This window comes from Mobula birostris, chromosome 19 (assembly GCF_030028105.1).
Source record: "Mobula birostris isolate sMobBir1 chromosome 19, sMobBir1.hap1, whole genome shotgun sequence".
NCBI classification, from domain to species: domain Eukaryota; kingdom Metazoa; phylum Chordata; class Chondrichthyes; order Myliobatiformes; family Myliobatidae; genus Mobula; species Mobula birostris.
In genome coordinates, this window is record NC_092388.1 from 8,590,727 (window position 1) to 8,727,017 (window position 136,291).

A 136,291-nucleotide genomic window follows, 5' to 3' on the forward strand; every position below is an offset into this window, starting at 1 on the left:
TGAACGGTCCATAAATTCACTATTTTGTTATCTTTTTGCACTATTTCTGATGGTAACTCATGGTAATTATTCACGTATTGTGCTGTACCGCTGCTGCAAAACAGTGAATTTCACAATGTATGTTAGTGGTAAAAAAAACCTGATCCTGATCGTTGGGGAGGAAAGGCTCCAAGAAATGAACGAAGTCCTCTGTCAAGTTGTATCAGGTGTCTCCATGTTTCTAGACTTTGTACCCAGACAACTTCTCAAACACAACAAAATTGGGTTAGTAAACCTACAAGATTTTATCCTGGCTTATCATAATCCTCACCTGTGGCACAACAGCAAAGAGATCCCCATCTGGACTGCTGGTACCTTGCACCATTCACCCTCTACCCACCCCACCCCCGCCCACTCTCTGCCTCTCTGCTTGGCCCAGTCTTGGAAGAATACCATGTGCGAAAATGGACAAATAAAATCAACTACAGGTTCAGAGGATAGTTAAAAAATAATTCATGACTTTGACTGAGATTATGACTCAAAATTCCTTCCTTCTAAACTAAAGTAGACAGCCAGAGACTTCTTCCCAGGGTGGATGTAGCTAATATAAGAGAGCAAAATTATAAGGTAATTGTTGGAAATTATAATAGAGATGTCAGAGGCAGGACTTTTACACAGATAGTGGTTGGGGGTATGGAACATCCTGCCAGGTGTGGTGCCAGATGCAGATACATTAGGAATTTAAGAGACTTCTAGATAGGTACGTAGATGATAGAAGAGAAGGTTATGTGGGAGAGAAGGGTTAGATTGATCTTAAGAGTAGGTTAAAAGGTTGCCACAACAGGAAACATCGTGGGCCTAACGGCCTGTATATTCTAAAGCTTATTACTTATATTTAATGCTTTTTTTGGCAGGCTACAGTTTTTCTCATGAGGTATACAAACAGGTGCCATTTTCAGCAATAATTCATCTATCAAATGGTTTTAACTTAGGCTAGTGACAAAGGGAGAGTGGGCCAAAGCAGGATTAAGATCTCCTCTCGAGGGAGAATCCTGTACAAAATTTGAATGATTTAATACAAAACTAAGTGGCTTGAACCAAAGCCAGAACAAATACTTCTTCCAACAAGGCACTCATAATGGTACAACACTTTGGGATAAATGATTATGGTGCAGCAGGGGACAGAGCATTTGATCAGAAAGAGAAAAGCAGACTGTGAGGGATTCCAAATGGTATTGCTGATTCTCTGGAAAGCCAAATTAAGTCAGTTAGATCTTCTTTGGATATCTTTCTTCCACATCTTCTGCCCAGGCCATGCTAAGTCCTCCTGGTAACGGAGATGAAGAGTGCCACCTTTGGCTGGAGTCATGCTGCACAGAAATAGGCCCTTCACACCACTGTGTCCTAGCCAGCCACTGTACCTATCTAGCAAATCCCATGCATCAGGACTGAAAAGTCCTGGCCTGAAGCAACAATTGTTTACTTCCCTCCACAGACTTACATATTTATTTTGAGGTTCAGCGTGGAACAGGCCATTCTGGCCCAGCAACCCTAGCCCAATGACCAACTAATCTCTAAACTGATATGCCTTTGCAATGTGTGAGGAACCAGAGGAAACTCACACACTCACAGGAAGGATGTACAAACTTCTTACAGACGGTGTTGGAATTGGACTCCGAGCTGTAATGGCGTTCCTCTGACCACTACGTTACCATGGCGCCCCACAGTCAATCCGATGATGCTTGACTTACTGAGTTCCTCCATCAATTTGTTCTTTCAGCTCATGATTAATATACAACTATATATTCATCAATATTTTTGATTAATAAGATACATTGAAGCTATAGAGTTTCTAATGAAAAAGGATCTAGAGTTTTCCTGGTGTATCTGACAAATAAACTCTTTCCAGGCTTCCAGCCAGGTACAATTATCAGTTTTAACCAACATTCCGATGACAAACTCCACCATTTTCATCATGGAAGATACCAAGGCACATCTAGTTCGGTGGTATATATACCCCTGTCTGTTCCTCCTGATTGGTCTGCCCTCAACCAATTATGTTTCCGCTGTCCCACCTTATTTACAACCGAATTCCAGTTCCTACTTTGAGGAAGACCTTCATTTTTGTTTAAGTTCTTATTCTCTAGTTTTAATTTAATGGCTTCCTTCACCATGCGGTCCCAAAAACCATTGACTTTGATGGCACAAAACTACTGTGCCACACTAACAAAAACAGCAGGAAAAAATCAGAATCCAGGAACACAAGCAACATGAACACCAATGTCCTCCAAAATGAGTCCACAGTGTCACCGACCAATCCTTGCAGCATGGAACCCAAGGCTCCTGCACCTTCCTCCGTCAGCGAGAGGGAGAGGAAGGCCAGTTGTACGTGGGTAGACAGCGCTGAACACCCATGTCCTCATTGAACACCCTTGCTCGGTGTCTCAATCAGAGAGAAGCAATGGATTTGCCCTCGATGCCTAGTACAGCAATATCGTTGTTAAACTTTCATACACAACCAATGTGCTGCAGTGGTCTAACGGTAAAAAGGGGAGAGCATGCAGAAGAGATCAACATTCTTACTGAATTTTTACCTATTCCATTCCGGATTTCAATTCACCAAACTAATGAAGAAAGAAAACCATCAAAATACTCAGTGGACCCAGCAGCATTCATGGGGATAAGAAACAAAGTGAACAAGCCAAGTCACACGGCCTTAGATCATCCAGACAATACACATACCTATGTCAGGATGCTGTTCGTTGACTATAGGTCAGCGTTTAACATCGTCATTCCCACAGTCACGATTGATAAGCTACAGAACCTTGGCCTCTGTACCTCCCTCTGCAATTGGGTCCTCGATTTTCTAAGTGGAAGACCACAATCTGTATAGATTGACGATAATACCTCCTCCTCGCCGATGATCAATACTGGTGCACCCAAAAGGCGTGTGCTTAGCCCACTGCTTTACTCCCTCTATACCCATGACTATGTGGCTAGGTATAGCTCAAATACCATCTACAAATTTGCTGATGATACAACCATTGTTGGTAGAATCTCAAATGGAGATGAGAGGATGTACAGGAGTGAGATATGCCAGCTAGTCGAACCTTGCACTCAATGTCAGTAAGATGAATGAGCTGATTGTGGACTTCAGGAAGGTTAAGACAAGGGAACATGAACTAATCCTCATAAAGGGATCAGTAGTGGAGAGAGTGAGCAAATTCAAATTCCTGGGTGCTAAGATCTCTGAGGATCTAAGCTGGTCCCAACATATCGATGCAACTATAAAGGAGGTAAGACAGTGGCTATATTTCATGAAGGGATTTAGTTTGTCACCTAAAACACTCAAAAACTTCTATAGGTGGTTTGTGATAGGCTGCTTCACTGCCTGATGGGTGGGGCGGGGGGTGGAATGCTACAGCACAGGAGCAAAAGAATCTACAGAAAGTTGTAAAATTAACCAGCTCCATCTTGGGTACTAGCCTCCATTGTATCCAAGACATCTTCAAGGACCAGTGCCTCAGAAAGATGGCATTCATTACTCAGGACCCCATTCCTAGGACATGCCCTCTTCTCATTGTTACCGTCAGGAAGGAGGTACAGAAGCCTGAAGGTGCACACTCAGCAATTCAGGAACAGCTTCTTCCCCTCTGCCATCTGATTCCTAAATGGACATTGAACCCATGAGCACTACCTCACTTTTATATATATATTATTTCTGGTTTGCACTAATTTTAATCTATTATATATATCTATATATATACTTAGTGTAATTGATTTACTTATTTATTTTCTCTCCTGTTGGGCATATCCAGAAACTAGGGCTAAGGTCAATACAAGGGGGCATAACTTTAAGGTGATTGGAGGAAAATATTGGGGGGGGATGCTCCTTTCAGGTTTCCTTTCCACTCAACTTGATCCACCTATGGTGCAATAGCCTCTGCCCTCCACTCTGTACGGCCTCACCTGGAAAAGGGGGTCTCATATACCAGACTGTTGTTGATTGACTTCAGTTCGGCGTTCAACACCACCATACTGCAGAATTTGGTGGGGAAGCTGTCCTCGCTGGGTCTCAAATCTTCCTTCTGCAAATGGATACTGAACTTCTCAACAGTAAAGCCACAGTCAGTCTGTGTGGGCACCAACATCTCTTGTCCCATTATGCTGAGCACTGGCGCTCCCCAAGGCTGTGTGCCCAGCCCACTGCTGAGATGACTGTGTCGCAGCATCCAGCTCAAACCGTGTCATCGAGCTTATGGATGACACAACAGTGGTTGGCCTCATCAAGAATGCTGACAAGACAGAGCATAGAGAGGAAGTGGAGCGACTGGTGGATTGGTGTGAGAAGAACAACCTAAGTCTGAACACGGAGACAACTAAGAAGGTCATTATGGACTTCAGGGGAAGATGCAGGCGAACCATCCCCCTGTGCAATAACGTGGCTCCTCCATAGAGAGAGTTAAGCGCATCAAGTTCCTGGAAGTTCACATCATGGATGACCTCACCCGCTCCCCTCATATCACCTTCCTGAACAAGAAGGCACAGCAGCGCCTCCACTTCCTGAGGAGATTGCAGCAAGCAAGGATTCCGCCCCCCCCCCCCCACCTCATCTTACAGGAGTACAATTGAGAGCATCCTGACAAGTTGCATCTCCACCTGGTATGGGAGCAGTTGAGCATCGAACCAGAAGTCCCAACAAAGAACTGTGAGAACGGCTGAGAGAATCATAGGGGTCTCCCTACTATCCACTGGGGGGCATTTATCAGGAGCACTGTATATGCAGGGCCCTTAGTATTATTAAGGATCCTACCCATCCATCCAGCATCCTCTTTCACTTTCTACCATCAGCCTGGAGACTCTGATGCATAAAAACAAGAATGGTCAGGAAAGGAAACAGTTTCTTTCCCCAGGTCATTAGGCTTCTGAACTCCCTGCCACATCATATTTGAAGTGTCTCTGGTTAATTTTTTCAGTACCTTACAATATTTCATTTATGCACTTTAGTCTGTTACTTATGTGTAATTTTATCATTACCTTCGTAAGTTATTGTATGTTATGTGTATTACAGTGCTTTACATCCTGGATCGAGAAACATTGTCTCATTTCTATATTCATTATATGGCTATATATGTTATATACATGTATATAGTTAAATGACAGTAAACGAGCTGTCTTGAGTTGAGGGGTAGGTTTTTTTTTACATAGAAAGTAGCAGGTGAATGGAATGTGTACCCGAGATGATGGTAGAAGCAGATACATTCGGGACTTTTAAGACACCTTTAGGCACATGGATAGGCAAATGAATGAAGGAAGGAAGAGTTAGAATGACCTTAGAATAGATTAAAAGGTCAACACAATATTGTGGCTGAATGGCCTGTACTGTGCTAAAATGTTCTATGTCAAAGACTCATGATGAAACCATGCTTGACCACTAATTCCTCCTCTCTGAGGATTACTGATAATTGGAATTGTCCATCCCAGAGAAGTGAATATTTTGTATATGTGGACAAGGCAGATATTTGTGATTATGGGGATCAACCATGAACGTGAACCCAGTGATCACCACATCCACCCTGTCAGCCCCTGCTTCGCTCACTCCTTTTCCCCCACCCTTTTACACTGGCTGTCTCCCCTCTCTCTTTGCAATCCTGAAGAAGGGCCTCGGCTCGAAACATCGTCTATCCATTTTCCTCCCTAGATGCTGCTTGACCCATTGATTTCCTCCAGCGTTTTGTGTGTGTCTCGCCAATGATCCCAATAACAATGGAGAAGGAAGCTTGAGAGTTCAGCTCTTATCCTGAACACTTCTCCTAAATAAACATGTTTTCTTTTCAGTCCCCATTCCCATCCAGCGGCAGAGTACTGCAGCTGGTCGAGTTGCCCAGGTTCAACCCTGACTACTGGTGTAGAGTTTGTACATTCTCTCTGTGACCATGCAGCTTTCCCCTCACATTCTTAATGGATCTGTGTGTCTGTGCTTCTCGGCAACAGTTCTGTCCATTCAAGATTATACCAACAGGTGGCAGTAAGCATTTGAAGTTCAATTCAATGTTTCAACATTTAAGGAGATATTAGATACAGTGAGTGTTGTATTACCCAAGTCACATAGATAGTTCATACCTAGATTTAGCTCGGTGACCACAAGACCCTACACAGAATTGCGAAGACCACTGAGAAGATCATTGGGATCTCCTGAGACCCATCTGAGATATTTATCAGGAGCACTGTGTATGAAAGGCCCTTAGCATTGTCAGTGATTCCTCCTATCTATCCAATAATCTCTTTAACCCCCTACCATCAGACAGAAGGTACTGTTACTTTAGGACAAGGACTGTTAGGATGGGAAACAGCTTCTTCCCCAAGTCTGTGAGACTACTGAACTCCCTGCTAACACCCAGGTCTCATCACATATGAAGCACCAGTAATGTTATGCTGTTTACTTTTGACTTGTGTCATATATTTGTGAATTTGTTTACAGTAATATTACTTTATGTGTTGTATATGAGTTAAATGTGCACCTTGGTCCTGTGAAACGTTGTTTTGTTTGGAGGTATACAGGTACAATATAACAATAAACAGAACTTGAATCTTGCACTTATATAATTTATCATTGATAAGCAAATGAATTCTGAGTCATGATGACATATCAGAGCAACACACACACAAATGTTGGAGAAACTCAGCAGGAAAGGCAGCATTAGGGATGAAAATGGACAGTCGGTGTTTTGTGCTGACAGCGTTCATCAGGACTGGAATGAAAGACCGTATGACATAGGAGAAGGATTAGGCTATTCCACCCATAAAGTCTGCTCTGTCATTTCATCATGGCTGATTTACAAACCCCTTGCAAGCAGTGGTGGGAATTGAACCCAGGTTGTTTGTACTACGCTACCGTGCTACCCAGTGATTTAGACTCCACTACTATTTGTGGCAATGAACTCCATCTATTCACTGGTTAAAGAAATTCCTCTTCATTTCTGTTCTAAAGAGACAGCTTTCTATTCTGAGGCTGTGCCCTCTGGTCCTAGACTCCCCCATGACTGGAAAGTTCCTCTCCCCGTCAACTCTATCTAAGCCTTTCAATATTCAGCAGATTTGGTTGAGATTTCCCCTTTAATTTTTCTAAACTCCAGCAAGTACAAGCCCAGAGCCAACAAATGCTCCTCATACATTAACCCTCTTATTCCGGGATCATTCTTGTAAATCTCCTCGGACCCTCTCCAGTACCAGCACATCTTTTCTTAGATATAGGACTCAAAACTGCTTAGAAAAGTGCAGTGTGGCCAATATCTTATGAAGCCTCCGCATTACATCTTTGCTTTTTTTTTCATCTAGTCTGCTGGAAATGAATGGCAACATTGCATTTGCCTTCCTTAACACCGAGACAACCTGAAAGAGGGGAGATAAAGTCAGTGTAATGAGACAGGAGGGAGGAAATCAAGGGCTGGTAGGTTATGGGTAAATGTAGATGGAGGTGGGGGCTGATAGGCAATTGTGGTTTTAGAAGGAAAGAGGACATCTCATATGGCTTGGACTGAAATAAGAAGCCCCCCCCCACCCTATTTGCCCAAGTAGCGGGTACTGAGGGGGGAAAGGAATGTCTGCTTCCCACTTACAGGGAGCTACAGCGCCTCACTCTGAACACACATGGAATTGATTAAATTAATGTTAAAATGTGAATTCTTGAAGACAAAGTTTTTCAACAGCTCACTTTCTCGCTGGGTACCGTTGTGCCGCACGAATTGTTTTGCAATGAACTTGAGAAGTTCCATTTTCTAATAGTAAAGCATATGGCAAGGTATTGGTTAATGATATAGACCATCAGTTTATCAAGTGTTCATCCAAGTACTTTTTCTGAAAAAACTTTAAGGATTCACCATTCAAACTCTAAAGTTCAAACCTTGAAGTAAATTTATTCTCAAAATACATGTATATCACCACATAAACCCTGAAATTCATTTTCTTGTGGCATATTCAGTAAATCTGTAGAATAGTAACTATAACAGGATCAATGAAAGATCAACCAGCATGCAGAAGACAACAAACTGTACAAATGAAAATATATAAATAAATTACAATAAATAACCAGAACATGAGATTGTGTGAAAACGAGTCCTTAAAGTGAGATCATTGGTTGTGGGAACATCTCAATGGATAGGCAAGTGAGTGCAGTTACCCATTTTTATTCAAGAGCCTGATAGTAGAGGGTAAGTAACGGTTCTTGAACCTGTTGGTGTGAGTCCTGAGGTTTTTCTACCTTCTACATGATGACAGCAGTGAGAAGAGAGCATGGCCTGGGTGGTAGGGATCCCTGATGATGGATGCTGCTTTCCTATGACAGTATTTCATGGCTGCTCCATGGTTGGAAGGGCTTTACCCGTGATGTACTGGGCTGAATCCACTACCTTTAGGATTTTCTGTTCCAAAGGCTTTGCTGTTTCCATACCAGGTTGTGATGCAGACAGTCAACATACTCTCCACCACACATGTAAATAAGTTTGTTGAAGTTTAGTTTCATAGCTATTTCAAACTCCTGGGTGTCAACTTCTCTGAGGATCTATCCTGGCCCCAGCACATCAATATGGCTACAAAGAAGGCACGACAGAAGCTATTTTTCATTTGGCGTTTGAGGAGTTTGGCATGTCACCAAAGACACTCACAAATGCATCACCGTCTGGTATGGGGGATGGGGGCTGTTGGGGGGCCGGGGGCTACTACACAGAACCAAATTAACTCAGTCAGCTTCATCGTGGGCCTTAGCCTCCCCAGCATCCAGGACATCTTCAATGAGCAATGCCTCAAAAGGATGGCATCCATCCTCAAGGACCTCCACCACGCCAGACATGCCCACTTCTCATTGCAAACATCGGGGAGAGGGAGAAGCACAGGAGCATGAAGGCACACTCTTACCCCTTCAGCATAAGATTTCTGAATGAACATTAAACTCCTGAACACTACCTCACTTTATCTTCCCCTTTTGCTCTACGTATTTAACCTTTATAATCTATATATACTTCTTACCATAAGTTGTTATTAATGTTATGTATTGCAGTGCAATGGTACCAAATAGCAACAAATTTCATGACCTATGCCAGTGATGCTAAACCTGATTCTGAGAACCTTCTAAGTAAAAAAATTCCATCAGATTCCCTTTACCAATTGCTTTAAATCTGTTCCCTTTTAGTGTTGCCCTTTCCGCTAAGGAAATAGAGCCACTTATGTGTTTGTATCAGTCCTCTGATAATTTCATGTGCTTTTGTGTAATTCCTTCTCTGCTTCAGAGGAATTTTAACCCACTGAGTCTTTCCCCATTGTCCGCTTCTTGCAAAGACCATGTGAATCTCTACTATACTGTTCATGTGAAGTTGTCATGATTACACCACTCTCAGGTTGGAGGAGCAACACCTTGTATTCTGTCTGGATAGCCTCCAACCTGATGATAAAACATCAAGTTCTCTAACTTCCAGTAATTTCTCCTCCCTCTCCTCCTTCTCTCATTTTCCATTCCCCATTCTGGGTCTTCTCACCTGCTAATCACCTTCGCCTGGTGCCCCTCATCCTTCCCGTTCTCCCATGGTGAATTCTCCCTTCCTGCCAGATTCTGTTTTCAGCCCTTTACCTTTTCCACCCATCACCTCCTAGTTTCTCTCTTCATTCCTCCCTTACCCCACCCACCCATCCTCCTTCTCACTTGATCTCATCTATCACGTGCTAGTTTGTGGCTCTTCCCCTTCCCACACCTTCTTATTCTGGCCTCTGCCCCCTTCCTTTCCAGTCCTGATGCAGGGTCTGGGCCTGAAACATCAATGGTTCATTCCCCTCCATAGATGCAGCCTACCCTGCTATCTTCCTCCAGCATTTTGTGTTTGTTTTAATTATTTATTGAGATACACTGCAGAATAGACCCTTCTTGACCTTTGAGTCACGCCGGCCAGCAATCCCCAATTTAATCACGGGACAATTTACAATGACCCATTAGCCTACAAATTGCTACGTATTTGGACTGTGGGAGGAAACCAGAGCACCCGGAAGAAACCTACTTGTTCAAGGAGAGAACGTACGAACTCCTTACAGGCAGTGAACCCGGATTGCATGGACTGTAAAGCATCATGCTAACCACTATGCTACCATGCCACCCCATAAGCCGCACTACTTACATTCCACTCAACTTATTTCATTCGTCACACTGGGTCATATAGCACTTGGTCACCCTTCCCACCCCAAGTCATTAATGTTGACTGTAAGCAGCTGAGCCTTCAGCTCAGTCCTGAGGCATTTCTTCAGTCACAGTGTCCTGTCACGTACCCTGTGACGGGTTAAAGAACCAGCAGAAATGGAAAACACTTTGGAGTCCGGTATTGCTGTTAACTAATGCTATTTATTAGTAACTACGCAATACAATAATATAAAATCAGATATATCAAACAGGTTAGCAATGATTATACTGTATATATAAGTGTGGAAATATAAAAACCAAGCTTCTTCAAGCCTAGGGGTAAATGGATACAGTCTTACGATGATGAGTAAAGTTCAGTTCAGTTCGTGGTATTGAGTTGAATAGTGATGGAGAGAGAGAGGTGTTGTGGTTGTCCGAGTAAGCTGATGCCGTCGATTCTTCGCGTTGTCCTCTGAAATCCTTTAAAAGTCACCGAATGTGACCACAACAAGGGGACCGTTTTATGTGGTGGAGTTATCCACCCAGGTGAGGGTTGGACACACTAATAGCTTCCCACCGGTCATACCTTTTCCACACTGTGAGAGCCACTGATCGATTCTCCTGATCGATCCTCCAAAAACCCACCTTTCTGGGGGCACAACAAAGCTCATCCAGTGTCCAAAATCATGTGTCTGTCTATCTACCAGCTGACCTTGTATTTATCTCAGCATGCTGAACACCAGTTGTCCATCAAGTAGCTCCTCCCTTCTCTCTCTGTAGGAACTCAGAAGCTGGCAGTGTCCTTGAAGAAATTCCAAACAAACTGTGAGCAGTCTTCACCTCTCTCACTCTTAAAAACAAGGTGTTTATGTGGTATAGCTCTCTCTCTCTCTTTTTAAAAGCATAGTTCATAAGGGATAATTCAGGACCCCCATCACAGTCCAAATCAGAAAATGGGGGGGGGGGGTTTATTGCTCCTCACTGTTTATGTCTGTTAACTAATCTTCATTGCACATGCATCCCATGAGCTCTAACTTTGTATAAATTAATTTCTTGCCCGACATCTTATCAAAGACCTTCTGAAAGTCCAGGTGCGCCACATTTAGTAGCTCCCCTCCATCCCGCTTACCCAGACTGCTGGTTATAGTTTCAGAAATGGCATCGCTCTCCAAAATCCTTGTTCACACTCCTCAATACTGTTATTAGTTTCTTGTGTTCTAGTATTTCAGGCTCCCCTGCTGTCCGCACCCCCACACCACCGACCACCAATATCAGGGTAATTGGTCCATAGCACTTAATGCTTTTGGAATCGCTTCTTCCCCTTGCCATCAGACTCCTGAATAGACAATGAATCCATGAGACACTACCCCTTGCTCTTTTTTTGCACCGTTTATTTAATTTCATTGTCTTGATTTAATTTGATATACTGAATGCTGCTGCAAATTTCACAACATATGTTAGTGATAATAAACCTGATTCTGATCCTGAATTGGAACTCCTTCAAAGTCCCAGTGATGCATTGATTTCGAGTCCCACTGACGTCTCCAAGTTTGCGTTTGCAATTAATGCCTCTTTCTTTCCACGCTTTGTTCATTCCAGAACTATTAATTTCCAGGAAGGTTTGCTTTTGCGATGAGAGCAAAAAATGTGATTAATTGATCTGCTCTTTCCTGTTATCCAAGATAATTTTTCCATTGAGAGAGGACCCAGGTGAACTTTTCCTCAACTTTTCCTTTCAACTTCTCAATAGAAGTTTTATGCAGATGATTTTCTTTTTGTAATTTCTGCTCAGATTATTTCAGTGTTTTACCATCACTTTCCTTATGAATTATTTGGGTATCCTTTGTTGAATTCTAACCAGAGTTTAAATGAGGCTATGCCTGTTGTCCCAGATGTTCATGTTATGCAGGGGAGTTTTTCTGCTGTCTCAGGGAATATTTACCATATGGTGGATCTGAGTCAACTTGCAGTGTGTAAATTGACAGAATGCCACTCAAAATCATGCATAAAATGTTTTGGGGCCTTCCAATTTCTTCAAACTGTCCATTAAGTAAATTAAAGTATTCCCCATGGGAAATTTTGAAACTAGAACTGCAATGGGTCACAAAAACAGTTTCTTCATATAAATTTAAACCAATACTTTCCAATATAGAGAGTGCAATCAGAAACAGCAATACTTCCTGCAAAATAAAATAGTTACCAATCGACAGGACCAGCCACTGTACTCAGTTTTGATGTTAGAAACTAAATACTTAAAACCATGATTCTAGATCTCAAAATCAACACAAAGCATTTCACATTTCATAGAAACATAGAAAACCTACAGCACAATACAGGCCCTTCAGCCCACAAAGCTGTGTTGAACATGTACTTACCTTAGAACTACCTAGACTTACACATAGCCCTCTATTTTTCTAAGCTCCATGTATCCATCCAGAAGACTCTTAGAAGACCCTCTCGTTTCACTGCTTTCATTTGCCGACTGTCCATTCTGTTGGATATGTGTTAATATAAGCACAAGAGGTTCTGCAGTTGCTGGAAATCCAGAATAACACACACAAAGTTCTGGAGGAACTCAGCAGGTCAGACAGCATCTATGGAGAGGGATAAATAGTTGGTGTTTCAGGCCAAAAGATCCTTAATCAGGACTGTGCATTCAAAGATAACATTTAAGAGAAATTTGGATAGGTACTGAGTCCTGAAGAAGGGTCTCAGCCCAAAACATCGACAGCTTATTCTTCTCTATAGATGCTGCCTGGCCTGCTGAGTTCCTCCAGCATTTTGTGTATGTTGTTGGATACACTTGCCTGGTAAGCGCTGTGGCATTGACCCACTGGCCGGGTCAGAACCGGGTTTGTTATTTCATTTCCAGATACACGTGGAGTAGGCCTTTTTAGCCTATCGATTCACGTCGCCCCACCCCCGCCAGCAATCCCCGATAATCCCGATTTAACCCCGACGCTAACCAAGGGACAATTTGGCTTGTGGGAGGAAACCGGAGCACGCATGGAAAACCCACGCTTTCCATAGGGAGGACATAGAGAGGCTCCTTATAGAGGACGCTGGAATTGAACTCGGAAGTCCCTAACAGTGTCGTACTAACCACTACGCTACCGTGGCATTATCACCGACTTCGTCGAGAAATGCGACGTTTTGCGGGAGCAGTACGTGCAATATTTAATACACTCCATACATTACAAGAAGTATATATTAAAAATAAACGAGTGCAAAAAAAAAGGAACAAAATATGGTGAAGTTGTATTCATGTTTTTTTTTGTCCAATCAGAAATCTGATGGCGGACTGAGAGAAGCTGTTTCTAAAACAATGAGTGTGTGTCTTCAAGCTCCTGTACCTCCACCCTGATGTCAGTATTGAGAAGAGGTTGTGGAGGTCCCCCTTTTCGCGGCATCGCCGTTTGAAGATGTCTCCAATGCCGGCGAAGTTACAGTCCATGACGGTGCTGGTTGCATTTAGAACCCGCTGCCGCTTCTCTCCCGCTCTCCATACCAAGCCCGTGAAGTCCGCGATACATCTGTAAAAATCTGCTAGTCTTAGCTGACATACCAAATCTCCTCAAACTACCAATGTACTGTAGCCGCTGGCGTGCTTTCTTCGTAGGCCGTCAGAAATGTTAACACCAAACCGCTGAGACCTCGATGAGGAGCGGTGTATGTTCCCTCCACTTCACCTTCCCGAAGTCCATTATAAATTTGGTAAATCAATGATTCATTTTCGGAATATTTCGTGAAAGCTTCTTGGAGTTCGTCATCAGTTTTGCCTGCAGTTTTAATTAATTGAATGGAGCACTTAATGAAAGAGAAAACGATTGATTTAACCTTCGATTGCTTACAAAATATATTAGTACCCACTATACACACTGAGGAATAGCTCTCTCCTTAATTGCATAGCTACTAATTCAAGAATAAAGCGGCGAGGTTTAAGCGATTTGATTTACTTGGTGGAACGGATCAATAAGCATGTTACCGTCTTCCAAAGCGGACCCGTCTACGTTAGACTGACCAAGCGTTCGGAACGGTCTATGCAGACTGATCAGACTCCGAGGCCTGGTAAGATCTCATACCGAACGGTTTTGTTGGGCTGACCAAATTCCAACGCGTGGTAAAAAACCTCACTGGGGCTTTCTTTAAGCCACACGCAGAGGAGAGATATACTGTATGCCAACCCGTTCTGTTACGGGTTAGTTCCCGAGTTTAACCGTGTCGGGCTTAACATACGGTTCAGGTTACACGCTGGTGTTCCGTGCACAGACTCAAACAGCGAAGGGCGACACCATTAGCGTTACACCTGTAGCTGTTTTACGCGGAATAGTCAAGAGTTAAAAGAGACAACCGCAAACAATTCATATAACTTTTATATTAGGGGAGGAGTTGATATATTGATCTTAATATCCATCCCGATATTCTCGTAAACTTCGCACGAAGCACCATCACTAGATTCAGATTTTTTTTATCACATGTACATCGAAACTTGCTGTACAGTGAAATGCGTCGTTTGCGGTAACATCCGACACACCGGCTTCACTCGCCTCGGCGCTGAACAGGTTCCGCGGCTGTGGATCCACTTTCGTGGACTCCGCAGTTCATGTTCTGTGTGTTATTTGTTCGCGTTTTTAATTGCTTGCACGTATACCTGTCGGTCTTTGTTGTGTGGCGTTTTCCGCCGATTTTATTGTGCTCCTTTGTTTTAGGCCGCCAGCAAGAAGATGTTTCTCAAGGTTGTATACGGTATGCATACCTGGAAAATACATGTTCTTTCAACTTTGAACTTTGAACCCTGGGGGATGTGCTGGGTGCAGCCCGCAAGTGTCGCCACACGTTTCGGCGCCAAAATACCATGCCCACAAATGTTAACATAACACCACCGAACACAAGCAACAACGGCAACAGTCATCTGGTTTAAATGTGTCCCCGTGGAGCTGGATGTGGGGATCTGTCCCATCGATAATGGGGTGATAACAAGGCAGGTTGTTGCCTTGTTATCGTGTTTGGATAAAGGGGGAGAGGGGAAGGAGCGGGAAGCGCCGGAGAGATCAATAAACCAAATATTCGCGAGGTAAACTCGTGGGATAGCTGTGTCGAATGGCCGTGAGGGAGACGCAACGCGATCTGCCAAACTGCTGAGACATTCTTTTTTCTCGATTTCTCGTCGATCCCGAGAGAGAATGCGACTTCTCCAGGGAAGCCAGTCGAACTTGAGACATTTCTGCATCGTATTACTTGCCCTGGCTTCAAGGGGAGGAAAAGGAGAAACATCCAAAACAGAACCAACGCAGTGAAAATAGATGAAAATCACACTCGATACTGTCCCAGCTGCCTGGAGAGCAGAATAATTCCCTACTGATTTTGAGATCTCGACCACACGCGCCGGCAGAGGGTGAATTGCGTTGACATTGCGTTTACAGCCGGTGCAATGGGATCATAAACAAAGAGGGACGTTAAGATTAACCCCTCAGAAATAAATGATCGAAACAGGTAAGTCAGAATGAAGCGGTCAACAAAATATTTTTAAAGCCTCTCTGTAATTTGCTGATTCAAATTTTAATCACTTTTTCCCGTTTAAATCGAGAAACACAAGCTACCCTGTTGCCCCTCTGATTAGTGCGCTGAATCTTTAATGCGTGTCTTTACCTACTATTACAATCTGCCTGGCTGCATCACTGTGTGGTACGGAAGCTGTAAGGCATCGGACCACAAGACGCTATAGAAGACAGTAAAAACTGCCGAGGATCACCGGGTTCTCCTTCCCCGCTATTTGTGACATTTACCGTGAGCGTTGTATACGAAGGGCCCGAAGCATCGCTGAAGACCCCTACCACCCATCCCACGATCTCTTTGACCAGGAAAGAGGTATTGGAGCCTCAGGGCTGGGACTGCCAGACTTGGAAACAGCATCATCCCTCCGGCTGTGAGACTAATGAATACCCTGCTACCACAAGATCTCGTCACTAGGAGAGCGAGCTATTTACTTTTTACCTGTGCTGCGCACTACATGTGATTTGAATTGTATTTTATTAACTTATTTGTGGTAGTCTTCTGTGCTGTGCATGATATATGTTCTGAAGGTACACCGTGATGCGGAGGAATGTTGTTTCGTTTGATTGTATATGTGTACAGTCAGAGGACAATAAACTTGAACTTAATCTCAGAATTTCGTGGGGATTATGAAATGCTTCATTCTATGTGATCTTGAACAAAAAAACTAAACACCAACACTAAATTTCAAAATAAGGCATGTATCAAAAAGGCTTCTCCTTTTGAAGAAACGACAAGAGACCTGACTAGACAATAATTCGAGCGTTCTGCATTGGGGGGGGGGTGCTGAATTATTAGAAACCTTGGTTTTAGCGTCAGAGTTAGTAAAGCGGCATTTGGTTTGCTCAGGGAGACAGATCAAAGATTAGTCTAGTACGAGAATTAGGATTAACAGGGTGGATATGTTTCTTTTTATTGGCGATAAATTATGTGGTTAATTAATTCCCTATTAACATATTTATGTTACTAGAGGTGATATAGGACTAGTCCTCTAATAGATATAATAATACTAGATAATAATATTGATAATATATAATAATAGAACAGATCCAGTCCTAAAGAAGGGTCTCAGCCCGAAACGTCTCATCTCCATCGATGCTGCCTAACCTGCAGAGTTCCTCCATCATTTTGCGTGCTGTTTTGGATTTCCAGCATTTTTCGTGTTTTAGATGGTGTGGTTCCTCTAATTGAGTTAATAGTGGTGCTACTTGTAGGGTTGTTAGTTAATGTGAGTGACATCCATCAGGGATAGGGAGGAAAGGGACGTTGTCGCCATTAAGATTGATAATACATGCTGTTTGTTTTGGGATTAGGATTAATAATATATTGGCGTTAGTGTTGAGAGGCCGACATTTGAGCTCCTACTTTATTGTTGGTGACTGGGTTTTTAAAAAGTAAAGTCATTGCTCCTTTGAAGGCTGGCAAATTTTCGCCCAAAGTTGACGGCAAAAAAAAAGACAAATTAACAATTCCGGCTATTGCATTTCGGTGCTGGCGCACGCAATGCAGATAACACAGAAAATGCAGGAGGAACTCAGGAACCAAGGGTCTCGTAAAACGTCGACAGTTTATTCCTCCCCATAGATGCTGCCTGACCTGCTGAGTTCTTCCTGCATTTTGTGTGCGTTGCTCTGGATTTCCAACATCTGCAGAATCCCTTGTGTTTCTGCTTGCAACAATGGCACGATTTTAAGATATTAAATTGAAAATTTAAGACGATGGATTCGGAAAGGTGGTGTGTGTGTGCGCGCGCGCGCGCTGGAAATTATTGGTAGTCATTAAGTTAAAACAAAGCTTCTGTCGCGGGTCCTATGAAAGACACCTTCGGCTTCAGAGTTTGAAGTGATCGATATATTGTTTGACCCGGGCCACGAAAGCGCTGCTCTTTTCTAGGGATGAGGGTTGGGGTTTTCGGATATCCATGCTGCCTGACGGTTCCGATCTATTGATCACGTTCAATGCGCGATGCTAGTGTCTAATGACCGCGGTGGGGCTTGTGTTGTGAAGGCAGCTGATTGCTTTCTGGTTAAATATAGCCGGTGTGCGGCAAGGAAAAGATCTAATGGGAAATGCCCGGCATTCCTCTCCAAAGGGCTCCTGCGACGCCAGCGTCAGGTTTGAACGGCAGCCGAGCCGGGATGTTCCCGATCGCTTTCGGACTTTGGCTCCAGCTCCTGCTCTGCCAAGGATTGGCTGAATCCACCTTCTTGGACAATGTTTTTCCCTTGCAAGCAGGTATGATACAATATTATTCTGCCAACCAACATATTTTGCTTGTAGCTCTGTGCATGTCGTCTGCAGTGTGCGTAACTGAGCGAACCCAACACCCCCGATTCGGCTAAGATTGTCCTGGTGAACGTAGGGACCCACCGGACAACCAGCCTGGCGTGTTATTGGGGCATTAACTTGTTTGCATGGCCCAGTGTTAGATTTCTAATATCGTAAGTTGGCGCGTTTCTACGTCCATTCTATTTCCATCCCTCAACCAGGGAGAGAGGACAGGGTCCTAACGCAGGTTCTCTTTCTAAAAATATTCCGCGTCTCTTCCTCATTGCTATGGGATCCAATCGGACGTGAATGGGTAAACATCAGCTGGCTCCCAACGTATCATATATTCTGCCAGGTCTCCTGAAATAACTCGCTCAGCCGACGAGACTTCGCGGGAAACTATTTCTAATTGTTTGTGGTTGTTGTCTTGGGAACCACCAAGTTAGCCGGGAATACGTGTAGTTAGTCCGCGTTAAACACAGCAACTGAGAAGTTGTCAAAGAACACATATAGTTTGAAAACCATCTCAGATGTAACGATTGTGCAACTGAACTTTTACATGATATTTAGAGTCTGTATAATTTCATTAAAAGCTGCCGTTTCCACTTCGTTTTATAATAGAACATTCATTGAGATTATTGACACTTGGACCGAGTAGAGTTTTGTAATACTTTGTGCACTACGAGCTGACATATGTATCAAATACAATATTAAACTGGGATGACGGCCTTTTTAAATTTGATAAATACTGTCAGAAAATGTAGAGGCTCGACTGCAAAAACAGAGCAGCGGAGACGATTTAGTGGTGACCGATAATAGACCACAACATAACAAGCTACGAGGGGCCACCAAACAAGGGAGATCCGAAACTAAGCACAATAGACAACTTTAGGCAGAGAGGCTGAAGGCTAAGAGCAATTGATGGAGACCAGCGGGTTCAATGAGTGGACGTGGACGTGGACTGTGGATAAGAACTGGGATTAAATAGGCTGCAGGTGATGAGTCTGGAATGAGCTGCAGGTGAATCCAATTAGCTGGGTGGAGACTGGGAGGTTCAAAGGTGCATTTTATCATCAAAGTATGTATGCAGAATACAACTCTGAAATTTGCCTTCTCCAAATAGCCATGGAATACAGAAAACCATATAAGTAGTTGAAAGAAAGACATCAGCCCCCCCCCCCATAGCATGAAAGGACAAGGAAACAAAAACTCGCAAACCCCAAACAACACATCCCCTTCCTTGAACAAAAACTAACGGATGACCCAAACCCCCAGCCCGCCATTCTGCAAAAAGAAAGAATGGACGAGAACATGAAAAAAAAAGTAGAACTGACAAAGGCCAATACCAACTACAGTCCAATCTATAAATCTCAGAATTTCAATTCCATCTTCGAGAACATTAGGACCCAGCGGCTGCTCCGAGGGCAGTAACGCAAACCAGCGGCCCCTCCTGCGGAAATCACTCATCCCAGTGGCCCCTCCAACAGCAGCTACTCGAACCAGCAGTCCCTCCAAGGGGCAGAGACTTGAACCAGTGGCCCCTACAAGGACCAACATTTCAACCTGCCCTCGTGGTGCCTGCATGTGCAGGCTGGGAGGAGTCAGCTGGAGCAGCTCTGACAAATACAATGGGATTTAAATATTTGAAAATTATAGGCTAAAGTGAGCCTGACATCAGTAGTGGGAAATTTATTGGAAGGTATTCTAATGGGCCTGGATATTTTGATAGACATGGACTGATTAAGAATTGTTAGCATGTCTTCGTGCATGGTAGGTCATGTGTAACCAATGTTCTAGAGATTTCTGAGGAAGCTACCAGGATAGCTGATGAAGGCAAGGCAGTGAATGATGTCTACATGGACAAAATACCTCTACAAGGTATTTTGCAAGGTCTTGCATGGGAGGTTGGTCAAGAATGTTCAGTTGCTTGGCATTCAAGATGAGGTAGTAAATTGGATTAGACACTTGCTTTGTGAGAGAAGCAGAGAGTGGTAGCAGATGGTTGCGTCTCTGACTGAAGGTCGGTGACTAGTGGAGTGCCACAGAGATCAGTGCTGGGTTTTGTTGTTTGTCATCTATGTCAATGATCTGGATGATAATGTGGTTAACTGGATCAGTGGATGACACCAAGATTGGGGGTGTAGTGGACAGTGATGAAGGCTATCACGGCTTGCAGTGAGGTCTGGGACAGCTGGAAAAAATGGCTGAAAAATGGCAGGTGGAATTTAATGTAGAGAGGTGCGAAGGCTTGCACTTTGGTAGGACCAACCAGCATAGGCCATGCACAGTGAACAGTAGGGCACTGAGGAGTTTGTTAGAACAAAGGAATCTGGGAATACTGGTTCATAATTCATTGAAAGTGGCATTACAGGTAGATAGGTTCATAAGGAAAGGTTTTGGCACATTGGCCTTCATAAATCAAAGTATTGAGTACAGGAGATTGGACGTTATGTTGAAGTTCTATAAGACATTGATGAGGGCTGATATGGAGTATTGTGTGCAGATTTGGACCCTTACCTATAGGAATGATGTAAATAAGGTTGAAAGAGTACAGAGAAAATTTACAAGGATGTTAACGGTTCTGGAGGACATGAGTTACAAGGAAAGATTGAATAGATTAGGACTTTATAAGATCTCAAGACATAGGAGCAGAATTAGGCCATTCAGCCCATTGAGTTTGCTCTGCCATTCTATCATGGCTGATCCAAGATCCCTCTCAACCCCATACACCTGACTTTTTGCCATAACCTTTGATACCTTGACCAAGCAGCAAACTATCAATTTTCGCTTTAAATATACCCACGGTCTTGGCCTCCGCAGCTGTCTGTGGCAGAGTCTTACACAGATTCACTACTCCCTGGTTAAAAAAATTCCTTCATACCTCTGTTCTAAAAGGTCTCCCTCAATTTCAAGGCTGTGCCCTCAAGTTCTGGACACCCCCACCATAGGAAACATCCTCTCCTCATTCACGTTATCTAGTCCTTTCAACATTTGGTAGGTTTCAATGAGATCCCCCTGCATTCTTCTAAATTCCAGTAAGTGCAGACCCAAAGCTGCTAAATGCTCCTCACGTGTTAAACTCTTCATTTCCAGATTCATCCTTGTGAACCTCCTCTGGACTCTCTCCAATGACAACACATCCTTTCTGAGATATGGGGCCCAAAACTGTTGACAATACTCCAAGTGTGGACTGACCAGTGTCTTATAAAGCCTCAGCATTATCTCCTTGTTTTCATATTCTATTCCCCTTGGAATGAAAGCGAACATTGTATTTGCCTTCTTTACCCTAGAGCCGACCTTCAAATTAACCTTCTGGGAGTCTTACCTGTGGACTCCTAAGTCCTCTCTAAGTACCTCTGATGTTTGAATTTTCTCTCCATTTAGATAATAGTCTGCAATTTTGTTCCTTTCACCAAAATGCATTATCATACATTTCCCAACACTGTATTTCATCTGCCACTTTTTTTGCCCATTCGTCCAAATTGTCTTAAGTCCTTCTGCAATCACATTGCTTGCTCAGCACTACCTACCCCTCTATCTATCTTTGTATCATCTGCAACCTTTGCCACAAAGCCATCAATTCCATTATCTAAATCATTGACAAACAATGCGAAAAGTAGCAATCCCAATACTGACCCCTGAGGAACACCACTAGTCACTCACAGCCAACCAGAAAAGGCCCCCTTTATTCCCTCTTGCTGCCTTTTGCCTGTCAGCCATTCCTCACTCCATGCCAGTATCTTTCCTATAATGCCATGTGACTTTATCTTGTTAAGCAGCCTCATATGTAGCACCTTATCAAATGCCTTCTGAAAATCCAAGTAAATGGCATCCATTGCCTCTCCTTTGTCCACCCTGCTTGTTACTTCCTCAAAGAACTCTAACGGATTTGTCAGGCAAGATTTCCCCTTACAGAAACCATGCTGACCTTGATTTATTTTATCATTAGTCTCCAAGTAGCCTGAAACCTCATCCTCAATAATGGACTCCAGTACTTTCCCAACCACTGAGGTTAGGCTAACTAGCGTATAATTTCCTTTCTTTTCCCTTCCTCCCTCCTTAAAGAGTGGAATGACATTTGCAATTACTGTATCTAGTCCTCCAGAACCATGCCAGGATCAAGTGATTCTTGAAGGATCATAACCAATGCATCCGTTATCTCTTCAGTAACCTCTCTCAGGGCTCTGGGACATAGTCCATCTGATCCAGGTGACTTATCCACCTTAAGACCTTTGAGTTTGCCTAGCACTTTTTCCTTTGTAATAGCAATGACACTCACTCCTGCTCCCTGACACTCACGGACATCTGGCACATTGTTAGTGTCTTCCACAGTGAAGACAGATGCAAAGTTCACATGCCATTTCTTTGTTCCCCCATTGCTACCTCACCAGCATAATTTTTGTGGGCAAATATCAGCTCTCACCTCCTTTTTGCTCTTTATGAAAAAAACTTAGTATCTTGCTTTATATTATTGGCTAGTTTGCCTCATATTTCATCTTTTCCTTTCTTATGGCTTTTTTAGTTGCCTTTTGTTAGATTTTAAAAACTTTTCAATCTGCCAACTTCCAACTCACTCTTTCTACATTATATGCCCTTTTCTCGGCTTTTATGCAGTCCTTAACTTTCCTTGTCAGTCACGGTTACCTACCCCTGCCATTTGAGAACTTGTTCTTCTGTGGGGAAATATCTATCCTGCACCTTGTGAACTATTCCCAGAAACTTCAACGGCCTCTGCTCTGCCGTCATCCCCTCCAGTATCACCCTCCAATCCACCTGAGCAAGCTCCTCTCTCATGCCTCTGTAATTCCCTTTATTCCATCACAATGCTAATACTAATGTGTGAGGGGGAAGTGTTAGATTGATCTTGGAGTAGGTTAGAAGGCCGGCACGTCATTGTTGGCCAAAGGGCCTGCACTACGTTGTAATGTTCTATCAAAGTATATAAACTCCAGTTTCTGTGTTTGTATGAAAATTCTGTTTGGCTCTGGACATCATGATTTAGGACCATCGTAAAGGACTTTGCAGAGGGAAAAGAGATTTGATAGAGTTGTTGAGAATGAGATTTACAGTCATATGGATGAGTTGGAGAAATTAAGGTGTTTTCCTCCATTGCTGGGAAGACTGAAAGGGGTTTGATGGAAATGCAGAATTTACATGAATCTAAAACATTACCAAAAACTTAACGGTCTATGACCAGAGGTCACAAACCTAGGATAATTTAATCCAGGAGTTCCCAACCTGGGGTCCATGGATCTCTCAGTTAATAGTAAGCCTTCATCTCACAAAAAAAGGTTGGGAACTCCTGATATAAGCAAAAGACTCAGAGACTACCTGGAGGAAGTGTTCTTATGCAGTGTGTGATAAGGATTCAGAATGACTAGCATAGTGACAGGAAGAAATTCAATTGTAGTCTTCTAAAGAAAATTGGAAAAACCTGATGGTGATGAAGTGCATGATTTGTGAAGAAGCATAACTGTAGAACTAAACTGATCTTTTGTTTTTAAACTTCTGCACCTAATTGAGGGACTAAATTGTATTTTCCAGTGCTGTAGTATACAGTTCCATGGTCATATATCATACAATCATAGGATTAGTTTGGATTGACATCATAGCTGGCACAGACATAGTGGGCGAGATGATCTCTTCCTGTGCTGTACATATCTATCATTGTACATCAGGATTTGCTTTCAGCATCCTTAACAACATTTGAGCGTAATAACGAAGAAGCCAATTAAAGAAAGCAAACAGATGATTGGAAAAAGATAAAGATTAACTTGATTTTTCACAAGGACAGCAAAACCTACAGCATCGTTTTACATCAGATCAAATCAGCGAAGTTTGTACTGGACAGGCCACACATGGCGCCATGCTTCTGCACCAAAGTAGCATGCCCACAACTCAGTAACCCTAACTGGTACGGCTTTGGAATGTGGGAGGAAACTGGAGCACCCGGAAGAAACCCACGAGGTCATGGGGAGAACGTAAAAACTCATTACAGACAGCAGCAGGAATTGAACCCCAATCAGTAGTTACTGACACTGTAAGTGTTCGGTAACCACAACACTAATTCCAGTCCTAGCCATGGAGAATTCTAAAAATTCTACAGATTATTTGGTTACAACAGTCCAATTATATAATGATTTTTACATTGTTTTGTACAAGGTGAGTTGTTTATGACCTAACTAGAATACCATTTTATAACCTCTTCAATAGCCCTACCAAACCAGAACATTTAGTAAGTTTTGTTGAAGTACTCTTCCTGCTGAAGTCACTAAATGCATTGTCTGTAGAAAATAATGCTCTCTTTTGATCTCTGGTTGGTACTGAAGCCAAAATAAAACTGCTGAAGGAACTCAGTAGCCAGGCAGCATCTGTGGATGGAAATGCAGAGTGAGGTTTTGGGTTGTAACGTGACATATGGAGGTACCTTTATTCTGTCCCTTCTATTTAGATGAAGGGTCTTTACCTTGATGTCAACTGTCCATTTCCCTCCACAGATGCTGCCTGACCTGCTGAATTTTTCCAGCCATTACTTTTTTTATGCTCCAAATTCCAACATCTGTTCAGAATCAGAATCAGGTTTATTATCACCAGCATGTGACGTGAAATTTCTTAACTTAGCAGCAGCGGTTCAATGCAATACATAATATAGAAGGAAAAAAACACAAAATAAAGTTATAATAATAAGTAAATCAATTACAATACACGTATATTAAATAGATTAAAATCATGCAAAAAACAGAAATAAATTTATCAAAGTACAAAGTGAATTTGTTATCAAAGTACACATATGTCACCATATACAACCCTGAGATTCAGTTTCTTGTGAGCATACGCAGTAAAAACAAAGAAACAAACAAAAACCAAACAAGATAATAATAAATAAATAAACAATAAATATCAAGAATATGAGATGAAGAGTCCTCGAAAGTGAGTCCATAGGCTGTAGGAACAGTTCATTGATGGGGCGAGTGAAGTTGAGTGAAGTTATTCCCTTGGCTCAAGAGCCTGACAGCTGAGGGGTAATAATTGTCCCTGATCCTTGTAGTGTGGGCCCTGAGACTCTTGTACGTCCTTCCTGATGGCAGTGACCTCTTGTATGTGATCTGTACTGTTTTTGTTGATCTTAACCTCTGTAGTATTGCAACAACTTGTCTTGGAGATTCCTGATCCTACCGTTATCTCCTTGTTCCTTGCTAGAAGCTTGTGCAGTCAGATTGCACTGGATCAGTTTTTATCCAATAGGAAATAGTCCAAAAATGTTTGCTAGCATCACTGAGGAACCGTGGCCAATGATTTTGGTAGTTAGCTAGCATCTGTGGGGCTATATTTGTGCCAAAATCAAAGAATTCCATGGAAGGAGATTTTGATTTCAGATTCAGATTTATTTATCACATGTACGTCAATACACACAATGAAATATGTTCTTTGCATTACCAACAAGCACACCTTGGGATGTGCTAGGGACATCCAGATGTGCAAGTGTTGCCAGCCATTCTGATGGCAACATAGCAGAACAGAACAAAACAGAACATAACAACAGAACAACATCAGTAAATCAAGCCCCTTTCCTCCCTTCCACACGCATGCGCAAACAGACTGTCCTCCATTCCCAGAACAGGCCTCCAGACTACAGTCTCTTGGCTTCGGCTATCGGTCTATGACTTCCAGACTTCTGATCGACCTTTGGGCCATGATCTTCAGAATCGACTCCAAGACTAGCCGATGACGGGACCCTGAACTCCAGGCTCGAACTCTGGGCGCACCAACTGACTGGCCCTCCAGCTTCCTGGTCACGTGGCCTTTGAGTGTGGAGCGGAGCCCTGGACTGTGACAGTCAGGCAACTCAAGTCAGTTCAAAAAATGCAAAAGTTACCAAGTTGTTGAATCTTTAAGTGTATATTTAAAGACAGATAAGAAAGATATGATTATGCTCAGGCAAATTATTATTTTGTGTCTTGCTTAATTGCACTAAAATACATCACTGTACACTTCAAAATAAAAGGTATGTGTAGTTGAACAAATAAGCCAAATGGTTGTGTATACTTACAAAGAAGATTTTTAGGTTGCATTTTGGAATGCAGCTAAATTTTCTGCAACATGTGCGCTTCTGGAAAAAGAAGGCCTGATAAGCCTTCTTATAAGGCTCATTGCTTATATTTATGAGGTACTTTTAGGTTTCTAGAGGTGGCTTTGGGGATAGAGAGGGAAGTTAGGAATCAGGTTACAGTTTAAGGGCAAACCGGAGTTTAAACATACGCTCTGCATTCGAAGGCCGGCAATATGGACGTGGTTAGATGCCAGGCTGGCAGACCAGCAAGGATGAGGCCTGGTGGTCTTAAATTGCAGCAGATCAGCAGTTTCTGAGATACAGAAACAACCCCATCCAGCACCAACAATCATTCCATGGTCAAAGCGACTTAGATCACATTTCTTCAATGTTTTGATGTTTGGTCTGAATAACCACTAAAACTCTTGACCATGCCTGCATACTCTTATGCATTGAGTTGCTACCATATGATTAGCTGATTAGATATTTGCTTTAATGAGCAGGTGTAAAGGTGTACCTAATAAAGTGTATACATTGGACTAATTAGTTAGTCATTCAATGACGAGGTGTTTTGCCTGTGCCATTTGACTTATATTATAGTCTGCATTGACTTATAGATATGATACTATGTGATATTGGGACTTTACTATCTGTGATTGCTATTCACAAACTGCTTAGCTATTTAGTATTAAACACAAAATGCTGGAGGAACTCAACAAGTCAGACAGCATCTGTGGAGAAGAATAGAGTGTGTCTATGCAGCCGATTGAATCCACTCTGACCATCTATGCTCTTCCTACATTAATTCCAGTTATTTCTTTAATGCTTCCAGCTGCCTCCCCCATTGCTATGACCTGCCCACACACTAGCAGCAACTTGCAGGGACCAATTATCTTGTGTTGGAACTATTCCAGATAAATTACTGAGAATAAATTCAACATGCAATACAAATTACTTAATGTATTAAAATGATGGAAGTAAATGTCCCATGGAGTCTGCTTGAATAAGCTGTTACATTTTGGTCATGTCCGGCAAGCCCTGTACAGATCTTTGACTTCGTCTATTACAGGAAACAGCATTTCATACCACAGGTTGGAGGAGCAACACCTCATATTCTGTTTGAGTCGCCTCCAACATGATGGCATGAACATCAATTTCTTCCCCCTCCTCCTTTTCTCTTTTTCCTCTCCCTATTCTGAGTCCCCTCTTAAACTATTTCTTCTCCTGACCTGCCTATCACTTCCCTCTGATGCCCATCCTCTCTCTTTCTTCCATGTCCATTCTCCTCTCCTGTCAGATTCCTTGTTCTTCTTCTTTTTCAGCCTTTTACTTCTTCCATTTATCACCTCCCAGCTTCTAACTTCCCCCACACTTGGTCTAACCAGACCTGCTAGCTTGTAGTCCTTCCTCTCTTCCTACCTTCTTATTTTGACTTCTGCCCCATTGGAGACCAAAACTGCACACAATACTCCAGGTGGGTCTCGCCAGGGACTTGTACAACTGCAGAAGGACCTCTTTGCTCCAGTACTCAACTCCCCTTGTTATGAAGGCCAACATGCCATTATTTAGAATTTCCAGCCCCAGAGAAGATTCTCATCACGAAATGTCGATTGTTATTCCACTCCGTAGATTCTGCCTGACCTGCTGAGTTCATTTAGTATTTGGTGTGGATGTCTTGGATTGCAAATAAGAGTACATTCAGGGTACATCAGGAATAAATGAAAAATAGAATCAGAAACAGGCAATTTTCCTGCAACACAATTATGCTTCAAGTATTTATGATTAAAATAAAACAACTATGCCTTACCTAATTAACCTAGAGGTCATAGGTTAAGGGTGAAAGGTGAAATATTTAAGAGGGACCTGAGGGGGAGCTTCTTCCCACAGAAAGCGGCGAGAATGTGGAATGAGCTGCCCTCGGAAGTGGTGGTTACAGGATCGATTTCAGCATTTAAAGGAAATTCAGATGTGTACATATATGGAAGAGTATGGACGGCTATTGTCCAGGTGGAGGTTGATGGGACTAGACAGAATAACAATTCGGCATGGACTAGATGGGCCGATGGGCCTGTTTCTGTGCTGCAATGCTCTATGACACGATCCATCATCAGGGACTGCCACCACATACAACATGCTCTTTTCTCACAGCGGCCATCAGGAAGAAGGTACAGGAGCCTCAGGACTCTCGACACCAGGTTCAGGATCAGTTATTAGCCCTCAACCATCAGGGTCTTGAGCAAAAGGGGATAACTTTACTTAACTTCATTTGCCCCATCATTGAAACGTTCCAAACCGATGGATTTACTTTCAAGGAGTCTTTGTCTCATGTTCTCGATATTTATTGCTTATTTATTTATTATTATTTCTTCTTTTTGTATTTGCATGGTTTGTTGTTGACTGCCTTAGTTGGGTGATCTTTCATTGTTTCTTTTATGGTTATTATTCTATAGATTTATTGAATATGCCCACAAGAAAATGAATTGCAGGGTTGTATATGGTGACTTTGTTATTAAAAATTTACTTTGAACTTTGAAATCCAGCAAGAAATGTTAATACACTGATGTGATCAGACTCCAGTCTTAAATCTGTCTGACTTTGTCACATGAAATACACACTCAGTGGCCTCTTTATTAGGTACCTCCTGTGCCTAATAAAGTGGCCACTGAGAGTATGTTTGTGGTGTTCTTCTGCTGTAGCATTCACTTCAAGGTCCATTATGTTGTGCATTCAGAGATACTCTCGTGCTGTAATGCATGGTTATTTGATTTACTGTCACCTTTCCGTCAGCTTGAATCAGTCCAGCCATTCTCCTCTGACCTCTCTCATTAACAGGGCATTTTTGCCCACAGAACTGCTGCTCAGTAGATGTTTTTTGTTTATCACACCATTCTTTGTAAACTTTAGAAACCGTTGTGTGTGAAAATCCCAGTAGATCAGCAGTTTCTGAACTGATACTCAAATCACCCTGTCTGGCAGCAACAATCATTCCACAGTTAAAGTCACTCAGATCACATTTCTTCCCCATTCTGATGTTTGGTCTCCACAACACACCGATCAGACTCTTTCTGACTTTGTTGCATGAAATGTGTGCTGACTAGTTTTAGAGTGAGGCGCTTTGATTTGAAACAAGGCTAGCAACATACAAGAATCCCATAGCCCTGTTCCACACAGTATGTGACAACATAAATAAAGGCTCATTGTTCCCCCTTGCCTGCTTAGGTCATGCTAACATATACAATACTCGAGAAAAAAAGAACAGAGAAAGATATATGCAGTAGGTGTAGATTTTGGAGCTTGCTCTATAGCTTCAACCTCAGCCAAATACTGCATTCAGGATTTTAATAACACAATGATTTATTCTTGGCAGCAGGACCTTCCACACTTTCCAAATGCTACAGAGTATGTCACAATGTTAGTTGTCAGTTTTACTTACTTCTAGAACACAAACTCATGAGAAATAGAAGTAGGAGGCAGCTGTCCAGAAATAATCCAATTAACTACCACCCAGGTCATGCTCTCTTCTCGCTGCTGCCGTCAGGAAGAAGATACAGGAGCCTCAGGACTCACACCACCAGCTTCAGGAATAGTTATTACTCCTCAACCATCAGGCTCTTGAACCTGTGGAGTTTCACTCAACTTCACTCACCCCCTCACTGAACTGTTCTCACAAACTATTGGCTCACTTTCTTCATCTCATGTTCTTGATATTCATTGCTTATTTATTTATTTATTACTATTGTTATTAATATTATTATTATTGTGTTTTTTCTCTTTGGTGTTTGCAGTTTGCTGTCTTTTGTGCATTGATTGTTTGTCTGCCCCGTGGAATGTGGTCTTTCATTGATTCTATTGTTTCTTGGATTTATAGAGTATACCTGCAAGTAAATGAATCTCAGGGTTGTATATGGTGACAAAATTTTACTTTGATCTTTGAACTTTTTTCCAAGCCCAAATCAGAATCAGGTTTATTATCACTGACATGTTGTGAAATTTGTTGCTTTGCGGCAGAGTACAGTCCAATGCGTGAAAAAAAATTACGCATACCTTTGTACCTAATAAAGTGGCCACTGAGTGTATATTCATGGTCTTCTGCTGCTGTAGCCCATCCACTTCAGGGTTCAATATGGTGTGTGTTCAGAGATGTTCTTCTGCACACCACTGTTGTAATGTGTGGTTATTTGAAGGCAGAGAGGAAGATGTCAAGGCAGAGGTCACTGCACAGAGTTATGCAGGGTGGGAATTTTTTTTGATGTTAGAAGTAGCGTTGAGTGTTTACTTACTAAGGTGAGCTTGGACAAGTCTGTGGAGAGTTTTGAACTTATATTGCTGAGCAAAAATATATTTTTCACATGACACAATGAGTACTGTGGATAGTGGAGAAGATTGTCACAGGTTACAACAGGACATTGACAGGATGCAGAGTTGGGCTGAGAAGTTGCATATCAAGTTCAACCCAGAAAAGTAGGCACAACATTGTAGGCTGAGGGACCCGTGTTCTAGCAGAGTATTCAGTAGTATGCAAGTGTGAAGCATCGCACATGTCAAGATTTGGAAAAATAAATAAATAAAATTAGATTAGTAAAGAAATAAAACAGGCCCAATGATACAAATCCCAACTACCTTCAAAATTCTACCTTTTAGGAATTGTCTCTGCTGTGGTATAGATTTGTTTTTTTATGGAACAAATGGTTATTATTTGGGATACTTCTATAAGGTATCCATGTAGAAAGTATGTTATAAACCAAGTGGGTGCCACGATAGTGGTGCGGTCAGCTCGATGCTGCGACAGCTCAGGGTGTTGGAGTTCAGAGTTCAATTCCTGCCACCGTCTGTAAGGACTTTGTATGTTCTCCCTGTGACTGTGTGCACTGGTTTCCTCCCACTGTCCAAACACATACAGGTTAGTTCGTTAATTGGTCATTGTAAATTGTCCTGTGATTAGGCTGGTGTTACAGAAGTGGATTGCTGGGCGGCACAGTTCATTAGACCGGAAAGACTTGTTCTGCACGGTGTCTCTAATAAATCACTAATTCCTCTCTCAATGATTTGACATGGGTCAGTAGACCCTTACTCTTTCTGAGCTGCCAGTAGCACTTTGCCGTGATCTCTTTCATAGGAATCTACATTTGGATGTGGGGTGGGGGGGGGGGGGGAACAGTTGTTTCAATTGTACTAATTTTTTTATTAATGCAGTCCTGCATTATACAACCAAAAATCTCTTTGTAATGTGTAACAATACTGACGGACTTACAAATTAAAGCAACAAGCAACAAAGGTTTTCATTTTGAGTGAGATAATAATATAAAAGTGCAATGAATATTACAGACCTTTTCAATTATTAATTTTGATCATAGCTGATCTTTAGTTGCATTCTGGTTTATATGCTCCTTACAAATACTGTGGTAAACCATATATACCGAGGAGGACGTTAGAAGGGCCTTCCTGAAGATAAATCCAAGGAAGGCCACGGGCCCAGATAGCATCCCGGGACGGGTTCTCCGGGCCTGTGCAAGCGAGCTAGCTGGAGTGTTTGCTGACATCTTCAACTGCTCTTTGCTTCAGTCTAAGATCCCCTCGTGTTTTAAGAAGGCAACGATAATCCCAGTGCCGAAGAAGAGCAAGGTGGCATGCCTGAATGACTATCGACCTGTGGCTCTGACATCAATTGCTATGAAGTGCTTGGAGAGATTGGTTATGGCACACATCAACCACAGCCTACTGGTCAACCTCGACGCTTTGCAATTCGCCTACCGGAGCAACAGGTCAACAGCAGATGCCATCTCTCTGGCCCTACATTCCTCCTTAGAACACCTGGAGAATAAAGGCGCATACATAAGGCTCCTTTTCATTGAATACAGCTCTGCCTTTAATACCATCATTCCAAATAAACTGATTCCTAAGCTCTAGAACCTGGGCGTTAGCACTCAGATCTGCAACTGGATCTTCAACTTCCTCACAGACAGGACCCAGGCTGCAAAAATAGGAGACAAGCTCTCCTCTACAGTCACTCTGAGCACCGGTGCCCCACAAGGCTGTGTACTCAGCCCCTGCTGTACTCACTGTACACCCATGATTGTGTAGCCAAGTTTCCATCAAACTCAATATATAAGTTTGCTGATGACACAACAATTGTAGGCCGTACCTCAGGTAATGATGAGTTTGAGTACAGAGAGGAAATTAAGAACCTGGTGGCATGGTGCGAAGACAATAACCTATCCCTCAACATCTGCAAGACGAAGGAATTGGTTGTTGACTTCACAAGGAGTAGCGGACCTCACGACCCAATTTACATTGGTGGTGCGTAAGTGGAACAGGTCAAAAGCTTTAAGTTCCTCAGGGTCAATATCACAAATGACCTGACTTGGTCCAACCAAGCAGAGTTCACTGCCAAGAAGGCCCACTAGCGCCTTTACTTCCTGAGAAAACTAAAGAAATTTGGCCTGTCCCCTAAAACCCTCACTAATTTATATATTTGCACCGTAGAAAGCATTCTTCTAGGGTGCATCACAACCTGATATGGAAGTTGTCCTGTCCAAGACCGAAAGAAGCTGCAGAAGATCGTGAACACGGTGCAGCACATCACACAAACCAGTCTTCCGTCCTTGGACTCACTTTTCACCGCACGCTGTCGGAGCAGTGCTGTCAGGATAATCAAGGACACGACCCACCCAGCCAACACACTTTTCGTCCCTCTTCCCTCCGGGAGAAGGCTCAGGAGCTTGATGACTCATATGGACAGATTTGGGAACAGCTTTTTTCCAACTGTGATAAGACTGCTGAACGGATCCTGACCCGGATCTGGGCCGTACCCTCCAAATATCTGGACCTGCCTCTCGGTTTTTTTGCACTACCTTACTTTCCATTTTTCTATTTTCTGTTTATGATTTACAATTTAAATTTTTAATATTTACTATTTTTTACTATTTTTAATATTTAATATTTGTAATCCAGGGAGCAATAAGCACAGAATCAAATATCGCTGTGATGATTGTACATTCTAGTATCAATTGTTTGGCGACAATAAAGTATAAAGTAACTGGGTTACCTGTTTGGACATGCCTGGACAGGCCCCTCTGCTGACGGCTCCTGTGGCTCCTCCCACAGACCCCTGAATAAAGGCGATTGTGCCACTGCTCCTCCCCTCAGTCCAGGGCAGATACTCAGCATGGACATTGGACCATTTACTGTTAATAAAAGTCTTTCAGTATTTACTCTACTTCCAGTCTTTTGGAGTAATTGATAGTGCATCAAATACTGAGACTATTTTCCCATCCATTGATCTCAGTCTTGGAAAATTGATCCAGTATTGCATCATTTTGAGAGAATGATTTCTAGATACTTACTTACTTACTGCTGGTGTTTAGGGCAGCATTGTAGGTCCTCCATCTCTGGCTGTTTTCACGTCTTCATTCCTCATGCCAGTAGCTTCCTCCTAGCTTTCACTGCAGTAAGTCCCAGATGGAGAGTCAGGAATCTGAGATGTAGAAGGATTCTTCATTGCTGTTTCTGTAACAACTTTGTTTTACCAGTCAGGATTGTTAGCCTTGAGCTGAATCCCTGAACCTGGAGGACCAGTGGACCCCTCATCGTCTGGCCTCTACCCTTTGACCTGTTTGGCATGGGTGACCCTACCAAGAGCCAAAGCATAAAGCCCTGACTCCAGCCAGCATAGCTGTCCAGGTCATTGAGGTATGCCAGCCTCCAAACCTAACAACAAGGTTGTGGTCCTCTTGTATACCAGATATGCACTCTGGAAAACTGTTCCTGATTTCACTCAGATTCAGATTTATTTATCACATGTACATCAAAATATACAATGATATGCAATGTTTGCGTTAACAACCAAGGATGTGCTGGGGGCAGCTCACCAGTGTCACCAGACATTCTGGTGTCAATATAGCATGCCAACAAGGCTCAGCAGAACAACACAGAACACAACAATAAGCAAAACAACAACAGCAAATCAGATCCCTGTTTCTTCCAACCACCTTCCCACCTACATACACAGTCATCTAACCTCAGTTCCGGACGTCTTCTTCAGCCATTATCCTCCAGCGGACTCATATTTGCACTATCTTCAGCCACTATCCTCCAGCGGACATCCTACCTAGTCCAACTTCAGCTCCCTGCCAGCCTACACACCTCCATCTTATGTACAGCCTGTACACAGTAAAAGAATTCAGGTGACAGGTGGGACGGATTCACCCTCTGTTGTGAGGTTTTAGACATCTTCTGCCACCTGGGATCTTGGTTTCTGGCTGTATTACTGACTTGCAAACTGTTCAGCTAACAAACAGTTCACAGGAACATGTCCTTGCCGTAACTTGGGAATGAGCTGTATAATTACCTTAGGTTTACAGTGGGAGCAGTGTATCTGAATCTGTGTCAATGCCAAAGTACATTAACCTGCTGTTATATCAACATCTAGAGTTACAAAGTTAGGAATTGTCTCTATACATCCGTACGGCAAGAAACCCTGTAAAATATAAAGTAAATTTCCTGTCAATACCATCTAATGGACTATAAGAGTTTCCAGTGAATGTGGAATAATTTCTTGTTTCACAATAGTGACTCAGATTCAGATTCAAGTATTATGAAGCATACGGTGAAAAACATTGTTTGTGTTAAGAACCAACACAGCCAAGGATGTTAACAACCTGCAATGGTCACCGGACATCGTTCACAATGTTCAACACAACACGCAACACAGATTACAACATGCAACACACAATACAACGCGTAATCCACAATAGAACATGCAACACTGAACAACAATTGGCAAAGCAACACAAAACACTACAAGCAACAAAACAGCAACTGAAAAACAAGCCACATTTCTGCCTCCCACCCACCTATGCACATACACAGACCTCTAACCCTAGGAGAGGTCACCTTCAGTCTCCAGCCTTCAGTAGGCTCACAGATTCATAGACATTGGGCCTTTGACTACTCCAGTGGATTCACAGAAATTCACAGTCTCAGGGCTCTGGCATAGGATACTCGATGATAATGATCAGAGTAATGATAGATGGAACACATACAAAATGCTGGAGGAACTCAGCAGGCCAAGCAACATCTATGGAACAATGTACAGTTGACATTTCGGGCTAGAACCCTTTGACAGGACTGAATGATAGATGGAATTTAATCTTGATATGTATGATGCTCATATTGATTTATTTTTTATTTATTTGTTTGTTTATTTATTTAGAGAAGAATTGCAGAACAGCCCTATCCGGCCCAATGAGCCTTACTGCCCAGCAACCCACCTATTTAACCCTAGCCTAATCACAGGACAATTTACAATGTCAAATTAAACTACTAATGTCATAACGAAGTAGGTTGTAAGGTCAAGAGTCCATCTTATTGTACTAGGAAACCATTTAGTCACATAACAGTGGGGTAGAAGCTGTCATTGAGGCCCAAAACTGCTCACAGTACTCCAAGTGAGGCCTCACCAGTGCCTGAGAAAATCTCAACATTACACCTTTTTTTATATTTTAGTCCTCTTGAAATGAATGCTAATAATGCATTTATCTTCCTCATCACAGACTCAACCTGCAAATTAACCTTTAGGGAATCCTGCACAAGGACTTCCAAGTCACTTTGCACTTGAGTGTTTTGTGTTTTGTTGTATTTTCTCTCCACTTAGAAGATAGTCAACCCTTTCATTTCTTCTATCAAAGTGCATGGCCATATACTTTCCAACACTGTATTCCATCTACTATTTCTTTGCCAGTTCTTTTCTACCAGTCCTAATCTGTCTAATTCCTCCTGTAGCCTCTTTATTTCCTCAAAACTATCTGCCCTTCCACCTATCTTCATATCATCTGCAAACTTTGCAACAAAGCCATCAATTCTATCATTCAAATTATTGATATATAATGTAAAAAGAATCGGTCCCAACACAGATCCTTGCGAAACACTACTAGTCACTGGCAGCCAACCAGTAAAGGCTCCCTATATTCCCATTCTTTGCCTCCTGCTAATCAGCCACTACTTTATCCATGTTAGAATCTTTCCTGTAATGCCATGGGCTCATAGTTTGTAATGTAGCCTCACGTGTGGCACCTTGTCAAAGGCCTTCTGAAAATCCAAGTACACAGCATTAACCAATTCTCCTTTGTCCATCCTTCTTGTTATTTCTTCAAAGAATTCAAACAGTTTTTCAGGCAAGATTTTCCCTTGAGGAAACCATGCTCACTGCGGCCTATTTTATCATGTGCCTCCAAGTACACTGAGTTCTCATTCTTAATAATCATATCCAACATCTTCCAACCACAGACGTCAGACTAAATGGCCTATAGTTTCATTTCTTTTGCTTCTCTCCTTCTTGAGCATAGAGTGATAGTTGCAATTTTTCAGTCTTCCAGAATCTAATGATTCTTGGATGATCATTACTAATACGACTGCTATCTCTTCAACCACCTCTTTCAGAACCCTGGGGTGTACACCATCTGGTCCAAGTGACTTATCTATCTTCAGACTTTCTAGTTTCCCAAAACCCTTTCTCTAGTAATGGTAACTTCACATACTTCATGACCCCTGACAGATGGAACTTCCACTATACTGCTATTGTCTTCCACAGTGAAGTCTGATGCAAAATACTATTCAGTTCATCCACTGTTTCTTCTTCCCCATTTCTACCTCTCCATCATTTTCCAGCAGTCCAATATCCACTGTCATCTCTATTTTACAGTTTATGTATCTGAGTAAACCTTTGATATCCTCTTTAGTATAATTGGTTAGCTTACTTTCGTATTCCATCTTTAACTTCTTAACGATTTTTTTAGCTGCCTTCTGTGATTTTTTTTAAAAGCTTCCCAATTCTCTAAATTCCACTAACTTTGATCTTGTATATGCCCTCTCTTTGGCCTTTATGTTGGCTTTGACTTCTCTTGTTAGCTACAATTGTGTTGTCTTTCTTTTAGAATACTTCTTCCTCTTTGGGATGTATGTATCCTGTTCCTTCTGAATTGCTTCCAGAAATTCCAGCCATTGCTGCTCTGCTGTGATCCCTGCCAGTGTTCTTTTTCACTCAGTTCTGGCCAGCTTCTCTCTCACACCTCTGAAATTTCCTTTACTCTACTGAAATACTGATACATCTGACTTTAGCTTCTCCTTCTCAAATTTCAAGGTGAGTTCAATTATATTATGATCACTTGCCCCAAAGGGTTCTTTTACTTTTAAGTTCCCTAATCAATTCTGGTTCATTGCACAATACCAATCCAGAATATCTGACCCCCCCCCCCCCAAATGGGCTCAACCATGAGCTGCTCTAAAAAGCCATCTCTCATAGGCATTCTAGAAATTACCTCTCTTGGAATCCAGCACCAACCTGATTTTCCCAATCTACCTGCATATTGAAATCCCTCATGACTCTTGTAACATTGCCCTTTGGCATACATTTTCTATCTCCTGTTTCAAATTGTAGACTACATCCTTACTAATGATTTGGGGTTTGTATACAACTCCCATTGGGGTCTTTTTCCCCTTGCAGATCCTTAGCTCTATCCACAATGATTCAACACCTTCTAACCCTATGTCACATCTTTCTAATGATTTTTCATTTTTTCACCAAAGAGCAACACCACCACCTATGCCTTCCTTCCTGTCCTTTTGATACAATGTGTATCATTGGATGTTAAACCCCTATCTATAATCTTCTGTCAGCCATGATTCAGTGATGCTTACAACATCATATGTGTCAATCTGTAACTGTGCAACAAGTTCATCTACCTTAATTGGTATACTGTGTACATTCAAATATAACACCTTCAATCCTGTATTCACCCTGTTCAATTTTGTCTGCCTTTTATATTGCAACTCATCCTGGACAAGGTGTAGCACCTGCTTAGCCCCCTGATCAGGATCATGTGAAGCTATGCAAACAGGCGGTGGATGGTCATGTGACCAGTTGGTGCATATCACAAGTCCTGATTTTGTGACCACTGATGCCAGGTAGACAGTCTCTGGAGTTTTGATAATGGCTGTGGTCACCCGTCTTGTAAAGACACTGTCCAGAAGAAGGCAATGGTAAATCAATTCTGTAGAAAAAATTGCCAAGAACAATCATGGCCACTGGAAGACCATGATCACATACATCGTACAACACGGCACATAACGATGATGATGGTAATAGAAAGCATTGTATCAAGATGAGTCACAACTTGGTATGGTAAATGTTCTGCCCAAGTCTATAAGAAATTGCAGAGTTGTGAATGCAGTCCAGTCGATCAAGCCGCCTCTCCTTCATTGACTCCATCTACATATCTTGTTGCCTCGGAAAGGTAGCCAACATAAACAAAGACCCCTCACATCTCAGACATTCTCTCTTCTCCCATCCTCTGTCAGATTCAGATTTATATATTGCATGTACATTGAAGCATACAGTGAAATGCTTCATTTGCATTAACAACCAACACAACCTAAGGATATACTGGGGGCAGCCCACAAGTGTTGCCAACATAGCCTGCCCACAACGTTCAGCAGAACAATACCAGCAGAAACAACAACAACAACTCAAGAAGACAACAACAGCAACACAAGACCCATTTCCCACCCTTCTGCCCACGAACCACACCTTCACAGGCATAGAGAGGCCTCTAATCCCTCGACAGGCCAACTCCACACTTCCAGTCCTGCGCCCTGGATTGTCAGACTCACAGATATCAGGCCTCCGTCTTCCAGTTTTGTTGCTGGACTTCTGGTCACATTTGGCCTTCGGGTCTGGAGTTCCAGACTCTCGTAGAGCTCTGACCCCTGTGACCCAGGCAGAATTTACAAAATCTTGAAAACACATACCATCAGAGTCAAAGACAGCTTCTATCCTGCTGTTTGCAGACTTTTGAACAGACCTGTCATATACTAAAGATGAACTCTTGATCTCCTGATCTACCTCATTGTAACCCTTGCATATTATCTGAATCAGGTTTAATATCATAAGCATATTTGTTGAAATGTATTGTTTTGCAGCATTAGTGCATTGGAATACGTAATAAAAAATATAAATTACAATAAGAAAAATATATAAAAATTAAATTAAATTAGTAGTGCAAAAAAAGAGCAAAGAAAAAGAAAAAACATAATAGGTAGTGTACATGGGTTCATTACCCATTCAGAAATCTGATGGCGGAGGTGAAGAAGCGGTTCTTAAAGAAGTGTGTGTTTCTGAGCTCCTATACCTCCTCGTTGGTGGTAGTAATGAGAAGAAGGCATGTCCTGGGTGACAGGGGTCCTTAATGATGGCTGCTGCCTTTTGAAGGTGTCCTTGATGCTGGGGAGGCTAGTGCCCATGATGGAGCTGGCTGAGTTTACAACTTTGAGCAGTTATTTCTGATCCTGTACAGTGGCCCCTCCATACCAGACAGTCAGAATGCTTTCCACGGTACAACGGTATAAATCTGTGAGTCTTTGGCGACATACCAAATCTCCTCAAACTCCTAATGAAATATAGTCACTGGTTTATCTGTTTACCTGCACTTTCTCTGCAGCTGTTACACTGTATTCCACATTCTGCATTCTGTTTCCTTTTACTGTCTCCAACCTGCCTGGATACCTTGCAAACAAAAAAAATACTATGTCTCAATACACATCACAATAATAAACCAATGTTACAATGTTAATTCCTGTTGGGTACCTGCTTTCAGATGATTATAGTGTTGTATTAGAAGTGTACAACTGGATTCATTTTAGCAATGTTGGCTTATATTTTTTTTAAAAATGAATTGCATAATGTTTGCAAGCCAGGGCAGTATGATATAGGGAGTAAGCTGTTGCCCATCAGCAGGCACCCCCTCTCCACACAGCTGGTGAATCCAAAGGAACGTCAGAGAAATTTGGCACCTGCAGCATCGCAGAAGTTGCCACTCGGCATTGAACTCAAGGTAGGACTGCCTTAGGGACTCCAGATCCGAGGTTTACTCCTGAAGCTTTGCCCGTGAGTGGGTACGGCTGCAAAGCAGTGGAGGTTTGAAATCAGTTTTCCTTGACCTGGACGAACTGCTAACCAAGGCTGATGAGCCTCATCTGCCTGGGTGCATAAGCATAATCTTACTGCTGTACAAAGATGCATGAGAAAATGAAATTATCATGAAAACATAAAGCTGTTAATTTTTGTAACTCCAAAACATAAACCTTCATTTTTACTTTAAGTGAGGGGCACATATGACATGGTGGCATAATGATAAATGCCATTCACTTACTCCATACATATAACTTGTAATGAATGTAAATAGCAAAGAATGCTTAATCAAAAGTATATTACAGGTATGACTGAAATACTAAATACACATCACTCCTCCCTGCTTAGCTATAAACTCCAACTCATTATAGAATGCATCTCAACTCTATACACACACGCAAACAACTATGCTACATAATACAACTACTATACAGACATCCCCATCTTAGTACATTTTAGATTGTCCCATTCAAGGCTAAAGGTTTAATCACTGTGGAGTATTTCTTCCTCTTGTGGGTAATGTCTTTCCTGACAAGAGGCATCAGTCTGCTTGGCGGGTGAGACTTGTGGCTTTGAAACAATCTCAGTTTTGGAAGTCTCCTCTGTTGTGGTTGCAGGAGTTGACTCTGGGACTGCAGGAAGTGGTTCTGACAGTCTGGACACCTTCCTTCTTAAACAATTGACTCTGCTGTCCTCAATTGATCGATGTGTTATCTCCAGATGACTTCAGACACAATCTCCACTCTGTAGGAGAGTGGTTCATTTCTGTCCTTAACCTTTGCAAGTGCCCACTTTTGATCACCTCTGTAGTCCCTCAGGAGTGCTTGTCCAGAAGTGAAAATGGGTGAACTGGATCTCTGCTGCATATTCCAACTATTTTGGGTGGTCCTGTAGACCTGAGACAGTGTGGGGTCTTTTCAGGTTTCCCTTTGGATCATCTCTTCAGTAATCAGAAGACCTTCAATTTGCATTAGGGAAACGTCAGGAGAAAGGTCCTCCTTTGTAAATTTTTCAGGTATTTTCTTTTCCCAAGGGTAAACAGGACAATCTATCAGTGCTTCCTCTTCAATTAGTTTTCCTCTTCAATTCAATCTTGTAATTGTGTCCTCCAAGAAACAGAGGCCATTAATTGCTGCTGCTGGTAGTGGAACACCCTTCTGTGTGTAGAAAATGGACACACAGTGGCTGATGATCAGTAATGTAAGTAAACTCTCTCTCACACAAGTACTGGTTAAAATGTTTTTACACCACAAACCAGATTCAAGGTCTCTCTGTCAATGTGTGTGTAATTTTTCTCAGCAGCAGTAAGGAAATGTAATGCAAAGGCCCTGGGGTGTTCACTTCCATCATTCATAACACGAGACAAGACTGCACCTTTGCCATAAGGCAATGCATCACAGGTAGACTTCACTGGTTGATGTGGATTATAATGTGTTAAGTACAGTACCTGACGTCACCATTTCCTTCGTCTTTTTGGAAAGCCACCTCACACTGCTTTCTCTGTTAGCATTTCTTCCCAATCTGCAGTAAATTTCAAGCAGTGGAGCACGGTAGCCAGGTTTGGCAGAAATCTGTTGTAGCAATTGATACATCCTAAAAAGAGCTGCAACAGTGACACAGCCTTGGGGCATCCACCACTGCTTGAATTTTCTCAGCACACTTGTGTATCTTTATGCATCAATAGTGTGACCACAGTAAATTAAGCTTGGTTTAAAGTATTCACACTTGTGGCATCGTGCTCTGAGCAGCCTTGTAGCACTTGGTCCATATCTTTCTGCCAGAGTGTAGGTGTAGATGCTACTCCAAAAATAAGCCTATCATAGGGATAAAGCTATTTGTGAGAGTTTATGGTGAGAAACACTTTGGACTCTTCTTCCATCTCCAACTGTAGGTAGACCTCATCTAAATCCACTTTGCTGAAGTGTTTTCCTCCAGAAAGGTTTGCAAAGATATCCTCTATCCTGGGTAGAGGATATTAATCTACTTTCACTACTGGGCAATGGTGACCTCAAAATCACTACAAAGCTGGCTAGACCCATTCTTTTTGGCTACTGGGACCACTGGCATTGCCCATAGGATTCACTCAACTCTGGAAAGAATTCCTTCAGCCTCCATGTGATCTAGCTCACAGGCTATTTTATCACATATTGTATAAGGAACCAGATGGGCTTTGCAAAATTTGGGTGTGGCATTTTCATTTATTTTACCTTTGAGATGTTTGAGTTTTCCACTGCTGTAGCACTGTCCAGTAATTCACTTTCAGTTGACTGTATTGCAGGGGGTGTGGCATGAAAATGGTGAATGGATCACCAATCAAGTTATAGTTTCCTCAGCCAGTGATGACCCCACAATGCTGGCCCTCCTGTGTTTACCACATACAAACCCAGAGCAGCTTGTTGGTTGTTGTATTTCACTGTTGCAAATGTTATTCCCACATGAGTAAACTTTTTATCCAGTATAAGTTCTTAGTTGGATATCTGCAGGCTTCAGTTCACTATCTTTGAAATGTCATTCAAACTCACATTGTGGAATGACTGAAACAGCCAAGCCAGTGTCAAATCCTATTTTAATTAATTTGTTGTTCACTTCTGGTGTAAGCCATATTGCTTGTCTGTTTGTTAGGTTTCACATGGTAGATCTCATGGTTATTCAGTCCTGTACCACTCTCATCATTATCAGCAGCATGCAGAATAAGGCTCTTTTTGAAACTACAACTTGACTTTTTATCTTGTTCTCTTCCTTGTCAGTCCATTTATTTTATTTTACCTGACATGCTCTTTGTATATGTCCTACTTTGTAGCATTTTCTGCAAATTTCACCCCTAACCCTGCATTCGTCTGGTGTATATGAGCCCCTGCCACATTGGTAACACAAGTTTTTTGGCTAGGCAGTTTTCTGCTTGGACATTGCAATTTTGTTCACGCTAGCTTTCATTGCTGACTGCAACTCTGTCTGCAGTTTCCACTGATACAGCAATTTTAACGACTCTTTTAAGTATGTGTGGTGCTTAAGTTAGGATGAATGCCTTCTTGTAAGATTCCACAAACTAAACAATTTCTCAGTGCATCATTAAGCCCTTCACTGAACTGACAATGCTTAGACAATCTCTTCAATTCAGCCACGTAAGCTGAAATAGGCTCCCCTGCCTTTTGATTCCTCTTATGAAACTTAAAGCATTCTGCAATCGACAATAGTTCCAGTTGTAAATATCCCTAAATTACTTGCACAATATCGCCAAAGCTCATTTCAGCTGGTTTGGTGGACATTAAACTTCTGAGCAAACTATATGCTTTTCCACCCAATTCACTCGTTCTTCATTGGCTATTTCACTTGTTTTAAATTACAGCTCAATTTGCTCGGTATACAATATCCCGTTATCTCTTGTGCAATGGAATACATCTGTCTTTCCAATGTAGCCAGCCACTTCTGCTCTTTTTTTAATTAATGACTATTATCACCTGGTACTCACTGTTTATGAACCCGTGAATTCATCCATTTTCAGCCTTTTTTTAACTCAAACGTGTTGCTGCACTTCAACAGGTAGGCAGTCATCTCAGGTTTATTTAAAACTTCCTCATCACCACTGTTATGTCTTGCAACTTCAAAACATACAACTAATTGAACGAAAAAGATGCACTTGTGCTTTGTTTTTACTTTAAGCGAAGCATCCACATATGACATGATGCTTAATGATGTATTCCATTCACATACCTTTACATACAACCAGTAAAGAATTACATAAACAACAAAGAATGCTTAATCAAACAATATATTTACAATATTACTCAAATGCTACTGAAATGTTAAATACCACTGAGGTAAACTACAATTTACTACAATAATATTCAAATTAATCACTGTCATTTGAAAGATTGAACTAAATTACTGTATGTACACCAACCGGTCCTGTATTCTCTCAAGTTCAGAAGAATGAGAGATGGTTCTATTGAAATACACAAATATCTCAGAAGGTTTGAAAGGGTAGGTGCGAAGTTAATTCTTTTCTTGTTTGGGATATAGAGAACCTGGTTCACAATTTCAAAATAATTCATGTTGAGCAAAGATAAGACAATAAGACATAGGAATAGAATTAGGCCATTCAGCCCATCAGCTTTTCCCTGCCATTCCATCGTAGCTGATTTATTATCCCTCACCAGCGAGCAACTTGCTGATGAAGTACACCTGCAGTATTCTAATTTCTTAACATGTACACCGAATCATTGTAAGATATAATGAAATGTATCATTTGCATCAACAACCATCACAGTCTGACTATGTGCTGGGGGCAAGTTTTACCAAGCATCTGGCACCAACTGAACATGCCCAGAAGGCAGGTGCATAGGGTGGAATAAAGTTCAAAGTATATTTATTATCAAAGTATGTAGACTATATACAACCTTGAGATTCAACTCCTTACAGGCAGCCACAACACAAACAAACCCAGTAGGGCCCATTTGAAAAAACAAACCGTCAATCACGCAATGTGCAGAAAAAAAAAACAAATCATGCAAACAGTAAAAGTAAGCAATTGACATTCAGAACTGAAGATAACAAAAGTGAGCCCATAGCCTCAAAGTCAGTCACAACTAATCCAGGAACCTGCTAGTTTCAGGCCACAGCCTCAGTTCAGTACTGAGACAAGCAAACCTCACAGAGCAGCAAGCTGAACACTGGCCTGTCCCTTACCTCTGACCCTGACACCCTGACCTTTTCAATCTGGCCTGGAGCTTAAATTTGATAGGCTGTCGAGCCTGGGGCCCCATTGGTTCAATCCAGCATGTAGCTGACCTTTCTGTTCTGGCCTAGCACTTAAACTGGTCAAAAACTTTGGGCCATTCCTTTCTCTCAGAATAATCTTCCTCTGCTTCAATTTGCTATGTTCTTCTGGAATATCTCCAAGTTCTATTTCTGCACTGTAAATGCCAGTGAGATCATATCACCTGTATGGATGTCACACACCACATCGGGTATGAATTGAAATCACAGATTACAACTTGCTTAACATCTGTATTTCACCAGTGGAATTCCATCCACTTTAACAACAAAGCCCCTTTATACTTTGAGCAGGGCCTCTGTCTCATTATCATTGAAAATAGCCATATCATAGTCATAGTCATAGTCATACTTTATTGATCCCGGGGGAAATTGGTTTTTGTTACAGTTGCACCATAAATAATTAAATAGTAATAAAACCATAAATAATTAAATAGTGATATGTAAATTATGCCAGAAAATAAGTCCAGGACCAGCCTATTGGCTCAGGGTGTCTGACCCTCCAAGGGAGGAGTTGTAAAGTTTGATGGCCACAGGCAGGAATGACTTCCTATGACGCTCTGTGTTGCATCTCGGTGGAATGAGTCTCTGGCTGAATGTACTCCTGTACCCACCCAGTACATTATGTAGTGGATGGGAGACATTGTCCAAGATGGCATGCAACTTGGACAGCATCCTCTTTTCAGACACCACCGTCAGAGAGTTCAGTTCCAACCCCAAAACATCACTGGCCTTACGAATGAGTTTGTTGATTCTATTGGTGTCTGCTACCCTCAGCCTGCTGCCCCAGCACACAACAGCGAACATGATAGCGCTGGCCACCATAGACTCGTAGAATATCCTCAGCATCGTCCGGCAGATGTTAAAGGATGTAAAAGCAGGGGATTGTCTATGAGCTTTGAGTGTCTCTTCTGTAGATGTTGATCTTCTACACTCTACTTCAATCTTGGAACTCCTGGACTGATGTACAAGAGGTTGTGAATCACTGGATCAGATTTCTACTTTTGTTATAATATTTACACCTGGGAATCGGACATTTCCTAAGGGAAACATGCATTAAAAAATACAGATGTTGGGAAACTGAAATTAAAATGAAAAATGAAGTAACATTTCATGTCATTATGTTTCATACCTCATATTTATTATGTCCCTGGTCTTGTTGGTTCAATTGAAAAGGCAAATCCCTGTTTCTGGTGAAAGGCCATTGGTATAAGAAAATCATCAAGATGTTACATGATCCACTGAGTATTTCTGGCAGTTTGCTTTCTCTGTTGATTTAAAAAATAATAATACCTACTTAAGAGCTCTGGGCCTGTCCTTACTGGAGTTTAAAAGAATGAGGGGGTATCTCATTGAAGCCTATCAAACATTGAAAGGCCTCGATAGGATGGACGTGGAGCGGAAGTTGATAGATTCTTAATTAGTCAGAGTGTCAAACGATATTAGAGAGAAGGCAGGAGAATTGGGTTGAGAGGAATAATAAATAAGCCATGATGGAATGGTAGAGCAGACTCAATGGGCCAAATAGCTGAATTCTACTTCTATGTCTTATGGTCTTATATCCTTTAGAAAAAAAAAATAAACATCTAGATCCCAGCTGCTACCTAAAGAATTTTAAAATTACATAAATCCCAAGGGATTTTCTTATTTTGGAAATGCAAATGATACAATTAATTATCACTTTTTACCTACATAAAGTTGTTAATAAGACCAGTATTTATAACCCACACATGGATACCAGTGGGCTTCCAGGAATTTGCCTCAGGGGCAATTAAGTAACTGTAAACATCTCCCCAGTCAGCACAACATGGAGGATATTGTTCCATGGCCCTGCTGCCTCTATATTGCAGATGGTGAATAGGTTGGTGTTCAAGTGTCTTTACTACGAAGCCGTGGTGAGTAATTCTGTGTGTCTAACATCATGGAGGAGGTACCATTCAAGCAGGTTTCTTTGTTCTGGATGAAGTTGAACTTATTGAGCGTTGTTGGAGGGGTATTCCATCTACAATGGTTGTCCGTCTTATCCAACGATGACAGGAAACCTGGGCAGGAGGGATTTTAAAGTGGAAAAGGCGTTGCATTGGGGCAGTTCCACTCTCTGGACCTTAGAAGTCTGGGTCCAGTGATATGAACAAGCATCACAAACTGGGGTCTTTCTTGGTTGCAGTGGGTGACCATGGTGCTTTCTCTGATTTGTCATGCCCTTCGCTCTCCATGAAGTGTTACAGAACCGCCTTCCTGGCTGTTGGATCTCATCCGCCCAGTCCACCAGAACTGACTTCACATGTTAGGGCAGGCACGTCCCTATCTCACCGGGGTGAGGCTGCCAGCTACCCTCACCTGTTTTAGCCTGTCTACTGAAGAGGTGTATCGGGGTGTGGCCACTGTCACATGCAAACAGCTACTTGGAGCAGTAGTTGAGAGCTGAGTGTTCGGAAGGGACCAAAAGTGAGTGAACTGCCCCAGAATGGACACGGCAAGTCCATTCACCAGGAGTGCTAACTCTCCCTGGATGCCCCGTACACCCAACAGTATTCCTTCACAGTTCTGACATTTACCTTGCGACTGCTGGTCAGTCTTTGGGCTGACAGGAGGAGAGTCACTCAACAAGTCTCTGAGCACTTAAGCGTTAATAATTGCTTCTTATAGTGGGGTTGTCTAATTGAAACCTATCGAATGTTGAAAGATCTTAATAGAGTGGATGTGGAGAGAATGTTTCCTATGGTGGGAGAGTCTAGGACTAGAGGTTACAGTCTCAGAATAGAGGGGCATCCTTTTAGAATGGAGATGAGGAGGACCAGAGCGTGGTGAATCTGTGGAATTTGGTGACACAGGCAGCTGTGGAGGCCAAGTTTTTATGTTTATTTAAGGCAGAGGTAGATATATTCTTGATTGGTCAGGGCATGAAGGGATATGGGGAGAAGGGAGGAGACTGGGGCTGAGAGGAAAAATGGATCAGCCATGATGAGATGACGGTTGCAGACTCGATGGGCCAAATGGCCTAATTCTGCTTCTATATGTTATAGTCTTATGGTCTGGGACCAGAGGGCACAGCCTCAGAATACAAGGATGTCCTTTTATAACAGAGATGAGGAGGAATACCTTTAACCAGAGGATGCTAAATCGGTGGAATTCATTGCCACAGACAGCTGTGAAGCCCGAGACATTGGGAATATTTAAAGCAGTGGTTGATAGGTTCTTGATTAGTAAGGACATCAAATGTTACGAGGCAAAGGCAGAAGAATGGGTTTGAGGGGGATAATAAATAAGCCATGATGGAATGGCAGAGCAGACTTGATAGGCTAGATGGTTAATCCTGTTCCTACGTCTTACAATAATTGAAAATATAGTTTCCTCGTTGCCCTGTAATGGAAATAGAAGCCTTTAACAGTGACACTGAAATGTGTAAAGCGTGATCACCAAAGGACTGGATTTCTGCAAGCAATAATCCCTGTAGTTACGATGGGCAGCCTGTCACCACAGCTTATCTCCGCCTCATGCTTTCAAAATGATCCGACAAGCTGACTTGAGCAAAAATAACACTGCCAACAGTATCTAACTTATCAGAAATTAACTTGTCAATTTTGCTCATAAATATAATTGAATATTCAGAATAGTGGATGAATCCATGATTTTATTCAGATCGATACTAATATGAAGACTCTACTGTTGAGCTGGTTATAACTGAATTGATTTAGCATGACTACATATTGATTAGGACAAAGTAGGCATTAACATTTATGTTGCTTGCATGCATTGCTTTGTTCAAATTCTAGAGTTTTTTCTTAATTTGAGGAGTATTGAGTTGGAACACTAACCTCAGTAAGATTCTGTTTAATTGTATTTTGTGATGTAGCACTGGCGCCTGTGGAACACAAAAACAGAAGCATTAACAAATGCTGTCTCTTGACCCCTCCGCCACCCCCGATGTTTCCACCACCTGTCTTCAGGGAAAGCAAAAGTCTTGTGAGTAATGTCAAATTCCTTGGTGACATAGCCACTCTGCAGTCATTCTTACCCATTCATTGCATGATGATCCCAACTGTCCCCAGCTGCATGGATTGCATTCCTGTTATCTTGAGCTTTGAAAGCTTATAATTTTCATCTGGAACACACTCCTCATTAAAATGATCGCTGAAGAGATCAACACACACAAAATGGTGGAGGAGCTCAGCAGGTCAGGCAGCATCTATGGAGGTGAACAAACAGTTGACATTTTGGGCCAAGACCCTTCTTCAGGACTGAAAAGGAAGGAAGAATATGCCAGATTAAAAAGGTGAGAGGAGGGGAAGGAAGCTAGCTAGAATGTGGCCAAACATTTTAATTCCAATTCCCATTGCCATTTCAACATGTTGGTCCATGGCCTCCTCTTTGTGGCATGATGAGGCCACCCTCAGGGTGGAGGAGCAACACCTTATATTCTGTCTGGGTAGCCTCCAACCTGATGGCATGAATATCAATTTCTTCTAACCAGTAAAAAAAACACCCTTCCCCCTCCCCTCTTCTTCTACTCCCCACTCTGGCCTCTTACCTCTTGTACCTAGTGGGTGCCCTCCTCCTTCCCTTTCTCCTATGGTTCACTCTCCTCCCCTATTGGATTCCTTCGTCTCCAGCCCTTTACCTTTCTCAGCCACCTGGCTTCACCTGTCAGCTTCTAGCTAGTCCTCCTTTCCCTATGCCCACCCACATTCTCGCTAGCCTCCTTCCCCTATCCCCACCTTTTTACTCTGGCATCTTCCCCATTCCTTTCCAATCCTGATGAAGGGTCCTAACCTAAAACATTGACTGTTTATTCCTCTCTATAGGTGTTGTCTGGCCTTCTGAGTTCCTCCAGCATTTTGTGTGTGTTGCTTTGGATTTCCAGCAGCCGCAGAATTTCACGTGTAATAATTTGCTGATGCCGTAGATATGAAAGACAGTAAGGGCCCAACATCTTGGGGAAGTCCTGGGTCTTAAGCTGCACATTTGATTTTAATTCATGCACTGTACCCAGATGGTTCAATATGACCTGGTTCTGACATATAATTTTCAGGTTTTCTTTTTAATATCTATCATGACCGATATCATGACACAAGGCCAAGACCGTGGGTATATTTCAAGAGAAAATTGATAGTTTTCTGATTGGTCAGGGCATCAAAGGTTATGGCAAGAAGACAGGTTTATAGGGTTGAGTGGTATCTGGGGTCAGCCATGATAGAATGGTGGAGCAGACTCAATGGGCTGAATGGCCTAATTCTGCTCCTTTGCTTTATGGTCTTATGATATTTGAAAGCAGTTCTGAAAATGCATGTCTTTGAACTATAACTTAAATTCCCATGAGCAAAGTGAGTCCTTTTTGCTACCTTAGCATCTTCTGAAAGAATGCATTTATTTACAATAACAACATAAGACTTTTTTCTTTTAATGTTGCTTTCCTCAGGAAGAAATAAATTTGAAGAAAGTACCATTGGAAATAAAGTCAAATGAATCGTTATGTAATGTAACAGGTATAATTGGTCCTCCTGGGCCTACAGGTCCCCAGGTAAGATTAATAGACAGTTTGGGATGAAGGTCGATTGAATATCATTCTTCTAGTTTAAATTTGTATTATCTTAATGTAACCCAGTGCACATCCATTTAATTTCATTCTTATTCAGCAATTCAAAGCTCATGCCAACCACCTTCAAATTTTTCCCTAGGATCCATTACTTTTCTTTATGCCATTTTTTATATTTGTCTTCGATTAATCTTACTGAATAAAATGTCAGCCAACTGCAAATGTGCTTTTGTGCCTCATGAGACGTGGCGGGGGGCTCAGCTATACTCGGGTTATAGAGGGAAATAAATGAAGCCCCAACCCACATTTAGTGTCAAGTGATACAGTGGGTGGCAAGGTAGCATCGCAGTTGGCGCATCAATTTACTGCGCCAGCGATCACCGATCGGGATACAATTCCCGATGCTGCTTGCTACGAGTTTATAATTCTCCCTGTGATTCCGTGGGTTTCCTCTGGGTGCTCCAATTGCCTCTCACATTTCAAAAGACGTACATTTAGGGTTAGTGTGTGGTGGACGTGCAACACTGGCGCCAGAAGCACGGGGACGCTTACGGCTGCTCAGCACAATCCTCAGTGATTTAATCTGGCTCAAACAATGCATTTCACTGTATGTTTCGATGTACATGTGACAAATAACTAATTTTTAAATCTTCAAAAAATATTTTTAGCATCAAGCCCCAACAATTCCCTTCCCATCCGTGTACCGATTCAAATTTCTCTTAAATGTTGAAAACAAATCTACATCCACCCACTTCCACTGGCAGCTCATTTCACACTCTCATCAATAACAGTATTGATACCATTAGTGGCTGCACACGCAAGGTGCTGGAGGAATTCAGCAGGTCACGCAGATCAATGGAAGGGAACAAGAAGTCCACATTTCGAGCCAGGATCCTTCATCAGGACTCATACTCTTATTATTAGTTTAATAGTACTAATATTATAATATTAATTTAATAGCTGTCTACATGATACACAAGCTGGTACGCAAGTCAGGGCGGTACAATATGGAGAACAGGCTGTTGCTCATGTCGCAGCTGATAAATCCAAAGGAATGGCAGACACTGACACAGTTTGGGATCAGCGGCATTGCAGGATTTGCTAGTCAACTTTGGACTGCCTTAGAGACTCCAGCTGTGGATTTTTCCCTTCAAGGTTTACTCCCAAAGCCTTCCCCAAGGCAAGGCAGAGGAGGCTTGAGATCAGAGTTTTCCTTCTCCTAGATGAGCTGCCAAGCATGGTAACTGGTTTGAAGGTGCCATCTTCCCCCATCTGTTGAAATGGCTCTGCCGGTCTTAGTCGCTAAGCAACATGTGAAGGCCAGGAGCTGGACTTGGTTGTCAGAGGCTATTTGAGATGCATGCCATTGGGAGCATATAATAGGTAGTGGGAGCTTATCCCCACTACCACCCCTGCTATGACAACCTTAAGGAACCATATCATATAATAATAATTATTAATATTGTTAGTTTAACATTGATATTGTTGTAACATCATATTAATACATTATTAATATTATTATTAATTAATAATGTTAAAAAGAGCAGGCTTAAAGCTCCAACTTTTAATTCATATGTTCTTAATGTTATATCTATATGTTATACCCATCTCTTATGATTTCTTCTGCAAAATCTCCAACCTAACCCAATCTAATTCATCTACTCATAGGCCATTTATAATTATGCATCCTGCTTTTAATCCTCTGCCATTTAGTATGATCTGATATGAAAGCAACTTTCTAAACTGGGTATTATTTGCTAAAGATTGATTTTGTTGCAGTCACATTAAGGATATGTCCGTGTATTCATTTTATATAAAACATCTTTAAAATAAGCCAAACTAAATCTAATTGTCAATTTTTTTTAAATTAAAATAAAAATTATTGAAAACATAAAGGTTCATTTATAAATCTTAAAACATAATATAATATTTCAAAATTGTCACCATTTACGACCCAAGATTCATTTTCTTATTCATCAGTCAAAACAATAAAATAATATTGATTGAATAAACTACTGTACTGTAATTATGATCTTTTTCTTAACATGACAGATTAATTAATCTCCACAATAATTTCCAACTTTTAACATATCCTCGATTCAATGAAAATCATGTTTTAAAAAATGATATAATCCAGAAGGAAAGTAATTAGTTATGGGAAGTAATGTAATTGTATGACTATCCTCAGGCCATTATCGTAATAGAGGAATGGCCTGATACATATTTAGATTTTGCCAGTAGTTCTATGGAGAAAAGTTATTGTGGTGTTCTTCACATGCCAGCGATGCCTTGTGTCCATGGTCATGCACTGTATTGCAGACGTAGAGGAAGGTGGAGGTCAGATACTGGGAGAATGGATTTTGTACCTGATACTTCAGGTTAACACAAAGAAAGGTTGGAGTATGAAGAGCAGCCCCATTCAAATGGCTAATTGAAGTAAAGTGTTTTGTTTCCCAACAACTATACGGTACTATGTTTTAACCAATATACAGTACTATGCAAAAGTCTTACGCACCCTAGCTATACATATGTGCCTAAGAATTTTGCTCAGCGCTGTAAATAAATGCATTACTTCATAACCTTTTATGTCTTTAACAGTGTTCCTTTTTAAATTACTTAAACATTGCTTTTGAATGCTTCTATTCAGTTCAAATAAGTTTTGACATCAGTACAATTTCTGAAAGCCATCAGAGCAAGGTCTCAAGTTTGGCTGACTGAGCCCAGTCATTACTCACAAACAAATCCAGCCTGTAAACTTGCAAATTAGTTAATATATTGATTAATGATCCTTTTATTGGGATGTGGATGTTGGCAAGCAACACGAGCATTCATTGCTTGTCCTTAGTTGCCCTTGAGAATGTGCTTGTGAGCTGTCTCCTTGAACACTGCGGTACTTCTGATGAGAGTAGTTCTTATGTTCTTTTTGGGAGAAAGTAAATTTATTATCTAAGTACGTATATGTCACCAAACACTACCTTAAGATTCATTTCCTTGCAGTCCTTTATAGAAAATAAAGAAATAGAATAGAATTTGTGGAAAACTATACATAACTAACAAACAACCAAAGTGCAGAGGAGAATAAATTGTGCAAATAAAGGTATTTGTGTGTATACTGAGTTCATGAAAGTGAGTCTACAGGTTGTGGAATCACTCAGTGTTGAGGGGAGTGAGGGTATCCATATCAGTTCAGGAGCCTGATGGTTGAGGGGTAATAACTGTTTCTGAACCTGGTGGTGTGGGACCCTCCTGCCCAATGGTCATAGTAAGAAGAGAGCCTGGCCCTTGGTGATGGATGCCGTTTTCTTGTGGCTGCGCTCCATGTAAGTGTGCTCAGTGGTGGGGTGGGCTTTGCCTGTGATGGAGTCGGTGTGTCTACCATTGTCTGTAAGCGTAATAGACTGGGTTGGATCCATCACTGTCTATAGACTGTTTCAGAAGTTGGACAAGTGATGGTGAAGGATGGTAAGATAATACCAGGTCAAACACGAGGAAATCTGCAGATGCTGGAATTTCAAGCAACACCCATAGAAGTTGCTGGTGAATGCAGCAGGCCAGGCAGCATCTCTAGGAAGAGGTACAGTTGATGTTTCGGGCCGAGACCCTTCATCAGGACTAACTGAAAGAAGAGATAGTAAGAGATTTGAAAGTGGGAGGGAGAGAGGGAGATCTGAAATGATAGGAGAAGACAGGAGGGGAGGGATGGAGCCAAGAGCTGGAAAGTTGATTGGCAAAAGGGATATGAGAGGATCATGGGACGGGAGACCTAGGGAGAAAGAAAGGGGGAAGGGGGAAGCCCAGAGGATGGGCAAGGAGTATAGTGAGAGGGACAGAGGGAGAAAAAGGAGAGAGAGAGAAAAGAGATACAAAAATTAATAATAATGGATAAATAAATAATGGATGGGTTACGAAGGGGAGGTGGGGCATTAACAGAAGTTAGAGAAGTCAATGTTCATGCCATCAGGTTGGAGGCTACCCAGACGGAATATAAGGTGTTGTTCCTCCAACCTGAGTGTGGCTTCATCTTTACAGTAGAGGAAGCCGTGGATAGACATATCAGAATGGGAATGGGACGTGGAATTAAAATGTGTGGCCACTGGGAGATCCTGCTCAGGTTGGAGTCACACTCAGGTTGGAGGAACAACACCTTATATTCTGTATGGGGGAGCCTCCAACCCGATGGCATGAACATTGACTTCTCTAACTTCTGCTCTCGCCCCACCTCCCCTCCGTACCCCATCCGTTCTTTCTTTCTTTATTATTAATTTTTTTTTCTTTTTTTCTCTCTCCCTTTTCTCTCTCTGTCCCTCTCTCCTTGCCCATCCTCTGGGCTTCCCCCCCCACTTTCTTTCTCCCTAGACCTCCCGTCCCATGATCTTCTCATATCCCTTTTGCCAATCAACTTTCCAGCCCTTAGCTCCATCCCTCCCTCTCCTGTCTTCTCCTATCACTTCGGATCTCCCCCTCCCCCTCCCACTTTCAAATCTCTTACTATCTCTTCCTTCAGTTAGTCCTGACGAAGGGTCTTGGCCCGAAATGCCGACTGTACCTCTTCCTATAGATGCTGCCTGGCCTGCTGCGTTCACCAGCAATTTTTATTTGTGTTGCTTAATACCAAGTCAGGTGGTTTTCAATGTGAAGGTGAACAAGCAGTTGATGGTATTCCCTGTGCCCTCTACATTTGTCCTTCTAAATGGTAGATATCTCAAGTTTGGGACGTGCATTAGCATAGTCTAGGTGAGTAGCCGAAGTATATTTTATCAGTACCAAGTAAATGTCCAGTTAGAAATTTGCTAAAAATATCCATTTGCACTGTACTGCTACTGCAAAGCCACAAATTTCACATTGTAAGTCAATGATGTCAAACCTGATTCCGATTCTGAATTGATTTTATAAAGACAAACTTTATTCGTCTCATGTACATTGAAACATACAATGAAAAACAGTGAAAAGCCTGAAAGTGTTGCCGTGCTTCTGGCACGAACAGAGCATGCCCACAACTTATGAACCCTAGCCCATTTATCTTTGGAGTCTGGGAGGATAGCAGAACATTCGGAGGAAACCCGAATGGTCACAGGGAAAACATACAAAGGCCTGACCGACGGTGGCAGGTATTGAACCCCAACTGCTGATGAATGGAACTGTAAGGTGTTACTCTAACCACTACGCTTCCATGCCATTAAGTTCATGGGAGAGAACAAGACAGTTATTGAATGGTCCATATTTTACATTTTCAGTTTGAAGAAATAAACTGGCTTCTGATCTTGGAAAATAAACCTGAACACAGACATTTATTGCATTGTGTGATATCGTCATTTTCCAATATAAATTGAAGTTGGTTTGGGAGCTCGTTCGTTATGTGCTATGTCATGTGACATAGGCGATCATGGTCTTTCCATGACCATGATTGTTCTTGGCAAATTTTTCTCCAGAAGTAGCTTGCCATTGCCTTCCTCTGGGCAGTGCCTTTACAAGACGGGTGACCCCAACAGTTGTCAATACTCTGAAGAGATTGTCTGCCTGGTGTCAGAGGTCACATAAGCAGGACTTGTGATAAGCACCAGCTGCTCGTATGACCATCCACCACCTGCTCCCATGGCTTCATATGACACTAATTTGGGGGCTAAGCAGGTGTTACACCTTACCCAAGGGTGACCTGCAGGCTAGCACAGGGAAGAAATGCCTTAAACCTCCTTTAGTAGAGATGAACCCCAGCCCATCACTCAGGCATAGTGACTGTAATTAGTCGTAATTAAATACAGGAGATTCTGTAGATGCTAAAAATATGGAACAACCCAGAGATGTGGAGGAGTTAGAGTTCAGGTTGGAGGTCTAGGAACTCAGCAGGTCAAGCAACATCTATGGTGGGGAATAAACAGTCAGTATTTTGGGCAGAAACACTTCATCAGGACTGGAAAGGAAGGGGGGGCAGGGGAAGGAATGCAAGCTGGCAAATGATAAGTGAGACCAGGTGAGGGGAAGCTGAGTGGGTGGGGGGAGGGATGAAGTAAGAAGCTGGGAGGTGATAGGTAGAAAAACTAAAGCATGGAAGAAGGAGGAATCTGATTGGAGAGGACAGTGGACCCTAGAGAAAGGAGAGCAGGGGTACCAGAGGGAGGTGAAGAGCAGGTAAGGAGAAGGGTTGACAGGGAATGAAAAAGGGAGAAAAGGGAGGGGGAGAAATTACCATAAGTTAGAGAAATCGATGTTCATTCCATCAGGTTGGAGGCTACCCAACCAGAACGCGAGGGATCGCTCTTCCAACCTGCGATTGGCCTCATCATGGCAACAGAGGAGGCCCTGGACCACATGTTGGAATGGGAATGGGAAGTTCATTAGAAATGACTGACCACCGGGATATCCCACCTTGTGTAGCAGATGAAACGAAGGTGCGCGACGAGGGTCATAGTTACAATGTAAGGTTATAATTAAATCTTAATCATTTCGCAGAAAGGTGTGCATTTCAAATTGGTGTCATGGTCATTGTGGCCTAAAGGAACTGTTTCTTTCTTGTACTGCTCTATGCTCTAGATGTAATGATTGTAGCATTTGAGATTTGCCATTTACCTTTGTTATACCATCAGGGCCCACGGGGAATTCCAGGCATTATGGGACCAAAAGGGGAGAATGTAAGTATAGGTGATTCTTTAACCTAAGTTTGCTCAAAGTTCAAAGTATATTAATTATCACAGTACATCTTTTTCACTATATACAACCCTGAGATTTGTTTCCTTGTGGACGTACTCAGTAAATCCAAGAGCCATGATAGAATCAGTGAAAGATCACACCCAACAGGGCGGACAAGCAACTCATGTCCAAAAGATAACAAGCAGTGCAAATACAAAAGGAAAAAAAGAATAATAATAAATAAATAAGCAATAAGTAGCAAGAACATCAGATGAAGAGTCCTTGAAATTGAATCCATAGGTTGTGGGAACAGTTCAATGTTCCCTCTAATTTGTCGTGACCAGTGTGCAAAAATCTTGTGTTGTGCAATTTTTTGCCCAGTGACCACAATATGAGCACACTGAAATAATTTCTTCAATATAAACAGTATAAGTAAGCCGTTTCTAAAACCTGTAAACAAATCATTGCAAACTCCTCATTGTCAACATCATCCACATCAGAAACTGGAAAAGGAAAATGTGATTGTGTACGATTGTGAAATATACTTAAAAAGGCCATCTAGATGGAGGGTGACAGCCTTTTGTACTCATTTTAAGTTCCTTCGTGCACTAGTAGCAAGAGATGCGTGCACGTGCTCTTGCACACACCTTCGAGGGAACATTGGGACAGTTCAGTGATGGGGCAAGTGAAGTTCAGCGTGCTTATAATTTGTGGTTTATTCCTCTTTAGCCAAGAGAGCACAGGAGTGTCCCCACATACCGAGGAGACTGAGACAATTGAGCTCACCATCACTCCCAACCCCGCCATTCTCACCACATCCTACAGGAGCATGATCGGGGTCTCTCTCTCCTCCCCCCCCCCCCCCCCCCACAAGCAGAACATAGCTCAAAGGCATTGCATAAGCAGTGCCTCCAGCATCGTCAAAGACCACCACCCCCCATCCTCCCCACGATCTCTTTGAGCTCCTGTCATCAGGCAGAAGTTACCGCAGCGTAACTGTCAGGCTGGGAAACTGCTTCTCCCCCCAGGCTTTTGGATTTCTTAATAGCCTGCTGCCACTCAGCACACACATACAACCTGTATGAACGCCTTGCTAGCACACCCCCCCCCAACCACTCCCTGACTCACAGACGCACGCTCGTCCTACACGTTTCATCTTTTATTGCTGCCGTTTCACATATTAATATGGCTGTTTGTTTAATTATAATAGTGTCAGTATCATTATACTGTCTACGTAAACATACACTTCAGACCTTATGTCAACTTGTCAACCTTCAGGCTGCGTCACTCAGGGACGTGAGCTACAATTACTTTGTGATGGTACGTGCTGGATGGTAACTATGCACTGTGCTGTGTTTTGCACCTTGGCCTCAGAGGAATGGTGTTTTGTTTAGCTGTATACATGTGTATGGTTGAATGAGGATAAACATGAACTTGATATAATATAATTATAACTATCATTTTGCAAACGCGATAAGAACCAAATGTCAATCAAGTGTATTTCTGTCCCTTTTAGGGAGAAATTGGAAGACCAGGAAGAAAAGTAAGGCCCAGGTTCAGAACAAACCTTTTCACTGGTTTCTGCAGTTCCTCTACTTTTGCTGATTATGTGTAATCTCCTGAGGAGTATACTGTGGATAGAGTAAATGCAAGCAGACTTTTCCCACTGTTGGAGTGAGACTAGAACTAGGTTCAGGTTAAGCATGAAACATGAAATAGTTAAGGGGGATCTGAGCTATAGAGAGAGGTTGAATAGCTTAGTATTTCATTCCCTGGAGCGCAGGAGAATGAGAGATTTGATTGAGGAATACAAAATTATTAAGGGTATAATTAGGGTCAATGCAATCAGGCTTTCCCCACTGAGATTGGGGAGACCAGAACTAGAGGTTATAGGTTTAGGGTGAAAGGTGAAATACTTAAAGGGAACATGAGGGGGAATATCTTCACTCTGGGGGTGGAATGAGATGCCAGTGTAAGTGGTGGCTGTGGGTTTGACTTCAACATTTAAGAGAAGCTTGGCTAAGTACATGTTTGGATGTGGGGAGATCGGGGTCCTCCAATGTCCCTGACGATTACACCTGCAAGAAATGCATCTAGCTGCAGCTTCTAACAGACTGTGCTAAGGAGTTGCAGCTGGAATTGGATGAATTCTGAATCATTTGGGAGTCTGTGGGGCTGATAGAGAGGACATACAAGGAGGTAATTACACCCAAGGTACAGGACTCTGCTAACTGGGTAACCATAAGGAGGGGGAAAGGGGATAGGCAGCCAGTGCAGAGTAGCTATGTGGCCATTCCCCTCAACAATAGGTATACCACTTTGGATGTTGTTGGGGGGGGGGGGGGCGGGGCGCGATGACCTAGTAGAGGAAAGCCACAGATGTCAGGTCTCTAGACAGAGCCTGGCTCTGTGGCTCAGAAGGGAAGGTGGGAGATGAGGCAAGCTGTAGTAATAGGGGATTTATTGGTTAGGGGAACAGAGTTGGTGCAGGATGAAGGCTTCAGATATTTGGATCATCGGGCTCCCTTCTAGGGAAGGTGGGACCTGTACAGAGGGAACTGTGCACCTGAAATGCAGGGGACTCATATCCTAGTGGGAAGGTTCGTTATTACTGCGGGGGAGGGTTTAAACTAGAGTTGCAGGGGGATGGGAACCAGAGTGCCAGAAGAGATAGTGAAGAAGTTTTGGAGACAGATGTTGTTAAGACCTCAGACAAAGTCAGGAATCAAAAGATCGAGCATGGTGGAACTAATATTCTAAGTTATGTACAGTGCATTTCAATACAGGGAGTATTGTACAAAAGACGGATGAGTTTAGGGCATGGATCAGCATGTGCAATTATGGCATTGTAGCCATTAGAGACTTGGTTGCAGGAGGGGTAGGACTGGCAGCTCAATGTTCTTTGTCTTAGATTTGATAGAGCGTGAGGGATTAAGGGGAGAGGGGTGGCATTGGGAACCAGGGAAAATGTCACGGTAGGTGCTCAGAATAGACTAGAGAGCTCATCTCATGGGGCTTTATGGGTAGAACTATGGCAAAAAAAATGAGGTATTATAGACAGCCCAACAAATGGTGCTCAGGAAGATCAGAGTGGGAATCTATGCGTGGAACCGAAAGAGATGGAAGAACTCTTAAGTATATTTTTTGCATCTGTATTTACTTGGGAGATATACACAGAGTCTACAAAAGTGAGGTAAAGCAGCAGTGAGGTCATGGACTTCATACAAATGATCGAGGAGGAGGTGTTTGATGTCTTGAGGCAAATTAGGGTGGATAAATCCCCAGGGCCTGACATTGTGTTCCCTCATATTCTGTGGGAGGCATAGCAGAGATATTTAAAATATACTTAACCACAGGTGAGGTGCCAGAGGATATTTAATGTTGTTCTATTGTTTCAGAAAGGCTCTAAGAATGAGCCTGATATCAGTAGTGAGAAAGTAGTCAGAGAGTGGTGAATCTATGGAATTTGTTGCCACGGGCAGCAGTGGAGGCCAAGTCATTGGGTGTATTTAAGGCAGAGATTGACAGGTATCTGAGTAGCCAGGGCATCAAAGGTTATGGTGAGAAGGCGGGGGAGTGGGACTAAATGGGAGATTGGATCAACTGGTGAATAAATGGTGGAGCAGACTCGATGGGCTGAATGGCCGACTTCTGCTCCTTTGTCTTATGGTCTTATGGTTATTGGAAGGTATCCTAAGGGACTAGATGTATAAATATATGGATAGACAGGGACTGATAAAGGATAATGAACCTGGCTTTGTGTATGGTTAAGTCATATATAACCAATATTACAGAGTTTATCGAAGAATTTGCCAAAAAAGTTGATGAAGACAAGGTTGTGGATGTTGTCTACATGGACTTTAGCAAGGCCTTTGACAAGGTCCGGCTTGGGAGGTTGGTCAAGAAGGTTTAGTCACTTGGCGTTCAAGGTGAGATAGTAAGTTGGATTAGACATAGGCTTTGCGGGAGAAGCAGGAGAGTCAGTAGATGGGTGCCTCTCTGACTGGAGGATGTGGCTAGGGGTGCTGGGTCTGTTGTTGTTTTAGTTACAGGAAAGATATAAATAAGATTGAAAAAGAGAAAAGACTATTTACAAGGATATTGCCGGGACTTGAGGACCTGAGTTATAAGGAAAAGTTGAATATGTTTGGACTTTATTTCCTAAAACATAGAAGATATGAGGGGCATAGAAAGGGTAAATGCAAGCAGGCTTTCTCCACTGAGGCTGGGTGAGACTAGAACTAGAGGTGATGGGTTAAGGGTAAAATGTGAAAAGTTTAAGGGGAACAACTTCACTCAGAGAGTGGTGAGAGTGGAACGAGATGCCAGTGCAAGTCTCAACATTTAAGAAAAAATTGGATAGGTACGTGGATTGGAGGGATATGGAGGGCTGTGGTCCTGGTACAGATTGATGAGATTAGGCAGATTAATGGGTCAAGAGCCTGTTTCTGTGTTGTGGTATTCAACAACTCTACATGGTTGGGAGAGGTATGGAGGGCTAAGGTCCAGGTGTGAATTGATAGGACAAGGTAAGACAGAATAACAGTTTAGCACTGGCCAGATGGGCTGAAGGTCCTTTTCTGTGCTGTAGTGCTCTATTTCTCTATCCCATCTCAAATAAGCTTGTTATTACATTGCTGATATCAAAATAATATGCCTCTCGGCTTCCAATTCGTACAGTGAGGGGATTTAGGTATTTAGATCCTTGGTATTACTCCACCACTGGTGTGTCGTGGGAGTACACAGAAGTTCGAAAGCATTGAGCTGGCTGCTGGATGTGTGCCCAGAGACCTGGGATCTTTGGGGACAGAGCTCGGAAAAAGCGACACAACCAACTTTTAAAACCATAAATCAGCGAGTGGTTTTGTTATGTCTCCCTTCTTGCTGCAAAACGGGACACCTCTTTTTCCCTTATTAGAGAGAGAGAGAGAGAGAACCTGTGGTATGTTGAATAACCGGGAGAACGAGCAGTCTTTGGGGTACTACAGGTCTGTGTCTTCATTGATGCTTTGTTGCACGCTTGAGTGCTCGGTGGAGGGTGCAGATGCTTTTTTGCTGGTGGGGGGGGGTCCGTTGCTTTGCTGCTGCTTATGTGTGGGAGGGGGAGTTGGGGGGTCTTTAGAGTTCTAACATTTAACTGTCATTCATTCTTTGGGGCACTCCTCTGTTTCTGTGAATGTTTGCGAAGAAAAAGAATTTCAGGATGTATATTGTATACATTTCTCTAACATTAAATTGAAACTGTTGAACCTTTCACTCTCACTTACTTTTAGCTTGAAAAAGCGATATACATTTATTTGCACTAATAGTGCAATGAAACTGAGTTTCAGGACACCGGTCTTCCTAATTTGTTTTTGCATGATCTTCAGCCTTTGAATCTTCGTGTCTCAGTGAAGAGTGAACTGGTGCTCATTACAATGATTTGTGCTGCACTGTATTAACAATTGAATTCCTCGTTCTCTTTGCATCACAGTAAGTGGAGGTGAATTCCTGGAAGTACATTGGAGTAAACACATACCATGCTGGAACCAACTATCACTGTTGGATAATGGCTGATTCAAATCCATAGAGTGTAATCTGAAAGCTTTTAATGCATCCAAATTGAGAAACTGGACTGATTAGTAAATGCTTATTTCCTAGGGCAGTGCAGGCTTACCGGGACCCCGTGGAATGCCAGGGCCTACAGGCTCTCCAGGACCAATTGGGCCCAAGGTAAGGCAACTTTATTTCCCAGGCTGATGGAGACACATGGCGCTCACACACAGACACATGAAAGTTTAAAGTAAATTTGTTATCAAAGCATATCACTATGTATCACCATATACCACTTTTGAGATTCATTTTCTTGCAGGCATTCACAAAGAAATAAAATAGAACCAATGAAAAACTACAAGGAAAGAAAGACTGCCAAATAGCCAATGTGCATAAGAAGACAATCTGTGCAATCACAATAAATAAATAATACTGAGAACATGAGTTATAGAGTCTTTCATCAGCCCTCCCCCACCCACCTATCTTCCCCCTTCACCTGTCAGTTTGTACTTCTTCCTCTGCCCCCCCCCTTCTTATCCTGGCTTCTTCCCCCTTCCTTTCCAACGCTGTTGAAGGGTCTCAGCCTGAAACGTTGACTGTTTATTCCTCTCCATTGATGCTGCCTGACCTGCTGAGTTCCTCCATCATTTTGCATTTTGTCCTCTGGATTTCCAGCATCTGCAGAATCTCTTGTGCACCAATATAAATGTCGCCTTTCTCCGGAATCTATGAAGACCAGACAAAATTTTAAATCAACTTGCCTTTCCAAATGGTTGGGTGAGATGAGAACTAAAGGTCATAGTTGAAGGATGAAAGGTGAAATATTTAAGGAGAACCTAAGGAGGAACTTCTTCGCTCAGAGGGTGTTGAAAGTTTTGAATGACCTGCCAGAGGAAATAATGGATTCAGCTTTGATTGTAACATGTAAGAGTAGTTTGAATAAGTACATGGTTAGGTCATTATGGACTAGGTAGAATAACAATTTAGCATGGACTAGTTGGGCTGAATGGCTGGTTTCTATGCTGTAGTGCTCTATAGCTTTATGACTCTGTCTGCTTAATCCTATAAGTTTACAAAACAATAAAATTTATTCAGCCATAAAGTCTAAATTCAAGCGCTCTTATCTGTAACAAACAGCTGACTGGCCCTTTGGTCAACATGGAAAAGTTTAAAAATAAAGTTTGTTCTCCCGGAAAGTCTCTTTTCAGTTCAGTGCTGAGCTGTTGACCTTTTCAGTGTCTCTGACCTCATCATGTTCCGAGGTGCCACAACACAGCTGCAATGCCACTTTTCAAATTCACGCTGTCGATTCAATACTGACCTTTAGATAAAAAGGTGGATTATACTCGCAAGAGATTCTGCAGATGCTGAAAATTTGTGCTTACTTTACTTACTTAGACCCATCAGCCTTTCTGGTGCATAGGTCGCTGACAGCAGCTCACCAGAGTTCTCTGGCCTGGGCCAATCATTCAAGTTTTCCCAGGGGTAGCCCATCTTCTTGATTTATCCTTCCTCTACCAAGAATTTTTTTGGAGTGTCTTTTGGTGTTTCTATAGCTAAGTTTTTACAGGATGGGGTTGCTAGCGCCATGCCCAAACCTTGTAATTTTGCCGTCCATAGATGACGGACCATCCATGGCAGAGTTGGGAATCTTGAACAACACATACAAAATGCTGGAGGAACTCAGCAGGTCAGGCAGCGTCTATTGGAGAGGAATAAGCAGTTGACACTTAGGGTTGAGACCCTTCACCAGGACTGAAAAGGAAAGCAGGCAGAAGCCAGAGTAAGAAAATAGGGGGAGAGGAAAGAGTACAAGCTGGCAGGTGACAGGAGAGGGGGGAAAGTGGGTGGATGGGGGAGAGGGGTCATGAAGTAAGAAGCTGAGGGGTGATAGGTGGAAGAGATAAAGGGCAGAAGAAGAAGGAATCTGATAGGAGAGGAGAGTGGACAACCTTGGAGAAAGGGAAGGAGGAGGGTGATGGGAAAAGGGCAAGAGGGGAGCCTGAACAGAAATAGAGAGAAGGGAAGGGAACCAGCAGTGTAGAAACTTGCAGTACCTCAGTGCTGCATACTTAACTGCATCATACTTTTGCCTACAAAAATAACTGTTCACTGATAAATTTTCCACAGAAGATAATATCCTTTTACTTTTATTAAGCAAGAAGAACCTTTACAGAGAGTTACTTCCTTTGGTATATTTTTCAGTCTCTGTGGCATTTAAATTCAAAAGTTTATTTATTCTGTAATGGTTAATCCTGTTTCTTATTTTAAGGGTGAAATGGGAGATATTGGATTAACAGGATTGCCAGGCGCTAGAGGACCAATGGGCCCCAAGGTTTGTAATATTCTCTTCTTGTGTGTATATTGTGCTAGAATGTTTGGCTTGCTACCCACTAATTGAAAGAAATCAAACCTCTCATGAATGGTCTATTTTCGAATGAAGCCTGGTTGTGTAGTTGAAGACATTGTATTTACGTTGTCTGATGAGATTCTATTGATGTGTTTATTCCACAGATTTTTAAAAAACTTTCATTATAAAAGACCAGTCTTTTTGTCAATCTTTTACTCAATGTAACCTTTATGTATAAGATATTTTAGAAAAAAAATGTTTAATTTGCATAAATCCTCTGTTTTTAAATTGTTTGGCATGGACTAGATGGGCCAAATGGTCTGTTGTTCTGCTGTAATCTTCTATGATTCTATGTTATAGAGAGGCACTTTTCTCCTAACCTTGTTTCTTTTCTGTGAGTTTTTGGATTCCGGAAGAACATTTTATCAGCCAATATAAATTATATTGGAAGTTGCCGTTCAATAAGAGCAGTTAGTATTGCAGTTATGAAACCTAATAAATAGTGAAAAACTTAGATAAAGTGGACATAGTGGGGGTGTGTTCTAATAGTGGGGGGAGTCCAGGACTCGAGGGCACAGCCTCAGAATGCAAGGACATCCTTCTAGAGCAGAGATGAAGAGGAACATCTTTAGCCAGAGGGTGGTGAATGTGTGCAATTCATTTCCACAGATGGCTGTGGAGGCCAAGTCATTGGGTATATTTAAAGTGGAGGTTGACAGGTTCTTGAGTAGAAAGGGAGCAAAGGCAAGAGAATGGGGTTGTGAGCCTTGGTGGAATGGTGGAGCAGACTTGAAGGGTTGAATGGCCCTGTGGTCCAGCATTGGCAGAGATTCTTTCTTGAGGTGGAGGCAGGGAGAAGAGGGTTGAAGCAGAAGTAATGAGCAATTAGGAAAGTGTTAGTAGAAAAAAAGAGTGGCCATGCCCACAACTTACTAACACTAACTTGTACGTCTTTGGAATATGGGAGGAACCCAGAGCACCCAGAGGAAACCCATGTGATCACAAGAAGAACATACAATCTCCTTACAGACAGCTGCTGCTTTGAAGTATTTTGTTAAGTGCTGTGCATGAATATGTGGAGGCCAAATGATTCGGTATACTTGAAGTGGCACTTGATGGATTCTTGATTAGTAAAGTTGTCTCTAAATAAATAAATAAATGCATAAACAAACAAATACGTTTTTCCACCATTAACAGGCAGTCAATTTGTTCTTACAGCTTGTAAATTTCTTAAGCACAAGCATAGCAGGGGGAGGGAGAGGGAAGGAAATTGCCACGATACATACAGCATCAAACAAGACAGGCTAATCATTTAGCTTCAGGCTGGATGAGCTGATATAGTAATCTATTTTAGAAGCTGTTTTTCCATCCACATTTTTGCACATACTTGGAGTAAACAAATATCACTTCTGTAAATTTTAATTTAATTGAAGATATTTATTTTAACCTTCTACTTGTGGCTCCTAGTAGCTGTTTGCGTACGACAGCAGGCACACGCCAGCAACTGCTTTGACAGGCAGGCTAATCTAGGTAAGAGTACCCGACTGCCTCATACAGTACTCCAGTGAGATGGGCACATGCCTGTTCTAGCAGGTGAAGTCAGCTCCAGCAGATTGGGCGGATGAGATCTACAGTGAGATCCAATGGACAGGGAGGTGGTTCTGCAACACTTCATGGTGAGCGAAGGGCATGACAAAGCAGAGAAGAAGTCATAGTCATTCACTACAAACGAGGACCCTAGCTGGTGACGAGGCTTCTGAGGTTGAGGGAGGTAGAATTGCCCCAGTGAATTGGCTTTACTGTCATGTTGAACATGACGGACAACTACCACCAAACTCAGGTTAACATAGAAGTCAGAGGCTATATCGTTGTTGAAGCAACATTCAGCACATGTAGAGCCACAGACGTTGGAGCTGGAAATTCTAGAACATTCTGAAATTGGAACAAGAACATGAGCAGCCTATAACTTTGCACCTCACTTTGATTTTACTTTGTTGTTTTCATTTCATGCAAGATGATTAAAAAAACACAACCAATGGAGATGATTAATATGCTTTCAATTAAGATAGCTGAAAGAGGGATTTGGCAGAAGAACAGACAGAGCTTGGACAAGCTCATATTACAAAAGTACTGTGGTCCAGTTTTCCTGTCACTTACCCTCCTGCACTTTTGTCAGATCCCTACAAAACACAGTGAGGAATACAAGTTAAAATTTCAAAGTAAAATTTATTATCAAAGTACATATATGTCCCCAAATACTACCCTGAGATTCATTTTCTTGTGGGCATTTACAGAAAAATAAATACAATAGAATTTATGAAGAACTATGCACGCCAGGTTTACTATCCATTTAAAACTACTCTCAGCAGGGGGGAAGTCAGTATTGAAATGGAATGCTTCCCAATTTCTCTGGAAGAGTCCTACTTCAAGATCACCTGGATTCCCTTGTTATCCAACACAAAAACAACTTGTGGGATCATATGCAATTTAACTCCCTTCTTCCCAGCACAATGCCGTAGTATCACTTCCACTAAATCAGGGGTTCATAAACTGGGGTCAATGGATAGATTCTGAGGGGGGGGGGGTCCGCAAACTTAAATGGGAAAGGGTTTACATCTTTATTTTCACTACCCTTTAGCTGAAATTTAGCATTTCCTTAAGTGATGAATATAGGCAAAAAAACCACAGTAGTATTAGCAGCTATGGAAGCTTTAATTCCATATGCAACAACATATCTTTGTTAATCAGGATTTCAACACTTGTAGCCATGAAAAAAAATTGAAATCGACTGGGTGTCCAACATTACAGCGTGTTGCTTTGTCGAAGACCACCCCACAGTTTAAAGTTCTTATTCAAGCTAAGGAACAGCAGCCTCCAATTTGATATGTCCCTAAAAATAAAATCTAATTTTAATTTTCCTATATTTTTGAATGTATAGTCTTGTTATTTAATCCGTTAAACACATATATTACTATGTCAAAAATTTGTTATTTGCAAGTCAATAAAATGGGTTTATTTTGTAATCCTATGTATTTTATTTTATACATTTAAATACATTATTTTGATCAGGGGTTCATAGGCTTCACTGGACTGCCAAAGAAGTCCATAACGTAAAAAAGGTTCAGAACCCCTGAACAAAATCACCAGTACCTACTTAGTACACAATCTGTACTGGCTAGAAAAACAACCGCAACAGGCACAGACAAACATTACGACTGGGAAGTTCTGCTCTCATTAATGCATCATTTTAACTTGTATTGATATGCCAATACTTTCAAAAGCCTAATAAAATTTATTATCAAAGTACGCACAGTATATGTCACCATATAGTACCCCGAGATTCATTTTCTTGCAGGTATTCACAGTAGAACCAAGAAGTGCAATAAAATCAATGTTTTTCACACAAAGATTGACAAATAACGAATGCGCAAAAGATGACAAACTGTGCAAATTTTTAAAAACCTAAATAATAAATAAATTAATAAACAAACAATAATCCTGTTGAAAGTCCTCCAAGAGGACCACAGCTTCTTGTAGGTTCAATGACCCAGAGAGCTACAGTGGCTAGAGTCAGGGCCTTGGTAGGGTCACCCATGCCAAACAGGTCAAAGGGGTAGAGGCCAGACTAAGAGTGGTCCACTGGTCCTCCAGGTTCGGATGTTCAGCTCAGGGTTAAATAACCCTGACTGGTAAAACAAAATTCTTATGGAAACAGCAATGAAGAATCCTTCTGTACAGACAGAGAGGGAGAAGCTTCATTGCTGCCCTAAACGCCAGCGGTGTAATGGGTAGTAAGTAAGTAAGCCTATCGAACGTCGAATGTTAAAAGGCCTAGATAGAGAGCATGTGAAGAGGATGTTTCCTTTGGTGGCAGAATCTATGAAGAAGAGGGCACAGCCTCAAAATAGAGTGATGTCCATTTAGAACAGCGATGAGGAGGAATTTCTTGAGCCAGAGGGTGGGGAATCTGTGGAATTCATTGCCACAGGTGGCTATGGAGGCCAGGTCATTGGGTGCATTTAAGGTGGAGGCTGATTACTCAGGGCATGAAGGGATATGGGGAGAAGGCAGGAAAATAGGGTTGAGAGGGAAGTGGATTAGCCATGATGAAATGGCAGGCAGACTCAATGGGTTGAAATATAACCATCTGAGACAGGTATAGCAGCAACCAGTCAATTAACGTTAACACATCTAAATGGCATCTCCATGGTATGGAGTCTATCTCTAGTGTGTGAGAGAAAAAAGGTGGCTTGTTCCTATGGTAAGAATGGAAATCAAGTTGTTTCTGAATATACAGCAGAGCAGATACATATTGATTAAAATACCGTCTGCACAGGAATTGATTGTGCACACATGAATCATACAGTCATTGAAACTAATAAGAATAACATCAATTAGACATTTTCCAATGAGAGTGAAAATAGCTTAATAATCCATCAAAACCACTTTGTTACTGTCACTGTGAAGAACATGATGCCAAAATTATGACAAGTGCAATCCTGATCTAGTAGGAAAATATTAATGTATTTCTTTTTAAATTTCTCTGCAGGGATTACAGAGTTCTAATCCATCTGAATGGCTCACACTTTTCAAATGACAGTTCTTTTTGACTATTTATGAAATAAAGTTTCATGTTAGCATGGGGAATGGAGCTGAGAATTTTTGTTTTAGCATGTTTTTGTGCTGTTGTTGTCTCCAGTTGTCAGGGTGCTCTGTGCCCGTGAACAGCGATAAACCTCACACAGAAGGACCTATGAACATGAGAGCAAAATTTTGACATTTTGAAGTAACGTCTGTTGAATTACAGTGTTACTGTTCAATTATAATCTCTTTTACTCCAATACTTCAATTGCACTTTATATTTTTTAAAATCTGAAAATAAATCCATTATGTTAATTTCTGAAAATGGGTTCTTTGATCTGTAGATTGCTTTCACATTTCTCTTTCTCATTTCCAATATCTGCAATATTTATTTTAAAAATTGTACGTCATCTTTTCTGTACAATAGGGCTGTATTTATAATTGACGAAAATAAAATTAATGAAAAGAAATGGTTTTATTGGAAGAGTTGTACATTGGTTGAGTGTAAGGAGGAATAGTAGAGGGGATGGAGGATTCAAGTGGTAACTGCAAGGGGAGTGATTTTCTCTGGTAGAAGTTACTGTAAGAACTCAGAATACAATACTAAAATTGGAGTGAAGACCAGTTTCACAGAAAGTCAATCTAAAAATCTCGCACTGTGTCTGTCTGTCTGTCTCTCTCTCTCTCTCTCTCTCTCTCTCTCTCTCTCTCTCTCTCTCTCTCTCTCTCTCTCTCTCTCTCTCTCTCTCTAACCATCTTTCCCTCCCCTCTCCCCACCTCAGTCACTTATCATCTCCTCCATCTCCCTTTCCCCTCCTCCCTCTCTCCTTCTCCATTTCGCTCTCCCACTCCCCTCCCCCCTCCCCCCCATACACACACACACACACACACACACACACACACACACACACACACGATTCTGTGATTCTGTGAGGGGTGGGTCAACTAAAATTTTCAAGACTGTGATGGTTACGATTTTGTTGGGTCAATGTCTCAGGAAAATCTGTGTATCCTCATGCAACCAAAACCACTTTATTCATATTTAAAAGCAACCATTTGAAATCATATGGGCAGAAAGTTAGATCCTTGATGAAGATGAGATAATTGGATTTTTGTTCTCTTCTAGGGTTTGACTGGACAAAAAGGTGAAAAGGTTCGTAAGTTGCTAAAGATCCATAAATTAACCTTATAAAACTTTACATGAGTGTATATGTATAGTCCATCTGAGCCAAGCAGGCTCTGTGTGTGAATGCAAAACCTTTTGCTAATGTGGTCAGAACAGGCTGCTGAAGTTGTCTTAGGGACAGGGTAACTATATCAGGGCCTATGTGCTGTTTTCTCCAGCTATCTCTGAAGCAGGCATGTTTGGATAAGAGCAGAATTTATTAACCTTCTCCATGAAGGCTCGGATGCAAGTAATGGTTTCTTAGGAAGGTGGTTTTTAGTATGGCTTGCATTTTCAGGATTGCTGAGGAGAAGATGATCAAGAAAAAGGAAAGCAAATGTGCTTCATGTTTGTTCCCTCCTTTCAGACTCCTCCATCTCCAGCACTTTACCTCGTCCATCTATCACTTCCAAGCTTCTTACTTCACCCCTGTCTCCCCCACCCACCTTTCCCCTCATTTGGTGTCACAAATCATCTGCCAATTTGTACCTTTTCCTCTCCCGCACCCCCAACCTCCTTATTCTGGCTTCTTCCCCCTTCCTTTCCAGTCACGATGAAACATCTCTGCCTGTTCATTCTCTTCTGTAAATGTTGCCTGGCCCACTGAATTCCTCCAGCATTTTGTGTGCGCGTTACTGATACCTTCTGCAGTGTTCCGACCTGAAACATTGACAGTTCTTCCCACACCCTCCCCAAACGCTGCCTGGCCTGCTGAGCTCCTCCAGCTTTTTGTGTCTGTTGCTCTGGATGAAGATGTGTTGGTGATAGCTGAGGGTGACGAGGTGGAGGTATGTCTCTACCAGAGGAGGTGTAAGGCGCTCCTTCCCTCTGCTAGCCTGCAGGTCACCCTTGATCAAGGTGTAACATCCACTTAGCCACCCTTCCCCCACACCCGATCAGGGTCACGTTAAGCCATGGGAGCAGGTGGTGGATAGTCGTATGACTCGGAAGCCCCCATAGGTCAGGGTCGACTTGGATGTTGTGTACCAGCTGTCTAGATACACAAGCCAGGGTAGTACAATATGCAGAGCAAGCAAGCTCCCCCTCCCCACGCGTGGAAGAAACCCAAAGCAACGGCAGAGACTGATACGGCTTGGCACCAGCAGCATCGCAGGAATTGCTAGTCGGTGTTGAACTCAACATAGGGCTGCCATTGGGACTCCAGCTCTGGATATTTACCTTGGAGTTTACTCCTAAAGCCTCTCCCATCAGTGTGTATAGCCACAAGGCAGTGGAGGTTTGAGATCAGAGTTTTCTTTCTCCAAGATGGGCTGCCAACCACACGCATGATCCTCAACTCCCAAAAGTCACACGAGCAGCTGGTGCATATCACAAGCCCCAATTTTGCGACCACTGACTCCAGGCAGACGATCTCTGAGGAGTATTGATAATGGCAGGGGTCACCTCAGCTTTAAAGGCATTTTCCAGAAGAAGGCAGTGGCAAACTACTTCTGTAGAAAAATTTGCCAAGACAATCATATTCATAGACCATGATCGCCTATGTCGTATGACACGGCACATAATGGTGATGATGAAGATGGTTATAGTTGTCTTTGCTCTGCAAAGAACAGGTCACTGTTCTAACAATGTATGCTTTTTCTGCAGGGTGTAGTTGGTGAAAAAGGACAACAAGGAATCAAAGGAGAAATGGTAAGAATTTTGTTAAATATTTATATCTGTAGGCTACAAAGTTAATTACAGGTGTCTCAGATGCTCATATTTACTGTACCTCTGCCTTGCAGTATGGAATGTGCTGTAACTTAAGAAATAGAACTGTAAATGTTGCAAACTTCTCTGACCAGATGACTGATCCTCTGAATCTTCTTTATCATTCAGGGTGTAATGGGTCTTCCTGGAATGCTGGGACAGAAAGTAAGTACATAGCACTAAAAGAGAGACAGAATAGGTTAGTCCAGCTCGGCTCAAATTGTCCTTGCTGTATCATGATTTATACACTTTGTGACAATTTACAATGACATATTCTCCTACCAACCGGTGTGTTTTAGACTGAGGGGGAAACCGGAGCACCAGGAGGAAACCCACATGTTCAGAGGGAGAAAGTACAAACTCCTTACAGGCAGTGGCTGGAATTGAACCCCAGTTGCCTGTACTGTAAATCGTTGTGCTAACCACTACTACCGTGCTGCCCCAAAATATTTCTTTTCCTCGTTCGGGAATTACTTTATTAGGTACACCTGTGCACCTGCTCGTTAATACAAATATCTAATCAGCTAATCATGTGGTAGCAACGCAATGCGTAAAAGCAAGCAGACATGGTCAGGAGGTTCAGTTGTTGTTCAGACCAAATGTCAGAATTCGGAAGGAATGCGATCCAAGTGATTTTGGCCATGGACTGACTGTTAGAACCAGATGGGGTTGTTTGAGCATCTCAAAAATTGATGATATCCAAAATGAAGCAAAATGAAACTATAGCATATGTACATTCTGGCTACAACACCTAGGAGCAGAATCAGGTTTTTCAGCCCATTGAGTCTGTTCTGCTATTTCATCATGGCTGATCTGATTCCCTCTCAGTCTCATTCTGTTGCCTGACAGAACTGAAGACACTAAATAATTTACAATCAAAATAATATACAGGCAACAGATGTCAGAGTACCAAGGGAACATAGTTCCCACTCATTTAACACTTGTTGTATTTCTTCTCTGTGCCATTCTTACAAGTTTACTATTGCCAACTCAATATTAGCATATGTGGAAAATAATCAAATTGCAAAGATGATAATTTATATATGTGGTGTATATCTGTTTCCAAATTGGTTCACTGTAATCTCTTCCGGTAAGTGGTGGGCAGGATAAATGGGAAACCGAATTTTATAAACTCCGGAGCCTGGAGCTTGGCAGATCACAAGTCGTGGAACAGGCAACAAGACAGTGCACAGGTGTTGCAGACAGGGCAGTGACAACCTTGATCTTGCACTCCATTTCTTCAGCATTAAGACGTCTGCAGAGATATTATCTTGCATATCAGCTGTGGCAGGTGCTCGTGATGTGTAACCACTTGCAGAAGTCAGAATCAGATTTAATATCACTGGCGTATGCTGTGATATTTTCTGTTATGTGGTAACAGTACATTCCATTATGTAATAATAGAACATTATTATTGTAAGTTACAGTAGGAAGTATTATATACTATGTACTGTATATATATTTTTTTCTCTTTTTGCACTCTATATTACATATATATATAAATCATTAAACTAAATTAAAAAGAGAAAAAATAGTGAGGTTAAATGCAAACAACAGGAATTCTGCAGATGCTGGAAATTCAAGCAACACACATCAAGGTTGCTGGTGAACGCAGCAGGCCAGGCAGCATCTGTAGGAAGAGGTGCAGTCGACGTTTCAGGCCGAGACCCTTCGTCAGGACTAATAGTGAGGTAGTGTTTATGGGTTCAATGTCCATTCAGAAATCTGATGGCAGAAGGGAAGAAGTTATTCCTGAATCACTGAGTGTGTGCTTTCAGGCTCCTGTACCTCCTCCCTGATGGTAGCAATGAGAAGAGGGCATGTCCTGGGTGATGGGGGTCCTTAATGATGGATGGCACCTTTTTGAGGTCTCACTCATTGAAGAGGTTTTGGAAGCTGGGGAGGCTGGTGCCCATGATGGAGCTGACTGTTCATAACTTTTTGTAGCTTATTTTGATCCTGTGCAGTGCCCAACCATCCCCTTCCCTACCCCCCCCACACCCCATATCAGCTAGTTAGAATACTCTCCATAGTACATCTGTAGAAATTTACAAGATTTCCTTAGGCCTAGTATCATTTTCTGGTCACAATGTTTATGCTTTAACTATCTACTTTGTTTTGCTGCATTTTCTGTGTATGTTTAAAGCAGAGATTGATAGGTTCTTGATTGGTAAGGGTGTCAAAGATTACAGGGAGAAAGCAGAAGAAAGGACTTGAGGGGGAAAATAAATCAATCATGATCGGATGACAGAGAAGGCTTAATGGACCAAATGGCCTAATTTTGATCCTATGCCTTATGCTCTTAAGGACTCCTTTGCTCTCTTTCACTCACAACTGTCCAATTCCTTCTCCTTTAGCTCTTTACTTCTTCCAACCAACCCCTCCCGGCTTCAGACCACATTGGAGTATTGTGAACAATTTTATCTAAGAATCATCTAAGAAAGCTTGTGCCGGCGTATGAAAGAGTCTAGAGGAGGCTCATGAGAATAATCCGGGGAATCAAATGGTTAATGTATGGGGAGCACTTAATGGTTCTTGGCCTGTATTGACTGGAGTTTAGAAGAATGAAGGGGGGATCTCACTGAAACCTATTAAACATTGAAAGGCCTAGATAGAGTGGATGTAGAGAAGATGTTTCATATAGTCGGGGAGTCTAGGACCAGAGGGTACTGCTCAGAATAGAGGGATGTCCCTTTAGAAAAGAGATGATGAAGACAAACTTGCATAGCCCAAAGATGGTGACTGTGGAATTCATTGCTATGAAGGCCTAGTCATAGCGTATACTTAAAATTGATAGTTTCTTGTTTAGTAAGTGTGTCAACTGCTACGGGGAGAAGGCAGGAGAATGGGGCTGAGAGGGAAAATAAATCAGCCAGTTGAACGGTGGAACAAACTGAATCGGCCGAGTGGCCTAATTCTGCTGCTATGTTTTACACTCTTATGGTTTCATGTGTGCTATTTAGCAGGCTGGGTGTTCCTTAATGTAGCAAGTGTGTAGCCATGTTCCCTTATTCACTCCTCCAAAGCTACTGGCATTTTGTCAGTAAATGTGCCCTCTCTGTGTCTGTAGTTTTCCATTCCGTAATGAATATTGATGGATCTTTAGGACCCCTGACTTTCTGCAATACTCCAGGTGCTTTAATGCTTAATACTGATATCCATTCAGATAACTCAGCTCTTGATACTTCCGTATTATTGGCTGGTGTGTTGGACGGGCATGTTACTGCAGGTCCAGGGAAAGTATAATATCAGAATTAATCTTCATGCTCGGTTGCTTTTAGTAAATTAGACTGTATTCAGTTCACACATACAAAAGTGCTGCAATTGTCCATTTTATGCATATACCATATTAGCATTTACTAGTGGCTAATAAATCTAGCTTTGAAATATTTTGGTCTGCAGGGAAAATTGTTTGCACAGTTAAGGCATCTTTATCCGGCTGCTACGTACACTGAGCCTCTCATCCCCTCCCATCACCATCTCCATGTACATACACAGCCTGCACCCCCTCCAGCCCTCCCACCCCTTCCACACCCTTGGCTTCACACGTTCAAACACCACCTGCATGAAATGTAACACCATAAGGCTACAAGACATAGGAGCAGAATTAGGCCATTCAGCCCATCAAGCCTACTCCATCATTTGATCATGGCTGATTTATTATCTCTCTCATCCCCATTCTCCCTTCTCCTGGTAACCTTTAACACCCTTACTAATCAAGAACCTATCAACCTCTGCTTTAAATACATCCAATAACTTGGCCTCCATAGCCATCTGTGGTAACGAATTCCACCGTCCTCTGGATAAATAAATTTCTCCTCATCCATCCTGAAGGGATATTCTTGTATTTTGAGGGTGTACCCTCTGGTCTCAGACTCTGCCACTATCGAAAATATCCTCTTCACGTCCACTCTATCTAGGCTTTTCAATCTTCAGTAAGTTTAATGAGATACCCCCCCACCCTTTTTCTAAAGCAGAGATCCCTAACCTTTTCTATGCCATGGACCAATGCTATTAAGCAAAAAGTCCATTGTCCCCGGTTGGGAACCCCTGTTTTAAAAAATACCTGATGATACTAAAATTGTACGCATCGAAACCTTGAAGGACAGAGGATAGGATGTGTTGCCGAGTTGAAAGGCCACCATATTTCAGAAAGGGATCCACCAATAATTTACAGAATATGATAAAGGGTATTTTAATTAAGACAAAATGGAGCCACTGGTAACAGCAGAACACAATTTGTTGTTAGAAAGCTGGTGAAAAGTAACACACACAAACTGCTGGACGAACTTAGCAGGCCAGGCAGCATCTATGGGAAAAAATACAGTAGACGTTTCGGGCCGAGGCGATGCTGCCAAGCCTGCTGAGTTCCTCCTGCACTTTGAGTGTGTTGTTTGGATTTCCAGCATCTGCAGTTTTTCTCTTGTTTGTGGTGAAAAGTAATTCTGGTTTGTGGTTTCACTAGCTTGGTTTTGAGAAGCACTATTCAGATGACGAAAAGAGAGAGAGGGTGTTACAGTGAGACATAAATGAGACAGATATTTGATTCATCTGTTTGAAATAGGATTAGGGTTGCCATGTGACTGGATAACAAATAAGATATAACCAGATTGCGATATGTGTGTAGGTGAATGGAAACGACATTCTTGGCTGCCGTTCTTTAGATTATATACCACTGGCTTATGTAAGAATGGATACAGAGGCTACAGTTATGGGCAAGTGTATGAAAACATTATTTTATTTCTTAATCAATGGCTAAAAAGGAAGAGGAAATAAACAAAGGCTTTCTTCATCACTGTTGGATTCTGATATTTTTAATCCAAAGTTTTTTTGGAAGTCAAGAAAGGGCATAAAACTTGCTGTTTCATGATCATTTATTCAGTGCTGATAGAACAAAGAGAAATTGAAGCAGACGGTAGCAGGGGCTAGTAGCTATGAACTGAGAACAGAAAAGACTGAAGATGGTGAAAAGTAATATTGGTTTGTGGTTTTACTAGTATTTATAAAAGTAATATTAGCTATGTGCTCAGCTCATTTTATAACATGGATAAGAAACATTCCGTTCAAATATGTAGATAAGAGTTAAACAATTAGATAGCCATTATTCAAATAATGCGATGCCAGGAGAAGCTTCCAGAATCATACAGAATTGTAACCACTAGGGGACAAACAAAACAATTATTATACATACCGTGACCACTAGGCTGTCCATTCAATCCACTTTTCATCTTGTTCACCTCTATCAAGCCCTCCTCTTCTCCAAAGAGAGGATAGCTCTAACTGGCTCAACCTATCCGCATAAGACATGCTCTCTAATCCAGGCAGTACCCTGGTCAATCTCCTCTCTAAAGCTTTAATATCCTTCCTATAATGAGGTGACCAGAACTGAACACAATACTCGAAGCATCTTACCATTCACTGGATAACTCCTGAATAACCCACACAGTCTCTTAGCATTTCTCAACTTAGAGGGCATGTCTTATGTCATTCTGTACTGATTTGGTATAAGGTTATATACAAAATCCAGAAGGACATAGGATATCATTGGATATAGAATATAGTCGGTTATATATTGTATATAATGTGACTAGTACAATTAGCCACACTAATTATGGGTGGTTCTGGGAAATTAATCAGCTAAAAAGAGTTAATAGGCTTCAAGAGTCCAGTTGAAGGGTCTTGGCCCAAAACATCAACTGTTTATTCCCTTCTATAGATGCTGCCTGACCTGCCAAGTTCCTCCAGCATTTTGTGTGTGTCACAAACATGAGAAAATCTGCAGACGCTTGAAATCCAAAACAATACACACAAAATGCTGGAGGAGCTCAGCAGGTCAGGCAGCATCTATGGAAAAGAGTAAACAGTCAATGTTTCAGATTAAGTTTCAGACATCGGGGATCAGGGCCTCGGCCTCAAATGTCAACTGTTCACTCTCTTACATGGACGCTGCCTGACCCGCTGAGTTCCTCCAGCATTTTGTGTACGTGTGTTGCTCAGGAATATCTGCATCGCCAGTAGTAGCAGGACCCAACACACAATGCTAAAACTAAGAACGAATCATTTGCAAACACACTCAGCAGAATGGCATGTGGATGATCCATAGTAGATCTTCTGAGAGCCACAGAAGGCAGTTTTTGCTAATTTAATGCACTCCACCCTGCACAGGGACTGTTTGTCCCACTCCCATCAGGGAGGAGGCAACATATGATCCACACCAGGACACCAGACTCAAAAACAGTTACTTTCCCCAAGACATAAGACTGATTAACACCTCCACCCACTAACCTACTCCACCACACCCCCAACTACCACTACTTTATTATTCCTGTCAGTCACCTTATGTAGAGACACTCTTGTACTGAACATCACCTCATGGACGTATGATCATTCGATGTATATAAGCTATCTCATCTGTTTCTATTTGTTGTGTTGTGTTTACTTTTATTATTCTGTTCCTTGCCTCAAGGTGTTTCTTTTCTGCTGCATCAGATCCCGAGTAGCAATTATTTTGTTCTCATTTACACACATGTAAATGCGAAAGACATTAAACAATTTTGAATCTTGAATCTTGAATTAAGGAACAGCTGGAAGTGCATAGAAAGATATATCTAAACTAAGTATTCACTGCTCAATCATTCCACACTTTATCATCACTAACATAATGAAGGAAGTCATCAACTTTGCTAGCAAGTAGCACTTTTAATTCCGATTTCCTTTCCCATTCCAAGAAGTCGGTGCATGGCCTCCTCTTGTGTTATGATACGGCCTCCCTCAGGGTGGATGAGCAAATTCTTTTCTAAGTAGCCTCCAACCTGATGACATGCATATTGATTGCTCCTAATAGAATTTGTTCTCCTATTAGAATTACCCTCAATCCTTTTTCTCCAATATTGTATATAACCTTATCCCAAGTCAGTGGGCCCCCGGGTGTTTGACATTAGAATTTGCAGCCAGCAACCTCTGTGCAATCCAGAATATAGAACACGGAACACTACAGCAGCATACACAGTAATTTCCAACCCCCCCCACTTCTATTCCCCACTCTGGCCTCTTACCTCTTCCCACTTGCCGATCACCTCCTCCTGGGTTCTCTCTTCCTTCTCTTTTCCTATGGTACACTCTCCTTTCCTATCAGATTCCTTCCTCTCTTGCCCTTTACCTTTCCCACCCTCCTGGCTTCACCCGTCACCTTCTAGCTAGCCTCCTTCCCCTCCCCACACTTTTTAGTCTGCATTTTCCTCCTTCCTTTTCAGTCCTTATGATTTGTCTTGGCCCAAAATGTCAACTGTTTATTAATTTCCATTGTTCCTCCAGTGTTTTTTGTGTGTTACTTTGCATTTCCACTATCTGCAGAATTTCTTGTGTTTATCAAGTAGCCTTTACTACCCAGCAGTGTGTTCATCATGGTTCAGGCTGGATTTTGCCACGACCACACGAGGAGCCACGGTAGCGTAGAGCTTTAGGGTGACAACATTACAACACTGGGTATCTGGTGCCATCTGTAAGACATTTGTACATTCTCCCTGTGATTGTGTGGGTTTCTGCTGGGTTCTCCAATTTCCTCCCACATTCCAAAGACATACCAGTTAGTAGGTTAATTAGTCATTGTAAATTGACCTATGGTTAGGGTAGGGTTAAATAGGTGGGTTACTAGGCATTGCGTCTAGTTGGGCCGGAAGGGTGCTGAATCTCTAAATACAAGAAATGAAATTAATTTCATCACAGCCTGGATCCAAACATGTTGAAGGTGCCAAATGACAAAGTGGAGGTAAGAATTCTTATATCAGACCATAATACTACAAGGCATAGAAGCTGAGTTAGGCCTTTCAACCCATTGAGTTTGCACCACCATTCCATCAACCCCTTTCTCCTACCTGCTCCCTATTATCGTTAATGCCCTTACTAATCAGGAACCCATCGATATCTGCTTTAAATATACCCAATGACTTGGTCTCCACTGTCATCTGTGGCAACAAATTATAGATTCACCACTTCCTGGCTGAAGAAGTTCTTCCTCATCGCTGTTCTAAAGGAATATCCTTCTATTCTGAGGCTGTGCCCTCTTGTCCTTGACTCTCCCACTATTGGAAACATCTTCTCTACATCCACTATTACCTAGACATTTCAAGATTCGGCAGGTTTCAATGAGATCCCTCCCTCATTCTTCTAAACTCCAGTGAGTGCAGGCCCAGAGCCGTCAAATGCTCCTCACGCATTAAAAGCTCTCAGCATTTCAACCAGGTCACAATGAACAGCAACCAACAAGAAGCAAATCTGGGAAAATTGTTCATCTGCCACTTAGTGTAAGCGTATTGGAAATGTGTGTTGAAATTCTATGTTGAAAAGAATACAGTTTATGTTCAAATGTACTTTAAATTAGACAGGAAGCACGTAAATTGATATGGGGTTTATGGACATGTGGATTGTCCTTTGTGAATGTTGAAATTACCATACTTGTAGCCAAATGGAAAGGAAGAATGTTAGTGACACACTACCATCTAGTGCTATCTACTGGTAACACAGTAACTACAAGTATTTTGAGGTTCAAGGTCAAGACATGTTGCCAAGATGGACTATAAGACAATAAGGTATAGGAGCAGAGTTAGCCCATTTGACCCATCAAGTCTGCTCCACCATTCCATCACGGCTGATTTATTATCCCTTTCAACCCCATTCTCCTGCCTTCTTCCTATCAACATTCACACTGTTACTAATCACTGTTAGTCTGCTTTAAATATACCCGATGACTTCCACAGCCGTCTGTGGCAATGGATTCCACAGATTCACTGCCCTCTGGCTAAAGAAATTCCTCCTCATCTCCGTACTGAAGAGACATGCTTCTGAATATGGAGAATGTACAGTCTTCTAACTCAAAGGCATCATATATTATAATTCAGCATAAACTCATAGAATGCAGAAGGGAGTACTTATATTAAAAATAACAACTCTATAGGAGACATAACACAGGCTGATCAACAATTCATGCTGTTAAATTATCTTCGCTCTCAACTTGTGCCTTGCAATTTCCTCCATTCACAAAATGATGGCCGTGCCTCAGCCTCCTCCCAAGCTGTACACAGCATCTTCTGGTTTAAATATGGCATTGCAGAGAGCATCCTCACATCAGCCATTACTGTCTGGTTTGATGCAACTCCCCCTCACAATATACCGAAACTTCAGTGAACTGTCAGGTCCACTGAAAAGGTCGTTGTCTGTAGTCTACCAAAGCTGCAGGACTTGCATGTGTCCAGGACCAAGAAGGGGGCAGGAAAAATCATTGCGGACACTACCCACAGAGCAAACTGCATTTTCCATAGGCCCCCCTCTGGAAAATGCTTTCGGGCTATTAAAACAATAACCTTACACCATCTTAAAAGTTTCTTCCCTCAGGTAGTTAATCTGATCAACCATTCTAGTTAACCTTCCCCCACCCCTTCTATCTATTACCCCCATCACTGCACAGTAAACACTTTAAACCACTTTGTATAATGCTGTTTGCATTGTAAATATATGCTGGTGTTTCTGTATTTTTGCACATTTTATTCCATATCTGCACTTACACTCTAAGTTTATTTTTTTATATAATTTTTTATTCTTATAAGTCTTGAATGTTATTTTTTTGTTACATGTTGCACCCTGTCCTACACATCACAGCAGATTCTGAATACATGTAAACGTATATGGCAAATCAAGTTGATCCTTGATAAAACAGTTGCTAGTTATAATATGTCCATAGAAAGAGGGTGTGGGTGAGAGAGTGAGAGGAGGTTTGGAAAGATAGTAGTTATGACTGGGCAAAAAGGCAGACTGTACATCAAAAGCTGAGAAATTCAGCAAGTAGAAAGGTGTCAACATTCAGTAGAGTATCACAATATGAATGTTTTCCTGACACTACAAAATTCTAAGGCACACAACACCCTGTTCATCACATATCTCACATCAGTTTCCAGATAAAACCAGTCATGCCTTTGAACCTCGCTGTCTTTTTGTGAGAAAACTGTCTGAGTGTCAGACCATAAGACCAGTAGACATAGAAGCAGAATTTGGAACCTCTCCAGATCCCAAGACATCTCATGACATCAGCTCAAACATCCAATGTACCTGGAGATTGTACACTGGGTTTTAGTCTTGTACATCGCACTCTCTGGCCTTTTGGTCCCTGGACTCTGCCTGTAAGGTTTGCACTGTAAAGTCTCAATTTCTGTGATAAGCTCTCAACATCTAGAAGAGTAAAAGGAAATTGAAAAATTTGTGCTTCCTTTGTTTGCTACAACTTCTCATTTGATCCCTAGTGTTGCATCATGTCCGCTTTGGAGAATTCGCCAAGATTGTTTTAAGACCATAAGACAGAGGAGCAGAATTAATCCATTTTCCCCATCAAATCTACTCCTGCATTCCATCGTGGCTGATTTATTATCCTGCCCACTCTCTTGCCTTCTCCCCATAACATTTGATGCGCTTACTAATCAAGAACCTGTCAACCTCCACTTTAAATATACCCAAAGACCTGGCAATGAATTCCACTAATTTATCAGCCTCTGGTAAAGAAATTCCTCCTGATCTCTGTTCTAAAAGGATGTCAATCTATTCTGAGGCTGTGATCTCTAGTCCTAGACTTACCCATTATAGGCAACATACACTCTATCTGGACCATTCAATATTGAATGGGTTTCAATGAGATCCTTCTTCATTCTTTTAAATGAGGAAAAGCAAGTTCTCAAATGTCAGGTTGAGTCATTGAGGTGAGATGGACAAGCAGGTGGGTCATATTTACCAAATGAATGAGTTAAGTCAAAAGGTAACACACACAAAATGCTGGAGGAACTCAGCAGGTCGGGCTGCATCTATGGAGAAGTACAAAGAATCGACATCTCAGGCCAAGACACATCACTGGGTCTCAGCCCGAAATGACAAATATTTATTCATTTCCATAAATGCTGTTTGATGGGCTGAGCTACTTCAGCGTTTTGGTGTAGCTCTGGATTTAGTGCAAAGTGGTCCCAGAACTACTATATTGGAAGACAAAACTCCGGAAACCGAAAGCAACAACAATATGGGGGGGTGGGGGGTGTAATTACTGCCTCTATACTCTAAACAACAGAAAATCTGCAGATACTGGAAATCTGAGCAACACAAACAAGATGTTGGAGGAACTCAGCAGGCCAGGCAGCATCTATGGAAAAAAAAGGTACAGTCAGCCCGATATGTCAACCATACTTTTTTCCCCATAGATGCTGCCTGGGGTGCTGAGTTCCTCCAGCATTTTGTGTGTATTGCCTCTATATCCTGCATTTTTGTTCCAGGGTTTTTTTGTTAGTTAGTTCAAGAACTAAATGGTTACTGGGAAGTGGGTCTTCAGGCGTATTTTAAGGGTCTTTTAAGAGACATTTAGATAGGTACATGGAGCTTAGTAAAATAGAGGGCTATAGGTAAGCCTAGTAATTTCTAAGGTAGGGACATGTTTGGCACAACTTTGTGGGCCAAAGGGCCTGTATTGTGCTGTAGGTTTTCTATGTTTCTATGTATGTACTGTTACGTACCCCGTAACTGGGATGCCAAACCAGCAGAAATGGAACACGTGTTGGAGTCTGTGATTACTAGGAACTAATAAAGTTTTATTAAAGAAATAAGTAATACAGTACACTAATCACAAGGATATAAATGTAACAGGTTAGCAATGATGGTGTACACATATACACAGAAATAGGGGAATCGGAATCAATCAAGCTCTATCGCAGTCTAGGGGTAAAATGATCAGCCTTAAGTGAAGCAGAGTTCAGTTCAGTCTAGTGCAGTTCGAAGTAATCGCTGTTGTTGTACCATTGGAGAGAGAGAGAGAGAGAGAGAGTGAGAGATGCAATTGGTTTCAGGCAAACCTTTTCGATGCCTTCTGATCCCGCTGTGGTCACCGACTGCGACCCCTCCGTTCCGGATGCGATCGTTCTTCCGTGGTGAACCCGGCACCCAGGCAAGGGTGGACACACACCAGGTTCCCACCGATCATACCTTTACACCCTGTGAGCCTCTGACCGATTCCCGATAACCGGTCCTCCAAACTCCCACCACCTTGTGGGGCACACTGCTCTTTCCAGGGTCTCGTGGCATGTGTGCCCCGTGCCTTAGCAAACCTGCTATTTTTATCCCCCTGCTGGGATATCACCTGTCCATCAAACTTCAAACAGTTCAGGTTCAAAGCAAACAGCCTGTCGCAGACGCAAACATCGGAATTGTGTTTCTTTCTCGTTAATCTCTCTCTTCTCTCTTATTAGCATTTTGAATGTTTCTCCATTGTCTTCTGTTATCTCTCTCATTAGAATCATCCATCCTGCAGCTCTGCTTGGCGTCACACATGACAGTACCGCCTCCACAATTGAATTTCCAGGTCACTGAATTTAGAGATAGCCAAGGCATACCTGAACCAATTAATAACTTCAAGCTGCAATATCCTCTTTTTTGGATTGGGAAACATTAATGCTCTTTTATCCAAACAGAACAGTACAAACAGAAGCAAAAAAGCTCTGTTAATTTGTTTCTGGTTACCTCTCCTACTGGAGGCCTGTGACTAGTAGTGTGCTGCAGGGATTAGTGCTGAGTCTGTTGTTGTTTGTCATGTATATCAGTGATCTGGATGATAACGTGGTAAAGTGGGTCAACAAATTTGTGGATGACACCATGAGTGGGAGCGTAGTGGAGAGCAAGGAAAGCTATCAGAGCTTGCAGCAGGATCTAAACCAGCTGGAAAAATGACAAATGAAATTTACTGCAGACGAGTACAAGGTGCTGCACTTTTGGAGAATAAACTATGGTGGACTTTCGCAGTGAATGATAAGGCACTGAGGAGTGTAGTAGAACACAGGGGTCTGAGAATACAACTCCATAATTCCTTGAAAGTTGTTTCACAGGGTCATAAAAAAAGCTTTTGGCACATTGGCCTTCATAAATCAAAGTATTGAGTTAAGGAGTTAAGATGTTATGTTGAAGTTGTATAATACGTTAGTGAGGCCCAATTTGGAGTATTGTGTGCAGTTTTGATCACCTACCTACAGGAAAGATATCAACCAGATTGAAAGAGTACAGAGAAAATTTACAAGGATGTTACCAGGACTGGAGTACCTGATTTATCGGGAAAGGTTGAATAGATTAGGACTTTTTCCCTGTAGTGTAGAACAATGAGGGGAGATTTAATAGAGGTATACTAAATTCTGAGAGGTATAGATAGGGTTAATGCAAGCAGCCTTTTTTCCACCTGAGTGAGTGAGACTAGAATTAGAGGTCATGGTTTAAAGGTGAAAGGTGAAATGTTTAAGGGGAACCTGAGGGGGAGCATCTTCATTCAGAGAATGGTGGGAGTGTGGAAAGAGCAGCCAGCAGAAGTGTGGTAGATGCAGGTTTGATTTTAACATTTAAGAGAAATTTGGATCAGTACGTGGATGGGAGGAGAATGGAGAGCTATGGTCCATGTGTACGTCAATGGGACTAGGTCGAATATCAGTTCAGCATGTACTAGCTGAGCCAAAGGGCGTGTTTCTGTGCTGTAGTGATCTATGCTGCTATGACTCTAGGGTGCTAACAGGTAAAGGAGAAATATTGACCAGACTTCGGGAGAAAGTAGGAAAAGTGTTTAGAAAAGATGAAAGAAAGATAAAAGGCAGAAGTAGAAAAATATGCTAAAAAACATTAGTCGAAGCAGCAAGTCAAAAACAGAAGAGATGTTGAAAATTCAGAGCAACACACCCAAACTGCTGGAGGAGCTCAGCAGGTCAGGCAGCATCTATGGAGGCGAATAAACAGTCAACATTTCAGGCAAACACCCATCATCAGGATTGGAGAGGAAGGAGGCTAGAATGTAAATCTCTTCAGGGTAGGTATCACCAGAGGCTTCACCAGAGAGCAGCAAATCATAAACACAAGATGATGCAGTCTGTGTGTTTCTGAGTGAAAGGAAGGCCCATAACGTGGTTTGGAACCTCTGAGGAGAGAAAGCACTGTCAGGTTATTAATGATAATCAGGAAATGGCTGCCTATTTGTACTCTTCATTCTTCCTAAGAAGCTGAGTTTCAGACGCCAGTGAAAGGCTAAAATAAGACAAAAAGTTCCTCTTGGGATAAATCCTGAGAGAGGCAAAGGAAAGAATTATTCATGCATTGGAAATTATATCCTTTTGCTCAGTAGACTGTGGATGTGAGCCATAGGTTTCATGACTGACCACTGCAGTATCCAATTTTGAAAAGGGCAGACAGAGCTAATTTCATTAATTACTGAATGGTTGCTTTAACATATGTGGTTGGAAAATTATAGTGTCACGTAGGATGAAATTACCAGCGTAGCCCTGATTTGGAGGCAAAAATAGCAGTGGAAATCTTGGTCCTCAGTGCTGATTGAACAGTAATTCAAGCAACAACTTCCAATCCTCTCAGATGAGCTCACATAAACCTGGAAATCAGGAAACTGTGCTGTTCCTCAGGAAATGTTGCAGTAATTCTATCTCATCCAGAAGCCTGGCACCTAGAAGGCCCGAGTCCACTGCAGTCACGTGATCAGTGACCACAAAAATCTTTAGAAAATGTCAGAGCTTGCCCAATACCATGAAAGGAATCTTCACCTGCTTGGTAAGTCCTAATTCCTGACAAATCATGGCTCTGGCACCGAAAACCAAAAATTTCCAGAAGTTTCCAAACCCTCATTTGGAATATTGTGAGCAGTTTTAGGGCCTTATCTAAGAAAAGATGTGCTGGCATTTGAGGGGTTCAGAGGAGGTTCACAAAAATTATCCTGGGAATGAAAGGGTTCATCTGTGAGGAGCATTTGATAGTTCTGGACCTGTACTTGATAGAATTCAGAAGAATGATGGGAGGGGGGATATCATTGAAACCTATTGAATGTTTAAAGGCCTAAATACATTGTACATAGAGTGTATGTTCCTAATTGTGGGTGAATCTAGGACCAGAGGACATAGCTTTTGAATAGAAGGGAGTCCCTTTAGAACAGAGATGAGGAGGAATTTCTTTAACCAGATGGAGTTGAATGTGTGGAATTCATTGCCAGGAGGTGGATAGGTTCTTGATTAGTAAGGGCATCAAATATTATGGGGAGAAAACGTAAGAAAGTGGTTGAGAGGGATAATAAATCAGCTGTGATGGAATGACAGAGCAGACTCAATGGATTGAATGGTCAAATTGTCTACCTATGTCTTATGGCCTCAGATGTGAAGATCCCACTAAAACAGCATCAGAATCAGGTTTAATATCACCGGCATATGTCGAGAAATTTGTTGATTTTGTGGCAGTGCTTCATTGCAACAAATAATAATAAAAAACTGAATTAAGGTAAATATATATAGACATATACATGTTAAGTAAGTGGTGCAAAAATGTCATGAAGTAGTAGTCATTCAGAATTATTAATAGGTTTTTTAAAAATAAAACTATAACAACCTTTTAATGCTGCATTTTTTAAATAATAATAATAATGTGGCAATAATGTTTTACATTTGGCATGGTCAAGATTGGCCAAAGGGCCAATGTCTGTGCTTTACTATTCTATGATTAAGTATCTAATATTTACAAATGATACGTTTTCTTTAAAGGGAGAAATGGGTCCAAAAGGAGTAACTGGAGCCCCTGGATACAGAGGACCTGTTGGTAGACCTGGCAAGAGAGGAAAAACTGTAAGAGATATTTTCCTTTTGACCTGTTATATTTTTGATTCTGTTAGAGTTGGATTGGTAATTCAGGGTTTATTGTTGTATGACCTAATACGAGTCACCAGACAAATGTTCATGAGGAGAGGATGGCAAGCTATCTTTTCGTTGCTCTCTGTAAGGAGATTGCACGTTCTCCCCGTGATCATGTGGGTTTTCCTCCGATTTCTGCCACATTCCAAAGGCACCTGGATTAGTAAACTCTGGGCACGTTATGTTGGCCCCAGAGGCACTGCGACACTTGCAGGCTGTGCAATTGTCACCCTCTGGCCCTAGACTGTCCCAGTATAGGAAACATCTTCTCCACTTCCACTCTGTCTATTACCACAATAGAGAAAGTGGTATTTGAAAATGGAGGATTAATTTGAAACATGGAGTTGTATTTTAGAGTTGTACAGTATAGAAACCCTGGCGACTCTCATCCCTTTCTATACTAATCCCACTTTCTGGCAGAAATTCCATCTCCTTCCATGCCTCACTTGTTCATGTAACTGTATCTTTAAATAAGGGGTTCCCAAAAATGTGGTCTCTGTTAATGGCAGGGGTCTATGGCATAAAAAAGATTGGGAACCCCCTGACATCCCACCCTGAAAAAACTCATTTCAGGGAGGTAGCACCATCAATTTGCGGGAAACTCCTGGAACTTCCGGGAGAGGTGGGATGTCTGCAATAGAGTAGCTCCTTAGCAGCTAGCCAGCTCGTTTAAATAACGTTAGCTATGCTAATGAACGAATGACACGTGTTAAACTCACCTCAACATGTCTTTTACAGTCTTAACCCACCATGGGCAATAGAAAAGTCACTGTTGCAAACAGTGCAGCGAGTAACACTGTCATTATTTTTGACCCCTCTTAGGCAGGGGTACACTTTAGTGTAGTCTGGGGTGATGTACGTTTCATATTTTCTTTATTTGGAACACTCTGCCATGGCGTGCACTCTCTCTCTCTCTCTCTCATGCTCGCTCTCCCTCTCTCGCTCTCAAAAAAATTGATTTCCGGGACATTGTATATAATTTACGGGCATCAGGGAGTTACTATTAATATGCAGGAGACTCCCAGAACTTCCGGGAGAGGTGGGATATCTGAACCCCTATTGTAAGTAGAAATATAGATAGATAGAAGTGGTGATGATCTGCCTCCTTCAGTCACTGCAGTCCTGGTGGTATCTCCAGAATGCTGTTGAACATGGAGATACAGGAATTACACCCAGTTACGGTGAAGGATTCATGTCCTATTTCCAAGTCAGAATAGTGTGCGGCTTGGAAGGTGGTGTTGGCATGCAGCTCCTCCCCTTGCCTACTCCAATGAAAGAAGGCGTGGGCTTACAGTTGTCAAAGCACCACTGGCAAATAACTGAAGCTCATTTTGTGGAGGGTACACAGTGTAGCAGGTCTGCACTGGTGGGAAAGGGAACCAATTTTCAGGGCGATGTAGGACGAACATTGTTTTAATTTAATTCTGTTTCATGCCAATACCAGTTGTTTTATTAGACTCTGCCTTGTTTCTTCAAGCACATTAACAAGTTTAATAATGTAATATTGTCACATTGAGGAATAGTTTGTAGTAAGGCTGACTAACACCTCTACCCACTAACCCACTAGCACGACTTTATCATTTTCTGTCAGAGTCACCTTATGTACAGACCTAATGTCACTTCTTAGAGATATAATCAATCTATGTATGTAAGCTAGTATTACAAACACGAGAAAATCCAGAGTTGCTGGAAATCCAAAGCAACTCACATAAACTGCTAAAGAACTCAGCAGGCCAAGTAGGATCTATGAAAAAGAGTAAACAGTCAATGTTTCAGGCCGAGACGCTTCTTAGGACAGAATTCCTTTTTTCTCCCATTTTCTTTCCTGAAGAAGGGTCTTGGCCCAAAACATTAACTGTTTACTCTTTTCCATAGATGCTACCTGACCTGCTAAATTCCTCTAGCATTTTATGTATGTTGCTTTGGTATATAAGCTATCTTATGTATTTACATTTATTGTTTTTTTTTGTATTACTATTGTGTTCTTTAGCTTATTGTGGTTTTATTGTGCTGCATTAGATCCAGGGTAACAATTATTTCATTCTCTTTTACACTTGTGTACTGGAAATGACGTTAAACAATCTTGAATCTGCAAAACCCCAGACAATGCAGCTCTCAAATCTCAAATTATCTTTCTAATTAGTCATCAGGGAATAATGTATTGAGTGCTTGTGCTAATTATTCCATTTGAAACTCCAGTGAAAGTTAATTTCTCAGCTCTCAAAATAATTGTTCAAGTTTCAGGAAGGAGCATAACTGTGTTGTGGTTTCTAAGGTACTAAATTTAAATAGGCTTTAAATTTGAAGGATTGTGAACAATGACATTAATACGTGCTGTAATATTTTCAGTTCTATAAGTAAGGCCATAGAACATAAGAGTAAAGAGCAACAGAAAGTGTGCATCTTTGGAAATCTCTTTGCGGAAAATATAATCTATAGAATGCCTTCAACAAAAGCACAAGAATGATGTTAATGATGGGGAGTGTTAGAGCTATGATAGTGATCCTGAAGGTTTTTGAAAGTCACCATTGACTAAGTGCATTATTAGAAGAGGAAATAATTCTGAAATTCAATAAAAAATAAATTACAAAAAAAAAGAAGAGGAAATAATTTTAAGTTCCCTTTTTATATTTTAACCCATTCAGTATTCTCCTGTTGGGTTAAATGCTTCTCTTTAATTCAAAAACTGTTGGACATTGTTATTAATATATATCGTACAGCAATGACTCAGAATTCGCAGGAAACACTGATTCTTTCAATAATCACATGTTAACTGATACTAGTCAATATTGGAATGCTGATTTAAATTTAGATCTCAAAGTTTGAAATAATTTTATTATCAAAGTTCTGTACCTATATATCACCATATATTACCTTGAGATTTGTTTCCTTGCAGGCATGTAAAGAAGTAGAATAGAATTTATGAAAAACTATAAACAAAGACAGGTAAACAACCCAGGTAGAAAAGAAGATAAATTGTGCAAATAATATGAAGTAAATAAATAATAGTGAGTTGTAGAGTTTTTGAAAGTAAATCTGTAGGTTGTGGAATCAGTTCAGTGATGAGGGAGTGAAGTTATCCACACTGGGTCAGGAACCTGACGGCTGTAGGTTAATAACTGTTCCTGAACTTGGTAGCGTAAGACCTAAGGTACCTATCACCCAATGGCAGCAGTGAGAAAAGAGCAAGGCCCAGATGTTGGGGGTCCTTGATGATAGATGCTGCTTTCTTGTGGCAGCACTCCAAGTAAACGTGCTCAATAATGCTATGCTGGTTAAGTAGGATTTTTTTTTTCCCCTCAGCAATACCCAATTGAACAGCTTTTGAGTGACAATATCCATAAAAAAAGTATCACTCTGGCTATTCTGTAACTCATTTTGGGTCCAATTCATTTGAGTTAAAAGTAGTCAAAAGTTAATTATAGGAAGACTATTTTCCTATGTAAGTCTTGTCAAAGCACAGTATACATCCTGTTGGAATCTTCAAATGTTAATTGACTCCTATAACGCTGGCATGGTTGACTAATGCTTTCACTAACAGAAGTTCCCGTACCTATTTTAAACCATTAGCTAATAACTGTACAACTGAGTCAGCATCTGGAATTAGTATTCTGTTGCAGCTTGTACTGTTAGATCCTTGATAGTGCCCAATTTTATACTTGTTGAAGAAAAAAGGTCACCAAATTTCTATTTTCTCGTTTTATTTATGGCAAACATTTTTGACAGATTTGTTAGCAAAAATAACCTGTCTGGCATGATTTAGCCTTCAGCTGTCTGGAGCTGGAGGTTAAACCTGTAAAGTTGATGATGCCATGTCCTCACATGTTTTTCTTTGGTGTATTATATTTCTCATTTCTTCCTTCGAGGCGTAACCAAGAAAAGAATAAGGAAAGCGGGAGGCTGGGCAAAGGATGTTCTAAGCACTGATAGCTATTTTAAAATGATAGTTGCTTTTTTACAATGTCCTAATTTAAATCAAAATTTGATACATACATTGCAGGCCAATATAATTACTTTGACTATGCAAGTGCTTATATGAAAGCACAGGCTGAGATTTATTTATTAACCACAAGTACGTTGAATCATGCAGTGAAATGCCTCACGTGCGACCACGGCAGCCTCAGTGACCAGTGATCGGCATTCATTCCCCTCCCTGACTGTAAGGAGTTTGTATGTTTTCCCTGTGACTGTGTGGGTTTCCTCTGGGTGCTCTGGTTCCCTCCCGCATGGTTAGGATTAGTAAGTTGTGGACATGCTATGTCGCCGCCAGAACACCTTTAGGTGCCCACAGCACAATCCTCACACTATTGGTCGTTGAAGCAAACGAGACATTTCACTGTATGTGTTGATGTTTCAAGGTACATGTGACAAGTAAAGCCTATCTAATCTAATTTTTAACCAACAACAACTGAGGCTGTGCTGGGGGCAGTTAACACTGGAGTTAGCTTGGACATGAATTAAAAGGAGTTATTTTGGATCATGTCAGAGAATGATGTATGCTGGTTTCACAATGTATGACTTGTCCAAACTGCACCAAAAATTTGTGATCCTTCCTCATTAACGTAATTGTTTTTTCCATCCAGAACCAAGCAAGTTGTTTTATTGAATGAGTCAAACCATTGAATCAGAAGTCTGGGAAGTCAGAATCCAGATCAGAATCGGGTTCATTTATTTATTTAGTAATAAGGACGCAGAATTAGGCCCTTCCAGCCCTTCAAACCATGCCACCCCAGCGAACCCACAACCCTGATTAACCCTCACCGACAGTAATCACAAGACAATTTACAATGACCAGTTAGTCGACCACATGTTTGGACTGTGGGAGGAAACCAGAGCACCCAGGAAAGACCAATGCATTGCACAGAGTTCCTTACAGAATGGCTCCAGAACAGACATCCCACCCTCCAAAAACTCATTTCAGGGAGGTAGAACCATCAATTTGTGGGAGACTTCTGGGAGAGGTGGGATGTCTGCAATAGAGTAGCTCCTTAGCAGCTGGCCAGCTAGTTTAAATAACGTTAGCTATGCTAATAAACGAATGACACCTGTTAACCTCACCTCAACATGTCTTTTACAGTCTTAACCCACCATGGGCAATAGAAAAGTCACTGTTGCAAACAGTGCAGCGAGCAACACTGTCATTATTTTTGACCCCTATTAGGCAGGGGTACACTTTAGTGTAGTCTGGGGTGATGTATGTTTTTGTTTTGGAACACTCTGCAATGGCGTGCTCTTGCTCGCGCTCTCTCTCTCTCTCTCTCATGGTCGCTCGTGCGCTCTCCTTGCTTTCTTGCTCTCTCTCGCGCGTTTGCTTGCCTTCGCCCTCGCTTGCTTTCTTGCTCTCGTGGTCGCTCTTGCACTCTCTCTCTCTGTGTCTCGTGGTCGCTTGTGCGCTCTCAAGCGCTCTCGCTTGCTTTCTCTCTCGCTCTCTCGTGGTCGCTCTCGCGCTCTCTCTTGCTCGCTCTCAAAAAAATTGATTTCCGTGATATTGTATATAATTTGCGGGCATCAGGGAGCCACTACTAATATGCGGGAGACTCCCAGAAGTTCCGGAGAGGTGGGATGTCTGCTCCAGAAGTTAACTGCTACGTTACTGTGACGCCAATATCATTGGCATACGTCATGACATCTGCTGTCTTGCGACAGCAGTAGTACGCTACATAAAATATACCATAAGTTATCATCAGAAATATATATTAAAAAATTAAATATGTCGTGCAAAAAGAGAGCAAAAACAGTGAGGTAGTGTTCATTGGTTGATTGTCCATTCAGAAATCTGATGGCAGCAGGGAAGAAGCTATTGCTAAAATATTGAGAGTGTTGAGTACTGGAAGCCACAGCAGAAGAGAGCAGCAAGCAGGCATCTTAATTTAATTTAGTTTATTTATTTAGAGATACAGTGTAGAATTGGCTCTTCCATCCCAGTGGGCCATACCGCCCTTCAACCCATCGGTTTAAGCCTAGACTATTCAGAGGGCAATTTACAGTGACCAATTAACCTACTAATTGGTATGTCTTTGGACTTCATGAAATCCACGTTCATGGGGAATACGTAGAAACTCCTTACAGATGACGTCAGAAGTGAACTCCAACCTCTGATGCCTTGAGCTGTAATAGTGACATACCAATCACTTGGCTACTGTGATGGCGTCATTGGGCAGCCTAGAAAGGAACATGTAGCACAGTGCAGAGAACTCTCCAGTCTGATGATAAGCTAGTAATGGCGGGGGGGGGGGGGGGGAAGAGTCACTCTGGGGGTCAGCAGCTGGAGCAGAACAGGATCTGAATGCAATTCTGCAGGCCTTTCATTCCAACCGTCATCACATCCAGTGATTTGGTGGGCTAATGTCCTGGAGCCAGAGCCCTTATGATTACAAATTGACAATAAACTGGACTGGTCAAAGAACACTGAGGCTGTCTACAAGAAGGGTCAGAGCCGCCTCTATTTCCTAGGAGACTGAGGTCCTTTAACATCTGTCGGATGATGCTGAGGATGTTCTACGAGTCTGTGGTGGCCAGTGCTATCATGTTTGCTGTTGCGTGCTGGGGCAGCAGGCTGAGGGTAGCAGATATCAACAGAATCAACAAACTCATTTATAAGGCCAGTGATGTTGTGCGGATGGAACTGGACTCTCTGACGGTGGTGTCTGAAAAGAGGATGCTGTCCAAGTTGCATGCCATCTTGGACAACGTCTCCCATCCACTACATAATGTACTGGTTGGGCACAGGAGTACATTCAGCCAGAGACTCATTCCACCGAGATGCAGCACAGAGCGTCATAGGAAGTCATTCCTGCCTGTGGCCATCAAACTTTACAACTCCTCCCTTGGAGGGTCAGACACCCTGAGCCAATAGGCTGGTCCTGGACTTATTTCCTGGCAAAATTTACATATTACTATTTAATTATTTATGGTTTTATTACTATTTATTATTTATGGTGCAACTGTAACAAAAACTAATTTCCCCCGGGATCAATAAAGTATGACTATGACTATTGTTCAAGGGGATGGTCAGATTTAAAGGCAAACATTTAATTTCTGTTCTGATCCAATCTCTTAATTATATAAAGAGCAAGGAACAATGTAAGTAATACAAAAGGGCTTTCCAGCCTAAAGCCGTGGGTTGTCAACTGAGAGTGGACGCTAAATAACGGAACAGGTGGACAGGATAAAGCAGATGACACAGTGAGTGTTGTAATATCCAGGCAACGGCCCTCTCAGAACTGTTGGCTTGACAAGGGCCCAACAAGATCACTGAGAATCCAAGGGTCATTTGGAGGTTGTAGCTAATCAGGTGCAAACCACACTGATCCACAAAAACCTGCAGCATGATTGTCCACAATGCACAGCCAGTCACAGGAAAGACTGCTGCACTTCGCACAGTAGGAGGCACGCTGGCACTTTCTGTAATGAGTTCATGAGCCAAATACATTGTTTGACTCTCTGTGCCTAATTTTACAGTTAGATCAGGGAAATGCTCAAAATAAAGTTTAAAGTATGGTATACAAGTCCTGGGAATGCATATATTTGATACGTTTTTCCATGGTTGACCACTTAGGTGCCTTGAACTTTGGCTTGCATCCACATACAATAATTTCGTACTTCTTTCTTGAGTGACGTACAGATGTGTTATTTACGGAGAGAAGGCAGGAGCATGGAGTTGAGAAGGGAAAATAAATCAGCCATAATTGCAGACTCAATGGCCCAAAATGACCTAATTCTGCTCCTTTGTCTTATGGTCGTCTGGTCGTTTTTCTGCCGCTATGTATGCATGTGGATGGGAGCAAGGAACGGGATTTGCTTTGCTATTGTCGTTCTGTTGCCTGTTGTGTTCTGTGTTGTTCTGCTGAACATTGTAGGCATGCTTTGTTGGCACTGGAATGTGTGGTGACACAAGTAGGCCAGCCCCCAGCATGTCCTTAGGTAGTGTTGGTTGTTAACACAAATGACGCATTGCACTGTATGTTTCAACATATATGTGGTAAGCGAATCTTGAATCTTTCTTTGGATGCCTGGTGAGATGTAGGGAATTTATAGAAGTCCATTGACCTGATAAATACTGCACCCAGCCCCCATCACCACTACATCCACGCCAGCCACTCATCTCCGCAGACCCTCAGCCCCCTTCCATCTCCCCCATGCACTGTCACTTTACACTTACACTCCACACCTCGTACCTACACTAACAGTCACTGTCCTATTGTGTTTTCATGTCCTGCTGCTACCTAGAATTCACCTTTCCAAAAGTCACTTCATCACTTTATCATTTCTTGTCAGTTACCTTATGTTCAGATACTCCTGTAACTAATGTAATTTTATGTACATACAGTGCAATCATTTGTATATATTATATAATATTTGTATATAATTTGTATATATTGTACTGTGTTTTATAGGAATGCTTTAATACTTACAATGCCTATAAAAGTACTCACCCCCCCCCCAGAAGTTTTCATGTTTAATTGTTTTACAACTTTTGAATCACAGTGGGTTTTAATTTGGCTTTTTTGACACCGATCAATAGAAAAGACACTTTGGTGTCGACGTGAAAACAATTTCTACAAATTAGTCTAAATTTATTACAATTATTAAACACAAAAAAATTCATTGCATAATTACTCACCCCCTTCAGGTCAGTAGTTAGTAGACCTACATTTGGCAGCAATTACAGCCTCAAGTCTGTGTGGATAGTTCTCTATCAGCTTTGCATATCTGAACACTGTAATTTTTCCCCATTGCTCTGTACAAAACTGTTCAAGCTCTGTCAGATTGCAAGGGGATCATGAGTGAACAGCTCTTTTCAAGTCCAGCCACAAATTCTCAATTGGATTGAGATCTGGACTCCAACTTGGCTAGTCCAGGACATTAACTTTGTTGTTTTTAAGCCGTTCCTGTGTAGCTTTGGCTTTATACTTGGGGTTATTGAATGGCTGGAAGACAAATCTTCTCCAAAAATCACAGTCCTCTTGTAAACCACATCAGGTTTTCCTCCAGGATTTTCCTGTATTTTGCTGCATTCATTTCAGAATCAGAATCAGAATCAGGTTTATTATCACTGGCATGTGACGTGAAATTTGTTAACTTAGCAACAGAAGTTCAATGCAATACACAATCTAGCAGGGAGAGAGAAAAAAATAATAATAAATAAAATAAAACATAATAAATAAACAAATCAATTATGTATATTGAATAGATTATTAAAAATGTGCAAATACAGAAATACTGTTTGTTAAAAATGTGAGGTAGTGTCCAAAGCTTCAAAGTGCATTTAGAAATCGGATGGCAGAGGGGAAGAAGCTGTTCCTGAATCGCTGAGTGTGTGCCTTCAGGCTTCTGTATCTCCTGCCTGATGGTAACAGTGAGAAAAGGGCATGCCCTGGGTGCTGGAGGTCCTTAATAATGGACTCTGCCTTTCTAAGACACCGCTCCCTAAAGATGTCCTGGGTACTTTGTAGGCTAGTGCCCAAGATGGAGATGACTAAATTTACAACCTTCTGCAGCTTCTTTCGGTCCTGTGCAGTAGCCCCTCCATACCAGACAGTAATACAGCCTGTCAGAATGCTCTCTACCTTCACAATTTTTCCAGGGCCTGGTGTAGTGAAGCATCCCACAGCATGATGCAGCCACCACCATGCTTCACAGTAGGAATGATGTGTTTTTGATGATGTGTGGTGCTTGGCTTAACACCAAACATAGTGTTTAGTCTATTGGCCAAAAAGCTCAATTTTAGTTTCATCAGACCATTGAACCTTCTTCCAGCTGACTTCAGAGTCGCCCACATGTCTTCTGGTAAACTCTAGCTGAGATTTCTTGTGAGGTTTTTTCAACAATGGGTTTTTCTTTGCCACTCTCCCATAAAGCTGTGACTGGTGAAGCACCCAGGCAACAGTTGTTGTATGTGCAGTCTCTCCCATCTCGGCCACTGAAGCTTGTCACTCCTCCAGAGATGTCAGAGGTCTCTTAGTGACCTCCCTCACTGGTCCCCTTCTTGCACGGTCACTCAGTTTTTGAGGACAGCCTGCTGTAGGCAGATTTACAGCTGTGCCACATCGTTTCAATTTCTTGATGATTGTCTTAACTGTCCTCCAAGGGATATTCAGTGGCATGGAAATTTTCGTGTATCCATCTCCTGACTTGTGCTTAACAATAACCTTTGCTTAGTTGTTCTTTTATCTTCATGGTGTAGTTTTTGCCAGGATACTGACTCACCAGTAGTTGAACCTTCCAGATACAGGTGTATTTTACTACAATCAGTTGAAACAACTGGACTGCACACAAGTGATCTCCATTTAACCAATTATGTGACTTCTAAAACCAATTGGCTGCGCCAGTGATGATCTGGTGTGTCATATTGGGGGGGGGGGTGAATACTTCTGCAATCAATTATTTTGTGTTTTATATTTGTAATTTATTTAGATCACTTTGTAAAGATCTGTTTTCACTTTGACATGAAAGAGTTTTTTTCTGTTAATCAGTGTCAAAAAAGCCAATTTAAATCCACTATGATTCAATGTTGTAAAACAAACAAAAAAAGCTTGAAACCTTCCAAGGGAGTTGAATACTCTTCATGGGTACTGTATACTCATTGTGTTTTGTTTATCTTGCTTGGGATCCAGGGTAACAATAATTTTGTTTTCCCTTACACCCTCAACATACACAAACAATCCTGAATCTTGAATGTGGAGCTTGTTTTTATATATCTGGAAAAGACCAAGATCTCTTTGTAGAAATCACTTGCAGAACTCAAGGCCTTTCATGTCTTCCAACTTGTTGTTTCTGTTCCATAGACATGAGTGCCAAATGTTCCAGCAAGCTGTAATGATCTATATCATCACTGCAAACTCATAATTAAATTACAGTACTTATGATTTCCCCAAAGAGGATTGTAACCACCTATTCCTTTACTTGCGCATTTGGATCACAAACAATACAGGGCTAGAAGTATTTAATACCACCAACCTAGTCTGATGGGTACATTTGAGTTATAGCTTAGTTTATAGCGCACAATCATTTACTGTGCCTTCACACCGAGAGTAAGTCTTCCAAAACCATATGGATTCATAGAGCAATAATGCATGAATACAGACTCTTTAGCCCAACAGGTCCATGTCGAGATCTCTGACACGTGCCAGGTGAATGTGCCACTTGAAGAAAATAGAAAATAAAGACACAACTAGAGGTCATGGGTTAAAGGTAAAAGGTGAAATTTTTAACAGGAACATGAGGGGCTATATCTTCACTCAGAGGGCAGTGAGAGTGTGGAATGAGCTGCCAACCCAAGTGGTGGATGCAATTTCCATTTCAACATTTAAGTGGTTTGGATAGGTACATGGATGGGAGGGGTACGGAGGTCTGTGGTCTGAGTGCAGGTCGAATAGGACTAGACAGTTTAAATGGTTCTGCACAGACAAGATGGGCCAAAGGGCCTGTTTCTGTGCTGTAGTTTTCTATGACTCTATGATAGAGAGAGAAATCTGATGTTTGATATTTACACAAGAGATCCTGCAGATGCTGGAAAACCTGAGCAACTCGTAAAATATTCATGAAGGGTCTCAGCCCAAAATCATGGACTGTTTATTCCTCTCCATAGGTGAAACCTGATCTGTTGAGTTCCTCCAGCATTTTATTTATTTATCTATTCAGCACAGTAACAGGCCCTTTATGGTAACACACCGCCCATTTACATCCACGTAACCAATTAACCTACCAACCGGTACATCTTTGGAATGTGGGAGGAAATCCACGTGGTCACGGGGAGGGTGTACAAACTTCTTACAGACAGCAAAGGGAATTGAATCCAGGTCATTGCTGCTGTAATAGAGCTACACTAACTGCTAAATTGTCATGGTGTGTGCTGTTTTAATGTTTGATATTATTTCAAGAGGATTTATCATGTGCATTTCAATTCTACGTAAAGATTTTCAAAATGGTCTGTCACGTCTGCATTAAGGTGACCTATTTTGTTTTAATACATAGGGATTAAAAGGGGACATTGGTCCAGCTGGAATTATAGGACCCTCAGGTCCACCTGGACCAGCTGGTCTTCCTGGACCTCCCGGGAGATCTGGATCAGGTGAGAAATTGATACCCTTTGAATGGAGAAGTACTCTTGTTTAAAGCAATGAGAAAATATTGTATCTTATTTTTCCTGTCAAAATAATAGCAAAACGCATAATAATGGAATGGCCATAGCAAAAGGCAAAGACAAACGGTCAATTAAACTCAAATGACTACAAACTCCTGAAAGAAAAACCAAATAAAAGCCCACAGATACAGAAAATCCACACTTCTAAAAATTGCTGCACAATTAGCACTACCTAGTCTGTTAACTTTTGTCCACCTGTCCTCTGAACAACATAGAATGTATTGAATTTGCACAATGATCCAAGTTAAATTCACTGCCAAAATACACTCAATGGCCTCTTTATTAAATACACATGTACACCTGCTCATTAATGCAAATATCCAATCAGCCAATCATGTGGCAGCGACTCAAAGCATAAAAGTATGGTCAAAAGGTTCAGTTGTCTTCAGACCAGACATCAGAATGGGGAAGAAATGTGATCTAAGTGACTTTGACCGTGGAATGATTGTTGGTATCAGATGGGGTGGTTTGAGTATCTCAGAAACTGTTGATCTCCTGGGATTTCACACTCAGCAGTCTCTGGAGTTTACAGAAAATGGTGCATAAATCAAAATGCAGCCTGTGAGTGGCAGCTCCATGGGTGAAAACACTGTGTTAATGTGAGAGATCACATGAGAATGGTCAGACTGGTTCAAGCTGACAGGAAGATGACAGTAACTCAAATAACCACATGTTACAACAGTGGTATGCAGAAGAGCATCTCTGAATGCACAACACATCAAACCTGAAGTGGATGGGCTACAGCAGCAGATGACCATGAACATACACTCAGTGGCCACTTTGTGACTACTGCGTTTATATTTTATTTGTTTGAGTAGAGATTAATACTAAACAGCTTCTCAAACAGTGAAAAATATATATGCCCAATATGGAAGCTCAGTTCTTTAGATTTTAACTGGAGATTTTAAAAATAATTAAGTTTTGCAATACTTCATAGTTTTCCTTTCTATCTGTCTCTCTGTCAATTCAGTCTTCTTATCTTCCCTCCCTTCAGTTTTCCTTCCATTAGTAAATTTAATTTTTTTTTCATTTGAAGACCGCATAATGGTTGGACCAAAGGGTGAAAGGGGACTTCCAGGGCCAGAAGGTAGATGTTCCTGCAATCTCCCTCAAACTGTAGGCACCACAAGATATAGTGAATTCTCGTCTTTGATTAGTCCTCCACAAGTCCCAGCAGTAAGTATACTTTCAAAGCAGAAATTCTAATTTTATTTTGCAACTATTTGACAGTGCAGCTTGTTCCAAACCTTCAACTAAAATTTTCTCTGACACATATTTAATTTTTATGTCTTTAATGTTCTTACATGCGCCTTATTAGGGTATGCCTGTCTGATAAATGCATTACAGAAGATAAAGATGGGAGAATAATTGAATTTATTCATAACATGCCCAGGAAGGCTTTAAAAAAGCATCAAGCTGAACTGAATTTACTATCAAAAATCACCCTGATGTATAAATGTTGTAGTACATAATCAATACATTAATTCAAAGTCAAAGTAAAATTTATTATCAAACTACATATATGTTACCATTTTCTCCCTTAAGACTAATTTTCTTGTGGAAAATAAACACAATCGAACTTATGAAAAGTGACACATAAAGACCGACAACCAATGTGCAAAAGAAGAATTGTGCAAGTAAATAAAGATTGATCATACTGAGAACATGAGTTGTAAAGAGTCTTTGAAAGTGAGTCTGTAAGTTGTGCAATCTATTCAGAGTTATGATAATTCAAGTTGTCCACGTCAGTTCAGGAGCCTAATGGTTGAAGGGTAATAACTGTTCCTGAACTTGGTGGTGTGTGATCTGATGTTTCTGTATTCCCTGCCTGGTGGTGGTATCAAGAAGAGAGTATAGCCTACTGTAGATGGTGGGGGTCTTTGATGACAGGGTGCTGCCTTCTTGTAGTATTTTATTCATATGTACCATGTCACTTGACGTGGTTGATCATGGTCTTTCGATGACCACAATTGTTCTTGGCAAATTATTCTACCGAAGTAGTTTGCCACTGCCTTCTTCCAGGCAGTGTCTTTACAAGATGGATGACCCAAGTCATTACCAGTACTCTTCAAAGATTGTCTGCCTGGTGTCAGTGGTCGCATAACCAGGACTTGTGATATGATCATCCACCACCTGCTCCCATGGCTTCATGAAGCTTTGATTGTGTGGGCTAAGCAGGTGCTACACCTTGCCCAAGGGTGACTTATAGGAATAAGTCATGTAAATGTGCTCAATTGTACCTGTGGTGGACTGGACTCTATCCGCCTTTCTGTAGAGCTTTTCTGTTCTTGGGCATTGGTCTTTCCATACCAGGCCATGATGCAAGTAATTAGGAAACTCTCCACTATGCAGCTATAGAAGCTGGTCAAAGTTTTAGATGACATACTGAATATACACTAACTTCTCAGAAAGTCGTGGTGCCTTGTTTGTGATGGCATTTATGTGCTAGTCCCAGGCCAGATCCTCTGATACGATAACACCATGAAATTCAAAGCTCCTGACCCTCGCCACCTCTGATCCTCTAATGAACAATGGCGCATGGACCGCTGGCGCCTTCCTCCTGTAATCAATAATCTGCTCTTTGGTTTTGCTGACGTTGAGTGAAAGGTTGTTGTTGTGGCAGCATTCAACCAGATTTTCACTCTTTCTCCTGTATGCTGACATATCAGATTACAGCCTAAGCACAAGAGATTCTGCAGATGCTGGAAATCCAGAGCAACACACAAAGTGCTGGAGGAACTCAGCAGGTCAGGCAGCATCTATGGAAGGGAATAAACAGTCAATGTTTCAGGCCAAGATCCTTCATCTGGACTGGAAAGGAAAGTGGTGGAAGGAGACAGAGTACACGCTGGCAGGTGATAGGTGAAGCCAGGTGAGGGGGAAGGTTGGGGGGGGGGGAATGAAAGGGGGATTTATTTACTTAACTTACTGAGGTACCGGCCCTGTGAGCCACACTGCCCAGCAACCCCCTGACTTAATCCTAGCCTAATCACAGGACAAGTTACAATGACCAACTAACCCTTAAACTGTTATGTCTTTGGACTGTGGGAAGAAACCAGAGCACCCAGAGTAAACCCACGCGGTCACAGGGAGAATGTACAGCCTCCTTACAGGCAGTGGCAGGAAGTGAACCAGGTTACCTGTACTGTAAAGTGCTCTGCTAACCACTCCCGCCACCATGCTGCCTTGAAGTGAGAAGCTTGGAGGATATCGATGGAATTCCTGGGCATTTATATTTCATATCAGAGGATCTGTCCTGGGAAGTGCCATTTAAACAAAGCGCAGAACGCCTCTATGTTATTAGAAGTTTGAGCAGATTCCGCACATCATTTAAAACTTTGACAAACTTCCATAGATGCACAGTGGAGAATTTCTTGGCTGATTGAGTCATGGTCTGGTATGAAAACACCAATGCCCAAGAACAGGAAAAAACAATAAAAAGTGGGGACGCAACCCAATCCATCACAGGCAAAGCCCTCACCACATCTACAAAGACCACTGTCACAGGAAAGCAGCATCCACCATCAAGGGTCATCACCGTTCAGGCCGTGCTCTCTTCTATTTGCTGCCATCGGGAAGGAGGTGCAGGAGCCTTAGGTCCCATAACACCAGCTTCAGGAACAGTTATTACTTTTCAACCAGTCAGGCTCCTGAACCAGTGTGGATAACTTCACTCACTTCAACATTAAACTGATCACTGAATGCAACCTATGGACTCCCTTTCAAGGACACTACAACTCATGCTCACAGTATGTATATTTATATATTTATTTATTATTATATTTGAATTTGCAAAGTTTGTCTTCTTTTGCACATTGTCAGTCTTTGTGTGTAATTTTTCATTCATACTGTTATATTTCTTAGTTCTACTATCAATACTGGCAGAAAAAGTGAATCCCAGGGTAGCATATGGTGACATATACGTACCTGGGTAATAAATTTCTTTGATCTTTGAACTTTAAGGGTCGAAGTACAAGGAATCTGATAGGAGTGTAGAGTAGATCATGGGAGAAAGGGAAGGAGGAGGGACACTGGGGCAGGTGAAGGGCAGGTGAGGAGAAGATAAGGTGTAAGAGGGGAGCCAGAAGGGAAATGCAAAAATCAAGAAGGAGGGAAGGGGAAAGAAATTATTGGAAGTTGGAGAAATCAATGTCAGGTTGGAGGTTATCAAGACAGAACTGAGGTGTTGCTCTTCAAATCTGAGAGTGTCCTCATCTACAAAAATTGATTTTTTTAAAGTTCTCTTGCTATTTCTTTCAATCAGACTGCATCCATCCAGAAGTACTTAAATATTGTAACAAGGAAATTATGAAAGTGAAGTGAGCAGGATTTCGTTTTTTTTCTTTTAGATATTTGTTGTTGATAGTGAAGAAGAGTTGAAGAAGCTGAACACTGAAAACGTGCTGGCCGTCCGAAAAGATCAAAGAGCGTTGTACTTCAAGGACACACAGGGATGGCTGCCAATTCAGGTAGTGGGATTTTAACTCAGTTGTTCTTTGGCCTGACAACCAAAAGGACAATGAGATCAACAGTGTAATTAGAAAGCATTTCTCCTCCCCATTTTTACTTGAAGATTCAAGCGTGTTTATTGTCACTCTTCAGTATAAGTGTAGAAGATAACAAAATAATTGTTTCTCCGGATCCGATGCAGCATAAAAAAACACAGTAAGTAAAAGGAACACAGTAAAAAACACAATAAATATAAATATTTATAATAAATATAAATAAGTTTTGGATGAAAATTAACAATAAAAAAAACACAAAAATATAAATACTTCTGCTTGTTGCAATAATGCTTTTCATGCATGTTGCACTAATGCTGTGTCAGTACAATATAATGGTGAACTGCAACAGTTAACGTAAAGTCTCCACCAAATATCCACCACAAAAATCAAAAATCAGGCTTTCTGGTCATCTGCCCGATGAAAGCGAGGGTGGGGGGGGGGGGGGTTGGGAATATCAGGACTGGGAGGGGTCTTTGATTTCACTGGCTGTTTTTCCAAGAGAGCGGGAAGTGAAGACCAAGTCCATGGAGGGGAAGCTGGCTTTGGTGTTGACTAAGCTGTGTCAACAATTCTCTGCAGTTTCTTGCCGTCTCGAGCAGTTCGTTTATCATGTCAAGGCCTGATACTTCTGGATAGGAAGTTGTCTATAAATTGACGAGAGTCAATGGAGACATGACAAATTTGTTTGACCTTCTGAAGAAGTGGAGGTGCTGGTGTACTTTCATGGCTGTGGTGTTCCACAACCCCATCCCAGGGCAAAGGATTACTTAAATCTACCACTCCCATTGTCTCGACCTTTTCAGTTAGCTCTTCAGTGACCCATTCCTCAACCAGGTATCTCCCTACCTCACTTTCAACTTTAGGCTGATTAAAGTACTTCTTAACTTGGTCCTTTGTTAAACATAGAACATAGAACAATACATCATATACAAGCCGTTCAGCCATAATGTTGTGTCGACCCTTTTAGTCTACTCTAAGATCAATTTAACCATTTCCTCCTGCATAATGTTCCATTTTCTATCATCCATGTGCTCATCTAAGAGTTTCTCAAATGCCCATGAAATATATGCCTCTACCACTACCCTGGCAGGGCTTGCTACACATCTGCCATTCTCCATGTAAAGAACTTATTTCTGACATCATCCTTATACCTTCAATGTTCAAAGTGAATTTATAATCAAAGCACATATATGTCACCATATGCAACTCTGAGATTCATTTTTTTGCGGGTGTAGTATAGTAACCATAATAGAATCAATGAAAGATGACTCCAGCTTGGCATTCAACTAGTGTGCAAAAGATACAAACTGTGCAAATATGAAAACAAAGAAATAATAATAATAAATAAATAAGCAATGAATATGAAGAATCTTTGAAAGTGAGTCCATAGGCTGTGGGAACCAATAGATTCACTTTTCTCCAATCACCTTAAAATATGCCCCCTCATATTAACCATTTCCGCCCTGAGAAAAAGTCTCTGGCTATCTGCACTGTCTATGCCTGTCATGTTGCACATCTTGATCATGTTACCTCTCATTTTCCTTCTCTTCAAACAGAAAGCCCTGATCTTGTTCAACCTCTCCTCATAAGACGTGCTCTCTAATACAGGCAGCATCCTGGTAAATCTCCTCTGCACCTTCTCTAAAACTTTCACATCCTTTTGGTAATACGGCAACCAGAACTTGTTTGTTCTTGTGCCTTCGTCATTGCTTAGGTTTACTATTTGCTGGGACTTTGTCAAATAAGTTTCTGTCAGTTGTAATGCTGATCCCACTCCGTGATCCTGGAGCCAACCAAACCACCAGAAAATTACTGTACATTGCAATCCTAATCTGTGCTTTCTACTTCCATGTAGATCTCTCCTGTCCAGCAAATGCCTCAAAATCCCACAGGATTTTGTGGAGATGCAATAGTTCAAGTAGAAAACGGTGAAGAATGTGATGACGGTAACAAGATTGTGACTGATAGCTGTATAAGTAAGTGATTTTATTTATTTTATTTAATGTAAAAACTCCTTACGGATTGCAGCAGAATTTAACCCAGATTGCTAGTGCTGTAAAGCGTTACGCTAACCATTACATTACCATTTACTTTCTAAAATAATCAGTATTTTAATTCTCACTGATCTATTTCCATAACTTAAGCACTATTGGTAATTGGTTATTTTGGAAATTGAAGCACCTTCAATAACTCCAAAAGACTGAGGTTTGGTAAAATACTGAAAGGCTTTTATTCGCTGTACAATTCGACCTCCACAGTGAGTGTCTGCCCCCGGACTGAGGGGGAGGGGCAAGGCGAACACCTTTATACAGGACTCTGTGGGAGGAGCCACAGGGGCAGTCAGCAGAGGGGTGTGTCTAGACAGGTAACCGAGTTACAACATATATACATGGCTTACCACATTCACCCCTTTTTTTTTAAAAGAGTCCCGCGGGGTGAAGTGACTGACAATATTTAAACAAGTATATTTACAGGTCAAGTCTATCAGGCGGTCGAGTCCGTCGCTGTGACCTACGTAGCACCGGTGGTGATTGCACCGGCGATGGTGGTTGGGCTGGCTCTGGCCTGACTTGAGGTGCCAGCACATTAGGCATTGGTAATCCCTCGTGCGTGTGCATTGCGCCCGGTATGGGAGTGTCGTGTGGTGTCTGTGTAGGGCTTGGAGTGCGTGGTGTCTCGTGGGTACATACATTGGTGGGTACGGGGTCAATAGTCACCACGGAGTGCTCAGGGTAGGGGCCCGGAGCTCCTGCGGGTGCCAGGTCCCGGATGGAGACCGTGTCCTCCCGCCCATCAGGTAAAACCACATAGGCATACTGGGGGTTCGCATGAAGTAAGTGAACCCTCTCGACCATCGGGGAGTATCTATTGCTCCTCGCATGTTTCCGGAGCAGCACTGGCCCCGGAGACGTCAGCCAAGTTGGTAGGGTGGTTCCAGTGGTCGACTTTCTGGGAAAAGAAAAGAACCGCTCATGGGGGGTGGCATTGGTGGCCGTGCATAACAGAGAGCGGATGAACTGGAGTGCCTCGGGAAGGCTCTCCTGCCAGCGGGAGACCGGCAGTCCCTTTGACCTGAGGGCTAAGAGTGTGGCCTTCCACACCATGGCATTCTCCTTCTCCACCTGTCCATTCCCCCGGGGATTATAGCTCGTGGTCCTACTAGTTGCAATTCCCCCAGCCAGTAGGTATTGGCGCAGCTCGTCACTCATAAACGAGGACCCTCTCTCACTGTGGATATAGCATGGGTATCCGAACAGAGTGAAGAGCTTGAGCAGGGCTTTTATAACTGACATGGTAGTGGTGTCGGGGCAGGGGATGGCGAAGGGGAACCGCGAGTACTCGTCGATTACATTAAGAAAGTACATGTTGCGGTCGGTGGAAGAACAGGGGCCCTTAAAGTCAACACCCAGTCGCTCAAAGGGGCGGGTGGCCTTGATGAGTTGTGCCTTTTCGGGTCGGTAGAAGTGCGGTTTGCACTCTGCGCAGACTTGGCAGTCCCTGGTCATCGTCCTGATCTCCCCAAGGGAGTAAGGCAGGTTCCGGGCTTTCACGAAGTGGAAAAGCCGGGTGACCCCCGGGTGGCAAAGACCTACATGTAGGGCATATAGCTGATCGATCTGCGCGCTGGCTCACGTTCCCCGGGATAGGGAATCGGAGGGCTCGTTGAGCTTCCCAGGCCTGTACATGATGTCATAGTTGTAGGTGGAGAGTTCGATTCTCCACCTCAGAATTTTATCATTTTTGATTTTGCCCCGCTGTTGGTTACTAAACATGAATGCGACTGAGCACTGGTCAGTTAGCAGGATGAACCTTTTGCCAGCGAGATAGTGCCTCCAGTGCCTAATAGCTTCCACTATGGCCTGGGCCTGTTTCTCCACCGCAGAGTGCTAAATTTCAGGGCCTTGAAGAGTACGGGAGAAGAACACCACCGGTCTTCCCGCCTGGTTGAGGGTAGCAGCCAGTGCAAAGTTGGAGGCGTCACTCTCTACTTGGAAGGGAATGGCCTCATCCACCATATGCATTGCTGCTTTGGCAATGTCCCCTTTTATGCGGCTGAAGGCCGCGCGGGGCTCGGCTGAGAGGGGAAGTGTGGTGGACTTGACCGGGGGCGGGCCTTGTCTGCGTAGTTAGAGACCCATTGGGTGTAATATGAAAAGAAGCCCAGGCACCTTTTGAGGGCTCTGAGGGTATTGGGAAGAGGGAGTTCCAACAGGGGGCACATACGGTCGGGGTCAGGGCCAATGACTCCATTCTCCACGACACACCCAAGGATAACAAGACGGGTGGTCCTGAATACACACTTGTCCTTGTTATAGATGAGATTGAAAGCTTTGCCCGCTTGGAGAAATTTTTGGAGGTTGTTGTCGTGATCCTGCCGGTCGTGACCGCAGATGGTGATGTTACCCAGATATGGGAACGTGGCCTTCAGTTGGCAATGGTCCACCATCCGGTCCATTGCCCTCTGGAAGACAGATACACCATTCGTGACACCGAAGGGGATGCGCAAGAATTGATAAAGCCTGCCGTCCGCCTCGAAGGCAGTGTAAGGACGGTCCTCCCGGTGGATGGGGAGCTGATGGTAAGTGGATTTTAGGTCTATGGTCGAGTACACATTGTACTGTGCTATCTGATTGACCATATCCGCGATGCGGGGTAGAGGGTACGCGTCGAGCTGCGTGAACCTATTGATGGTCTGGCTATAGTCCACGACCATCCTATTCTTCTCCCTGTTCCGAACAACCACCACCTGCGCCCTCCAAGTACTTGTGCTTGCCTCAATGACCCCCTCCCTGAGCAGCCGCTGCACCTCCGACTTAATGAAAGCTCTGTCCCCCGCGCTGTACCTCCTGCTTTTAGTTGCCACAGGTTTACAGTTGGCGGTCAGGTTGGCGAACAGCGGTGGGGGAGGGATCCTGAGGGTGGAGGGGCCGCAAGTGGTGTCGGTAGTGTGGCAGTTGCCATGATGTTGGGTGGGATGCGCGGGTCGGTGTGTGTGTGTGTGGTCAGTAGCGGGGTATGTGACATATCTCTACAAAACTGGGGATTTATGATAGTAATTGGTGGGAGGGGCCCATCATACTCCATTGTCACACTTTTCAGGTGGCTCTGGAAGTCGAGCCCCAATAGCACAGGGGCACACAGTTGAGGCATGACCAGTAATGTAAAGTCTCGATATTCTGTGCCCTGCACCACTAGTGTCGCTACACAACCCCCCCGGATGTCTGTTGTATGCGACCCAGAGGCCATGGTGACCCTCTGACCTACCGGCCGCATCATGAGTCCGCAATGCTGCACTATGTCTGGGTGGATAAAACTCTCCATGCTGCCTGTGACAAACAGGCAGCTTGTCCTGCGCCGCTCCACCAGGATGTCCATCACTGACCTTGCGAGCTGGTGGGGAGCGCTTTGGTCGAGGGTCACGGAGGCCAGGGTTGAGTCGCTGTCTTGGTCTGGTGCGGTGGGGTGCCCCGTGAGCACCCGTTGGTCGTAGGCGGTGGGAGGGGGTGCCGATCAAGATAGCCTCACACGTGGTGGCGGCGTGCAGGGAAGATGGCGGCAGGCAAGATGGCGACCCCCATGTCTCGCACGCGGCGCTGCTCGATCCTGCTCGTGGTTTGGACTTACAGACCTTGGCGAAGTGGCCCTTCTTTCTGCAGCTGGAGCAGGTAGCTTGTCGAACCGGACGGCGTTTCTAGGGGTGCTTCTTGAGTCCGCAGAAGTAGCATTTCGCGGACTCACGACTGGCGGCAGCCGAGGTCCATTCGCTGACAGGTTGCGGGGTCTGCGCCGCCCACGAGGCTGTCAGGGATCAGGTGCCTGGAGAGCCTCAGAGTTATGCAGAGCGGCCTCCAGTGTGTCGGCCAGCTCGATCACTGAACTTAAGGTAAGATCAGCTTTTTCCAGCAGCCACTGGCGCACGTACACTGACCTGGTCCCCGTGACGAAGGCGTCTCTCACTAGGAGTTCTGCATGCTGCGCCGCCGTCAGCTCCTGGCAATTGCAGGCCCGCACGAGTGTCCGTAGGGCCTGGACGAACTCAGCACTTGATTCCCCAGGCCACTGTTGCCGTGTCGCTAAGCGATGCCCAGCATAGATGCTGTTTATCGGCCGCAGGTATTGCCCTTTGAGTGCACTCATCTCGCCGTCGTAGCTTGGCTGGTCTCTGATCAGCGAATAGACCCGTGGACTGACCCTGGAGAGTAGAACTCTGCACTTCGCTACGGGGTTGGTCGCTTTAATCTCCTCTAGATACGCTTTGAAGCAGGCCAGCCAGAGTTCGAAAGCGTTTCCAGCGTCAGGCATTTGCAGATTGAGGTCTGACTTGTCGGGTCTCAGCGCGTGTTCCACGCTTTAAAATTTACAGCGAATAAAATTGAAGCACCTTCAATAACTCCAAAAGACTGAAGTAAGGTAAATACCGAAAGGCTTTTATTCGCAATATAATACGACCTCCATGCTGAGTGTCTGCCCCTGGGCTGAGGGGGAGGAGCAAGGCAAAATCACCTTTATTCAGGAATCTGCAGGAGGAGCCACAGGGGCAGTCAGCAGAGGGGTGTGTCCAGACAGTTAACCCAGTTACAACATATATATATGGTTTACCACAGAAATAACAGCAGGAAAATCTAAAACTATTCAAGGCAAACAATGCTATTGTCAGGCAGGCTCCAGAGGAGCTGAGCACCGTAATCAGCACAAAAGAACAGCACACTCTGATGCCTTCCCTATCATCGTGGGGGATTTCAACCAGGCCAGCATGAAGAAGTCTCTGAACAGCTGCCACCAACATGTCACCTGTGGAATCAGAGGAGCCAACACACTTGACCATTGTTATACCACCATCAAGAACGCTTACCGTGCCTTCCCACACCCGCACTTTGGAAAGCCCGGTCACCTGGCGGGGCATCCACAGCACCGGTGGTCGGAGGAGGTGGAGGGGTGCTTACAGGACTGCTTTGGTTTGACTGACTGGACAATATTCAGGGACTCTTCTCCAAATCTGATTGCACATGCCACTGTTTTCACTGACTTCAATGAGAACTGTGTGGATGAGTGTGTGCCTTTGAAAACATACTGGGCATATCCAGCCCAAAAGCTGTGGATAAACCAGGAGATTTGGTGTCTGCTGAGAGCTAGATCTGTGGTAATCAAGGCCAGTATTCCAGAGCTATACAACAAATCCAAATATGACCGATGGAAGACTATTTTAAGGGCGAATAAATAATTCCAATTGGAATTAGAGACGGAATCGAATGTACATTAGCTCTGACAGGGTTTACAGGCCATTACTTCCTACAAAGCGAAAACTAACATCATGAATGGCAGTGATGTTTCATTCCCAGAACAGCACAACGCCTTTTATGTTCACTTTGAAAGGGAGACGAAAGGCTGATTTATACTTCTGCGTCAAATGGACACAGTGACCTACGCAAGTGGCCTACACGCGTTGTGAGCATTTATACTTGTACGTTGGTGTGTCTGCGTTGCTCTGCAATTCGGGCACGTTGTGCATGCGCACACACCTGCCCGTGCAAGGCTTCATAGTCATGGTAGTTTTTCTTGGGGTAAACAAGTTTAAAGCGAGGCGTCTTTTGTTGTAAGAGCGAAATGTGCCCTCCATAATTTCGGAGGTCTGTAAAGCTTTATGGAAAGCATTGCAGCCAGAGTTCCTTTTCTGCCCTTCAGTCGCCCAGTGGGAAGCTATTGCAGCGTCAGAGGAAATGCGATGCTACCGAGCAGACCAATCACAGTTGTTGCGGTCAGCGTTGCCGCGACGGCTAATTACATTTTGGGAGAGATGCACGTCAGGCTACGGCATAGGGATCCGCGTAGGCTCTGAGTAGGGTTCGTGACTACACCGTACCTACGGCGTCGATTTGATGCAGAAGTATAAATCAGCCTTAAAGCTACAATTGTGTGAATCCCTGCGGCATCTGGTGACCCTGTAATCGTTGTCTTGGAGGCTGATGTCAGAACATCTTTCAGGAGAGCAAACCCTCGCAAGTCATCAGGCCCTGGTGGTGTACCTGGTAGGGCGTTGAATATCTGTGCCAGTCAGCCAGTGGGAGAGCTCAAGGACATCATCAATCTCTCACTGTAGCAGTTAGAGGTTCCCACCAGCCTCAAAAGAGCAACAGTTATACCAGTGCCCAAGAAGGGCGGGGTGAGCTGCTTCAATGACTATCACCCAGTTGCATTCTCGTCTGCTATGATGAAGTGCTTTGAGAGATTGGTCACAGCTAGAATCAGCTCCTTCCTAAGCAAGGACCTAGACCTGCAATTCATCTATCACCCCGGTAGGTGTTTCACAGATGCAATCTTACTGGCTTTCCTTTTGGCACTAAATCACCTGGACGCCGGTAATACCTCTGTAAGGCTGCTTTGTATTGATTACAACTCAGTGTTCAACACAATCATACCTTCAGTTCTAATCAACGAGCTCTAAAACCTGGGCCACCGTACCTCCCTCTGTAACTGGTTCCTTGACTCCATCACGCGGAGATGACAGTCAATGTGGATTGAAAATGACATCTCCATCTCGCTGACAATCAACACTGGCACACCTCAAGTATGTGTGCTTAGCCCACTGCTCTACTGTCTCTACACCGACGACTATGTGGCTAGGCACAGCTCAAACACCATCTATAAATTTGCCGATAACACAATTATTGTTGACAGAACTTCAGATGGTGCTGATGAAGTAGATCAGCTGGTTGAGTGGTGTCACAGCAACCAACTTCGCATTCAAAGTCAGTAAGACCAAGGAGTTAATTTGCACTTCAAGAAGGGTAAGACAAGGGAAGGCACATCAGTTCTCATCAAGGGATCAGTAGTGGAAAGGGTGAGCAGTTTCAAGTTGCTGGCAGTCAACATCTCAGAAGATCTATCCTGGGTCCAACATATTGATGCAGTTGCAAGGAAGGCACAACAGCAGCTCTAGTTCATTAGGAGTTTGAGGGGATTTGATATCTCACCAAAGACTCTTGCAAATTTCTACAGATGTACCCATGAGGGGCATTCGAACTGGTTACATCACCATCTGGTATGGAGGAGCCACTGCACAGGATCAGAAAAAGCTGCAGTAGCTGTAAACTTAGCCAGCTCCATCATGGGCACCAGCCTCCCCAGCATCGAGAACACCTTCAGAAGACAATGCCTCAAGAAGGCAGCATCCATCATTAAGGGGCCCCCATCACCCAGGACATGCCCTCTTCTCATTGCTGCCATCAGGGAGGAGGTACAGGAGCCTGAAGACACACACTCAACGATTCAGAAACAGCTTCTTCACCTCCGCCATCAGAATTCTGAATGGATATTGAACCTGTGAATACGAACTCACTATTTGTTTATGCTCTCTTTTTGTACTATGTCGTTAATTTGATTTATATATATATATTTCTTATTGTAATTTAAAGTTTGTTTAATTATTATAGATTGCACTGTACTGCTGTCATAAAACATCAAATTTCACAACCTGTGCCGGTAATATTAAACCTGGTTCTGACTGTAATACAGATTCAGAGCTCACCCACACAGGGTAGTGCATCGTGTAAACTCTATCAAATCAGAGTTCTGTTATCATTCGGAGAGACAGCACGGTGACATGTGCCTGCGCCACCCAGTTACACTTTGCTGAGTCCTCTGTCGCAGGGTCGACCGTGGATGTTGTGTCCTAACTGTCCGGATACACAAGCCAGGGCAGTACAATATGGAGGGCAAGCTGTTGTCCATGTAGCAGGCACTCCCTCTCCAAGCTTCCGATAAACCCGAGGAATGCCAGAACCTGATTGGTTTGGCACCAACGGCATCGGAAGAGTTGCCAGTCAGCGTTGAGCTCAACGTAGGGACACCAACTCCGGAATATTCCCTCAGGGGATTATTCCCAAAGCCGTCCCATGAGAGGGTATAGCCGCAAGACAGTGGAGGCTTGAGATCAGAGTTTTCCTTCTCCTAGCTGAGCTGCCAATCATGGCTGACGAGTCCTATCTGCCTAAAGTGACTGGTTTTAAGCTGCCAGTAACCTGCCTTTGCCCCTTCTCCTGTCAGTAGAAATGACTCCACCAGGCTTTATAGCTAAGCCATACGTGAAGGGCAGGAGCTGAGCGTTATTGTCAGAGGCTATTTCAGACGCACACCATTAGGAGCATTTTCTAGCTAGTGGGAGATTATCCCTACTACCACCCCGCCTGTAACAACCTTAAAGGACCCATGTGACCAATAACCTACAAACTTCAGAACAGTTCGGTGACAAGAGCCAGGCTGTTCACTGTGTCCACAAGTAAATACAGTGTGACTGAGGAACGAGTGTAGGTTTTAGAGTCCAGTTATTTGGCCAAAGTTAGAATCAAAATAAATTTCTTATCCAAATATCATATGTTACATTGAGCTTCAATTTTTTGCAGGTACAGTAAATACAACAGAATTTATGAAGCACTATACTGTAAATAGAGACTGACAATTTGAAAAAGAAGACATATTGTGCAAATAAATAAATATTATTTATAACATGACTTGTAGAGTCCTTGAAAGTGAATCCATAGGTTGTGTTCAGTGATTAGTTCAGTGTTGTGGTGAGTGAAGTTGACCATGCTGGTTCAGGAGCCTGATGGTTGTAAGGTAATACCTAAGGTTTCTGTACTGTCTACCCGATGGTAGTAGAAGGAAGAGAGCGTGGCTGGAATGGTGAGGGGCCTTGATGATGAATGCTGCCTTCCTGTGACAGTATTCTTTCTAAATATGATCAATGATATAGAGGGTTTTTCCTGTGGTATACTGGGCTTTGTTACCTCTTTCTGTAAGACTTTTCCATTCCTGGGCATTGGTGTTTCCATACCAGGCCATGATGCAAGCAGTTAGGATATTTTCCACTGTGCGTCTATAGAAGACAGTCGAAGTTTTAGGGGACATGGCGCTGACACTTCCAGTTATTTCAATATGTCATATTATTCAATAATTCAATAATCATTCAAGTATTATTCAATAACTCTGTTAATATACTATTGCAGATTGTAAGCGAGCCTACTGTGGAGATGGATATTTGCAGAGGGGATATGAAGAATGTGATGGCAAAGATTTTGGTTACCAAACCTGCAATAGCTACCTTCCTGGGTAAGTTCTCCTGATGGTCTCATGATGATGTGCACTGTGATGAATGTCCTGATGGGAGTGTGAATCAAGTTCTTAAATGAGCTCTAAAGTGGACATGTGTGCTAGGTACTTTTACCCAGAGATTTCTTTTAATACAATCCCTGCATTGTATTTTCCTCTCTTTTAGAGAAACCTGTCATCAGTTAGGACACTCTAACATTAGCACGCTGTAAACCCAGCTGAAGCTCTGCAAGGCTGCGGCATATAAGTCAAAGTCAAAGTAAATTTATTATCAAAGTGTTTGTACCAGCCGAGATGACAGGAAAACCTGCACAGGAGTTTTTAAAGTGGAAAAGCCCTTGCACTGGGGCAGTTCCACTGTCTCGACCTCAGAAGCATCACAAACTGGGATCTTCACAGGTTGCAGATGACAGCCATAATGTCTTCTGTGCCTTGTCAAGCCCTTCAGTCTCCATGGAGCATTGCAGTACCACCTTCTTGGCAGTTGGATCTCACTGTAGATCTCATCCTCTCAGTCCGCCAGAGCTGACTTCACATGCTGCGACAGACGTGTCCCTGTTTACACTGTATGTCACTATATATTGAGATTTGTTCTCTTGCAAGCATTTACAGGAAAATAAGGAAATACAATCAAATTGATGAAAACTATACATAAACAAGGACTGACAAGCAACCAAAGTGCAAAAGAAGACAAAATATTGCAAATAAAAAATAAATGATTTATATATTATTTCACTATTTTTCTGATGTAAGGTCATAAGAAAAAGATTATTCAAGTTTTCTCCATAAACCACTGGTATTGATATTGGTTTATTATTGTCACGTGTACCGAGACACAGTGAGAAGATTGTTTTGCATATTGTTCATACAGATCAAATCGTCATATAGTGCATTGAGGTAGAAAAAGATAAAATAATAACTGCAGAACAAAGTGTAACAGCTACAGAGAACATGCAGTGCAGGTAAAGAATAAAGTGCAAGACCAGAACGAGAATCAGAATCAGGTTTATTATCACTGACCTACTGTATGCCATGAAATTTATTGTTTAGTGGCATCAGTACAGTGCAATACATTAAAAAAACTATGTTATAACAAGAAATATATTAAAAATATATATTGCAAAACAGAGCAAAATATAGAGGTACTGTTCATAGACCACTCAGAAATCTGGTGGAGGAGGGTAAGACACTATTCCTAAAACATTGAGGTAGATTCTGAGGTCAAGAGTCTATCTTAGTGTACTGGGGCACTATTTCATGGGCTTTTAACAATGGGGTAGAAGTTGTCCGTGAGCCTGATGGTACATGCTTTCAGGCTTCTGGATTTTCTACCTGATGGGAGGGGGGAGGACAATTACTAACTCACGGTTCATGTACTTATGGGTTTTCTTTTTATCCTTCCTATTTATATTTGCTGTTTGACTATGGATACCAACTTTAGTATTTCACTGTCCAACTGAGGTTTTGTTCGGATGGACTGCATTGTTGTATAGTCTTTCTTTGTGTCCTGTTTCCTTTAGGTCTTACGGAGAATTGAAGTGCACTTCGTATTGTTATATTGACTCCACGAGCTGTCACTATTTCACATGAGCCAAAGGGGTAGCTGCTGGAAAGCATCTCACTGCAGTACAGTACATTCATCTGGTGCCTCGCCAAGCAGACTGGGCTGGGATGCACAAACTCAGCTTCCCTTCAGTGCAACCATAACCAGCAGCTGAAAGGCTCGTCGATGGTCAGGTTTATTTCAAGTGATTGTCTGGATGAGAATTAGGACCATTGCATTTTGTCTTAAATCAACGGCAACTACGAAGCTGCAAAAAGGATATTGACTGCTTTTCCCCAAGACGATCAAAGTATACACATACCTACATTTACTGTTGTGGATGTCATATCTGAAGACTGCTCCTCCATGTTAATTCACGATTCTCAGGCAGGAATATAAATGAGGAAATATTGTTCCTCAAGAGACTGGAGTCAGTACTACCATACCTCAATGATGCACTGTTAAAAACTACTGTAGTTTTACATCTATGTTTACTCAAGGAGAAAATTGACTGAATCCTTGTATTGAGATAATACAGTAAAGCGTCAAGAATTCAGTTACCAAACTGTGAAACACTATTTACTGCATTTGCATGACGATTGTGTACAGCAGTTCAATTATAACAGCACTCTGCCATGCCTTGAATGCTGTGAATCAGCTGCTGCCCAATAAGGTATGTGTCCTTAAGAGATGTGCACAGCGCCCAATCTTGCCTAATGCTTCAATGGCTCACTTCACTAACAACTACTGATGCTAGAAGTCTATGAAATGTCAAAGTCTAACTCTCTACGGCCTTTGCAATCTTGTACATTGGAGCCTCCATATGAGACAAATCAGAATGCTCTCCATACGACAAATCAGAATGCCCTCCATTGTACACCTGGAGAAATTTGCAAGAGTCTTTGCTGACACGTTCAGGTTTATAATAATTGCAGTGTTGAATCTGAGTAAGAATTTAATTTCAATGTAAATTTATTATCAAAGTATGTACAACACCATATACTATTTTGAGATTCATTTTCTTGCAGGCATTTACAGGAATATAAAGAAATACAATATAATTTATGAAAAACTGTACCTAAGGACTGAGAAACAGCCAATTCAGAGCTGAATCTGGAGTGGAACACATGGTATATAGAAAAGGTTCAATGTGTGGTTGATTATGAGAAGTGGCAGAGGTAGAACAGGACACACAGCAGTTAATTCTGCACATAGGTAAGGTAGATGTTCATTTGAATGTAATACTTACTCTGCAAAACATCCCAGAGTTTAGTTACAATCTCCCTTTATCATGTATATTCTCATACACTGTTCTATGGGTTTGGGATATTTAGGGTGTTGCTTGCAAGTGCAGGGAGAATGGTGACACTATCATCCCCTTCACTACCATTACCATTTTGGTGTCATACACTCAGTGGCCACTTTATTAAATACCTCCTGCACCTAATACACTGAGTGTACGTTCATGTTCTTCTGTTGCCTTAGCCCACCCACTTCAAAGTTCAACAGGTTGCGCGTTCAGAGATGCTCTTAAGCAGACTGCTCTGGTGCGCATGGTTGTATGAGTTATTGTTGCCTTCCTGTCAGCTTGAACCATCCTGGCCATTCTCCTCTGACCTCTCTCATTAACAAGATGTTCTTGCCCACAGAAATGCCGCTTGCTGGATTTTTATTTGTTCTTCGCACCATTCTCCGTAAACTCTAGAGACGGCTGTGCATTAGGATGGCAGGAGGTCAGCAGTTTCTGAGATACTCAAACCATCCCATCTGGCTCCAACAATCATTCCATGGTCCAAATCACTTTGATCACAATTTTCCCCCACTCTGATGTTTGGTCTGAACAACAGCTGAACCTCTTGACCATGTCTGCTTGCTTTTATGCATTGAGTTGCTGCTATGGGATTGGCTGATTAGATAATTGCATTAATGAGCAGGTGTACCTAATAAAGTGGCCACTGAGTGGACATCAGGACATGAGTGCCTTGCACTCTGAGCTGGGTCCTGACCACTGAGGCAGGACACCAGTTAGATAAAATGTATGAGATGTGGATGTCACAAGTAATACACAGGCAATAGATACATGGAAGTCTGCTGCATGAAATGTATATATCAACGAGGGCAAAATAAGTTAAAGGAATGAATGCTTCTTTCACAGAAAATATTGTTGCATTTCATGTACCTCGCATTTCCAAGATACTGGAACTTATGATCCGTATTAATAAAACAAAAAACGTAACTGATCTACTGCTTAATGTCCTGCTCATTCCACTGTTTCAATGAGACACTTGAAAGACCAACACACACAAAGTGCTGGAGGAACTCAGCAGGTCAAGGAGTATCTATGGAAAGGAACATACAGCTGACATTTCGGGCCAAGTCCCTTCATCAGGACTGGAAAGTAAGGGGGTAAATGCCAAGGGGGAAGGGAAGGAGTAGAAACTTGTAGGTGAAGCTAAATGGGGGTGAAGGTGGGAGGATAGGGAATGGGGGATGAAGTAAGAAGCTGGGAGGTGATTGGTAGAAACTGTAAAGGGTTGAAGAAGGAGGGAATCTGATAGGAGAGAAGAATGGAGAAGCACCAGAGGGAGGAGATGGCCAGGGGAGAAGAGATAGGGTAAGAAGGGAGCCAAGAACATGAAAATGGAAAAAGAAAGAAGAGGAGGAGGGAGAAATTGCCAGAAGTTAAAACATCAATGTTGATGCCATCAGGTTGAAGGCTACCCGGACGGAATATGAGGTGTTGCTCCTCCAACCTCATCATGTCAGTGGAGGAGGCAATGGACCAACAAGTGAGGATGGGAAGTAGAATTAAAATGGATGACCACTGGGAAATCCAGCCTGTGTGGATGGAGGAAAGATGCTTGAAAGACTACCATGTGCATATACTGTGCTAAGTAAAATGTCCATCACTGATGGGAGCTGCAAAGACAACACACACACACCCCAATTGATGGGCTTGGGTCTCACTGACATCATTAGATGGGTTGCCATTGTCTGCCACAGCTACCCAGACAATCTGCTCATTCAGGAGATTAATTTAGAGTGTTGAACACTAAAATCTTTTCGGCCCAGCATATTGCACTGACCTCTTTAAACCTACTCCATCTATTCAATCTAAACCCTCTCTCCAACATAGCCCATAATCCTCCAATTTCTTTCATCCTCGTGTCTGTCTAAGAGTCTCTTAAATGACCCTAAAGCAGGGGTTCCTAACCTTTCTGATGCCATGGAGCCCTACTATCAACCAAGGGGTCCATGGACCCAGTTAGGAACCCCTACCCTAATATATCAATCTTTACCACCAGCCCCAGTTGTGCATTCCAGGCACTTAACACTTTCTCTGTAAAAAATCTCTGGCACTTCTGAAATGCCTGCTTCACTGCCCCTGCTACTGTGTGATCCGGAATCTCCAGAGGGGAAGGCCCCGAGTCCTTGGCTTTGCTTGTTGCTCGGCGGCCGGGGCAGGGTCGAAGCGCTCAGCAGAGGATGGCGCTCAGTGCTCGGTGTCGGAGGGCTGGTCGGAGGCTCGAAGTTTTCGGACGGACTCAGAGTCCGCTGCGGTCGGGTGCTTCCAATGGTGCGGCATCGGCAGGTTTGCGGCGCTTGGAGGTTCATGGCAGGGAGAGGTTCTCCCTTCTACCGTCTGTGTGAGATGCTGGGGCTATCGGGACTTGAGACTTTATTTCACCGTGCCCATGGTCCGCTCTTTATCAAATTACGGTATTGCTTTGCACTATTGTAACTATATGTTATAATTATGTGATTTTGTCAGTTTTAGTCTTGGTTTGTCCTGTGTTCCTGTGAAATCTTTCTGGAGGAACATTGTATCATTTTTTTAGTGCATGCATTTCTAAATGACAGTAAATGAGGACTGAGTGTCCTCATAATCTAATCTAATCTAATCTAATATCTCCCTTAAACTTTCCTCCATTCACATTAGAAAGATGTCCTCTGGTAATAACCATTGTAGCCCTGGGGAAAAGATGCTGCCTGTCCTCTCTATCTACGCCACTTACAATCTTGCACACTTCTGTCAAGTCACTCCTCACCCTCCTTCGCCTCAAAGGCAAAAGCCTTAGCTCGCTAAGTTTTTGCACGAAAGATGTGAACTTCAGGCTGAGTGCCTCAGTACTAAAGATCCAAAGGTGTGTCCTGGGAGGAAGCTTAGGGAAGACTAATAGCATTACTCCACTAATTGGCAATGATGACGACATAATCTTTGGACTTCCTTTTTCATACATTAGGGACTAACTCTTGTTTGGGGCAGCTGAGTGCAGTCAATGAAGATGAAAATTGGGCCAGCTCTCTCCTGAATTTTCACCTTGTGATGTTATTTTAAATTAATCCCTGAGCTATTATACTTGAATTATGTGTTTTCCCGTGTAGGAACAAAATCTCTTCTGGAGTAGATAATTAAGTCTGAACCATCGGTAAAGGCTGTACGTTTTGTTGCCTGTGGCTTGGTACGCTGTGATTTTTCCTCATTGTCAAAAAAGTAATTCAAATCCCTGTGACTACAAATAGCTAGACATGGGGCTCCCAACCATTTTTGTGCCATGGAGCAATACCATTAGCAAGGGGTCTGTGGTCGCAGGTTGGGAAAACCTGATCTAGATTGATGCTTGTGTGCAGTAGTTCAAGTTCAAGTTTAATTGACCTTCCACCATACACATGTATACAGCTAAATGAAATAGTGTTCCTTTGGGGCCAAGGTGCAATTCACAATACATATAGCACATATAGTTATGATAGCACACACAGTCACTAAAATAATATTAGCATTTTCTTATTTAGAGATACAGGGTGGAATAGGACCATCCAGCCCAATGAGCTACACCACCTAGCAACCCATCTATTTAACCCTAGCCTAATCAAAGGACAATTTATAATGAACAATTAACAAACTAACCGGTACACCTTTGGACTGTGGGAGGAATAAATAAAGTCCCTGAGTATCTTGGCTGAAGATTGATGGTGATTGGGATGTTGTCCTGGAGCCACATTCCTGGAAGGAGAAGTACGCAGCAGTCCCTCATCTCACACTGGGTCAGCCACAAATGAAGGTAAACCAGCTTGTCTTTTGGGGAGCGAACACTGGAGAGCAGCACCAACAGGGGAGCCAGCCTGTAATACTCAGATATAGGATAATGCGTACAAAATGATAAAAGACATACCGTAGATCGAGTGGACAGCCAGAGACATTTTCTCAGGGCAGAAATGGCACAATTTTAAAGTGATTGGAAGAAAGTATAGGGGGAATATCAGAGGTAGTTTTTTTTATATACCGAGAGTGGTGGGGGTGTGGAATATCCTGCCAGGGGTGGTGATAAAGGAAGATACATTAAGGGAATTTAGATATGAACATGGGTGATATAAAATGGAGGATTCTGTAGGAGGGAAAGGTCAAAGTGATTTTAGAGTGTTAAAAGGTCAGCACGACGTGGTAGGCCGAAGGCCTGTACTGTGCTCTAGTGTTCTATGTTATACAGTTTCATCAAGGGTCTGTACAAATTATAGTAAGGAGTGGTTTGATTGGTTTTAAATTTGCTGTGAGATGATTACTTTTGTTTGGCATAGATGAAGCCCTAGCTTAGGTAAAGTACGATATGTTCACTGATTTTGTACTGAATCTCCCTTCAACTTTACTCAGTAATCCTGTCAACAGGATTCTCCTGTGACTGTGTTAGCACCAAATGCTGGAAGAATGATAAACACAAGAGATTCTGCAGCAAACTAGAGAAACACAGACAAAATGCTGGAGGAACTCAGCAGGTCAGGCAGCATCTATAGAGAGGAATAAGGAGTCAATAATTGAGTCTCAGCCTGAAACATTTACTCTTTATTCCTTTTCATAGTTGCTGCCTGACCTGTTGAGTTCCTCCAGCATTTTGTCTGTGAAAGTATTAATAATGATGTTCTCTCAGAATTTCATTTAATATACGTACAGTGGTTTAATTATTAAAGCTCAGTTATCTGGACTAATAATCCTCAAGTATGAGCTTAAATCCTACCACAACTACTGTGAAATTCAAATTTATTTGACAAAAATAATCTGAAAACTAAATTTTAAAAATCTTTTTGCAATTGAACTATTGGATTGAAACAAAGGTTTTTGTAAAATCGACCTGGGGTTGAAAACAGCCAACATTTCCTAGTCTGGCCTAGCTTTATGCAAGACTCCAGCCTGCTAACTGCTATTTGAAATGATCCCGCATGCACAGAACTCAGAAACCAGTTAATTATTACTGACATACTCTTTATGTCATGAGATTTGCCATTTTGCTTCAGCAGTACAGTGTAAGACATGAAAATAACTAACTGAGGTCTCTGTTGGTCAGGGTTGACCAAGGATTTTGTGTCCTAGCTGTCTAGATACCAAGCCTGGGCAGTACAATATGGAGAGCAAGCTGCTGCTCATGTAGCAAGCTCCCCCTCTCCGTGCATCTGATGAACCCAAAGGAACGGCAGAGACCGATACAGTTCAGCACCAGCAGCATCGCAGGAGTTGCCAGTCAGCATTGAATTCAACATAGGACTGCCTTAGGGACCCCAGCTCTGGATTTTTACCTCAGGATTTACTCCCAAAGCCTTCCCTATAAGTGGGTAAAGCCACAAGACAGCGGAGGTTTGAGATCAGAGTTTTCCTTCTCCTAGATGAGCTGCCAAGTATTGCTGATGAGTCCTATCTGTCCAAAGTAATAGGTTTTAAGGTGCCAGTAACCCACCTTTGCCCTTTCTCCTGACTGTGGAAATGGTTCCCCCGGGCTTAGTAGCTAAGTCACATGTGAAGGCCAGGAGCTAGACTTGGTTGGCAGAGACTATTCAAGATGTACACCATTGGGAAAACTTAACAGGTAGTGGGAGCTTATCCCTACTATCACCCCTGGCAATAACAGCCTTAGGAAACCTGAGATAACTATAAATTACAATAAATAAAGAAATTTTAAAAGAGGAATAACGATGGCATGTACACCGATTCGTGGGCCATTCAGAACTCTGATGGCAGAGGGAAAGAAGCAATTCCTAAAATGTTAGGTGAGGACCTTCAAAGTTCACAGCATGTATACTGCTGTAAATTTATTATCAAAGTAGCATGTCTCACCGTATACTATGTTGAGACTTATCTTCTTGCTTAAAGAAACACAGTAGATGTTATGAAGAACCGTGAAGACCGACAAACAACCAGTGTGCAAAAGAAAGAGATAGTAAATACATAATACCGAGTTGTGGAGTCATTGAAAGTGAGTCCATAGGTTGTGGAATCAGTTCAGAGTTGAGGAGACTGAAGTTATCCATGCTGGTTCAGGAGCCTGATGGTGTAGGGTCATAACTGTTCCCAAACCTGGTGGTGTGGGCCCGAAGGCTCCTGTATCTCATTCCCAATGGTAGGTGATCTGGAATCAATCTAGGCCCAATATGTTGACGCTGCACATAGCTCAGTTCCCTCAGCCATTCCTCTGAGGTTTGTTGTCTAAATTGGGAGAGCTATCTCACAAGCTCCTTAAGCAACAGCCTTACATATTCATACATCTGGAACTTCGCAGCTAGCGTTGCCAAACTGTTCCCTGGATGCAACCTTACACATTGTAGTTCGCCTGTAAAAATATAATTGAATCGGAGAAAGGAACTGTTTGGATGACTAATTAAGATACAGCTATCGGCTCAAAGCACAAGAGATTCAGCAAATGCCGGAAATCTTGAGAAGCACACACAAAATGTTGGAAGAACTCAGCAGGTCAGGCAGCATCTATGGAGGGGGATAAACAGTTGATGTTGCAGGCTGAGCAGCCTTCGCCGTGGCTGGATGGGCTGCAGCAGCAGAAGACCATGAACTTGCACTCAGCGGCCACTCTATTATGTACAGGAGCTTCTTATTTTTTATTTCTCCGTGCCCAGCATGGCCAGTCAGGTTGCACGGTGAAGGCTGTTCAGACAGTTTGTGAACGGGATATTAAACTGCTTAGGAAATAACCAAATAAGCAAATTAATTGAACATGCCAATAAAAATGAACAGATTAAGACTCATCTTATTTATCATGCCATTGACATGAGAATTAAACTGTCTTGTGCTACAGTCTCCTGATACATTGTGATTACGTTTGAAATTGATTAGAGAATCAGTTAAGGAAATGGAGCCCAGGCAGTTAAATTAATGGAATCTATTCCCCAGATATGCATAAAGCATTGCAATTATCTGATATTACAAGGCTGGGGAAGTCTGTCTGCAAATTACATTAAAGCTAAAGTCATTATATTTCAGTGACCTTTTCCTATTGCCTCAGTCTGTAGTGCTCAGCCTGAAATTACTTATTTCAGTAAACATTAAACTGGATAAATGTGGGATACTTCTTTACACTAAACTTCGAAGACTTAACATTCCCTATTGCAGCTCCATCTCTTTGACAGATTAAATCACCATTTGACAGAAGCTGTGGAGGTGCCTTGTGTTGCCCGACAATGCAGTTCGCTAAAACAAAATGGAGAAAATGGAAACTCATTTGCATTTTAAAGAGAGAAGGACCTTAGATTTATTTACCTCCTTTTATGACCTCGGGCCGTCTACAATATCTTAGAGCTAATAACTTGCATTTTAAATTAAAGACACGATTTTAAGTCAGGCATGATTTGAATTACAGACTTTCAGGAGTGTAAATAATCGATGCTCATTCGAAAGGCTCTTAAAATTTCATTACAAGGATTGAATGCAGAACTGAACTGCAAAGGGGATGACGGAGACATGGTGATCATAATCTCACCGTGATTAATACTATTGCAGTCAGTATCAGTGGGACAATGCTAAATTTGCAATAGTTGCCTGTTGCCAGAGATAATTTCCTGGCTGAAGGAGGTAATTTCCTAATATTTGTGCAACAGGCCCATAAGACCATAAGATATAGGAGCAGAATTAGGCCATTGGCCCATCGAGTCTGCTCCACCATTTCATCATGACTGGTCCATTTCCTTCTCAGCCCCAATCTCCTGCCTTCTCCCAATATCCCTTCATATCCTGACTCGTCAAGAATTTGTCAACCTCTGCCTTAAGTATACCCAGTGACTTAGCCTCCAGAGCTGCCTGTGGCAATAAATTTCACAGATACACCACTCTTCTGGCTAAAAAAATTCTTCCTCCTCATCTCCATTCTAAATGGATGTTCCTCTATACTGAGCCTGTGTCCTCTGGTCTTAGACTCCCCCACTATAGGAAACATCTTCTCCACTTTCACTCTATCCAGGCCTTTCAATATTCAATAGGTTTCAATGAAGTCCCCCTCATTCCTCTGAATTTCAGAGCGTACAGGCCCAGAGCCATCAAACGCTCGTCATATGATAAGCTTTTCAATCCTGGAATCATTCTTTCACACTTCCTATTCGTACAAGATAAGCAAGAAAACCTTACATTTGCTTTCAGATTAACAAGAGTTGGGTATTGGCTATGGCGTTGTTAGTGGATTTCAAAGTGAGAAGCAGAGTGCTAAACTCAATACATTAGTTTATGAATCTGAATCTGAATCAGGTTTATTATCATTCACGTAATCTATGCTGTGAAATTCGTTGTTTTGTAGCCACAGAACAGAGGAATACATCAAATATATTGTAAATTATAGTAAGAAATATATAAAAGAATAAAAGTAGTGTAAAAAGTGAGCAAAAATTGTGATGGGTTAACTGTCCATTCAGAGATCTGATGGTGGAGGGGAAAAACTGTATCTGAAACATTAGTTGTGTGTCTTCAAGCTCCTGTACCTCTTCTCTGATGGTAGCAGTGAGAAGAGGGCATGTCCGAGATGGTGGGCATCTTTCATGATGGTTGCTGCCTTCCTGAGGCATCACCTTTTGAAGGTGTCCTGAAAGGTGGGGAGGCTGGTGTCCATGGCAGAGCTGTCTGAGTTTACAACCCTCTGCAGCTTTTCCCGATCCTGGGCATTCGCGCCTCCATGTCATGCGGTCAGTTAGAACACTCTCTGCAGTACATCTGTAGAAATTTGCCAGGGTCTTTGGTGATGTCCAAAATGTCCTCAATCTCCTAATGAAATATAGCTGTTGGTGTACCTTCTTCGTAATTGCATCAATACATTGAACCTAGGGGAGATCTTTGGAGATGTTGATACCTCTGCCCGCCTGAATGGCAATGCCTCCTGAGGCCACCATGTTCCCTTTCACCTGATTGGCTATCGCCAAAAATAATCAGTGGGAAGTGAGATTCTCATTGGTTGAAGGGATAATCGTGGTGTCAGTTTCACTGAGCTCAGTTACTTCATACTCGTGCAGCAGGAAACCAACACCTGGATTCAGTTCTGTTCGAAAGGACAGCCCCGGACTGAGTTGGATGTACTGACTGATGGTGGAAAAAATGATAAATGCTAAAGTTACTGACAAAGTGAAGAATATAAAGTATTTTATTTTTAGTTACAGCAACATCACGAAGGATCCCACCCACCCTGTTCATGCACAGTTTGTCCCACTCCCATCAGGGAGAAGGCTACGTAGCACCCACAACAGGACCACCAGACTCAGAGAATATTTTCCCAACGATGTAAGGCTGATCAGCACCTCCACCCACGAACCCACCCCTCCACACCACCAACCACCACTATTTATCACTTCCTGTCAGAGCCACCTCATGCACGGACACTCCTGTGCTTAGTGTCACTTTACGGACATACAATCAACCTGTGTACATAGGCTATATTATATATTTATATTTATTACAACACACACAAGATGCTGGAGGAACTCAGCAGCCCAGGCAGCATCTATGGGAAAGAGTAAACAGTCAACGTTTCAGGCCGAGACCCTTCATCAGGACTGGAGAAAGAAGCTGAGAAGTCAAAGTAAGAAGGTGGGGGAGCAAGTGAGAGAAACGTACAAGGTGGCAGGTGATAGCTGAAACTGGGAGGGGGAGGGGGTGTGTGTAAAGAGCTGGGAAGTGATTGATGAAAAGGATGAAGGGTTGGAGGAGGGAGAAATCTGATAGGAGGGGACAGAATTTCATGGGGGAAACTGAAGAGGGTGTAGCACCAGATGGAGGTGATGGGCAAGTAAGGAGACAAGAAGGTGAGAGAGGGGATGGTGAAGGGGATGATGAAGGGGATCAGCCCAAAACGTGGACAGTTTACTCTTTTCCATAGATGCTGTCTCCAGCATTTTGTGTGTGTTGCTTTGGATTTCCAGCATCTGCAGCTATTCTTGTGTTTTTATTCATTGTATTTTGTTTTATTGTTCTTTATCTTACTGTGCGTAATTTTGTTCTACCTTGGTTCTTCAAGGACATTAACAAGTTTATTTCTGTATTCTGGTCAAATTGAGGAATAATCTGTAGTAAGGGGGACTAACACCTCTACCCACTAACCCACCGCCACTACTTTATCATTTTCTGTCGGATTCACCTTATGTACAGACCTAATATCACTTCATGGAGATACAATCAATTTGTCTATATCAGCTATTTTATGTATTTATATTTATTGTGTTCTTTAATTATTGTGTTCTTTATCTTATTGTGTTTTTTTGTTCTGCATCGGATCTGGAGTAACAATTATTTCATTCTCTTGTTCTGGAAATGGCATTAAATAATCTTGAATAGAAACATAGAAACATAGAAAACCTACAACAAATAGAAAACCTACAACACAATACAAGCCCTTTGGCCCACAAAGTTGTGCCAAACATGTCCCTACCTTAGAAATTACTAGGGTTACCCATAGCCCTCTATTTTTCTAAGCTCCATGTACCTACCCAAAAGTCTCTTAAAAGACCCTATCGTTTCTGCCTCCACCAGCGTTGCCGGCAGCCCATTCCACGCACTCACCACTCTCTGCATAAAAAACTCACCCTTGACATCTCCTCTGTACCTACTCCCAAGCACCTTAAACCTGTGTCCTCTTGTGGCAGCCATTTCAGCCCTGGGAAAAAGCCTCTGACTATCCATACGATCAATGCCTCTCGTCATCTGAATCTTGAGGATTAGAGAAGATTAGATAGAGAGGTTGTTTTTCATCAGAGTGAACACTACAAGATGAAGCAAGATTTTGAATCAATGTGGCACCACATTGCTGCAACCTGCATACGTTTTTGAAAACTTACCTTGATCCTGCAGGAGAAAGTGCTATGAACCAGGGCAACAGTGTTAATGGGAAAAATGAAAGCTGCTTTTTTTTTCTATAATGTCATGTCATAGTCTATTGGGAAAAACTCTTAAGAGTGAAAAGTTCAAATTGGAAAACTACCTGTGATGTTGAGGCCTCCGACGTTCAGGGTCGACCATGGATGATACGTCCTCACTGGCTAGATCTGCAATCCCTGGCAATACAAGCTGTTGCCTATATTTCTCCCTCTCCATGCATCTGATGAACCCAAAGGAACGGCGGAGGCCAATACAGTTTGGCACCGGCAGCGCCACAGTAGTTGTCAGTCAGCATTGAACTCAACGTAGGACTGCCTTAGAGACTCCAGCTCTGGTTTCTTCACTCCCGAGTCCTTCTCCATGTGTAGATATGGCCACAAGACAGCGGAGGTTTGAGATCGGAGTTTTTTTTTTCCTTCTCCTAGATGAGCTGCCGACCACAGCTGACGAGCCACAGCTTTCCAAAGCGACTGGTTTTAAGTCACCAGTATCACCTCTGCTCCTTCTGTCAGTAGAAACTGGTCTGCCGGCTTTAGTAGCTAAGCCTTACATGAAGGCCAGGAGGGCCAGGATTTGGTTGTCAGAGGCTATTTGAGATGCACACCATTGGGAGCATTTAGTAGGTAGTGGGAGCTTATCTCCATTACCACCCCAGGATATGAAGACCTTAAGAAACTTACCTGTGATAAAGCTGCTTCAATTCATCATATTCATTAAGGGTTGTCAGCTCCACGTATATCAAAAAGTAAGATAGGTAGGTATAGTGCTGTGCGAAAGTCTTAGGCACATATACATATATAGCTAGGGGGTCTACGACATTTGCACAGTACTGCATTTGTCAATGCAGAGAACAAGTTTGTAAATCTGGCAGGAGCAAAGAATGTTGGGAATGACGAGTGTGGAGCACTGTGTGAAGGGTGTGGGACAGGCGGCAGAGGAGTGCCAGGGGCAGGGGGAGTGGTGGTGTGGGTGCAGACACACCCAGCCCTGAGACACCAGGCAAGGTCATTTGATTCTGAATAGTTGGTTTATTGATCATTACGGAATGTCTCTCTGGTGCTTCCCACTCCCTCCTCTCTCCCTACTCACTTCCCACTCTCAGTCCACAATAGAGACCCATATCAGAATCAGACTTATCATCACTCACATGTCATGAAATTTGTATTCTTTGTGACAGCAGTGTGGGCACATGGCGAAGTGGTTAAGGCATTGGACTAGCGACCTGAAGTTCGAGCCCCAGCCGAGGCAACGTGTTGTGTCCTTGAGCAAGGCACTTAATCACACATTGCTCTGCGATGACACTGGTGCCAAGCTGTATGGGTCCTAATGCCCTTCCCTTGGACAACATTGGTGTCATGGAGAGGGGAGATTTGCAGCATGGGCAACTGCTGGTCTTCCATACAACCTTGCCCAGGCCTGCGCCCTGGAGAGTGAAGTCTTTCCAGGTGCAGGTCCATGGTCTTGCAAGACTAACAGATGCCTTAAATTTGTGACAGCAATACAGTGCAATATGTAAAATTACTACAGATCTCCACAAAAGTCCAAGGCACCCTAGGTAGTGTCAGGAAGAGAGCTTTTTACACAGTGACCTTCATAAATCTAATTTTAGTACAGAAGCTGAGTTGTTATGTTGAATTTGTATAAGACATTGGTGAAAACAAATTGGGAGTATTGTGTGCAGTTTTCAATAAGATTGAAAGAGTGTAGAGAAAAATTACCTGATGTTGCTGGGACTTGAGGACCTGAGTTATAGGGAAAGTTTGAATAGGTTAGGATTTTATTCACTGGAGTGCAGGAGAATGAGGGGGGATTTGATAGAGGGATACAAAATTATTAAGGGTATAGATAGGATAAGTGCAAACAGGCTTTTTCCACTGAGGTTGGACAAGATTACAACTAAAGGTCATGGTTTAAGGGAAAAGGTGAAGTATTTAAGGTGATCGTCAGAGGGTGGTGTGAATGTGGATTGAGCTGCCAGCACATGTGGTGAATGTGGGTTCAATTTCAACACTTAAGAAGAGCTTGGATCAGTACGTGGATGGTGCAGGTGAATGGGATTAGGCAGAATAAAATGTTGGCTTGGACTAGATGGCTTGAAGGTTCTGTTTAAGTGCTGTAATGCTTTATCACTCTGTAACTCTGTGGTATAAGGTGCGGTCACTCATTTCAGGAAGTGGAGAAGTTTATTGTGTTGCCAAATATAAGTTTAAAATTTTAAGTTAAGTTAAAAATTAAGCCCGGCATTAAGAAAAATGAAATTCTACCATGCCCTATGTTCTATCTTACAATTAATATTACAGACCCTTAATTTTTCCTTGTAAACTATAAACTACTGCAATAAAAGCATCTGTTAGTCTTGCGAGACCATGGATCTGCACCTGGAAAGTCTTCACTCTCCAGGGTACAGGCCTGGGCAAGGTTGTATGGAAGACCAGCAGTTGCCCATGCTGCAAGTCTCCCCTCTCCATGACACCAATGTTGTTCAAGGGAAGGGCATTAGGACCCACTTGGCACCAGTGTCGTCGCAGAGCAATGTGTGATTAAGTGCCTTGCTCAAGGACACAACACGTTCCCTCGGCTGGGGCTCGAACTCACGACCTTCAGGTAGCTAGTCCAATGCCTAAACCACTTGGCCATGTGCCCACAGTTATATATATAAGCATATATAACCAAACTACTGTATAACCTTATTAAATACCACTCTTAATATGGAATGATAAGCTGTTTGTATTCTCCCTATGGCAGCTTGGGTTACCACCGGGTGCTTTGGTTTCCTCCAACATTTCCAAGATGTATGGTATGGGTTAGTGTGTGTATTAGGTGGCCTGGGATCATTGAGCCTGTTACCGTGCTGTCTCCCCAAATAAAATAAACTAAATCGGATAAGGAGGAGCTAACAGTTAAAATGATTTATTGACTAAAGTTGCACTAAAGAGACAGATCTGAATTACTGAATAGATCAGTAACTCTTCGTAAAGATGCACCATTTTGGTTTGGAATGCAATTGATTTTGAGTATCAGAAACTATAGTTAAACTCTTCAAAGTTCTCTCAGTTTTCAACTTCTAAAATTTATTCTTGTGGTCAAAACCAATCTGCAGTATTTAGGATGTGCAAGGATTTATTCAGAATCAGAGTCAGAATCTCATTAATATCACTGGCATATGCTAATTTCACAGCAGCAGCAGAATGCAATACATGACAAATGAAGAAAAAGACTGAATTACAGTGAGTATATAAATGCATATTAAATAATTAAATTAAATAAGTAGTGCCAAAACAGAAATTGACAAAAAAGTAGTGAGGTGGTGTTCATGGTTTCAATATCCATTTAGGAATCGGATGGCAGAGGGGAAGAAGCTGTTCCTGAATCGCTGAGTGTGTGCCTTCAGGCTTCTGTACCTCCTTCCTGATGGTAACAGTGAGAAGAGGGCACGTCCTGGGTGCTGGGGTCCTTTCTAAGGCACTTACGCCAGGGATATTAAAACTGATTCTGATTCTGATTATTAAGTACCATTGCAAGAAAATGAACCTCAGGGTTATATATGGTGACAATGATATACTTCGATAATAATTACCCACCGCTGTCTGTAATGAATTTGGAGGTTCCCCTCATGACTGTGTGCGTTGCTGCTGAGACTCTGGTTTCCTGCCACAGTCAAAAGATGTACCAGCTGGTAGGTTAATTTGTCATTGTAAATTGTCCTGTAATTAGGCGAGGAGTATATCGCGGTTTGCTAGACTGCGTGGCTCGAAGGTCTGGAAGGGCCTATTCCATGCCGTATCGCAAAATAAATAGATAAATAGATAAATAGATAAATAGATAAATAAATAAATAGATAACTAGATAGATAAATAAATAAATAGATGGATAGATAAATAGATAAATAAATAAATAGATAGATAGATAAACAAATAAATAAAAAAGAACTTTGAACTTTATTTTCCATCTATTGTACCCTAAGTGCATTGATAGTCAACAGCATGAATTGGGAATTCAGGACCCAGGAAGGAGCTTGAGAATTCTGGGTGAAGGACAGGTATTGGGAATTCAGGATTTAAGCCAGTGATTAGGAATTTAGGATTTGAGGTTTGAGACCAGGCAGAAAGGGTTCAGGGGGCTGAATAGGGACTGGGAATTCTGGGTTCCAGGTACCAGCAACCTGAAATCTGGATGCTAGGATTGGGAATAGAGACCGTTGGTAGAATCTAACTCAACGAGTGCAGGAACATGAAGCTAAGCAGAAGGTCAGGTCTGCATAGACTAGATGGGCTGAAAAACCAGTTCCTGTGCTGTAGTACTCTATGTTTCTCTATGACTCTATGATAGGGGATAGAACTGGCACGTAGACCACATTTGAACTGGGTTACCATGTCTTTTGCTGAAGAGTATCAGTGAATGACTTTGGCCTTTATAACTGAGTAGAAAGTTTCCCTAAAACCCACCCCACCTTCACCTGTCCTCAACCCAATTGCCTGCTACAAATTAATGGAGTTATTAAAGTTCATCTAAGCATAATGGTCAATAAAGATAAGACTTCAAGAGTGCTGGGCCTGTACCAGGACTCCAAGGTCAGCATTCCTGGCCCCTTTCCTCACCGTACTGATGACTATGCTGAATCCTATGGGGTTTGGAATCGCTCCTGACAATCTCCAGGCACTCCACCTGCTGGCCATTGCTGATAATACAGATACTAAAATTCCAGCAAATATCCATCCCTGAAGATTATTTCTACCAATTTTACCACATTTTTTTTCTTGAGCAAGACTGGCTTCTAACATCTTCATGGCTTAGAAATCTGGTTGCTTAGCAATGTGCATTTGATATTGTTTCCCAGAGTGGAATGTACATGTGATAATTCCCTGGACAAATTGAACCGCTCCACTTGCCATTTTTCTCTCTCCCAGCTTATTAACTCAGTTCCTTTTCTTTCTGATCCTTCAGTTCTTCCATTTTTGTTCCTCCCTTCCCACCTTCCCCTTGTTCAACCACTTTTATTCCCTTCCCTCTCCTAGCTCTATCCACCCACTTTACCCCACTCTTCATCTGATTCTAACCATCACTTTGTCCATCTCTCCCTTCTCCCCTAATGGTTCCCATTCTCACCTCCTTTCCTTACCTGAAGACAGCTCCCATAGTGTTTTGTCTTCTTGCTTATCTTCCTCCAGCAGTTGTCTCCCATCTTGTCAGGTGGGAGCCCAACACCTCGCTCTGTGGTTCGTTCTCTCTCTCTCTCTCTCTCTCTCTCTCTCTCTCTCTCTCTCTCTCTCTCTCTCTCTCTCTCTCTCTCTCTCTCTCTCTCTCTCTCTCTCTCTCTCTCTCTCTCTCTCTCTCTCTCTCCCCTCTCTCTCCCCTCTCTCTCCCCTCTCTCTCCCCTCTCTCCATTTAGGAATCGGATGGCAGAGGGGAAGAAGCTGTTCCTGAATCACTGAGTGTGTGCCTTCAGGCTTCTGTACCTCCTGCCTGATGGTAACAGTGAGAAGAGTGCATGTCCTGGGTGGTGGGGTCCATTTACGATCTCCCCCATCTCTTTTGGCTCTACACATAGATGACCACTCTGGTCTTCCAGAGGACCAATTTTGTCCCTTGGTATCCTTTCACTCTTAATATACTGTATCTGCAGAAGCCCTTAGGATTCTCCTTCACCTTGTCTGCTCAAGCAACTTCATGCCTTCTTTTAGCACTCTGATCTCTTTCTTGTGTTCTCTTGCATTTTTTATAATCCTCAAGAACCTCATTTGTTCCTGCCTGTTTATACGTGCTATGCACCTCCTTTTTTTTCTTACCATGAATCGCGATCTCTCTCAAGAACCAAGGTTCCATAAACTTGTTATCCTTGCCTTTTACTCTGACAGGCACATACAAGGTTTGTACTCTCAAATTTTCACTTTTGAAGGCCTCCCATTTACCAAGTATACCTTTGCCAGAAAGCAACAATCCACACTTGCCAGTTCATTTCTGATATGATCAAAACTGGCCTATCTCCAATTTGGAATCTCAACCCAAGGACCAAAACTAGCCTTTGCCATAATTACCTTGAAACTCATGGCATTATGATCACTAGAGGTGAAGTGTTCCCCTACTCTAAATTCTGTCAACTGTCTTCCACACTCTCTCATTGGGACTTCTATATACTGATTAAGAAAACTTCCTGAACACATTGGACAACCTCTATCCCATCTAGTACTTTTACAGTATGGGAGTCCCAGTCAATATGTGGAAATTTAAAATCACCTACTCTTGCAAACTTATGTTTCCCACAACAGTCTGAGATCTCTCTATAAATTTCTTCCTTCTAAATCCCATGGACTGTTGGATGGTCAGTAATATAGCCCCATTAATGTGGTCATACCTTTGTTATTCCTCAGTTCCACCCATGAAGCCTCACCAGATGATTTATCCAGTTGTCCTGATTGAACACTGGTGTGACATTTTCTTGAGTAGTAACACCACCACTCCCTCTTTAATCCCTCCCACTCAATCATATCTAAAATAACAGAACCTGGGAATATTCAGCTGCCAGTCCTGCTCCTCCTGCAACCAAGTCTCACTAATGGCTACAATATCATAATTCCAGGTGTTGATCCGTGCTCTGAATGCATCAGCCTTTCCTACGATACTTCTTGCATTGAAATATATGCAACTCAGAACAGTAGTCCCACCATGTTCAACCTTTTGATTCTTGACATTCTCTGAGGTCTTAACAACATCTGTCTCCACAACCTCGTCACTATCTGTTCCGGCACTCTGGTTCCCATCCCCCTGGAAATCTTGTTTAAACTCTACCTCTGGCACTGCCCCCCCACCATGTACTACTAGAAAACCTTCCTGCTAGGGTATTAGTCTTCCCTCCAGTTTAGGTGCAAACTGTCTCTTCTGTACAGGTCCCACCTT

At 42.4% G+C, this 136,291-nt stretch overlaps 1 protein-coding gene across 1 annotated transcript; it reads left to right on the forward strand.

The window, feature by feature from the left end:
• The first annotated feature begins 17,753 nt into the window (after positions 1-17,753).
• On the forward strand, positions 17,754-119,500 carry colq (collagen-like tail subunit (single strand of homotrimer) of asymmetric acetylcholinesterase). Its single transcript, XM_072282988.1, has 17 exons — positions 17,754-17,926; positions 48,602-48,711; positions 50,165-50,266; positions 56,863-56,907; positions 58,422-58,448; positions 62,546-62,617; positions 64,710-64,772; positions 70,495-70,521; positions 72,139-72,183; positions 72,370-72,405; positions 87,828-87,908; positions 99,951-100,047; positions 101,156-101,295; positions 104,469-104,588; positions 106,480-106,600; positions 115,628-115,730; positions 117,251-119,500. The coding sequence occupies exons 1-17, from the start codon at positions 17,761-17,763 to the stop codon at positions 117,318-117,320; spliced, it is 1,425 nt and encodes a 474-aa protein (XP_072139089.1). The 5' UTR covers positions 17,754-17,760; the 3' UTR covers positions 117,321-119,500.
• Positions 119,501-136,291: the final 16,791 nt, after the last annotated feature.

Coding starts and splice junctions, on each gene's coding strand:
- colq (XM_072282988.1), top strand. CDS start 17,761: ATGCCCGGCATTCCTCTCCAAAGGGCTCCTGCGACGCCAGCGTCAGGT. Junction 50,267..56,862: donor CTGGGCCTACAGGTCCCCAG/GTAAGATTAATA, acceptor TTATACCATCAG/GGCCCACGGGGAATTCCAGG. Junction 72,184..72,369: donor AAGGAATCAAAGGAGAAATG/GTAAGAATTTTG, acceptor TTTATCATTCAG/GGTGTAATGGGTCTTCCTGG.